We start from the raw sequence: 129,400 nt of genomic DNA, 5'->3' as shown, positions 1-129,400 counted from the left end.
ACACACCCTTTTCCTCCATTCAAAGAACTGCCACAGCCTATTTATTTTCTTTTACGGGCATCTTATTTATCACTGGACGAGCACTATACAAAGAAATGGGATAGCTCTGATGTGTTAACCTGGAGTATAAACTTCAATCACATTAGGGAGCTGAAGGCAGGGATTTTAAAAGCATCTCACTTCAGCTCTTTTGAGAATCCTGCACCAAACCCATAATTCTGTTTATCACCTGCACTGTCCTAAAGGCATCATCTGAAAAGGAATAAAAGCAATGGGACTCTTCCCATTTACTTTAATGGGCTTTGGATCAGTGCCCAAACATGTTAAGTTTCAGAGATAAATATATATTTAATTCAGTCAAGTTTTCCAAAACAGCTTCTGTTGAGATCAATAGCGAACTTACTGGTCTTCTGGGAAAAGAGATGAGGCCCACGCTCACCGCTCTGCTGTACTGCTGAAAGCTTAAGCAAAAGTAACCTGGATTTAGGCAGCGGTAATACCAAACACAATTTAAAATATTTAAATTTCTTCTGTTAATAGCTGTCACTAACTACTGGTGCAACACCGTCTCATGTGAATAACCATCACTAATACATTAACCGTTCCCAAAAGCCGTTTAAAGGATTAACGTGTACGACTACCTGGAAAACAGTATCACACCTCCCCACCGTTTGGTTTTAAAGTAGGTTTGCCTTGAAAAATAAAGACTAAAACAAGGACACAGCTAAGCTTATCATGAAAAACAATTTGATTGATGCACCGAGGCCCACAACAAGCATGCGTCAGCTTTGTACCGAGAGGCTGCCGTCCTGAACCGAGCAGCGTTAGCTGGGCTGCCGGCTCTGCCTTCGGTAAGAAATTAATGGAGGGAACAATGTTTTGGTTTAACGGGATGACGAGACCTTAAGAAATACTCACTTCTATCCCAATTTACCTGACATTTTTGTTTACCTTGCAACCACTTTTGAAACAGAGTTCAGAGCTCCGTATTTGAAACCAATATATTACACAGGGTTCGTGATGATCTTGTCCTGCGTGGCTCCATGAGGAATTGCTCTGTCCCATGCCCCTTTCCTTTCTTCCCATAGAAAAGGAAATCAGAAGCAACTTCCATAATCCTCCTTAGTCAGCACAGGGGCTGTAATTCAGCCCAGCCTTTACCCAGGGCACACTACACAAATGCAAAAAAAAGTCCTCAATCTATCACTAGCTGAACAGGCATATGTGAACAAAACAGCTTTAGCCTAAAAGCAATCTAGTCGAAACCAGAGAAATATTATGACATTAAAAGCACTGGAAATATATGATAGAACATCCAGAAAGCTTTTAATCTGGATGAGTTTGAGATAAGGCTATTGTCACTTATGGGAGTCATCACAAGCACATTGCAACTCAGTAACGTATTATCCAGTCTGTGTGTGCTGTATCTATACCAATAATATTATTTGTGGCCGGTTTACAAACATTCATTGTCACTCTGCGTATTTTAAATCCGAGCTTGCTCAAGCTTTAAAGGAAGAGAATGCCATAAATAATGTTTTAGAAACTTCTGGGATTGACCAAAAAAGCTTTTCTATAAATAAAGGTGACACTAGTTTAAAGTCCAATATATTGCCATCTCCTAGGACTAGAAGCAGGTGGTGTGGGAGGGCAGGAATCTTCTTTGTTTAAGAGTATAGAGATTTCATTTCAAGCCCTGAGGACAGAAATAATCAAGCCTAAGTCACCGGTACAAGCAAAGCCGTCGCCCGTTTGCACCTCAGACCTGCATACCTGCGATCTGGGGCAGATGCAACAATTGCTTTCCATTTCTGGGAGGCAAGAAAGGGCATCGCTACAGCAGATCAATTTTTAAAAATTGGCCTCTGCTTGAAACTCCTCAGGTCTGAAATTAAGTTTAACTGATATGAAGAAGAAAATGTTTCGTGTGAGCATCAGGCAGTCAAAAGGGAAAGTACCCTCTGCTCCCGCTGTGCTGGCAGATACATCTTTCTGTCACCCTTCATAATAATCATCTCTCTGCCTTTTCACACTCTCTAACCGTGCAGCGGTCAGCCAAAGCCTATCGACTTCTACCCTGCATTTAAGACCCTCCTGTTGATCTTTGCCATACCGTTTACAAACCTACCTCCATACTCGTGTAAGAACTGCTTGTTCCATTTCACTGTGTCATTTGATTATTTTAATTATCTGACGTAGAATTAGAGTTTCTCAGAGCAAGGATAATTTTTCACTGCTTAGAAAGCATCAAGCATCTAGTATGCGTGTAATTGAGGTCCTAAAGTCATTAAGGCTATAATACAGGAGAGCTGTAAAAAATTATCAGAGGAAACACAGACAGAAGATATGAGATACAGTTCTGGCAAAAAAAAACCCACCAAAATTTAAAGTCCTATTCTTCAAGTCTTTGGCTTAATTACTTAACTCTCCTCACCTTACTTTACTTCATGAAGTTGTCCACTGATTCTTATATCCATGCCACTAGGTGCTAAAATGGCTCTGAATTAATGAACACATATTTGATATTACCCATTATCGTGTTACTATGCAACTATGGTCTTGTAGGAGGAGATTTCATTTACTTTAAAATTTACATGATACTGGAAAAAACAAGTTTTGACCTTGTAAACAACTATGCACTTGAGATCTGTTTTTTTTTAAAACATATGTAAACCTGAATAGTCCTACTGAATTCAGTGTGACTAACATCTCAAATCTTTGCAGGATTTGGTCTGGCAAATTACACATGCAAATTATTCCACAACAGAATATTTTGCAGAGTGACTTAAACTTGAGGATGAGCCAAAATACTAACATTATTTCAGGAAGATATGTAAATTGGTTTGAATAAAGTCCATTTAATAGTGAGAAAATATTTTCCAGTAGAAATGATAAGACAAACACTCAACCATATACTGCAGAGAGCGGTATTTCCTGAGCAGAAGCTGCATCTGAGGTTGGAAACCAGCTCGTTGTTTTCTTCCTATAATCTGACCTTGCTCCTTAATGAATAGCAAAGCTCCCGGCGGAGAAAGAATTAAGGCTTGAATTTTTAGAAAAAGTATCTCTTAAAACATTTCTGTCAGTTTAGGCAAGCACTTGAATAGTCAATTACTTTCCCCGAATTTATCCAGAACAGGTATTAAGCTGGAAAATGTAGGAAATTACGTTGTCTACAGAGATTTCTTGCCCTTCAGATTCAAAAAGGAGATTAGAGTAAAACAATGTCAGAATATTGGGGTGGTTTTTTTTTTCATATCCAAAGAAACACGGAATTTTTTTTTCATTTTTTATTCCAAGGGAAAAAGAGCCATGATTGCCATGATTAATGTTTTGACACCACCTAATCCAATCAAGCATCCAGCTCAGCTGCTAATTGTCATTTGCATATGGCTTCACAGCTACAAAGGGATGTCTGGTAGAAGTGTGAGATCAAGTTCGGGGTCAGTACTTATTTAATCTGAATTAATGAATATCAAACCTTGGGGACAGCACATGCTTAGGAAGAAAAACCCCTGCAAACATTAGATTCTTCTCTGGCCTCACACTTGCATTTCTCTTTTTAGGGTTAGAACAGGAAATTCTTACAGAAAACCTTAAATTTGGAAGAGGGTAAATAACTGACAAATAACTTCACTGGACCTAAACTATTTGGTTTAAATCAGATCTGGATTTGATCGCTCTCAGTTTTAAAACACTCCGAGAACATCTGAATGCCTAGAAACTTCAGCTGGACTTCAGTCAGAGAAATGATTCAAAACAGACAAATAAAACCCCATAAAAATAACCTCATTGATTTCAGTTACTTTGATGAAAAACACAGGACAAGCTAGAGAGAAGGGATCCTAGTTAAGACCTAAGAGCTGTGTAAAGACGAGATCCCAAGTAATGGCTGAAAATGTTGCCCCTAAGAAAAAAGGGAGTGCATTGTAAAAACTAATAGCACGTAGCAAAGGCAGTTTCACTCTGTATATGGCATTCTTTATACACACCTTCCTTTGTAAGAGGACGTTTATTTTCCTTCCAGCTTTGCTTGCTTCTTATTTCTTTTTATCTTGCCTTCTCTGCACGCTTGCTCACAGAGCTGCCTTGCTTTTTGTTCATGATCATGAATTTCTTTTGGGAACAGGCTCTTCTCATCAAATACAGCTTTCAAGGCTACAAAACAGGAGTGAATTCCACATCAAAATCGGTTATACATTTGGTGAGGTACACTGTGAAAATCAGGCTGCTGGAAGAGGAAAAAAAATCAGAGGCAGACCTCAAGCACTATACTTCACAGAGAACAACACTGAATTTTCTGCTTCCAGTTCTGCTGACAAGTTTAGCTTTTTGGTAATTTTTCTCCCAGTGAGGGAACCGAGGCTCGTTCAGTCCTGAGGACCGTGCTGTGTCCGTCTCTCCCTTGCAACCTTTGAGTTCATTGGCCAGGTCTAACAAATCTGATGGAAGAATGAAGGTCTCAGAGAACTTAATTCCTACAAAACAGGAAAACAGATGGACTGGATGGAGGAGAAAAAGCCTTTCCCTTAGGGAAGTACAGCAAGGTAACTTTGGTGCCTATAAAAGAGCAGGGGAGGACAGCCCTTCTTTTGGGGATGCCCCCGTGCCTGGGAAATCCTCAGCCAGAGCCAGCACCTTGTTGGGCACTGAAGTCAAACCCAGTCAGTCTCAGGGGAGAAATCCCTGGGAACGTGCCTTCACTGATGCTTTTGTAACTGCTTATTGTATTTTATTTCTTCCCCACTTAAATCTCTGTATTAAAAATTAGCTAGAGATCCTGAAACGACCAAAGGGAGAGGCCTCTCTCCCTGTACGTGCTGCCCGTACCAAAACCCTTCCAGGGTTGAGCAGAACTTCGCTTTTTACTTTTTCACAGAGGCAGTTAATCCCCTGCTCGACTCAGGAAGACTAGACTGGCTTTTTTTTCTTTTTCCTTCTCCAAATCTCCATTCTTTTAATTTATTATAACTTCTATCCTGCTATTAAGGACTCAAAAAAAAAAATCAAATTATCCTCTATTGAAACAAGAACATTAAAACTGTTCACTGAACGTCTGCATGACTGAGCAGGTTTACCCTGCAACCATTTATTTACATATATACAGCAGGCTGATCTTCAGGGATTCCTCCAGTCCCAGATTAAGGACAAGATTCTTTCTTCTCATGTGCAAATATCCCTCCCACTAAAGTCAGACTAGTTCATGAATAAGAATTAAATTATATTCACTGAGCTGTTACTATGACACTTGGTGGTATCTCATTTGAGCAGTGTAGGCTGGAAGTCTGTACTACTTTCTTTGGGAAAGAGGCCTGAGGAATTAAATTGTTAAGAATTTCATACGCTCGTATATTGTTAACAAGATGATGAGCGTTCGCTCATCAGAACATGGATGAGCTGCAGAGATCAAAATTGCTGCAACCATTTAAGCTGAAAGTTCACTTGCATTTAACAAGCTATGAATCCAGTAGGCGAAGACTGAATTTTATTCCCAAGTGATTGTTAACACTGTAGAGACCATTAAAAAAAATAAAATCAAAGGTACACAATACTCCCTGAGCCCTGCTCATTACTGCTTAGGCTGGAAACGATACCCTTTGTGCAGAGTAGGAAGCCAAGAAGCAAAAAAAATCAAGACAAGTTTTTGTCCAAACTGTGGAATCTCACCTTACAGCTATAATTACAGGTACTTAGCTCTTGGGAAAGCTACAGGAGTTTATCTATTGATTTCAGTAAGCTTAGGATGAAACTTGCAATGATGTAAAGGATTAGAATTTTAAAGATGTAAGCTGCGTTTCTGGCTTCAGTTAATTAAAAGGTACATTAAACTCCCCCCCCTAAAAAAAGCTAATTAATACATTACCAGGGCTTAATACTTAATTTCAGATACAAGAAAGCAATTTAAACACACACTTAAATGTGAACAGTTTTGACTAGAAGTTAGCTGCAAAAAGAATCCGATACAAATTTACTGATACCCTGATCCACAAGGCAGTAGAGTGCTGCTCTTGGCTTTAATGAGAGATGGTTCAAAGCCTCAAACAACAAATCAGTTCACAGTGCCTATGTCTACAGCACAGCCGTTGCAGGAAAAATCTCAATAATTAGCGTGCTTGAGGCAGGACTGTGTCCACAATACATTAAAAATACTCAGTGGCACAAACTGGACCGACATGATAGAGATTTGTATTAACAATCCAGCTCTTTCCTCTCTCTATAGCAGTCCCTGAGAAGCCAAGTCCACTTAGAAATAAAATCCAGATTTACTAACAGCTGTGCTTATTTAGTTTGATAATGGTGATATTCACACATAGCGATTACACTTCATTCAAGTTTTGCTTTTAAAATTGCACTGCCCAGACTATTTTTATGGCATTATCGCTCATTTATCTCTCATTTTGAGCAACTTGCAGTAATGTGGAAGTGCAAGACTTATTCTTCTTTTGCTTGACGAGGATGAGTTTTGGATAGTTAAAGCTAAAATAGTGGGAAAGTTCTGAAATGCTGGAATCGTCTATATTAAAAGCACAGTATTTTACACCTTGCCTTTCACAGGAAAAGCAGAGAGAGGTGGGGAGAGACATGGAGCGAGAAAGACACTGCTAATGAAATCCTTACTGAGAAATAACATCCCTTGGCCAGATGAAAACAGGCACCTGATTAAAAAAAAATAAAGCTCATATGACAATTAATTCAGCTTCAAAGTATTTAATTGAAAGATTGCACATTTGGCCTTGCTGAGTCAGCCACAAAGTGTCTAACACAATGAGGTTCTTTCACCTCATCTCTTTCCGTGCGCTTAGCTATTGACCTTTGCTATCCATCTCACTGAAAGCTGATAGTGTCTCACAGAAGAGCACCAAATACTGACCTTCGAACAGCTGATATTTGTATCTACAAACCATGATCAATTGAATGCTATAACGTGCATGGTTATAAGTGTCATATATTCTTCATACCATAGCCAAATTTTTCGCTATTATGTTTTGAGAGGAGGTTTTCTAAAGAATAGGGAGAAACTGCAAAGCAAATTGCAAAGCCATCAGAAAGCCTCAAGGATGCAAAGACACTAATGAATGCACAAGTCAACTTCTTTAATGAATCAAATTAAGCAGTTATACAAACCCTGCCAAGAGCCAGCTTGACTTGAACAGTGGAAAGGTGTCTCTGAACCAAGACGACACCTAGATAGCAAATATCTATTTTAAGGAGACTGATACTGCGCACATTTTATTGGGACTTTGCTCGTTTAGTAGGAACCCGTAAAGCAGAATGTTGTGTCTGAAGGTGCTTGGTAAAGACAGGCTACAGAAGTAATTGGGTTTTTCCAGCCTCCTTTTTAATACTATGTTTACTTTCAAAACATTTCCAACTTTGTTCCGTTTCATCAAAAATTTCTTTTTACTGAGCAATTAAGCCATCACCAGGCACTTACACATTCAGCGCTGGTCAGGGAAATGAGGAGTTGTCTGATGCTGCTGGGTTTTGACTGTAACTACGCTGAGGAGAAAATTACTTCTCAAGTTAGCTGAAGCAGCCTCTTGCCCAGCTTTCATTCTCCCATCTTCAGTCATTTGACAGTTGAATGAAGCTTATGTTTTCCAAATGGACTGAGGGAAGTCTCTCATCTTATTAAACGTCATACCCGGGCAGAAATCATCTGGTACAATATCCAAATATCATTTTCCTCTTATACTCTTGGATGTGTTTTTTAAAAATCTGTTCACAAATTAAAATCCCTTTTCTTCGGTCAAGCACATTCAGAAGTCAGTATTTCAGACTCATTTTTTCAATTAACCTGTAAAGCCTGATCCAGTGCCTGATGAAAGACGTTCTGATTTTTCCAATCAAATTCAGTGGGTTACGGAACATGCCCTTACAAAGAAAGAAGTTGTTGAGATGATAGGATTATATGTCTTACTACTTACTTGAAGCCTCAAATCAGCTACTGAGCAATAAATCTTGGAGTTCTCTATTACCTTCATCTCATTTTAGCACAGATGGTAAAAGCTAGTGACCTTTATTTTTTGCCTTTCTGTGCTGAGAGCTGGAGTAATGAGAATATAATGAAGGTCTACTTATTTTCCAACAGGCTAGGAAGACTCAGATTTTCAGAGCACCACTCCTCTGTCTTTTCCCTAAAGTATTTCTCAGGGAGAAGAACAAAGTCAGACTCGTTCGTGCCATCAATCTCCTCGAGGGCTCCAATATTCAAGGACCTCAACACACCTTAAAAATCCAGGTTTACTGAAAAACCAAACGCAATTGTGCTTCTGTGATAAGTTAACTTTTCTCATCTAATCTTCATAATATTACTCTACCGGGCAGACAATATAGTTACAGGCAAAAAATGTTCAGGACCTCTAAAGAGATGTGCAGGATAAAAACATGATGATTTTTTGCTCCTTAAGACACAGTCAATTCTTTACTATCTTTTAGGGGAAATAAGAAATTACCTTTCTTTCCTAAAACCAGCTTCCACTTCAGTTAAAAAGCCAAAACTCTGCCTGCTCCAGATGGGATCCTTCCCAAATGAGATGAATGCAGCTAGTACAGTAAGTGCTGGGAAATTGGGCCAGCCTCTTGAAGATAACTAATAGTGTTAATTACTGCTTCGTTTTGTGACAACAAGTCTGTACCGAGAAAAACCTCAGGTGCTATGTTTCATTTGTTGCTGAAATATTTAGATGTCATTTGAAACAACGATACTAAGAGAGTCTGTTGGGAATCAGTCTGGGCCCCTATCAAAAGCAAAAATGTCTGTAAGATAAAATGTAAAAATGTCAGCTGAAATAAATCTGTACCTGCCCACAAGTCGCATCACTCACGGACTCCCCAAACACAGCAAACTCAATGCAAGCATCTCCCTCAAGGTCAGGCTGACGGGAGGGATCTGTACGGATTGATCTGGGGAGCAGTTATCCACCGTTTGCTCGCCGTTGTCTACATTTAGATGTTGCACATGCCGTTGCCTGCAGTCTTAGCTATAGAACTGCGAGATTCATCCGTATTTGAAAAGCGTTGGGGGGGGGGATATTTTTAATATACATACATTTTATCTATTTCTTTAAAAATATTTGTATCGTCATGTAAGTATATGTGGATGTAAATATGGCACGAAGCAGACCTTTAGGGAAGAATGCAGAATAAAAGTTTTATTGCCTGCCAGCTAAGCAGTGAGCTTTAAGCAGCCACAGTTACACTTAAGTAGTGCTCTGCTTTTAGATAGATACTTTTATAACATGGCTGAAGAAAGAGGTTTGAAACTGTCACTATCCTTCAGCAGGAAGGCTCTTTTGTTTTTTCTATTCTGAAAAGACAAATTAAAAACCAACCCCAGAACATGCTGTGCTTAGCTATACATGTAACCAGGGAAATTATGTCAAAATAGCTGTTTACCACTTCACTGCTTCATGTTGTTTTGGCATTTTAAAGTTTCTTTCCTCTGTGAATTTTTCCTGGAAAAATGAAACAATTTTTGGCTAAAGTGTAAACAGAAAATCCAGAGGGCAGCATGTACTCTATCCTTACCCTGAGATGGCCCCCCCTTTCAGAAACAGCCGCTGTTTCCACGATAGGATGAAGGGATGGGACATAGAAATGTGTTTGCAAGCCTGCGCAGCTTGTTTCAGCAAGAGTAAGCAACAGAACTAGTTGTGGCAATTTATGGTCAGATCAAAAGCCCTTTCAATCCAAGAGAAAGTTTCTTCGTGATTTTGGAGGGCTTCAGATCAGGTAAATAGCCATTTGCAAATCATATGTGAAATGACCTACTCGTACAAATACAAGCTAGATGTTTAGCAAGTGAGCCAGAAATGCAGCTTACATAATAAGGCTCCCAATCATCTTTTTTTAATGAAATCTTAATTATGTAAAAATTAGTAACTGGTCTAGAGGTTTATACATTACCATAAATGTCTCCAAAAAAGAGGATACTCTCAGAAATGCCTCACATCACTGCAGAATTGGAAACTAGGACACGTTGATGTGATCCCAAAGCAATTTTTACTAAAAGCACTATTTCTGAGGAATCCGGCTCTAACAAAAGAGAGAATCCCTCATGAGGCCACTTTCTAGTAAAATATTTACAAGAACACCCAAAAGCCAGTTTCTTTTTCATGCGCTTGTAAAAATGTACCAGAAGTGGAACAACTTGATCTATTTATCTTTAGGCACTTCTAAAACTCAGAGGAAAAAAACCTCTGCCATCCCCTCCCTAAAGCGGTCTGCCAAGGCGCCCGTTGGGCTCGAAGGTGGAAGAAGGGGCTGGCACCTCTCCGTGTTAGGGACCACAGTTGGGAAGAGGCAAAAAATGGCAACGCCTCAGAAAAATGCAGACCTCACAAAATGGCACTTATTTAGCAATTTGCTATTTTCCTATCAGAATATTAAAAACTATGGTGTTGGGCCCAATGCAGCTCTGATTTCTAACTGCTTTATAGAGTGAAATCTAGGGGGAATGCTCTGAAATTAGATTCTAGATTTGAAGTATATTAAAAATGTTTTTCACTCCGTGTTCTTTTTATCTGCTGCTCAGTCTTTAACAAATACTTTATCCCATATAGAAATAACCCCACATATAACAAAATTACCTTCAATTTTAATTCATTTTGATGATACAAATAGTATTGCTATGATTAAATTTGTGAATGTTATCTAAAAAGTATTTTCATACTGTGTTTCAAGATTTTATGTTCAGAAAATTTAATGCAAGGAAGTATTTCAGTACAATTGCATTTTACTCTGCTTGTATTTTGTATAGTCCGTGCTACAGAAGGTTACTGAAGAATGAAATGCTTAAAAGCATACCAAAGCGATAAAGATTAATACATCATACTGTCAGCAGGACTAAATGTTATCTTTCGTGTTAGCATCTAACAAACCACACATCATTTTTGAGAAAAGAGAGTCCATAACTGTAATAATAAAGCCCTGTACACTATATTAGCAAACAGGCATCACGCTGTACCATCCCCTTTCCACTTCAAGGAGACACTTTGTAGCACATAAAGAAGATGCACTCAGCACCTGACATCTAGGTGATGCCAGGAAATTCCATTTGCTCTTTGTACATCACATGAATCCATGTTCCTGACTGGAGGATGGGGAAAGCAAAGCATGAAAAACTTGAGAAAGCATATGAATTTACTTAAAATATAATTTCTGTTAGGTTAACAGACAAATGGTTCAAATTGGAGACAATTTCAATGTTTTATTTTAACATAAAATCTTGAAGTCTTCCATCATTCTCCAAAAAATTGGGTCTGAAACGTCCTATATTTTTTGGCTTTTTATCCAATTTTGACACAATAGGAGGTCAAAACGTATCACTGCATAAACCCACCTTTTCTAAGTTACTTACAAATAAAATTACTGTTTATCCCCCATACCAAAATTAGGAGATTCCTCTTCAAGAAAAGGAGTTGCTTTTCTTTGTGTCTTTATCCTCGTCAGCCTTTTTTCTTGTACTTGTTTTTTGCAACATCCTTCCTGTGAAAGGCAAGAAGATTTTCAATTTGCTGATTTTCTTCCTAAAAGTATGGAGCAAAGAGTTGCTTGAAGCTTGAATAATTTCTTGTAGTCTTCAAATAAAATAGGCAGATGTTCCTATATATTTATATATCAGTTGTCATCCTTTTCCCGAAAGAAAAAAAAAAAAGAGACAAAGAAAGCAAGCACATAACTCCCTTGAGACATGCATGAAGCTATAGCATTTATTTCTCCCATGGCAGTCCTTAAAAGTGACGTTTTTAAAAGTCAGAATAACTACCATACCACAGCTGCTTTTTATTTGTATTTCATATTTCTACCCAAGTACTGCCTAAAGAGGGAAAAGTTGTTCCTAAGATATTCCAGCCTTCCACAGAAAGAGCCGGTACAGCTGAACAGGAGAAGACCCTGAGCATTGCTCCAGTAACACAGAAAGGGGTGTGAAGAAGAACTAGCAATGAAGTCACCCATTAAGCAAATGGGAAGTAACTGGGCTGTATTTTTGCTATTAAAAGAAATATGTTGATGGATGCAAGTGCTCCCCGTGCCACTAAGAGAGAACGGGTACACCGTCATCCCTCCGCACACAGGTCTGGGCGGGGGGGTGACACAACCGGCGTGTCTGGGACATCCTGAGCAGGAGATGGGGCTGGGTACCTTCTCACTGGGACCCGGACAGCAGTCCTGGTCAAAAAAGAAAATCCCCAGGTACCTGAATACAGACAGGAGGGGTCTGAAAGCTTCCCGAGGACCATTGCTTACTGCTTGTACTCCTGGCCCTGGAGGATTGATAAGGCAAAGTCTCTTTCTGCTAATCCCTTTTTGTGGTGGGTAGGAGGGGGAAATAGTTTTTCTTTAGCTGCCTGGTTGAACACTCATTAGAGTCAGCTAAAGAGCTCCTGTGGACTTCACTCAATAGCTTAGACCTCAAGTTGGAAGCTTTGCTCCATTTTTCCCTTTGCTAACAAAAAAATTTAAAAAAAAAAAAGAAAGCGCCACAAGTGAAACCCAATTCCTTTGCACTGGTCCTATCAAATTAGAGAACAAAAATATAAAGTGGACTGATTTCCTTGCACTCTACCTATATATTCCATACTTTCACTTGCCTGACCTATTAGGAGATACTGACTCTCTTTATCAGTAGCCATGATAATGGATCCAGCTCCAGCATGAGCATCACACCCTGCCGTCAGCTGCCTCCCAGGGATTGCAAAGCTTCCACGGGAAACAGAGCTTGCTCCACGCTCTTCCTCAAACACAACTGTGGCCAAATGGGCAGGCTGAGCAAATCTACATTGAAGCAGCCTCTGTTGTGCACGAACTTATTGTTCCAGTCACTCTTTAAATATCGAATGGGACAAATCTGCAAATATATTTCATCCACATGAAATACATAGTGCAGGTTGGCTGCTAGAAGCATTCATTTCCCACAGCAATGTGAAATGCAAAAGAGTTATAGCACAGAAAATGTTCTTTCAGAAATTTAGCCTTTATTTTCTATTCATGGATACTGTGATCCAAAGTAAATCTCTGTGTAAACCGTTTTCTTTATAGCATTGAAAGTAACTGGTGAAACTGAATATAGATGGAGGGGAAAAAAATTTAAAAATCAATAGCCCTATGAACAGATTTCTTCGAACGTAGTAAATAAATCCGCAGCTTTTCAAATCGTTTTGTAGACATATGACGCAAATTTGAAGCATGCTCAGTAAAAACAACAGAGAATGTATTTTACATTCTCAAGACAGAAAACAGCTGAAGATACCAGCACAAAATCAAAGTGTGCTGTGACAGATATCCTATGCAACCTCACTGACTTTAGAGCAATTTCATGGGCTATAAATTTGTACATATGATTCTACGTTTGTTGCCAGACTGGGTTTAGACTATTTAAATTCCCTGTCAGTATCAGTTATGATCAAATCATTTCACATAAAAAGTGAAATGGATCCATAACAAGACTTAATGCTTTGTTGTTTGAAAAACTATTCCAACATGCAATTAAAAACTCTAAGGTCTCTAATTGAACTGGTTTTCTTAGGAAGAGAAAATTAAAGATTGTTACATACTTAATGAATCAGAGCCATTAATAACCCCCTCCTTTTCCCTAAAACTCATTTTATTCATTATAGACAAATTGAGCCAAGCCAGGGTGCAGAAAATACTTTAAAACACCTGTCAATGAAATATTCCTTCTACTGTCTAGAAAGAAAAGCCTCACAATAGCTTGCTGAAACCGGTGTCAGTCATTAAAATCGCCTGCAGACATTGTGTGCCTTCTAAAAGTCCTTCTTTAAGCACAACCACATTGCTGTTTTAGTCACTGTGTGTCTACAAGAGATATTCCCAGCTTTTATCAAGGAGCTTGTGTTTGTAAATAGGCATTACAAAAAGTCACAGCTAATCTTCCCATTTTTGTAGTTAACTGCTTTATGAATCCCAATCTCTTTTGAAGAGAATTTGCACATTCGTACAATTTTATTATAACGAGCTAAATTCTGCCATCCTTCATCATGATAAAGAGAATCATATCCCGGAGATTAATCACTGAATTTCAGTAGAACCATTCATTGACTAATGATCAAACTCAACAAACAAGGCGGCAGATGGTGGCCATATGAGATTTCTAGTGCCTTCTTTAATGAGCACAAAACACAGTCTCTACCTCATTTGCACATCCCAGCCACTACATCAATGAGTTGTCTACACACAAGCAGCTGTCTGAACAGAAAAAGTGTTGCCTAATTACAGGGCCAGATCCTCAGCTAACGTAAATTGGCCTCGCTCCTTTTAGATCAGCAGAGATGGAGAATTTATATCACCTAAATATTGGGTTCATGAGTTCGGGAGAGGGTCCGGGGGACTGCAGGATTGGCAGCAGGCACCTTTTCCAGGGAGCCCCAGGGCTGCAAGAACCAGCTCCCCGGCAGCATTGGCAATAACTCTACACCAGCTTACTCAGGATACCAGCAGCAGGCTGAAGAATAGACCCCTAAAAGCTCAATAAGCTTATTGTTCCTTTGACATATCAGTGACATTCACAGTATTGTAAGCCTTCCTCATCTAAAATATTTAGCTCCTTAGAAGCAGTCAAACAAATATGCATTCTAGCTGGCATATACACGCAGTAGATCACTAATTTATTTCTTACAGCCCTCCTGGGTGCTGTAAGTGCTGAGACAACTGCATTCCCAGAAATGGGCATAAATATCTGTATTTACTTTCCCATCATACTGACTGAGGAGTTGGAGAGCGGGAGCCAGAATAAGAAGCACATAGAGAAAATGGCTTGACAAATACTCTCGGTACACTTCCTTCAGTGGAGTACTTGACATTATTTCTCATCTACTGTGCTATAGTTTGGAGTGAGCCATAATTACGGATTTTCAACTGGCATGATGATTATTATATGTTAGATGTTAGTCTGTAAAGACTGTCAAACCAATGGCATTTTCAGGGTTTGAGTAGCCTCCAGGGTAGGGCTCTGCAAGACTCAGTTTCATGAGCAGTTAGTGTTATTTATAGTCTAGAACTAAACAAGGCAGAAATTAAGGGAATGCTCCTCGCTGAAGGTAATGACATGAAAATGCTGATGTAGGTCTGTGACAGTAGACAGAAGCAATAGCCTTGAGAATATATTAAAAGTGTGGTGGTGAACAGAGTGAGCACCAGCTCAAGGCTGCTTTTTGTCACTCTGACAGGACAAAGTCGTACATAATCCCCCCCTAGCCTACACTCAATTATCAGTAATTTAGTAGCACCCTCGATATTATATGCGCAGGAGGATACAGCACGTCACCTCCAGTTCTCAACAAAATCACTTGGATAAGTTGCCTGATTTGGATTTCAGAGCCTTTGGAGGATTGAAGCCCAGTTTAAGGTAGGCATTTTCTGTTCTGCTATTCCAAACAACTCTTCCACCATAGCTCCCTGGACTAAACAGCACTAACTTTAAATGAATCAGCCAATCTTGACTTAAACTTACAGGGAAAAAAAAAAAATTCTTACTAAACCTGATATATACATGTGCTATATGGAAGTTCACCTTAAAAAGATTAACAGAACTTGCATTCCTGTATGGGTGTAATGCTGGTCACTGGGGGAGGGGGAAAAAAAAAAGGGGGGGAAAAAGTGCTTTTTATAAAGATCAGACTATTAAATATTGGTAAAGGTTTTCTAAGGAAGTGAGAAGCGGGTCTTAAGGCCTTTGCTGTTCTGTATATTGCTAGCAACTCCCACTCCCCCACCGCTTAACCCCTATCCTTGGAAGGGAAGGGGTTTCATTTCAGGTTCTTCTCTTGGAACGAGACCACTGCGTATCATCTAAGGGTCATGCAGAGTTGTGGCGTGAATGTGAAGCTCTGCATTACAAGGTTTACATTTGGGACCATCTCAGAAATGCTCAGTGCTGCCTGCCTGTAGACTTTGGACTAGTTTCCTGCCCAGATTGATTCCTTCAGTCTTTGAGACGGGAGGATGGGAGAAACGGGGAGGAGTGAAGGATTTCTCACTGCCCCTGTTAGGCCAGTAATAAGGTACATTCTCAAGGGCTTTCAGTCCTGCCTCCTTAAAGTCAAGACACAAGCTTTGGCTCGTGTCTTCTCTCAGTGCCTGTGTAATTGCCAATTCTATTAGCAAAAATTGAACTTGCAGTTTTCAGTATCAAAAAACATTACGTTAAAGGCTGAAATGCTTTACCTGCTATCTCTGCTACAACGAGCTGCTACGGAACACGTGCCAACTAAGCCAGTGAGTTATTTAAACAGCTAAAAACATATCGATTCCAAGTGAAATCAATGAGGAGTAAAGATTACATAGAGCACTACATTTGAAATCTTTTTAAAATGTTTTGTGTGTAGATTGTACTTCCATGCATGATGTGCTACACAGAAAATGTTGGTTTGATGCCTGTGCGATGATATGAACTCAACTGCCCGTTCAGTCCCTCCACTCTAAATCACACACATCCATACATACCTCTGGAAAAAAAAATTGCTTACATTTGGGGAAAAAAACAAACAAACAAACTTGTCCACAGTACAAAAAACTCAATATAAACATACATTTGTCCTTGAGTTTCGAAATGATCCGGTTTGGTCATGTCTGGTAAGTAATACAGCTTGGCCACCAGCCAGTGCCTCGGTCCTCCCGCGCAGTGATGGAGCCAGCCTCGTGTGATAACGAGGGCACGTTCCCGGCTGATCTATGAGGCAATAAACATTCTGCTATCTGTAACGAGAGTACGCGGCAGTAAAATGCAGCACGGAGGGTGTGATACTGATACCGACCCCCCCTTTCCCTTCTTCAGCTTGAACAGAAAATTGCTTCACGTTATTCAGGTGGAAGGCTGTAATTACCCTCATAAAAGATGCACAAATAAACCAGTCACAAACAAATTAATCTAGTCACGCCTTACTACTACAGAGAAGTGTTTTATCAGTATTGTCTTAAACATGATTATTATTTCTAATAGGTTGAACTGAATTTTGAACCGAGTTGCCATAAAAATGCTGTCTGCTGACAAATCAATGGATAAAGCAGTAACTGCCACAAATATTGTTTCTCTACCAGCATTGAACACTGCACCCAGCTTGCAGCAGTACCAGCCTTAATGGCATAGATGTTCTTATCAGCAAACATATCGGTGATATTACTAATATCGTGCCTACAGTGACCCAAATAGATATATAATCATATGAGTATCTCATAACATCTGTTACCAACAAAGTACAATGACATCCTAACCTCAAATGACATTCGGATCTACAACATGGGTACGTGGATCTTACCACCTGGAGAAGCGGTGTCGATGCTTTTCCAAGGATCAGTGCTTAGGAAGATGTCAGTACTTACACAGAATTGTACGAAAGCCAAGGAAATTTCAGTTAAGCATTTCACTGATAAAATTATTTCAATTTCTGTTTATCTATTGATTGGAAGGAGACAAACTGAACCAGACAGCAAAATTTCTATCTCCCCAAGGGATCACAATAGCAAGATTATATAGGATACAGGTGGACATGGCAAAGTTACAATCAGGGAAAACAGATAGCTGTCTTGATACCTATGGTAATTTAGTAAGACTTTGCCAGATAGAAATAGGAGGTAGAAATAATCAGTAACAATAATCTTTTCTTTAATTTTACCATTTGCTTTTAGGAAGAAAAAAAGGCAAGTCAGTGAAGTGATCCTAGCTGAAAAATGATAGGCTCAATAGCCTGGTAGGAAGAAAAATAGACTGATCTTCACCAAAATAGGGGCCTTTCAGTCCTGTCTAATGTGCAGATTACAAACAGAATTTAGTCTGTCTGCAACAATATTTTGCATAGTACAGCGATGTTTTATTGTCTGTAGATTAACATTGACTTTCTACTCACCATGCCAAATAAAACTTAACTTTATTTAAAAGAATCAAAGCCATATCTACAATTGGAAAAAAACAACAACTCATTGAAAGGACACCGCAGAAAATAAAACAAACTCCATCACTCTAATCAGAGCCTTCAGTGCCTATGCAAGAACACAGATGAGTTGTTCTCAAGCAGAAGTCACCTAGGACATTGGCCTTGTAGCGCACCATAAAGCCCAGGAGGACTGAATGGCTCCAGAAAGCTCAGGCAGAAACTCAGTACTGGAATGGTTCCAGAAAGTGTGCTGACAGCTAACTGGGATTCATTTCATCTGGTCGTTAGTCACCTGTATTTTGACTGTATCTAAACCCATTTCCTAGTCTCCTACTATGGTCAATGGCGCTTCAGGGAGCACTTCATCCCACGCACGTAAGCAAGCTAAGAACATAGTCAGCCTGTGCTGGTTGGAGACAAAACCTATGTTTGCTGGAGACAAAAAAATGGGGGGGGCTGGAAATCAAGACAAGCATTTAGATGATTGAATTGGGATGAAGGTGAAGTTTAGACCCAGGTCTCAACTGAAAACAATATAATAATGAATATTATTCTCAGTTCATTGGAAACATCATGGATTCAGAGGTTCAAAGGGAGTTTTAGCTACTTATGAGCCATGATTACTTTGCAGGCGTGTGTGAACAGCAGCGGTACGTTCCCACCTTGCAGCTTGGAGTTATTACATAGAACCAGTAAGTACTATAAATACACAATGCAAAACAGAGAGAGAGGTGGTATGCACCCTTGGTACTAAAAGGCATTCTCCTCCATTTCCAGCACATTGCCAATACCTTGTATCGAGCATGCTTTTGGCCATAACTGGGTATTTTCCTTGCTGAATTTATATCCTAAAAGGCACAGAGAGATATTTGTTTTGAAAGTTTCAAGGAGACAAAGACACAAAAGCAATTTATTCCTTTTTATTCCTCATCTCACAGTGAACAACTGCTGCGTAAGTCATCTCCTTAGATAAAGCAACATCTGTATTCTTGGAAATTCTAAGTTTACAAATGAACTGTTTGCAAATTGTGTCTCAATATTTTTCATAATAATGGTATAAAAATTTAGCAGAGAAGTGCCTTTTATAATTTCAGTTCTTTGATGACCTTGAACGATTTTCAAGTGCACTTTCTGCTCTGCTATAAAGCAGAGAGAACAAAGCCTTAGGAAGTCAATATTGTGTCAATCCTATGCTGTAAACATCAGTCTTACAATAGCTTGAATATGGACAGACCCATGGCTTGAAACAGGATTCATTGTGCAGACCTGGTGCCTTAGTTTGCCAGAGATATGGTAAGGCCTTTCTTCAACTGTGCTGCAACTTTTAAAGCAATATTCAGTGATGTGCAGCCAGACTTAAATCTTCTTCCTGCGCTGAGTTGCCAACCAGCCAGTGAGTTACTAAGCTTTGAGAAAATTAGACTTTGATAGATTTTTGTCTTAAAAAACTGAAGCAAACAATACATTTCAATGATATATCTTTGCCTGCTTTTTCTTAGCACATGTACGGTACCTGTCACAACATGTAACCGTTATCCTTTTTAGTGCCAGCATCTGGCAGATGTCAACTACTCTGTCCTTTCCAACAGTAAGTGTATGATGACAATGAAATCAAACTTCTAATTAAGAAAAAAAAAACAGTATAGGCAAAGCAGAAAAATGCTCTGGTAATTTCAGAGTCAATAAAGCAATGAAGGAATATAGCAAAAAATATTTATATAAGCAAAAAAAAAAAGGTGACAGGCATTACTAACTGCTATGACTAAGTCACATACCTCCCGTTATGGATTATTTTCCATCAAGACACAAAAGAAAGGCGCACTGACAGTATCCCCCATTTTATGGGCAGGGGAAACAGACAAAAATTACATTACATGTTGCAGGTCATAAAGTAAGACAGTAACAGAACTGCATATCAGAGGCAGGATATGAACCAATGACATGATAGTTAGAAGATGTAAATATTACCCAAATCCCCATGCTTCTGTTTGCACAATGCAACGCTTTGAAGGAAACTCCTCTGTTTTTCAGGTAATCCTATGCATATTCAGCAATTCTGACATCTCCAGAATATGGCAGGCTTACTGCTCTTACGCAGAAGCATCTATTTCATGTGCAATAAAACTAACGTACTGGGACATATGGGATTCAGCATGTGTTACCTAGATTGCTCTGGCTAGACACACTGTCTGGGATTGCAGGATACCGTCAGCTTGGCTTACAAGTTAAAAAACTAACCAATGGTATAGTAATTAGTACTCTGCTACCTAAGTAGTGGCATTGATAGCTACATGTGGCCTCTGTTCCCTTTTGAAGGGCTGTAGACACCCCTCCAACCCAATGCCTCGCTGTTTTCTCAACCACTACTCATAGTGCTCTAGAGGTCCCTACCTATCTTCACTGAGTAGGCTAAGGACTGAAGGAAAATTCAGGTCACTGATATGCCCCTTCCTAGATCAATGCTCATCTGTGCTTGAACACATTTACATTGTATGCAATGATTTTTTTTTTCCCCCCATGTATAACTGGGTTTTCCCTGCACTAGCCCAACATCATGCTAAAACCCAATAAAATAGGGTCTGTATATTGCCACGCACTAATATGTGCTTTTCCTAGGCTGATATTCATTAATTTACAGTCTGGCTTCTACAGATTAAAATAGCTTTTCAAAAGATGCAGTTTGGGGAAATATTGGTAGTACATCTCATTTTAAATGCAATATAATTCATGCAGTAATAATTTATATTGACAGTAATTTCAGGTAAGATGTATTTGCCATTAAAGCTGGAATGCATTTCACCTATTGGTATTCCAGCTATGCATATTTCATGGCAGGAATCTATTTCAAAGGTGTTACATACATTTGTTTTATGTAAGTGAGATTCAGGGAGGCTTCATCTTCAAGTCTTATTTACAAGACAGAAGAACTGAAATAAGGAATTCCCTTGCTATATCATCCCTGCTGGAAACACTTAACCTCAGCTTCAGGACACTGATTTAAAACTCTGACTGTTCTTAAAATTTGGACTTTCCCTAGTTTATTCTTTGAAGAGCACCACCATTGCAGCTGCTTTTTTCTTATTATAACTATTTAAAATAGGGCTATGGTTTTGTAATGCTACTTTTTAAAAGTCAAAATGGAAGACAGGTATAATACGTAGAAGACCTAATAGACCTAATGTTCTAAGACAGAACTTTTGTATTTAGACAAGTCCTAATGTAGTGTTAAGAGAAGCCTCTTTTCCAGGAAATACGTATTATTATTACTATTTATTAGGGCTTCCCACTTCTCTGAAGTAACCTTCCTCTGAGAGCACTTATTAGACAAAGCCAAGAGTTTAATTCACACTAACCTCAGCATCAGCATTCTGGATAATGGGGAAAGGCATAAGGGCATAAGCTTGATCTTTATGACAAGACTGAGATCAAGGCAGCAAGAATGTAACGAGTTTGCCATTATATAGAGAAGTTTCTGCCTGTGAGGTACCACCAGATACCCGAAATACTTTGAACTGGTACATTTGATTGAGACTGCTGTATTTCCTACAGCTACACAGCATACACCCAACCTTCAGTGAGTTTGTGACTTAAGTCAGTCCTTTTGTCCAAACCCCACGATAAGCCAGATATACAACGTGTTTGGAACCAAATCTAGTGACTTTCTAAAGCATCACCAGAAAAGTTAAGCAACAGCACGGTCTAGCGAGCACGCACCACGCTGGGAGCCACGAGACTGAGTCCTTGGCCAGCTCGGCTGCTCAATTTGTGCATTACTTTTATTCAGCTAGCACTCTTTCCACTACCGCCCTTTGCTCTGCAGCACCGTGAACTCTCTGCGTATGGATTTGCTGCTAGCATCTGCTGGTATATATGATGTGTTTTATTATAGAGCTAGTAAGTGAAATTGGATGTGTCAGAGCTGCCCCCCTCTGAAGAAGCCAGTTTGGTCAGTAAGTTAGAAAGAGTTTAGTGTGCATTCAGGTTAAAAATTAACAGCGCTATATACTGGCCAGTTCTTTGCGAAGCCGGTATTTTCACCTAGAACATATATGCCAAGGTCCAAGACTAAAGTCTCCTTAGGTCATGTGGAGATTTGCAACATGACCAAACGTTTGAGAACATTACAGACCTGTTTAATTGTTATTACCTTTTAACACACCAACACTTGAATACACGCTGCCAGTGTAGAAACCAGGTTATGATCTTTACCAACATAGCTCCCATTTCAAAATATTGATCTTGCAGTGACAAACGTATTAACCAGTTGATGACACGTCTCTCTAACTGATGAGTGCTCCAACTAAATGTCCCGCTTTGGTTTTCAAGAGTCTCATACTACACAGGGCATGGCATGTTAGAGGGACAGCTAGAAAGCTGCAGTAAAGGGCAGCAAACCCCATTGAGGTCAGATCCTTGTAAGGTTTCTGATGCAGCCTCTCTCATTTAGCTGACTGGAAATAAATTGAGTAAGAAAAGCAGGATTTCTACCATATGTTGCACAGTCCTTGAAGCAAGGATTACATGTCATGGTCTATGTGTACATCTAGGGTTTTAGATGAGCAATGAAATCAAACTCCATTTTCCCAACAGCATTATGGCTTCAATATCTTCCTTACCAAGGCAGCGGAAAAGAATACGCTGTTGTTTTGACATGTTGTATTTGGGTAAAACTGTGAGAGAAGCCAGTACCTTGAAAGGCTAAAGGAGAAGGACGATCTTTCCTACACCTTTCTGGTTCCACTTGTGCTGCCGGTGAAAAGCCTCGTCTCGCATCCAGTACCACAGTGCTAAAACTCAGCATCCCCATGACAACCAGTAAACGGTTTGATTTTCTGCCTGCTGTCAGTCAGCAAGAAGATAACAGCAGATCCTGTGTTTGAGCTAATTACCTAGGGGAAAGCAGAAACTGTGATGAAATAGAAAGTCTTGCTATATACGTCTTCATTACAATAATCTCATACATATGTGCTCTGAACTTAGAAAACACTACAATCTGAAATGCAAATCACAGAGCAGTTGGCATTGATTTTTATTTTTTTTTCCCTCCCTTTTCAATTCATTAAAAAGATTTCTGATCCCACACTATTAAAGTTCCCAGGAAGACAGCTGAGTCGCTCCTTTGGAGTCATCAGCAGGGGTGAAGCAGGGCAGCACCACAAATACAGCCACACGGCACTTACAGGCTGGGAGGCACGGCTAACAGAAGCTGTTTGGTGGTTAGGTAGATCTTCTTTATTTCTCTCGAATAACCGACACCTTGAGTAATAAATCACCAGCCCCTGGAAAGCGAACTTCAGTGAAGGCAGCAGCTGTACTTTAGAATTCATTGGTAAGAGCAGATTTACAAGTTAGGAGAAATTTCATTTTAAATCCACTGTGATTGCTTCTTTTCTGTGTTTTGGTCAGTGGACGTGAACTTGCTCGAAGACAACAAACTCCTACTATCGTTTGCTGTAAACTTACATCAGAGAGTCAAGTCTGATCGCCTTACTTCAATCCAAAGTCAAAAAAAATCACCTTGCAATGCATCAGAAAGGGTCATTTCTAATTGTACTATCACAGTTGTAGTCCTATTTTTATAAAATAAAACTGTCAGGCACTTGATACTTAAGAGGCATCATAGCGAGGCTTCTGCATGTCACCTCATGACTGAGCCACTGTTTGTGTAAAGATGCTTCGTACTCCCTCAGTATTATTGTCATCTCACAACTAAAACATACACACTGCACTATCCGTTGCAAAAATAACCCAGGAATTTTTCCTGGAAGCAAATGCATAATACCCGCCAAATTCTTTTCACAGAAGTTTCTCACTATTTCTCTGCATTTTTTAAAGACAACTTTAAAAGTTGTATTTCTTCATGATGCAATTCAAACCTAAGAAAACATCCTGGGTTTTGCAGCCAATGCTTACAACTGAACTGGAGAAACAGTTATAGCAGCTACATGCTAGTTATAGCGTGAACTAATGTTTGATCGTAACACTTAAGGCTGTAAATATAATACTAATCTGTTCTAGCAACAACTGGTCGAAACCATCAGAAATATTTTCTTGTATACTTGTAAAAAAATTTCATTGAAGTGAGGCAGTGTGAAGCTGCCCTTTAGAAAGTCTCATTTAATTACTTAAACCTACCTGAGAAGTAATATACTTCATACTTACCAAATTACAAAGACTGCTTCTGCCCTTAAAAACCTCTCAAGCAGAGCGAAAACTAAACTTGGATTATAAGCAAATTTCCTTTTCACATGAATGTTGGTATTTTCTTATGCATTCTAAGCTCTCTGCCGATTACTGAAGGATACTGGTTGCTCAGAAAGCAAAGGAAGAGGAAAAAAGAAGAGATGATCTTGTATATTAAGAAATCACGCGCTTTCTCAAAAATATGCTGGAAAAGTTAAAGGGAAAAACAGATCATGGGAGCTATCACGACTCACCACAGATCACTAATTTCAGAAGGTTTTATACATACATGCATATATATATATATAATGCTTTATGAGCAACTAGCAGAATCAAGAGCACTGAACAGTACAATCACACAAACACGAAAGGACAAAAATTAAAAAAAAAAACTTAAAAAATAAAAAAAAAAATTCCAAGGCACACTCCAGCGAGAAGCAGCTTGCCAGAGTCAAAGATAAGAGGAATAAGAGGAAAACCAGGGAAAAATGTTGGTTCATTACAGAGAGTAAGATTTCAGCAATGCCAAGAAGGCCAAAGTGTTGAATGCATTATTTAATTAGTCTTATTAAAGATGTCAAGCAGGTGGTTAACACTCATGACGGAAGGGTAAGAGCTCTCCCTGAAATAGGTCAGATCGTAATCAGACAAGATGGATGTTTTCAAAGTCTGAGCAGTGAACCTCAAAATCTTAACAATTCTCGTTGAGGAATCACGGAAAAAAGCACGATAGCAGGAAACTGGAAAAGGCAACTGTTCTCCCTGTCTGCTAAAAGCGGGAGAAAAGAGATGAGAAAAGAAAAACATGACAGCATTACTTCCATCCCGGGAAAAAAATAATCAGGAATAATATAATCATATTACTGGTAAGCAGTAAAGGGTAACAGGAGGTGAGCAGTGGCCATCACTCACTCATCAAGAACAAAGCATATCTCATTTCCTTTCACAGCAACATAACAGAAAGAAGCAGTTAATTTCATATATCTTGATTTTAGGCAGGCATTCTCCTAATTAGTTGTCAAGATGAAACTATTACAGGAGAGAAGCAAAGCAGGCGGATAGTCGTCGTGATTTACTACCGAAGTGGGAGGGCGTGCTACGTCACTGTGTGTCGGCAAGTGGGCAGAGGTCTGGCTCCCTTCGGTGACTTCATTTACCATCTGGATGATGGAAAGGATGTGGTGACACGGATCCGGGAGGTGCTACCCACCAGGGGAGACAGAATTAGAACCCACGATAATTTTAGCTGTTACTCTTTTACAAAACCCAGCAGTTAATGATATATTTACCTATCTGCAAGACTTGTGAAGTATTAGAGCTGGTAAGGCTTCCACTGCAGCACCAGTCCAGTGTTGGAGAGAGGTCTACAGAAGATATGGATCAAGGAGAGCAACAAGGCATAAGTACATGAGTATTTTAGCATAGAGGGGACTGAGGAAAGATATGGTAACAACCTCGAATTACCTGAAGGCTGTTGCACTGTGAGAAGGGAATCACCCGTCGTCTGTGGCCATGGGAGGATAGGCAAGCATTAGGGACCTCAAATTGCAGGAAGGAAAATCTAGTTAGGCATTAGAAAAAGCTTTTTAAAAGCTTTTTTTTTTTTTTTCAGAAGAACATAGGTAGAATAAATTATTTGCGGAATTAATGAAGACTCCATTACCAGAAGTTTTTAAAATGTTAGAACAACTTTTAATGGCACAGGGCTGCCTTCCAAGACCCCACTTCTCTGTGGCCGGCAGCTGGCAGGCAGAGGCTTATGGTGAACTCATCCAAGGTAATTTAAACAAGGAGGGAGAGAGAGAAGTTCATACCTAGTGATAAAGAAATGGGAGGGGGGAAAAAAAGAGAGAGATAAATCAAAAGAACTGACACCAAGAAACATAAGCTCTGTTGCTGACTATGTCACGATTGTGAGATAAAAGGCACAGACGCAGAAAACGTGGTTGTACCCTAACATGAGAGAAAGTCAGAAAAGTGGGGAAATTGGTTTAGGACTGGGCAGTTATGGTTACAGCTCCAGACAACTTCTGGAAACTAAAGTTTTACTATTGCTCTTAGGCGATTTGATTACCAAACCAGTAAAATTTAAGATTTCCTTGACCTAACAAGCATTTCATAGCAAAGTTAGCAGACCGGTTACTTCTGTGAAGGCTTATGTATTCAAGCTTACCCATGGTCAGCGTGGGAGCAGTTCAGGATATGATCGCTTGGGATGGTGAAGGTAGCATTGAATTTAGCATTAAATTCTACGCCTCGCTTCCTAGCTTTTGCAAAGACCAGTTTTCTGGATGAGAGGTTATAAGAGGGTTTTTTCCCCCCTTTCAAACAATTTCAAATAGGTATTTTTATTAATACATTTATTGGTAATTGCAAAAAATTTTCAGCATATAGCTACATAGTTAAATCTTGCCTTTTAAACCAGGCAGAGAGTATCCTAACTGAATAACTCAAGTTTTTGCAACACATGCCAATGGAAACGGAGCACATTGCCCAGCTTTGGCTGACCCTCCGCACGTGGTGGCACTGTTCCAGTAGGATAAGAAATGAACTTTTAGGTAATACAATTCTGTATCTATCAATGGGTGATATTGAACATGCCAAACTCCACAGACGTACTTACTGGAAGACAGATGCTGCTCATTTCAAGAAAATCAGCATCTAAAATTGAACGAGTAGAAGACTAAATAGCAGAGGGAAAAATAAAACACAGGGCAGGGGATATCAAGGGCCCATACACCAGTGTAAGTTAAGATGTACATTTAGAGCCCAGAAAATGCCAGTTTCACAGGTACCTGCCCTAGATGTACTTATCATCTTCATATCCAAGCATGGCTCCAGATACTAAAAGGCAAAACTAGCTTTAGTAATAAAAAACACAAGCCACAGGGCAAGAAATTAGGTTTAAATCTAGAGACTAACTACCCTAAATATCTGAGGGAAATAAATCTGTGATCTAGATCACATCCATTTATAGATGCGAGACAGATCTGCTCTATGGAAGAGGCTGATTCATCTAAATAGACTACCAGACTTGTATTTTAAGCTTTTCCGAGATGATTCCATTCTCTTTCACATGGGTATTATTTTATTACAAGCTTTCTTGAAGAAATGTTTAATTTCAGAAAAATGAACTAAAAATGCAACCTTTCATGTCAAATCCATGATGCTCATTGCAGCCAGAATTAGCTGTGGTATTTAAGCATCTGTTCCCAAATCACCATGCAGCAATCTCTTATCTTGTTCCTCTGAGCTTCTCCAGTAGTTCTGTGAAATGCTGTATGCAGAAATAAGAGAGAGATGGATAAATGGTACACACCAAGCAAAAAAGATTTCTAACAACCAATAACTACCATTTTTCCCAACTTCAAATAGGGAATTTTTCAAATTTTAAACCTAGGCTTAATTTCACAAGGGAATACTCTTGAGAGAAAGCCCAGACTATTTGAGCAGTAGGTGTTTCCATTTGGCAGGGGCATGATTTTTTCCATGCGTTTCGTATACAGCAATATTTTAGAATCCTGAAGGAAAAAGCACTTTTCTCCCATTCACAGATACCAACTTCTCCATTACTCCTGTTTTAAGCATGACAAATATGCAGTAAGAGGGCCAAAGAAGCATATAGCCTAAAGAGAGTGAGATGAAGAACCACCACTCAGCCCAGCACTGACACAGGTCTCCAAGTCGGGGGCTGCTCAGTGCTGCTGCTTTGGTATCGCCTTCTCAGCAGTGTTTTTATATCACAAATTACTGTCTGTGCTTTGGGTATTTAACTTTTCAGTGTTACATCAGAACAAACTGATCATCCAAATTCAGGCATACATCTATACTTTTGAATACCACTACCAAAAAAACCTTATAGATGTTTTTGTCCCCAAAATAAAAGCATCCAGTGATGCTTCTGTCTTAAGGGAATTAGTCATCCTTTCGATTCTGATTTTGTGGCTCACAGAGCCTTCAATTTCAACAACTGAAACTGAAAATATATGTACCTTGAGAACAGTGTTCCTCTTGCTAAGTAACACTTTATTAATAACAAAAATAATTTTATACTTAATATTCCAAATCCCTTTGAAGTCTTAAACAGAAAACATACAGCAATTGGTCCATTGCCCAGGGAACTTCTGCTACTGTCACGACAAATGCGTATGTCCTGGTTTCGGCTGGGACAGAGTTAATTTTCTTCTTAGTAGCTGGTACAGTGCTGTGTTTTGGATTTAGTGTGAGAATGATGTTGATAACACGCTGATGTTTCAGTTGTCGCTAAGTAGCGCTTATCTTAAGCCAAGGACTTTTCAGTTTCCCATGCTCTGCCAGCAAGCGGGTGTGCAAGGAGCTGGGAGGGAGCACGGCCGGGGCAGCTGACCCGAACTAGCCAAAGGGCTATTCCATACCATGGAACGTCATGCCCAGTATAGAAACTGGGGGGAGTTGGCCGGGCGGCGCAGATCGTGGCTTGGGAACTAACTGGGCATCGGTCAGCGGGTGGTGAGCAATTGCATTGTGCATCACTGGTGGGGTTTGTTTGTTTGTTTTTTTCCCTTCCTCCCCCTCCTTTTTTGTTATATTCCTTTTCATTACTATTATTATTATTATATTTCATTATTACTATTGTTAGTATTATATTTTACTTTAGTTATTAAACTGTTCTTATCTCAACCCACGAGTTTTACTTCCCCCCCCCCCCCCCCCCCTTTCCTCCTCCTCACCCCACTGGGAGGGGGAAGGGGGAAGGGGCTGCGTGGTGCTGAGTTGCTGGCTGGGGTTAAACCACGACAGCATACATATGTTTTATGGCACTAGGGTAGTAAAGGAAGAACTCTTAGTCAATTATAAATGGAAGAGGACTTGCACTGCCAAAATACAACAGTCGTAGCTGAAAACCGGGTAGGATACCAGTGCTGAAGACTCAGCTTTTTCAGTAACTTCTCCCAGCTACTGCACGGAGTTAGGCTTACCTACCATAGCTGAAAATCATTCCCTTTAGTAGCCCATTTACCTCAACATCAAGACCAAGTCCTGTATCTCCTCCTGATCTGCTCCACCACTGACTTAGTCCGTATACGTGTTCCTATAAGGTCTCGCAGAAGGTCGCTATTACCTCTTCTGGCTCTAAGGCTGCACCACTGTTTTTCTGTGATGGCATGATGCATCTACACTGAGCTAGAGACAAACAATTTTCTGCTTACATGCTGGCAAGTGACATTTTGATTCAGCTTCCTGAGACAGGAAAAAACTCTCAAATAGCGATCTCGCCTTCGGAGCCTGATCCGAATACAAGCTACGCTTGAAGATGATAGATTTCAAGTACACCAAAAGCTACTTGGGAAAGACAATTCAGCCTACAAATTTACCAGCATAAGCTCCGATGATTCTAAAAGCTGTTTTAGCACTGAGTGGTGGCTGACAAAAAAAACTGTAAAGGGATAATTGCTGACCATACAGGCTCCTAAGAAGAGAGATTGCATTAGTGTCTCCATTAATGAAACAGCAAAATAACTTCTCGTAAACAGAGTTTAAAATAACCTTAACTTCTCTTAAAGCTTTAGGAGACATGTTTAAGAAACATTTGTTTAACCTGAAAACACTGTGTCCAGAGGGAGAGGATTCCAAATGGTGCTTTCAGACAGGTGGGCACAGATAGATGGCTTTGACAGCAAACTAGATCACTGGCTGCTTTTCTTTGGTTTTCTTTCTTTTTCAATCAGACTGTAGCACTGCTGCCACGCTATTTCATTTGCACCAAACAAAGTGAAGAAAAAGTCACGATACCCCATATCAGAACACAATATGCTCTAAGGTTTGCATCTCAAGCAACGGATAAAAGATGCTGTTTGGGCTGAGCTCAAGCAAACGTTGTCAGAGGCGTTCCCCTGTATAGCAACCAGGGCTCTTCATTGAGATGCAGGTAGTGCTTCGATACGAAAGACTGCAGTGCATCATTAAAGTACTGTGAAGACAAACAACACTCATGCTGCATACCAAGTGGTATTACATTTAACTGAATCATTTTAGTATGAATACATCCAGGTCTGCCACTGTGAGCCACTTGTGTAAAACGTGCTGGCAGAAATGGATCTGCACTAATTACATTTCATGCATATTTCAGAATTAACCTCAGGGATACGGAAAGGTGGCAATAAAGAGGAATTTTGTAACCAAGTTCATTTGCAATTGGCAGCCACATGAAAACTAGCTTTCCTCAGAGATAACCCTAGAACATCTCAGATTAGGAGTTTTATTTCCATTATGGTTGTTTCACTGAAGCACAGGACACATGAAGATTTTGAGTCTCTTTGAAACACCAAACCTTTATCAGAAACTAAACCCCTTTCAAATATGAAAGGCTGGAGGACTTCAGCTAGTGTGCCAGTGCCACTAAAATTCAGGAGAAGCCGACTACCCATATTTCTCTCCAGGGAGTGTCACAAAACATCACAATTAGGCTACATCAGTATGAGACAATTTCCGATCCAAAGTAAAGGGTTGTTTCTTTTCATCCCTCTGAACTTTGAAGTCTCTTCCAAGGACACACTTTCAGGGAAATGCAGAAGGGTTGGTTTGCCTTTTTCCTTTACCTGCTTCAAGACTGAATTGCACGGGACACAACTAACAGCTTTCCCACCGCCTCTGACCCTTCTACTAGTTTCCTGCTCCATTTCCAGGAACTTCAGTTCATTATTAAATGACATAAAGGAGCATCTCTGAGCTTCATTAAAATAGGGAGAAGAATGGGATTTCAGATCTCTGGGAAGAAGCCAGCCATCTCCTGGATGCGCAGCTGATGCTGAATGCCCCAGCTCCTCAACACCTGTGACCGTAATAGAGAAATCACCAATTATCTCCAGTTTTTGCTTCAGAATGGGATTCAGAAATTAATAGCTCGCACTGCAGAAGGTCTGCCTTGCTTATTATTTTCCTCATTTGCCACTAAACGCGTTTTGGTTTGCTTTATGAAGAGTTGTCAACCAGCATTTTCCATTGTTATTTGTTTTGTATCAATAGCCAGGGCCCCGTTGTACTATTATTCATTGCATGAATACACAATATATTCCAGTGATATTCTGTTCCTACTCCGGCACATTATATTTTGTGGCTTTCACATTCTTTTACAAAAGATTGTATATTTGTTGTATGGAGCTGCAGAGAGGTTTGCGACTTGCGATACACGTGGTGGTGAGGCAGGGCAGCGGGGACACCCGAAACAAGACAGCGAAGTGCAGAGGTGCCTGCAATCGCAGGGGAATCATCTCAACGATCCCCGTTAGCCCTTCTAGTCATCTATTCTTAAGACACAGCCTGTGTCTAGACAGGCTTATGTACTGCATGTTCAAAGGGTGGGGGAAAAAAGCAAACAGGTGATTTATCCAAGGTCACGAAGTAGATAAAGGGCAGGGTTTGCGATCAGTCCCGTTTCTGATCTCAATACAATGCAATGTCTCAGCTAATGAATCACGCTCATTTTCTTTTCCACACTTCATGCATTTCTCATTTGATGAGTCTGCATTGAAACGTATTTGGTTTGTAATCAGGCAAACAAGAGGAAGCAAACCCATTATGTCTAAAATCCCTTGCTCTTGCACACAGAAAGAAATTAGAGGTACAAGAGAAAAGTTGAAACATCAGCGTTGGCAGACCTACGGTTTGCAAGGGTCTCCAAAGACCTGGAAAAATTATACATGAGCTCTGCAGCCAATAAGGCCGGTTAGGAAGCAATACGGTAAAAATCTCCTGTGGAATCGTACAGCGGCTGATGCAAGAGACTAGCGGCTTAGACGGAAATATCATGGTCTGTTGTGCACATAAATGAATAGGCAATTTCTAAACCAATATTTACTTGGTATGTTGTAAAGGGCTTTTAACAAGTCTATGGCAGTAACTGCTACGGATCATAGGAAATTGCCTGTTCTGCAGGGACGATGGGGGGTCCATTCTTTGTAGCATTCCTGAAAACATACAGCTGCAAGATGCCAATAACTAAATGCAGACATGTAATCGACACGCAGGCTCCTTCAAACAGGGCTCACCATGCATTTTCCCTGGATCCCTTTCTGCAGGAGGCCATCCAGAAGAGGCAGAGAGGTTACTTAATGAACTATCCCATTTCTCAGAAAATGAGTGGATGACATCCTTAATATATTATCTTAAAATCTAAACATTTATTACAGTTGTAATCATACATAATGTTTTTTTTTTTAATTCCATCTTCAGTTACCTGAAATTTCACCAAACTTATTTTCCAAACCGAATCTTCTCTTTTTGCAAGCTGATTTGTCTTTTGAAATCACAGCCGCCATATAATGGATGCGATAATTCACTCTGATGGGTAATATGCATACAGGTAAAAGAAATATTGGTACAATACACAATCATAGCCATCATAATAAATCATGGTAAATTAGTAGAGAGAATTAATTTTAAAGTTTTTAGCATAACAATTAAGAGATGAGTTGAGAGTGGAAAGCAAGAGCATAAACTCCTTGGGCAATTCTGAAACACATAGTTGTAAATGAGACTCTCTCTCCACACCAGCACTAATATATTAACAGCACTGGCTGCACTTGAAATAAAGGCATTTAATGAAGAACTATATGCAACTATGAAAAAAAAAATCTCAAGAAATTGATCCATACAGAACTAGGCACATAATTAAGAAAGATATTAAGTTTCACCTGCAGGCTGATACCAAGACCATTAAAGAAGCTCTCCACATTACGATGAACTGCCTTTAGTTTGAAAATGTCCCAGAGATGTTGGATCCTGCAAGGTCCCCAGCGCTCACGCTTCAATTCAAGACTGCTCACGTGCTTAAGTGTGTTTCTGGAGACCGCCAAGGTTCTTGGCATGTATTAGATGGCTCTATGGAACGCAAGGACATGGACTTGACAACATGCTGGATAACATACATTTAATCCTGTGAGGTATTCACTGGCATCAACCCTTATGGGTTCTAAATTGTAGGAAATCTTGTTTCAGAATGGACCAAGAAAGGAATCCACTGTGGTGAAACACACTGCACTGCTATAGAGTATATATAGCTTATATAGTTAGGATCCATATAGAGTGAATGTGAACCACTACTTCTAAACCATTGCCACTTCTTTCTAAATACAGTTCTGAAGTGATTTCTCATAAATTACCTCAATTTTGTCCATGCTACTAGGCTAGCTATTCTTCACTCAGCAAAGCAAAACTGGTATCTAATGTTTACAATATACACTAATTGTTCTTCCACAAATACACAGCTACTCTACAGTATGATGATGACGGGATCAAAATGCAAAACTACCTGAGAAATCCCCATGTTATTTTTTCTAGTTAAAACCCAAATGCATTTTTAATTTTTGCTCTGCAGTCCGTACAGCAAGACAAATGAGGAAGTTTAAAAGCCTGATTGTTGCTCGAGGACTTGAATCTGCAGGGTTGTAAGTGGCATTTATGAGAAGTTGTGTTTCACGAGCTTGGTAATTTGCAGTTTGTTACAAAGACATAAACTCGTTTCTGACTAAATTGTATTGTAAGTCATGCTCCTCAGAGACTGTCTGACTAAAAGGTTACGTTAAAGTAATTTCCATAACATCAAACTACGTGACAAATTAAAAACTTCATAGAGGAGAAAACTGGGGAAAAGGAGCAGGCTGAGACGGAACAAATTTCTTTATGGCAGTGCTCAAAAGGGGAAAACTGAGATATTGTTCTGAAAACTGCAATGCTAAATCTGTTTTAAAAAAGCACACCATTTGATTTTCAGCTGTTTGACAGTGACTGACTTCATTCTTAGAAATCGTTTTTCAGCAGCGTCCAGATACTCAGCAAGACTTTCTCCAAGGAGCAGATTCCTGGCACATACACACCAGCATAGCCGCCGTGGTTTGGGAGTTTCTTTGCGCAGGGATCTGGCCCCCAAAGTTATCTTATAATAAGCAAGATGAAAAACGATTCTTACACCCTAAGTAAAGGATTGAATCTGCATGTACTCCAGCAATCATAACTGCTCACTGCAATAATGTGATATTCTGAGGGGAAAGATCATTTGATCATTCAAGAAAAAAAAAAATAAATTTGCAGCCTTCCTCTTCAGAAGAACTAGCTGATCATTCGAACAAGGAAACTAGAGCAGTGAAGAAAATAACTCGTACCTGCCAAAGAAAGACCTAACTTAAGGGGGGGAAGGTTCTGTCAACCTTGAAATTTCAAATCAGGACATTTATCAAGGCAGTTGCACCAACTGCAGCATGGAGATCCCATCTTATTGACAATCCCTATCTGGCAGGTCTTTACATTTTAGCATCACTGCTGTGGCTGTTTTCCTTAATGAGACAGAAGGGGGTTTTCTTATGAGAGATTGAAAGACCTAAACGTGTACAACTTGGGTATGTGACAAATAAGGGGGTGACAAAGTGTGAGAGTCATCGAAGGCAGCCAACATAAATAGAAAAAAAACCTATTTGGTATAGTACAATGATTATAAATGTGAGGAATGGTATGCAGCAAGGATGAGGGTAATTTATCCTGAATATTAGAAAAAGCTCTAACAGTGAGACTGAATTCATGTTCTGAGCTGTCAAGGGAATGGACTAAATGACATGAGAGGGTTTTTTTCCTCCTGTAATTTCCATCATCTTATGATTCAGTGATACATTTCCTTCCTACCTTTGCATTTCATTCAGGTCATGCACAGGTACTAGAACAAGCCTCCTCAGCCGGTGGGTCGAAACCTGTGATGCTGTGAGCAATATATTATAAAGTCTTTCCAGAAATGTAATAATCTCTCACTTAAATGCCGTAATGCCATTTGGATATTTTCTTGTTTGATAGTTTGTATTTTCTTCTTATAGTTCCCACTGGACAGCTGTACTAAAACTAGCTGCCTTAATGATAGTTGCATACCTAAATCGTTCAAGGCCAATTTATCTATGTTCTTGTGCCAGTACTGTCCTTTCACCTGACTCTGCTTTTTTCCATCCATTTATTACCCTAAAATATATATGAATGCCATCACAACCTCCCTCAGCCTAGAAACTTACCAAAACCCTCTAGGTTTACAAAAAACCAAACACTCTGTAAGAGATTATGATGAGAAGAATGAGGAGTCTGCCTTCTCGTTTACTCAAGGAGATATTTTTCATTTTAAACTGAATTAAAAGTTATTCTAGAATTGTTATCAACATATAATTATGACATTATGTTTAAAGTGCTAATGAGTGTCCAGGCATTAGTATCTCCAAATGTTAGAATGACTTGACGCTGATCATAAGCTTTATAGCAAAGCTCGTATGTAGCAGTGCTCCTGTACAAGCACTCCAGTACAGTCTGTACCAAGAAAAGTTCTTGCTGGAATTTGGGTTACAGAAGCAAACCTGTTTGTTTACTTGCAAAAACAACAGCTATAGAAGAGCCACCACAGAGAAAAAAATAATGCATTCAATAACTTACATATCCCTCTAACAAAATGAATTATACAGAAACTTCCTTGAATCGGTTACTGGTTATTGTTGCTACCAACTGGTAGTAGCATGTCTGATTGCTACAGGCATCTGCTCTAATCTCTTCTCAGTTGACCCCTTTCACCCTGGAGACTCTAAAAGGGCAAGAAAATAACTACAGTATTTCTTCTGTTGCTCACAAATCTAAAGCTGCATTTACCGAGGAGCCAAAACAGCTTTATTCAGAGTTGTATCCATACCACCAGTTCTTAAAGATCCCCAAATATCTTGATTGTTACCGTATTTAAAGTAATTCATCTGTAGTTTTTAATTATCAGCACAAAATAAAACACATTCAGATAATAATTCTTGTCAGCCTTGTCTTTAAATATATAGAGCAAGCTCTGAAGTTGACACAAAAGTGTTCATACTCAGACGACCAGTCCTGATCTCACCATAAATATTGAAAGGCTGTGCCAACATATAATAATGATGCAGGAAGATCAGTATTTGGAAAAAAAAACAAACAAAACAACAACAACAAAGAGGCACATACATATTTTGAACTTTAGACAGAATTGATAGTTCTGGAGACTTCCCTGACATTCAGGGATGAGTTTATTCTACTCATGAAGGGATGAAGCATATATGCCACCACTTGCTATAATCTACAACTGTAATGACAGGAGTGAATATCATACATTCTATTTAGCTCAAAAAAAAAAGGTAATTCCAATACTTTTCAATTCCCTGGGGAATATACAGTGGTATTGCCTTCTCTGTGGGACAGTCACTCTGCTGAAACTCCGAAAGGTGTAAATTAACTCCAGTTCTAATCGGGGACGGGAGGGTTTCTTTCGGGCTTTGGACACCTGAGACCACAAACTTATTTCAGATGATGTACTGAATAGCTGTCAGATGGTAACGACTTTTGGTTGCTGGGCTCAACCTGATCTGGTGAAATTGGCTGGAAGCTTCTGTATCTTATTAGTAATTCCCTAAGCAGTTATCCTACAGCACACATTTTACCTCGATTTCTTCGGTTATCCTTTACTAGCAAGAAGTATGTACTTACTTTGGACAGGGGGTAAGGGGAGGGCGGTGGAGAATGAAGTTAGGAATACAATCCCATCTCTTCATGACAAATTCCTGTCTATACTAGTAAATGCTGACTCTTTCATTTTTATGTTAAATAAAAATATGAGAAATGAAGTGAAATTCAGCTTCATAATACTTGTGTAGAAAAATCACAACTAATTCTTGTATCAATTCTATTAATATTTTCTTATTGCTATTTCTGCTAGTATATATTTTACACTGTCATGATAGTCTAGACTGCAAATGATATATTTGAACAATAACTTATTTCACTCATGAGAATGAGGATCTCTGCTTTATGAAATGTAAATATACCCTGATTTTCTAAGGTGCTAAACAATCCACACCAAATGCCTTGCCAGCGGGACAGTAAGAGCAGAGACAGAATAACTCACGTTCTGTCTTGGTGGCTGAAAACTGAAGTCAAAAGGAAACAAAACAAAATCATTTTTCTCATCGTGATGTATAAAAAGTCTTCAAGCCAAATCATCAGTTTTCTTCTACTAGAAATGTTTTAATTCAGACTTTAAAAAAAAAAATCAATGCCTAAAAATTAAATTTCTAAATGTAACATTTTTTTAAAAGAGTAAAACTTTCTTTTGCAAGTGTTGAGCTAAGTAATCTTGATTTTTTTTTTTGTAGATAATATTCCCCCCATATACACACTTTTATTTTGCTAGTTAAGTACAAACTTTGATCCATTTTTACAGCTAGTTTCAATCAGTCCAAAGTGGCACTTTTTATTCCAAAAGAATTTTGTGGTCAAAGCAGCTCACTTAGCTTTACACGAGAACGGACCTTCAGTACATCCATTCAATATATCATCACATACTCCAGGTCACAACCCCCTTCCAAGCAATTTACGATTTGTAAGACCTCTATAGAACGATAAAGGGAATTGCCATTGTCTTACACCCCTGTAGTACATCATATACGCATACACAATGAGTTTACACTGTCCAGGTGCTTAAACATTTACGCCAATAGGACCACCAGCACTATGTCTAGCTGGCTGCAGCCAAATTATTCACTTCGAAAGTAAGAAAAGCCCAAACATCCCCCCTGCCACACACATGCACACCAAAAATAAATAAAAAAAGAAACTACAGTATTCAAGAAAGGGGAGAAGTGAATTCCTGGCCCCAATCAGGGACCAGCAAAAGCATGTGATGGGTACAGTGCAAATATTTGTGTGGAAAGCAGTCACTCAATAGCCTTTAACCCTCTTCCCTTAGGTACAGATAAGCCTCAGGTATTTATAGACTTTATCTAATTTCCTGTCCCCAGACTCTCCCGCTCAGTTACACAATGTCTTCCAAGAACTCGAATTCCACCTTAAGGCCATTTAGGTTCTTTCCTTATAAGGTGTTCAGAAGACACAACTTCTTCCTCAAATAAGGAGGAAACCCCACTTTTAGTAGCTAACACAACCGTAGTCATCATACAGTCATAATAATTCAATCATACAATCATATCAGCTTCCAGCTGAAGCAATTCTCTTTTTATCTATCCCAAATATTTAAGTAGAGAGTCATAATCTCTTCTGACCTTGATTAGATTTTGAAGAAGCCAAACCCTTAATTTCTCTTCACAAAAAGATTAATCAATTCCCTTGATCTTCTTAACTGCACTTCTCTGGTTCCGTTTCCATTCAAGGCAGTCTTTCTGAACAGAGGCAGCCAGAACCATACAGGCACTTTTCCAAGTCATCTTACCACTGTCCATTATAATTACAAAATGCTTCCCTGACTAGAAGTGTTGGGGATGCTTCATCTACTCTGTTTCAGGAGAATAATCATGGGATGCTTTCTCATAGCTCTCACACTGGTGACCACAATCCTTCTTCAATCAAGATCTATCCCTGAGATGTTCTGCATGTAACCAATCTGCCTAGACTCACTGAGATATGAAAAAAAAAAAAGTCTGCCTCTTTTCCAGCATGGGACTCTCAAAATGTCATCTTCAGGTCTACCGGTGGTCAGGCTGCTTAGAAGTGTTACTCTGCAGTAAAGAGAAAAAATAGTAATTGTTAGTTACTACACGTATACTACATCAGGAAAGTATTAAGGCAATGTTTTCCCAAGATATGCACTACAGTTTCATTTTTTTATTTTCAGTAGACACAGTATTTAAGCCTTGATTAGGCAAAACCAAACAACTTGGCATATTGTAAGCACGTATTTAACCACAAAGAGAGTATGTGCCAAAACATCTTCAGAGCTGGGTCCGTAAGTCTAACCTACAAGGGTGCTTAATGTAAAAGCATTTTCTTCTATCCCTTCTGACACCACCATCTTCCTCTCACTTACCTCTTTTTCCATTCCGTGCTTCTTTGATCAACTTGTCTCAATTACAAAACGTAATTTTTAAGTGACATTTTTAAATGAATTTGTACAGCAGAATTGCTGCCATCTCCTGCGAATAGCTGCTGAAGCAAAAGATGAGATGTATTGTTTTAACACAGCCATTTGCCCTACTCTCCACTGTTTTCACCCTGGTATCAGCATGAAATGCTAGCCAAGGATTAGGAAGAGGTAGAGTGTATGACCACACTACCAGCTCGAAGTCAAAAGTCAGTCTGTTCCCCACCACCACCACCTTACATCAAGGGATTTTTTTAAATTATTATTATTTTTATTAAATGTGATACTGCAAGTTATATTACTTTTGCATGATTTTTCTGTGACATTCTGTCCTAACAGCCTTTACCACTGAAATCAAACAAACAAGAGGAGTTTTTTCCCTTACAGAGGCAGGTTGGTCTATAAAGAACTGACGTAATTCAATAGTTTGGACAAAAGAAACCTAGTTTCTACTTACATTATGCCAGTGATCTTTGGCAAAACTCTTTCCTTTCCTGTTCTGTGAGTCATACTGTTTTGAACTCCAAGCTCTTTCACCCCTAATTTGTCTTGTATCTCTGCATAAAATGAAGCATATCAAGACCACACTCTGAACTGACAACTTTCAGTATTACAATACAATAAATAATGCTGTATTTCTGGAATAAGTTTGAAATAGAGACCACCTAGGAGTAATTTTTCATAAAGATTAAGAGCCCCTACTGCATTCTTAAAATAGAAAAGACGCGAAAGACGACATTTTGTTCAAGCTCTCGATCTTTAGAAAAAAGATGAAGCTCAGAAATTCTATCTATGACATAAATAAAACCTATTTAACCATATAGGGAGGGTGGGTAAGACCCCCTTTTCGGTTCCCGTTCCTCTCTTTGGCAAAAGGGAGCGAGCACGTTCCACAGCAGCCCCAGAAGCCTTGCATCTGGAGTAAAGCAGACAACTCAGCCAGCATTGCCGTGGAGGAGGATGTGTGTTAGGGTACTTACTGGTGCCGCCGCTTGAAGCCAGGAGAGGAAAGGCACACGGGCAGGAGCAATAGGCGGCTGCAAGGTATCCAAATAACGTCACGGCCCACAGAGCAGCACTGAGCTGCAGGGAACCGCACATCCGTTCCACCTAGCACCTCTGCAGGTACTGCAGTGAGGAATGAGCAATTTAAGATACCTTAGCATTTTCCTGCTCCGGGAAGAAAACATGCAGCAGACATTTTAATGAAATAGTAAAGATTTTCACCTTCCACACAACCATTTTCTACAAATTATGACTGTTCTCCCCCAGCATTTGCTTCTCTGATTTTCTTCCAGCAATATCATCCATGCAGAAAATTATCTGAGCTCTTTAGCTGAAATATACTGACTTATTTTACCTCAATTCTAAAATATTTAGAGGATACCATCTAGTTCTTGAACATTCCTGTCCTGTAAGTGATTTGCCTCACATTAAAATGTTTCTCATTCTAAAGACGACGCAGCTCTCTTAAAATGCGACAGACTCATTGGCTTGCAAATCTTTCCTTTATGCTTGGGAAGTTTTATTATTATTACAGTAATGTAGCTGAAATCAGGGCCCCATTGTGTGTACTCCTTAAATAATGAACAGGGAACTGAGGCACGGAGAAATTAAGCACGTTGATCGAGGTCAGACAAAAGTTAGGATCGCTGGAACTACAGCTACCGTTTGAGACAAGGCCACCCTCGTTCTCTACCAGTCTTTGCTGCGGTGTCAAAACCACACTGAAACTAGAGACAAAACAACTGATCCACCGCTTTTAAAAAACAGGGACCACTTATGCCAGCTGTACAGCAGAAATATGAGAAAAATGAGAGAAATGCATGCACAAGTCCAGTATAGACTAGATACGCACGGCCCCACATCCCTGTTCTTCCAGGCTCTGTCCCAGCTATTACTTTATCATGCCAGAACAGGTATGAATTCAAGCTGCCCACTAGGTCAAAGGGATGCTGGCTGGCAATTCACAGCAGACATTTCCAGTTGTGTCACATGCAACACAGTAAGATGTGACTTCATTCATTTAAAATGGGAAATAAATGTTGTGGTGCCACAAATTTGCTGGCAGTGTCAAGAAAGAAATGTTTTATTTTTGTCATTGGGAAGAGTTAAGAATGGGGACTAATTACTCAGTGAGTGGTTAAAAGATATTAAACGGGTTTTATATTTGTTTTTGAAGTGCCACACTGATGGCAATTCTGACTTGGGTATTGATTACTTTAGCACAAAGGAGAGATTTTTCCACAATAAGCAAACTGGCCCTCTAACAACAGTGATCCATGGAAAAAGGAAAATGAATCCTCCCTGCAGCTGCAAATGATACTGGATTTGCTTTTTCTTTTCAACTTAGAGTTACCTGTTGAGTGATGTTCTACACATTGAGAAAAAGTTGGTATACTTTGGATATACAGTTATATAGTGTTTGCAAAACAAAGACACAGCTTCATTAACTACAGGCATACCAACACTATGTTTAAGCCAGGAAGCAGTTGTTGTGCGGTTGTGAAGAAGCAATAGCAGGAGTTACAGTCGTGCTAAAGCCAGTGCAGATTTCCCTACACACCAACACTTTCCTACAGAAACAGGCTTCCAACTCTGCCATGTCTGGAAATCTTTTAATAGTGACACAGGCAGCTCCCAGGAATAATGTTCCAATGTCACACTTTTTGTAAGGAAAATTTCAATCCTTATTTTAATACTTAATTATGGAATTTCAAACATTGTCTTTCTAGTTTTCAAGTTCCATTCCCGATAGCATGAATTCTTTTGTCCAACTTTGAGTTCTTTCACTGAGACGTATCAGCAGAAAAGCAGCCTTTTCCTGCAGAGACTGAAAGAGAATTTTAGGTGTATCATCTGAGAGAGATGTAGATTGTGTGTTGGCTTTTTGAACTCTGATAGCTCAGGGATAAAATTCATACAAAAATCTCTTTGGTTTCTGTTGCTAATTCAGCTACAAAAACCTGAGTTGTGCAGCAGCTTTTACAGCTCCTTTACTTCACGGGAAGGAGAGATATTTCAGCAAAGCAGCAACAGTCTTGCAATTGATCCTAAACATAACCACCCAAAACATGTAAAATCCCCACACATTAAACTATGCTAATACACTATAGTCTACAATGTGTGTACCATATAGCTAGACTCTACCAACAGTACAGTAAAAGGCAATTAGAAGGGAAGCAATGTCATCCCAACAACCAGTAAATGCATACAGTATATATAACCAAAAATCTTAGCCAGCTTCCACTGTGGTGGGTAGCTACACATTAATGAATTCAGATGGAAACATCTTTAGATACTATTTAAAGGCATAACTAACTTGTAATCATCATCCCCTGACCCCTGACACCCCCCCCCCAAAAAAAAGACCCACAAGACTAACACTCACCACTTTGGATAGTTTTCAGAGGTTAAGAAAACAAAATGTAAAGGCCAAATTTTTCATTCATTTCTACCACATTGTTCTCCTCCAAATAGTTTTTTGGCAATACAGAAGTGACAAGAAGTTTTGCCTGCAAGGCACACAAGTAGCAGAAGGTACAGGTTTTGAATTAGCTTTTAAGAAGTCAGAAAACCCACAAAGCTGCCAACTCCTAAAGTTTAGTTCCAGGTACTTGATTCAGAGAGACAGACAATCTAGAGATGAACAGAAGCAACAGGAGCTTGCAGCTGGACCATTCCCCTGGTGAACTCCACTTACTTTAGGCATTTTTGATGATGAACTTTTCCACTTGTTCTTAAAGTTAGGCTCAAAGGACAGTGACTAATAGCTTGGAGAAGAACTGAAATTGGAGCTTGCAGTCTGAACACACAAAACGAAGCCCAATGACTGCTGCTATGAAAATAAATGGCAGTGTGTGGGTGTACCTTGTACAAATGAACTCTATCCATTTCAAGCAGCCTCGAAGGCTACAGGAGCAGAAAAGTCTGGAAACAAATAAGAAATCTGTGCTGAAAGTTATGTCCCTGAGCTCAGGCTGTTGCCTGGCACAGAAGGGCTGCGGGCAGAGCAGGGACCCAAGTGCACTCTCCAGCCCACCTGCCCTCAACCCTAGACCCAGAGACCACAGGTTCTTGCTCAAGAGCTATACTGAGAGACAAATTTGCAGCCTGTAGAAATAAAGAATGATTTTGTACCAAAATCATTAAACAAACAGCCAGGAAGGTTTGCACCCGATTCTTCTTACATTTTAGAATTGCAACATACATAATGCAGAGGAAGACGTGGTAGCTGCTCATTGACTGTTTCAAGAATTGGGTAAACAAAGCAACATCAGCTCAGACTGGGGGGGCTGTTGGTTTCCTCCCCCAGTAAAGACGGCGCGAGAACACCAAGCATCCCCCGCTGGGCTCAGCGGGATGTCCTTGCAGATGAAGCACTGCTACAAGGTTACACATCACGCTTGACACCTCAGTAACCGCGAATTGGCCAAATGGCAGGTTTGATCTCTAATTATTCCAGTGCGTCAGCCTTGCTGTTTAATTTGTGCCTAACAGACATGATTACCACAGGGTTTTTTGCACCTCAGCTGTATTTTTCTTATGCATCACTCTGCTAATGCAAGTTGCTTCCTTCTATTGGCAGAGAGTTACAGAAGCATTACTGCATGTTCATGAGAAAAAGCTCCAGCTAGAAAGAGGTCAACAGGTTGAACTTCACTTACTTTGGCGCTGTCAGCAGTTTTTATTGTTTGTATTTCATGATATAAAGGTCTCTTCTTATGCTGGAAGGAAAAAAACCCCATACTTAGCTTTTGTGTCTTGGTAATGCAGACATTCCTTTTCTTTTTGAAAAGAACATCTCATTTCTCATTCAGGTATTTCTGATAGAAAACATCGAGTTCCACAAGGCTTTACTGTTAAATGTTTGCTTTGGTTTTGATATTTAAAGCCATGTAAAAAATGCAGGTAAAACTCAGCTCCAATTATTATCTTCCTTTGCCCCTTAAACTCTGTAATTCTTATCAAATAGAAATAGATTGGATTTTTTCTCCCATTACCTGCAGCAACCAAGGCTCTTTGTGAGGCTTCAGAGGAACTTGTGTTAAATTTGAGTTTGACAAAACTTGGATAAGCAGCACAGCTCCCCAAATACTAGTGCTGGGTTAACTGATCACAATTTGTCCACAGCTGTACTGTCACACGCATGGGAATTTTACTTAGACATAGTTATTGTCGAGACTGTCTAGATTCAGAGGAAACTTACAGCTAGGACTGAGTTTTGCTTCTTAGCCTTCGTAGGCAATATTTATTATCCTTACTGCCTTACATCCTTGATAGGAATTTCTGATCTCCCATTCCAAACCACTTAAGAAAATTCTGTTTGTCACTCATTAAGCAGATGTAGAAAACCACACAAAATTATTAATACCACATGGCTATGCAAACAGCAGTGAAAAATGGTTATCATATTTTCCTCGATAAGCAAGGCAAAATCCTTCCAATTAACATTTTAATTAGAAAATTCACTTACCATGGAAGTGTCCTGCATTTTCTTAAAGGTTATAACTCAAGTCTCCTTTCAGATTCTTCCACAGCATTTTTTCCACTGTGGCTCTATCAGCGATTAGATACCCAGCAGCAAAAAGGGAGTTTAAGTGAATTATACTTGTAGCTCATACTTTATTCCCTTTACTTTAAAACTTCAGGGACTCAGGCTTCTATTTCACCCATCACTCGTCCTTGGAGACTAATGCAGCTTTGGGGAAAAAAGCTATTACCTACTGTGAAAAGTCTAGTAGTTACAATTATGAAATAAAATGTCAAAGACATGTCTAATTTAGATATAGGGTTTCAAACGTTTTAGCTTAGCGACTACTACAAAATATTCTCTAAAATCATTCTATCCATCAGGTACAATGACCCCTTTGACTGTGATACCAAATGCAAATTCACAAACGTGCATTAGAGATCAGCAACTGAAAATCTATTTTGCTTACCTTGTCACCAATAATGGAATTACAGCACTACGAAACACATTTCCTTCCTGAATACACGTTGGAAGTAGAACACTTTTGTCTCTAGGGTGAGAAGAGTTTAACATTCACAGCGCTCAGTCTTTTGCTTCCCTTCCTCTCGGTGCTCACGAGCATCACAGTCCCTGACAGTCCCTACAAAAACAACTTCCCTCCACGGCCGCCTTTGGTTACTGGTTAAAAAAGGAAGCACCTCTGAATCTTTAATAGCAAGAAACAAATCCCAAAAGAATACCAATAGGAAAGCCTAACCAAAGACAAACTTTTAACTGGAATTTTCTGACCAAACTGCTCTTCACCCAACACCACACGTTTTCTGGAGTGACTCCTAAATTGCAGATTCTCACTGCATATGCTGCCAGGTAAAGTCTTACTGATCTTAACGTGGTTTGACCTGTGATAAGAAGCACTGCAAGGTGGCAGAAAAGGGGAAGAGATTAAACCCTTTATCATATAATCATATACTCTGATAGTGTCCAGGTATCGTTATCACAGTCCAAGCTTTTTATGATGAGTGCAACGCAGGCAACAAACAATTCTTGCACTTCAAATGTTGCTGAGCTGCACTCCTCATCTTTACAATGGGTATTAAAAAAGTGATGTGCTTGGACAGATCTTGCAAAAATAATTGTGAAGGAAACATGCAATATATGCTAAATTAGAGAACAGAATCACACGTGATCACCTAGGAATCAATCCTGGTGTAAGTGCCTAGTGAAGAGCTTTTCTCCCCCACGCTACCCGAGTCCTTGGCATGACAACGTGCTGCCTACAGACCCTGCAGCATGCACGTTCTGCTTCCTGAGCTGTTACAGCAGCCACGCCTCGATGGAGGTGAAGGAGGACAAGGTGCAAAATAAGAAGTTATGGAGGAGAAGATGCTTATGCCACCCAGCAAACAATTGCTACGCATTGTACCTAGTCAGAAGCATTTCGCATTGTCTCAGAAATCAGGCACTCTGTCTACAAAATCATAACCAAGCTGTGAGGCAGGAGAGAGGGACAGAGAAGCTAAGAAGGGACATCACCTCCACAGAAATCTCTAGATGAGCCAAATCCTCCTCCTCCACCTCGGAGACCCCATCACCAATGAATTTTGTTGTACAATTGAAGTTTGTGTTACAAGCACAAGGGGAAAAAATTTGTTATCTCAGCCTCAAAGGAGCAAATTTAGCGTTGCCTAATACTTCTGCTCTTTTTAGAGAGGACCAAAAACTTGGGATTATGTATCTTTAAAAAAGTGAAGCCCAAGATGGTATACAATTCACCCCAAGACCAAGTGAAGAACAGGAGAAAAAGAACAATCGGTTGTGGACAAGGTTAGTGAATTCTTCATCATAAATTAAATTTATGCAGCATATTAAACTTGAATATTTGAAGGTGGGTTTTTTTTCTTTCAGACTATTTTAAAATGACATCTAACAAGAGAAATGAGGACAAAGAAGCTGGCTTTAAAATAGAACTTGACAGATTTATGACCAACATTTTACAGTCCTTTTTAACTTCTGCAACTGGAAGCCAAACTTGATGACCCAGGAGCATCTTTTCAGTCCTATTTTTTAGCACTAAAGGTTACTGCTAGGAAGTGGTTCTGTTCCTGAAGCACAGTTCTCACTAGTCTTTCGAAAGCAACATCTGCCCAGAAGAGCATGAGGAAAACCAACACAGTGGAATGAAAAACAACAAAGTGAACAAATGCACTGAGTCATTATGCAAAGCGAGAAGAGTTCCCACAGCTCCCAAGTAGGAACTGCCCGCAAAACCTTTTTCAGAAGGCACTGGTGAGTCCTGCGGGAAGATGAGCCAATATTCTCGAGCAGAACAGCCAATGCCTACTCCAAAGATAAGTGATAATCACTGCTGTACCAAATCCAGTTATTAGTATTGCACACATTAAGTTACATTTATTTTATCTCCCTTTCATAATGGAATAATCTAAAACTTAGATTTGTGGCAAGCTTGTCTAGATAACCTTCTTTTCGTTCCCCACCCAATTCAGAGAAGCATACGCAGTCTCTTTGTAAAAGAGAGATCAGATAACACCTGCAGAATAAACAAGGCATGTCGTCCCTTAACAGTGAGGGATCTGAAAAGAACATTAAGAAGGAACACTTCAGTGGTAATCTAGATAGTATCAGTCTTGATTAAGCATTATCTTTTCACATGATCTTATCTCATCTTACTGTCTGGATAAATAGAAGTTCTGACACCAGAACACCGTGAAATTTCATACTTACCACTTTATGTCAACGCAAGATAAAGCTTATTGAGCTGGGCATCTGGCACATCTTACAGACTTTTAACCAAAACTTTTTATCAGTATTAAAACAAGAAGCTTCTAACCAGAAATAAGTTAATCTAAGCTTTTCTTCATTTCTTTATAGGCTGAGAAAGATCAAAACGAGTGATTAAGACATTTCTTTGCTTCATTATCAAATATACAAAGTTTTATTTTATTAGATAGGTTTTCTGTATGTTAACATTATCATATCAATTATAACCCACATTCACAACAGAAATTTTCTAATAGCATTTTGCAACACTAGCTGCTGCATTAGAAATCCTTAAGAGAAACTTATCTTTAGCTACTCGGGTAACTTGAATAATAAAGTGCAAAACCACAATAAAGTTTGACAGACATATGCTCCAGCTCATACTCAGTGGAAAATAAATTTTGTAAGACCACTAGATATGGATTCACTGCACACACTAGAAGAGTGTGACCTGAAGACATCAGTTTTCAAGTTTTCCCGTTACCAGACATTGATTACAATGAATAATTTTCCATTACTTTTAAGGGTAACAAAAAGAAATAACAATAAGGTTACAAATAAAACAAAACATATTGGCCAGACTACCTGAAGCTTAGCCCTATACTTGGTACCTTTTACCGAATAAAGGTTTTAGGAAGAACTGAAGAACAGGAACAGTTAATTTCTTAATAGCCTCTTTGATTTTTAACTTCAAGGAATCAATTAGCAGGACATAACACAGCATCTTGTTTGGGACCCAAGTCAAATTTTTTTTTTTTTTACTACACCTGCAGACATAAACATGATATCATTCAGCTAATGATTGCCAACACTCCCTACTGTCCCTCTCAATCCAAGAGGATAGCAACAGTCTCAGAATTTTATTGGAATTAAGTCCAACTCAAAGTATAACCCAGGCTTTCATGTCTCTCCTTACAGCCACTGGTACAATCTCCCCAGTACCAAGCACTCTTTTCAAGACAAATGAAGTATCAAACTCTGGGTGCCTTTCCCTTTCTTCTACCTGACTAATTAGTTTTCATTAAGCCCTTTGGTGCTACGACTTAAGTTAACATCATTCGCAAGGAAGACTACTTAAACTTTTTTACTTACAGAATTCAAGTGTGCAAATCAAATATTACTCTAGTTTAGTCAGACTGCCTCCTTAGTAGCTGCTAACATTGCTTCTCTTCTACCACTTTCCAAGAAGTGACAGTTTAGCATGCCAAGCTTTAATAAATAACAAAAAGTTTTAACTATAAATTGTATATGCATCCCTTTGTCATGTTACTAAGCTCAGTTTGCTAGTAAACACAAAACACCACCGTCAAAACAGAAAACAGCCTGAACAGCAAGCTTTAAGGACCATGTCCTGTTTATAGCTTCATGTAACCAAGAAATTCACAACATTCCCAAGACCTCATTTTTACATAATACTCTCCTTCACATTGTTATATTTCACTACAGTCAGTGCTTTCATCAAGGAAACATTTCCATGCACAGATACACAGCAGAACATCCAGTGCTATTTTAGAGGGCTGCAGATCACCTTTTCCCCTTTTAGATCATTTAAGCGGATAACCAAATTCGAAGACCTAGCTGTTGTACTCTGGATAAGGCACTTGCCCCAAATGAGCAATACAGCACCAGGCCAGTGGGCAAGAAAAGTCTGGATGGACCTTTTCTTCATCATTGATACCTAAACAAGGAATAGTTCCGTAGCAATTGTACTCTTTCAGTCTGAAGTGATCCTCCTGCAACAGCTTGTACAGCTTCATAAACTGCTTCCCATTCTTACTAGTTACGGCCACATAAATATTTTGACAACTTTCAGAGGTTTATTCTACAAAGATTCTATTTCAAAATAAACTCAAGGTGCACTTCAAAGTGGCATGCAAGATATTCATTAGAACTTGTGAAATACTACCATGAAATCACAATGATAAAATTTGAACCTGTCCATCAGCAGTTCTTAACCATCTACATCGACAAGTTTTGTCAATCGAGGTCTCAAATGTTCAATCCCTGAAAAAAAAAAAAGTTGCCTTATGGCATGCATAGTATAGACATCACTAGTGCTACCTGGAAGAGTTCCATCTTCTCTCCTCCTCCCTCCCAAAAGGGTACCAATATAAAACCCTGTTATCTCAATACTTTAAATTCACCCTTTGCTGCATATTCAGCTGCATATATTTAAAGTAATCCTCTGCTCAAAACCTTGGAATAGTCTAGGAGTAAAAACCTGTTAACTCGCCACCAACAGAAGATTAAGAAAGAAGTGAGATTTAGTTTCTATCAAGAACAAAAGCACATCTCACTTCTGGGGCTCTTTATTATTTTGTCAAATACATTTTAATAGAATTATTCTGGTCTAGTATTAGATCACAGCCAAAAATCTCAGCTTTAAAGAAAAACCCTCATTTTACACTGATTTGAACTGCCAGTAGCATTAAGCACCCAAAATAATTTTAATTTCTCCATTTAATGAATGTTCTGCAGTTCTAGAAAGATGAGTTATGCATTTTTGTTCACATACAAAAAGACAGTCTAACAGATGTAAACTATTTATTGAATATTTGCCACCAATATTGTTAAATACATAATCTTGCAGTTTTCCGCTTTCAAGTTAAAATGTCAGAAACAGAACACCAAATATTTACAATTCTTATAAGGAATGTTACATAATGACACATTAAGGCGTAAATTCTTTTGGCTTATAATTCTGAAAAGAATGATAATAGCAAAAAGTGATGCAAAATCTTCATTGTGAGATTATGATTAAGCTACAATGTTTTACAAAAATATGGTGTAAGATGGCAATAATCCCATTCAAAATCCTGCATTAGGCCCCTCAAGAGGGGCTGATAATTTATACAGTCAAAACTTTAAAATTTACATATAAAGGTACCCTATCCACCATTGAAAAGTACAACTCTCAACATATACAGTTTTCAGGCCACAGTTTTGAAGGTCTGGAGTATCAAGTTGGTTTGATGAATTAGTCGGTTGGCACTTATGAACACATTTATTGCCCTGTTGAAAAAAAGGTATTGCTTCAGACTTATTTTAGAAACATGTCATTCAATAAATACAGCATTAAGTTTGGGCAACTAAATATATTGGCATCTAGGCTCTGCAAATTGGAAGCATATTGATGTTTTACCATATCATGATCTACCTGAAGCTTCCTGCTGGCAAACAGATAGACTTATTTGCATTGCTAATCCTAGAAAGACTATGTTTATTGGCAGGAACTTAAAGACTTTGGCTCTCAATCACCATTGACATCTCAATCATTTAATTCTGGGGTTTAGCTAACTAAGAAAAACACCTGTTCTTTCCAAAGCTGAACACTTCATCCCCTAGTAATTTCAGAATTTGCAACTCTTTCCTCAAGAAATACTAAGCATGGACACATACGCAAGCAACATACTATTTTAGTTATTGTTTTGTTAAGAAGTGTGGGGTCACTGAGTTTTTCAGCTCAGTAATGACGTCCGTGAGCATGACTATTTTGTTTAGTGCTGTTACCTTCTGGTGGGAGCAGGGTATCTTATTCAACATGCAGTTCAGACATTTATATTACTTCTGATTCCACAAGGATATGAAATACAAGCCTTACCTGGGATTTCTTGCAATATTGACAATACCTAACACACTTTAAGCTTATGCCCACAATACACAGCACAGCATTCACTTCACATAGGGCTAAACAAAGCTGGTCTGTTTCAGTATGGTTGGAGTACAGGCACAACACATCCAAACCCTTTCCCTATTTTTTCAGTCAAATAGTTTTCTAATCAACCGAGACTGTTTAGACCTAGTTCATGTGAAAGTTTATCTATGTATCTGTTTAGTAATCATAAAGCTACCAAGGTCTAAATTTCTCATTTTGGTATCATAACCAAATTTAGCCCCAATTTCAATAAGAAGAGAAAAAAAAGAATGCTTTGATAGGAGCAAGGTAGTATCCACAGCTGGTCTCAAGACTTCTCTCTCCTTTATTAACGCACCATCCCCTGGGTGCTCTTAGTCTTTGCCAAGCTCAACAAGACCAGACATGACAGTTAGTTCTCATCTTTAAAACAGGAGCACAAAGAACACTTTGGCACTGTCAAAATCTGAGGGGGATACACTCATGATCCGAAACAGTCACTACAGTGAAATCTACAAGAATAGCGACTTCAAAATCCAAGGGGAAGACCTGAAAAAAGCCTCAGTTTGAAGGCTAAAATGTTCAAATACAAAAAGATTAATCAGCTGAGTAGTTCCAAATTCTGCAAAGCACTATAAGGAGCTATAAAGGACGGACAATAAAAATGTAAATCAAAGAAAACACTGCACAGATGTTTAGTGTTTGCAAATGATATTTCAAATAGGTAGATTACGTTTTTTCAATAAAGCATTCATAAGTTTTTTGTCCTTGTACATAAACTGAGAAAAACCACACAGGGCCATGAAATTTAACTTCACATATTCAAGTTCAAAGCTAATACTGCACATGGGTGTTGTATGGTGGTGCATTTAACAAACTTCCCTTTCCTCAAAGGCATTACAAAAGGAATAAAAGTATTTTAAAGCAGCCATGACGGTCTGAGGACACAGGTTAGGAAAAAGTGAGGCAGGTCCTGAAGAAGGTAGCTTACGCCCCAAAGCTTGTCCTATTTTCCCGTTAGTCAACAGGGCCTTTCATTATGTAAAATGTTAGTACAAAAACATACTTACTTTCCATCTTTAAAATAGGTTTTCAGAGTATCACTGAAACTTTTGGAGTATTTTACAAACTCTTTCTTTTGGTGCTCAAGTGCCTAAGAAAACAAAAACACCAGGAACAGAGTCTTAGTTCACATATTGTTGGGTACAGTGAGAATCTCAAGGTTAAACTGATAAGAAAATTAGCTAACATTATGTTACGTATAGAAATTTTGATTTTTTTTTTTAGAAGACACGCAGAGAAATCGTCCTCTTCCTATAAAACTGCCGAGACCTACCATACAACAATCCTGTTGTTAAAGTATTATGTCATCGACCAGTTCAGCTCTCCTATTAATCCTTTGATCAAAAGGATATGCTTCCTCTTACACTATTAAAAATATTGTATAAAAAGAGTTATTGGACATACCCGCCGGTTCTGGTATTGGTATTTCTTGAAGACATTATTTACTGTGTCAAGAAGTTCCTTTATTGCACTCGCGATGTCCCTATTTGGCAATAAAAAGATAGTTGTAATATCCTTAAGCTATCCTATTTAAATGTTGGAATTTACCCTTCCAGTAGTCAAATACTTCTTAAAACAGTCTCTACAGAATAAGTGTCAGTACAGGATGTGGCAAGACCAAATGCAAAGAGCTAGACTAGTGACACAGGAATTCAAACTAGGAATCAGCAAGTTAAGTTCGGTCTAGTAACATGGGGCTCTTGTTAAAAATCCTCAACGCTGCCCGCTCGTTTATAAGCAAGTATCAGGCTCTTTTCCAATGGGAACAGTGTTGCTAGCATCTCCTACAGCATTTGAACATTCAGATTTAAATAAAAAGTTAGACCCTTCAATCTGCAGAAAAATACCTAATACAGTACTTACTTGATTGTCTGAAGAAACCTCACTCTGTCATTGATCTCATCAGGAATCTTACTAAGAATCTGTTTAAGTGCTCGTGCCTTTTCATTAAGATCTTGGAATTCTGGTTCTGGTCTTTCAATCATATACTCTAGCAAGAAGAACATATTTAAAAATACCATTAGTTTTTCCTCAAGTCTCTACTGACAGCTAAAAACACTACTTCAAAGCGCAGCAGTATTGCCATGTTACATTTGACGGCGAACAGCACAAAAATAGCCATGACCAGAAAACTGCAGTGAATACACTCCGCACCAATAGAAACACAGTGCGACAATAATCTTTATTATTACAAGTTGGAAAAAGAGCCCATCTTACTTTAAGTGAGACACTGAAGACACTACACTAATCAAATGCAGTATTAAAATAACTTAAAGCCTACTGTATACTCCCCTTCTCTGACAATACAACTACTGCTTTTACTTTGAAGCAGAGAAAAGGAAGGTGAATATTATACTCCATCCATATATGCTTTTTTCCGGTTGTTAGCATTGTTAAAGATGAACTATGCACCCACATAAACATAATTCTAAACATACATTTTCTTTCTTTCTCTTCAGTCAAGTATGTTTTTTAGGGAGATTTAACTTCTCCAAAAGAGGTATTCAGAAAATACAAATGTTATTCTACCATGCTGAAAGAGATCTGTTAAGAAACAAAATAACCTCTTCTGAAAATAAGCATAGAGAAATGCATGTTCCTAGTTAACACTGCAATTAAAAAATACACTTCTTCAACATAACAGATATTACCTTCTACATCATCAGCTGCCATACGCAGAAGAGACTCTGTGAAGTTCACGTCCACACTTTTTTTCTCCAGAATTTTCATAATGATGTCCTGTGTAAGACCTGGATTTTCTTTTTCAGCCTGTATGGCAAAGAAAATTTTTATTCTTAAATACGCAAGACCTGAATTTTACAAGCACAAAGGCAGATTTTCATGTAACTTGCTTCATATACTGCAGGAGTTTGATAGAAACTTTAAAAGTCTAATGGCTTTAAACTAGCAGATTACACTGAAAACCATTCTTCCACTACAACATCCATTTTTCTTGGATTACATGAGCGGTTTTGTATAAACAACTTCTCCAATAAGCCTTTCCACTCATTTCAATTTGAATAAGAAAGTTTTTCATGCAATTCTGTATTTTGCTGTATTTCCATAAACACGAAGCTTTGAGACAAAGATATTGTATCCATTGGGATTTAATTCACTCAAACACAGGTGCTACTCCCCCATCTTCCACATGACATTTTATAAATGTGCCTCTTATGAATCACCTCATATGCTCAAACATCATCTTGGAATTGCTTTTTCAGAAAAAAACCATTTTGATTGATGACATATCTAAGTAAAGCTAAGCTAGACTAACATTGGAGGTATTCACACTACCTGTGCTGCTATCAAAATATTATGCTGTGTTGAATAAGAATGAGGGTGTGTGGTTTTTTTAGCTAGCACTACCGTTTCTACCAATATCTCAATTTTAGATTATTTGTGTTCAGCTTAGCTCCTTAGCACCAGTCGTAAAAACATTTAACTTGTACAAGCTCTACTTGAGACTTAAGACTGTCTAGCTACACTTAAATCAAGTGTAGAAACAGGGAAGTATTACTTAGCTGCATAGCTCACATGTTAAGATGTGTCATGTCTACAATTATTTTTGTTTAAAGAATTTCAAAAGATCACCACTTCAATAAAGCAGTATAAAGGAATATCTGTATTTTCATTCTTTAAGAATATAATAGAAAAGTTAGAAGAATCTTTTTTCCATTTACTGCCGAATGCAAATACAAACATTGAACTTATCCTCATCCACAAAAATATCCCATTACCATTCACTTTGTAAACCATTTTTAAAGTCTGCTACATGCCTATTTGTTGTGAGCAACTATACTACATAATCTTGTCATATTTAGACTAAGTTTATTATCTTATTACCTTCACTGACTGATTCCTCATTTAAGCTTTTGTACTACATGGACAAGACAAGATTCTGTTAGTTTAAAATTGCTCAAAATGCTTGTATCATTCAGATTTCTACTCATAGCATTTGCAGACATCTCAAACTTACAGTCCATGCAATTGTCCGCTTTATTTTTAGACTATTGGATCAAGGATGCAGTCTTCAAACACGAAGACACAAGGAAACAAGACAGCTGACTATTTAGCTTCATCATATACGGTTTACCTTTTAAACAATCATTCTTCAATACAAGTTACTTCTTACCTTAATAAAAGCCGCTCTCAGTGTCTGAGCTGCAGATAGATTTACTCTTTCTAGCTGCAATAAAAGTTTAGAATTATTAGCAATTCTAATGTTATCAGAACAAAACAAGTCAAGTATTCAGGTCTTGCCTTATATAGCATAATGAAAAAGGGAATTGACAGAAGCATTCAAATTACTGGTCTCACTTGAGGGACAGATACTACAAAGTTTAATCCCAAAGGAAAGACTTCCCCCCAAAATAAAAACATAAAAATCAAACATGTCACTGGATGCGTTTTGCATTTATCCAGCCTACAGCAGAAGTCTGACAGAAGCTTGAGAACATCTTGACAATCTCTGATACGCACAGAAAAACAAATACCCTATTAAATTATAACCATTAGCAGTAAAATTAAAATGTATCAAGCTGTTCACAGGTACATGTTCAACTTTACGTTACTTCCTGCCATAGAATGCCAGACCTAGCATTTTTGTGAAAATCTTCTATAGAAGGTAAGAAAAAAGATCAGGGCCAAGACAACCAGCAATCTTTGACGAGAATGAAATTATATTCATGGAAAGAAGGGTAAAACAATGCATAGAAAGAAGATAGCGTTAGACACAAAGCTTTCCCAGTCAAGATGAGCAACCTGTTACGGTGATCGTATTTCCCAGCGTAAAGGGGATTATTACATTCTAAAGCAAAATGTAGCTTACCTCATTAAAGACAGGGTACATAACAGCATAGAGAGGCATGGAAACCATAGAAGTGGTCTCTGCTTCATTCTTCATCTCTTCCATTGTCATCCTCATTCAAAGACCCACTTCTCAAGGAAAACACTATAGAAGCAAAAAACTCCTCATTCACTGAAATGTTTCTTCTTTTTCCTCGTTGTGCAAGAATACTTGAAGAACTTGAAAAATATATTGTCCTTAGGTTGTGCGAGGGGAAAAAAAAAAAGCAAACACACACAATTATGAATGCTCATGACTGACAGGTTCTAAAAATGAAACGGCACAGAACAACATTAGTTTGTTACTGCCTAGAAACTAGGAATTACTTATGACATGAGTAAATATGGAATGAATACTTCATGTAACTTCAAAACCCTAACTGAAATCTATTAAGTGACCAGATACTTTAAAGAGTAAGGTACTACCAAAAACATTTTACTTCAAGTTCTTATGGAATTAATTTTCCTGAAAGAAGCGATTTTATCCGCTACGTATTATAAAAATCTTGCCACCACTCATAAGCAGCAGCTTAAGATTCCTGACAACTCACATATAGAAAAAGCTTGAAAAGCATTACATGCTGTAAACCCAAAACCCATGCAGATGCATCATAACAATTAACATTAAGACTACCTATAAATACTCCATATTTTTGCATACGCATCAAGCTGTGATTCTGCTGGAGATCAGTGCCTACTTTCTACCCATTTGAATTCCAAATACTTCATCTTTGGTTTTATATAAGCAAAAGTCTTAAGTTGTGTTTCCGCTCGGGGTGTGTCAATGGCTATGTTAACTCAATGGAAAATTATTGTTCCGGTAACTGAACCTAGGTTTTGGAAGTTCTCCACCCAGTCCAGCTCATCATATCCAACATGGAGTGATCATTGCTGAGACCCAGAAATTATGTGGAAAAGAAACAAGGTCACCCTACAGTTCACAAGAAATCCTTGTTACAGCCTGCTATATTTTCTGTTCAAAAGATTCTTTTAAAATATTTTATATAACATAATTGAGCTTAAAGACCTAAAGTCCAAGTTCGGAATAAAGATACACAGAAAGAGATTAACAGTTTTAATTTTTAGATTTGCTTGGAGTATTTAAAACACTATAGGAGTTTTTTCCTCCTAACAAGCTTCAGACATTAGGCATTTGTATGTTTGTGCACTGATTTTATTGATATTTTAGTAAGAAGTGAAAAAGTGACATTTTTAAGAAACAAACAATATCACTTCCCAGTAGTCTGAACAGGTTAAAAAATGCCAAGATATTTCTTCAAGCTATATTCTTCATTATGCTCTGCACCGGCTAAAAATTTTCAGGCTCTTTAAATAGAAGAACAGATATTCTTTTTTGCCCAGGGCAGGTATATAGTAGTTTAGCTATAATTATACAAGTGAGATTTGTTATTGATTACAGTAAGCACAGAGAAGAACTTGGATGAGTATAAATATCACGCATGTCTCATCTGAGCATGCGATTAGGCAGTATGAAGATACCCAAAACTGAGAAAACAAGTGAACAACTGGTCATGCTACAGAAACAGCCGACGGTTAAAACACGATTTGAAGAAAAATTAAACATGACTATAGTAACAAGCAACAGCTCTTTATACAACTCTTCTGACATGGACTACTTATTGCAAAATCTCATCTTTGTTTCTCTTACTGTTCCAACCCTTCAACATGACATACATGAGCAGATTCCTATAGCCACAGAACAGGATTACCGAGACGTTAAAAAGGCATCTGTATAAATAAGATATGTCCACACAAATAGAACTGCAAAAATCAGGACTCCCACATTTTTATCACCTACCCATAGATATTTTACAGCTGTCAAGAACATGGAAGAATACAGGTAAATATTCATCATTCCTCAAAAAGCTGAATATCTTTAAAGAACTTGTTTCAGAGTTACATAAATTCATGCAAGGTCTACTCACATGGGGGGGAGGGAACTTGTCTGAACAAGTTTTCACTCACAACTGCAAGTACAAGCTGTCCCATTTATTATACATGCATATTCCCTGCACTAAAGACTCTGGCATGTAAGGGGCAGAGTGGATGGAGAGCTGTTTGTTTTACTGTTTAATTCTATGTTTCTGGAAGTTCAGTAAAAATATATACTCATGCAAGACACTACACTAACAAGCACCACTGGAGACAGCATTCACAGACTAATTTACTGCAAGTTTTTATCTAGGGTACTGTATTCTCAGAGTAAGTTTTTAAAACAGTTAAATCAGGTCATTGAATATTGTTCTAGTCTACCCAAAAGATTTTTGATCATAGGAAGAAGGGCAAAAAAGGACAAAATAACCATTAGATATAATTACTTTGTTTTTATGGGTTAGCAGTATCCACAAAGAAAAGGAAATATGAACTCAAATGATGAATTTTTATGATGATGAACACCTATTACACTGTGGACTACCATGAAGAACTCATTTTCTCCTGAAGAGCCATAAGCTATTGTTACTAATCCACGGTACAGTTAAACCCCCCATATAAAAACAATTATACACCATCTATTACCTCTTTACCAGACGATGACACTCTTCAAACAAAATACAAAACCTTGGGTTTATATTAACACAAAGGATACAAGTGTTGCAATTGAAGACAAGAGGTAGATTTAAATATACATGTACACAATACATAAGAACATCAAATACTTTTGTTGCCAACACATGAAAAGAAATATATTCAATATATCACACTGGTTGTTCATTATTCCAGAAATCTTCCCATTTTCCAGAAGATACACTAGGTAGTGTGATGCTGTCATGCAAGTATCTGACTGCTAACGTTGCCACACTATTTGTCCTTCCAGCTAGCGATCAACTTCTTGACATCTTTCAGATGTAGTTTAAATGCACTGCAGTCTTTGCTAGTGTTAAATAGCAGGGATAAAAGTCTTCACAAAACCCCCACATTTATTTGCATTACAGAAAGATAGTTTGTCATACCTGCACTAAACCACATAAAAGCGTATCTTTGAAGAACGTCTCAATCCTGATTATGGACCAAATCCCCATGAAAACTGAAGTTTCTGTTCTATTATTTAGATCAATTATTAGAAAGTCCACTAGCCTTCAAAATGGCCAGACTAAAGTCAAAGTTTAATGCACATTATCATGCAGCAACTAGGAGCTTTCAGTATTTCTTTTGGTATGTGATCAAAAGCAGCCATCTGCATCGCTGCCAAGCTTTATGGCAACACTGTCTTCTAAAAGCTTAACTTCAGTTTACTACAGTCTCAAAAGAGTCTTTTATTTGAGACGAGTTTACCCTCATTTCATCTGCCAATTGGTTTTTTACATTCTCAAAAAAAGATGGAATAAGGTTCCATGAGAAGGTGATCTATTAGAACACCACAATGTAGTCGTGCTGTTCAGAAAATCCTGGCAAATTGCTGTAAGATGCAAAAAAGGCGTTACTCTGCTGGCAAACTTGTTCATTGGTCTGAGGGGGAAGACAAGTAGAAGATAGTAGGATACTGCCAAATATTAGTCTGTATGCAAGCCTGATCTTTTTTTGTTAGTGATCCCCCAGATTCAAATCTGTGTATATGCAATTAGAATCATGCTTCATCAGATGAAATCAACCATTGGAGAGAATGTACAGAATGATATAGGGAATTTAAAGAGAATCTAAATTTGAAAACTATGCTAAGAAGCCAGTTAATACAATCCTGCCTGCTCAGTCTTAAACCATCGAACACATCAAGCTGTATTCCAAGAGATGTACTAACATGGAGTATATACTTTCACTGTCAGTATAAATCTTACATTCTAACCTTTAAGTTCCAGCACTAAAATATTATCCCAGCTATTCAGCAAACACTAAGATAACATTTTAGATGAGGAACAAACTTGGAAGGATTCTTTGATAGACCTATTCCCCCATATCCATCCAATAACATTTTAAATCATTCAACTGAACTTTATCAGAAAAAAACCCCTACATTCAGATAAACCTCCAGTAAGCCAAAAAGGGTAAAGAGCAAAAACCACCACACTTCCCAAAATGTACAACTACTGTTAGTAGTATCAAAGGTGATAATTTGCTTTCTCTAATCTGTGTCATTTACCGGCAGACTTCTGGTCATGCACTAAATTCAAGCAGCAGAACTGCAGAGCTACTTAATAAGAATATAACCATCACAATATAACTACAGAGTGCAGTAACCTTCCCCAAACCCACATCTGCTCATGGGTCAGGGTGAAAACATGCAAGGTATCCATGAAAGAAAGGTGTTTGTTTAACACCATCTTTTCAAACAGTGTTTAAAGAGAGCAGAGTCTCACAACTACAACTTTTAAAGAGTTTTGAAACATTAGGTATCAATTGGCAGGATTTCAATCTTCAGTTATGTCATCAGTAGATCTACCTATGCACTGATGTCGTCCCTATTCCCTTCTCCAGGCTCCATCTACCTTAGATCTGGAAAACGTTAAGCACCTAGACATTAATATTCTTTTTTAGAAAAAAGTATTAAAGAGGAACAAGGCCTGAGGCAGTGATCTACCAAAATGATTATTTCAATGGTTTGCTTCTAGCACAAATTACAGCTCTGTTCCTGCTAGAAAAGGCTATCCCTACTGCCAAGAAGTTCTGCTCTACTTTTTGCAGTGAGGATTCAAGAGGAGGTTTTACCTTTAACCTGATCTGAGACCCCTAAGTTACCAGAAAAACTAATTTAAGTTCAGGAAGAAAGAGTGGGGGAAGGGAAATAGCAGCATGAATCTATCCTGAATTCAGAGGCAAAGAGCTTGGCTCCTATTTGTAAGGCCAATGTGCATGGGAGGAGGGAGTTTAAGTAATTTACTAACTACAGTTGCAAATTTTACAGAAGAAAAAAAAATTGTATAGCTCTTTTAACTATATGCATACCCCATGCACAGCTTGGTAACTAAGTTTCCCTTATTAATGGTCACTTAAGAGAAATCAAAAAAACCACACTCCTTTTCCTTGTCAGATGGTAACTTACCTGCCAGCACTGTATTTCAATTATAGATTGCAATTATTTCCCATTGTATAACTTAGACTATATGGTACAAAGCTTAAAGGCTTTGTGCTTCGGATACAGAACTACTTTCCCTCTTTTTAAAACTGAGGTGACTTCATGACAGTATGGTTGAATTCACTGGAATTAGTATACAGATCAATTGTTACGATAACAATCCCTGTACTTTAAAAACAGTAAAGATAACAAGAAACTTTAAAAAGTACTCTACTGCACTGATTCAATATTCTACTAACTCTTACACCCAGCAGTTTCACTGAAGAGTTAATAAAAGGGATGTCACCAGAAAATGGCATTGAAGTTTTAGAAGTATCTTTAAATGCCTCTCGCTAGAATAGAGATATGCAGTTTTCAAACATCTCCATACACATATAATAACCACTTACAGTTGAGTTCACTCTGACAAAGCATAACTGCTTATATATTTTATTATTGTAAGAGCAATTCGTATGACTGATTCAGAAATCACACGAACTTTCAATAAACCCAAGATGTCTATTTTTAGAATCACACCAACTTAAAAAAAACAAAATCCAAGCCTACTCTGAAGTCAGGCTTACAATTAGCTCATGTTCTTTTGCAATGCTGAGCTTCAAAATGGAAGTGATTTAGTCTGTCCTAATACACCCAGCTTTTGTGTCTGCCTACCACATGAGAAACTATAGCCTCCTGCACTGCGCCTCAATTCCCACCAGTTAGCAACACTAAAATTATTATACGGTATAACCGAAACAGGTCATGGTTCTTAGCATATATAATCACAACAACACATCCCTGTTTCTCTTTCTTTTTTTCCTCTTTGGGAATGTGAAAGTAAAGCTATTACTCTATCAAACACTAACAGGTAAGACACAGTTTCAAACATACAAATACATTCCAACAAGTAAACAGATACCAGAGGGCAATTAGTTCCTCTGATAACAGGAACAGCACAAACCTGGCGCAAGGTTTCAGCCATCTACCTGTGCCCCCGTATGTGCAAGCTACAGGAAAGGAACCAACCCAACTCACCAGTTAAGTGAGCAGCTTAATGGGACACCCAAGCACCGAACGTCTCCCCAGACTGTTCAGTTACTACGAGGAGCACAGCCCGGGCTATCTGCTGTCCCTGCCCGGCACTTTCGCTTTCCGCTGCGGAGCGGGGCGGCCCCGGAGCCGCCAGGATTGCGGGAAGAAGCCGAGATGCCTTCTTCTCTTCCCCCACCTGACGAGGCACTGACCGCGCCGCTGGCGCTCACCGCGGCCACCTGACAGCGCTCCGCTCCGACGTTAGGACGGGCTAAAAATAATGCACATCCGGGCCTACGCTTCCCCGGCCCGGGCGTCCCCCCCCCCGGGGCTCGCCGGCCAGCGCGGGGCTCGCCCCGGCCGAGGGGCCTCAAGCCGGGCAGCCCCCACCTCGGTCGCTCCCCTCACCCCGAAGGGGGGGGGAAGGCCCCAAATCCCCCGCGGCGCCGGGGGACGGAGGGCTGCGGGAAGGGCAGGGAGAAGGACAAGCCCTCGCCCCGCTGCGCTCCCGCCTCGGGGCGAGAGGAAACAGGTCAGACACCCGGCAGGGCCGGACCCTCTCGCCGGCAGGGAGGGGAAGCGACACCCTCTGTCTTCCCCACACAGCGAGGCCCAAGGCCGCGCTCACCTGCGGCGGGAGCTTACCGGCGGCCCCCGCCGCTCCTCCGCCCGCCCTGTCCTTCCCCCCGCCGCCCCTCGACCAGGCCCCGATGCTGGAAAGAGTTTTACGCTTCTAACGCGGCACAGCCCCGAAGGGCGAGCCAGGCCCTGCGCAAACACACTAGCGGACCTACCCCCCCCCCCCGCCAAAACGCGCTCGCTCCTCCACGGGCACACGCCGAGAAGGGAAGAACAGCGGCCTGGCACGGCACAGCGCCTCACCTCCCCCCGACCCACGGAGCCCTCGGAGCTCTCGAGTGGGCTTCGCCGCCGCACCGGAAGCGCCTGCGAGGAGGAAGCGTCCGCCGCTGGTACCACACACCAGGCGTTGTCCGGAACTAACCGGCAGCCGCGCGGGCCCCTGGGGTTTGTAGTCCGCCGCCGGCGACCACAAGCCCCACAATGCTACGCGGCACCCGGCCGCAGGGCGGGGGCGGAGACAGGTGGGGGAGAAGGAGGCGGGAGCGCCCAATCGGAGCTCGGGGCTGGCGGGGAGGGCGGAGCCTCCGCGGGGCGGGGCGGTGAGACTACCCAGGCGTTGGCGGCGGGGGGGAGGCACAGCCGCGGCGGAGCGCGGAGCGGCGGGTGTACCGGTGGGCAGCGGCAGCACCGGGCTGGTGAGTGCGCTCGTCCCCGCGCTGCTGGCGGTACTGGGGGTGTACGTGCTGGGCGGCGGGCTTCGGTTTATCTCTTAAATTGAAGCTTTCCCGTCGCTCTGTTTCGGCACGCGTGTCCGGGTGGCGGTAGCGGCTGTGTGGAGGAGCGCCTAGCCCGCGCGGGGGCCGCCGGTGGGAGCGCCGGCACGCCCCGGGCTCGCGCCGCGCGGGAAGGCGCCGCCGCGGCGTTCCGTTAGCGCCTGAGGGGAGGGAGGCTGCGCCCGCCGCGTCGCCTGCTGCGGCGGGGAGAGGAGGCGTTTGGGAACGGAGGTGCTTCCCCGCCGGTGGGAGAACTTAAGGGGGGGGGACACCACGCACCCCAAACCCAGAACCCCTCCAGGTGTTCGGTCACCCGTCGTCTCTCCGCCTGCCGGCAGCGGTGGGGAGGAAACCGCTCCTGTCTCCGAGGAGCCGAGGCGTCCTCAGCCCCGCTCACCGGCGTCTGCGCTTCAGCACTTTGTTTTCAAGTTATACTGTGGTAAGTGTTGCAGCAGTAGTTCTTAAAAACCCGTCCGTGCCGAAGAAGGTCATGTCGTGCAGGTCTGTGTGGCTTTTTCTGGTCGCTGCCCAGCCGGAGCTGTGCTTCTGAAGCCCTTTTTTGAGGGGCTTCTCTCCTGTATGGCACACTTGTTCTGTCAGTTTGTTCAGTGCTCTGCAGACTGTATGTGCATACGGAGTATTTTGTCTATTAAAAATTTTAAGTAAACTTGTGTATTATTTGTCGAGGTAATTGTGTTACTGGTAAGCTTTAAGGTTTAAAGTTTTAAATTATATTTAAAATGAGCTCAGTTGTTAAAGTGTTAACTCAGTTTTGGATTTGTATCTGCGTTTCTGATGCATCAGTATTAAAACTCGCCTTTTTTTTTTTTAAACACTGATCAGTATTGCCAAATCTTAATGAGACACATGAATTCCCATCTGAACATGTGAATGAACAGCTAAAGTATTAAACTTGTCAAACATTGGCGGTAACTTCTTGCAGCAGTGAGATGGCAAAGTGGGAAGACTTTGATGTCTGTCTGTGGGAACAGACAGATCATGTGCACATATCCATGTGTGTTACTGGTCCCTATCGCCTTTGCGTAGGTAAGCAAGATCACTGGGTGGGGAAAAAAAAAGAAAAAAAAAGCACATGGATTGTTATACTTTATTACATGTACTGAATTTTTTCCTCCCCACACCACCTGGTTTTGTTTTAATCAGTTCTATGTATGATCTCTCATATGTGAAATACTCCACATATTTTGGTATTAAAGGGCTACTTAAAACTTGCATAGTGTGTGTGAATTGTGTGTTACTAATCGCCTGTGATCTCTGATGCCCCAATTCTTGTCTCCTCATTTTTGATGTGATCAGTACTTTAGTCTAGTGGAAACTTAGAGTATGTTATCCCCCTCCATCAATTTTATGATACTTTTCCAAATTCTGTCATTTGGTTTTTTTAAAGCAGTGAAGTCTTGGACCAGATTCATACTTTCCTATTTTACGTCCATTGTATTTTTCAGAATTGTTGTGACTTGGTTGAGTGTGATGAGGAATAATTGCCAAGGGAGGGAGGAGGAGGAATGGTTGTTGGCTTTTTCTTTAAGGTATGGGTTGTCTACAGGATTACCCAGGGCAACTTAAGAGGTAATACAAGGTGAAGGCTTGTGGCAGTGTTAAGTTTGCTATTAAATGCAGTCATGAGTTCTAAAATTTATCTTCACGAGACTGTCTATCCTATATGTTCACATTCTCAAATTGAGTTTGAGATTGAGTTTGGGTTTTTAAATTTGCTCTGACTTTGTCTCCCCATCTACCATTTTCAGCAAATGATTTGTTCACATGTATGTGAAAGTATTCATGAACTTGTCACTCATCTACTTTCATATTCATTGTTGAAACCACACAATATGCTGTGTGTCTGTTGGCCTACTGAATGCTTTAGCTACAGCGCTGCCAGCTCAAGTTGATTCCAAAAATGGCCTGGCATTAATGCACCTCTGAGCTGCTAAGTGACTTGCTTGTGTGCTGGTATGGTGTGGTTTTGTGTTCATTCTTAAGACTTGGTCTCTTGTTACCTCCTCTCATCTCTTCCTCTCAGATGGAAGAATTCGTATATGCTCATAAATAGTCTAGCAGAGTTCTAGGAACACTACATTGTTGTAATAACTCTTTTGAAATTTGTTCTGTAGATGTAAATGTTGTGTTTATGCGTAGTTTAATTTAACTTCTAATCTTACGTATCACAAAATGTAGCAGTGGGGAGGGGTTAGTGCTGGTAGGATTCTTCACATCAAGATCTAGCTACTCTTGGCTCTTTAAAGTCCTTTTCAACTAACATCTCTAATGTTTTTTTCTCAAAATTTCAAAATTTTTTTTGGGTTGCTCATCATCCATGAAGGCATGTTTTTGGCGTAGCTGAATACCTTTTAAAATAATTTCTGACAATCCATGTTCTGTGTAGGCAATATGTTATTCTGTCTTTGTAAAACGCAGGCTGAACGTGAATTAATATAGGGTACATCTGTCCTATACTGAGTCTTTAGGCTGTCCTCATCTTAATTATGCTGTATGTTCAAAATAATGTTAAAAATTGGTGTGTAAACATGGCTTTAAAAATTAATATCTGGTTTTCTTTATGTACACTTCTGTATCTCTGGTTACATGTCAGTATAATGGGCAGATGGTAGGGAAGGACATCTGTATAGTCAACGGTGATTAGTGACAACTTTGTATTTTTCCTCAAATACATGAAAGACCACAGTAGTTAAATTTGGAAATATCTTTAAAATGCTTGGATTTAATTCATGTCTTTCAAGCACTGCTAGTCTTGTGAACTGGATGACAAAAGGTTAGCGGAACTTGGGGGGAGGGGAAATAATGTAACATGTATTCCTGCAGGAGGAAAGGAACTACTTTCTGAATCTTGAATTATTGACTTGACAGAACAACACATTTTCTTTAAACTTCTTTGAAAAATTGTGCTGGAGATAATGAAGCTAGCCACTTCAAGACAAAAAATTAATCCCACAATTCAATAATTGTAAAGTTTTGGACTTATTTTGTCTTTGCACTTTGTATTTAAAGCAGTACAAAATGACAGGAATGTAAGTAAACTGCATCAATCACATTAGGAATATATTTGTTTATAGTGTAAATGCCTTAGTACAGTCATTAGAAAGGGGGTTTATGTTGGAGAAGGTCTATAACAATTCGGTACTGTGAGAATTCAAGTAGGATGAATTCCTATTTGAAATATCTTCAGTTTCCTGACTTCACTGAAAGAACGCCATGTCATCTCTTTTCACTTTCCCTTCCCCAAATTCTATTTCTAAAAAGGTAATCGCATATTGTACTAAACATAAATGTAGGTAAGTAATCTGTGCATTTTGCTAATAAGTAAAGCTACACTACATTGCATTATTTTAAAACTAAAAGCTTCAGTTTCTTTTTTTTCTATTAGTCTCGTACACATGCACACGTTCCGCTTCTTGTTGATCCTTCAGCCCAGCCAAAATCGGAGGTACGCGTTGGAAGTTGTCTGGGGACTCGGCATTTAAAATCATGAACCCTCCTTGTAGTGTGGTCGCCGCCTGGCTTCACTTGGCTGTGCAACAGTAGTGTTCTTTTCTGTCTGTGTTTTGAGTAGTTCTGAATAACATCTCGTTTGGTGGCCTTAATAAAGTATGTATGATAAAGAATTGTTCTTATGTGGTGTGATTAAAATACCAACTGTAAGGTCATGTTCTGCTTTGTTTAATATACTTCAAAGCTAATGATTATGAAAACTGCAGACTGTGGCTAATGTGATAAAAGCTGCGTGAGTTATCCGCATCTTTTTTGATCTTCTAGTCATTGCAAAGCAGCTGTAGCTATGAGATGGGAAAAGAGAAAAATTCTTATTGATACAAGCAAATGAGTTAAATATGTGTCTGGCTTTTGGGTTAATAAGATTTGCCCTCCTGTGTTGTAAAGGTTTTTTTGGTTTAGTTGAGTGTTTAAATATTATGATAATTCTTGAGAAATATTTTTTCAGACCTTCAGACTATTCTTTCAGGAAGAATCAATAATAACAAGTAATATACTGTCTAGAAGAAGAAAGTTAAAACTATGTGGTTGTATTCAGTTTTAACCAAATAGCTAGCCTATTAACTGGAAGATACCTTTCCACTTATTTATGTACTTCAGCCCTGCAGTCTTTCACCATTACATCTAAACAAATAATTGCTTAATAATGTAAACTATTTCTAATCTGCTGTGTATGTCTGACAATTCTAAACCCATGATGACTTGATGGGACTACTGGACAATTGGCGGCTTCTAGAAAGATCAGTTCTGTCAGAATTGAAACTGAAACTGTACTGTGTGTGCAGTGGGATTTCTTAAATATACAAAACCAAGCACTTGTTAGCTAGGAATGATTTCTCCAAACCTCAGAAGAACTTCAGTTCCTGTGCTCGTCGGTTTTCATCTATTTTTGTCATCCATGTTTCTGTATGCACAGTGGGTTTGGGGGACTTCCTCATCTGAGAAGAGAGAACTATCACTTCCTTTCTAACTTTTTTGAACAACATATTTAAGGCTTTGTTTTTGTTTTTGGAATTCTGACTGAATTCCGAGAATTTTGCTCAGACACCACAGGAAAGCAAATGCTTCAGTTGCCTTTGCAATAAGATAAGATGCCCAAACACTTGCTCACTAGTTGCATTTTGCATCTGGTACTTTTTGAGCAGCGATGCCACTCCAGCCCTTGATTCTCCTGCAGAAGTTTGGAGTAAGCTGGAGAACTTGGACATCTACTTTTCAACATGATTTTTTTAACTGACCTCGTCATGTCAAGGTAATGTTAGGAGCATGGGTACTTTGCCAAAGACAGCCTGTCTGAACTCCTCATGATCACTTAGCCGCTGGAGATTGCCTCCTTCCTTGACAGTACAGCAAAACGTCGTTTTTCAGTAACTGTTTCTATGTCTGAGGTAATGTTCGCTGCCCCAGTTTTCCCCATACATCTCAGTTATGTAAGTTGTAGTTAGAAAGAAAATAGGTTTAAAGATTTAAGACATCTTTTTTAATTGGTACACTAAAACTGCCCTTTTCAAATGCTTTTCTTTCCACATTTAAATTAAAGCAGTTTTTGGAGCATTTAATGATTGTGTACTTCACATAGCAATTTTAGATCACTGAAGCAACTCATATTTTCTTTCTCGGATATCTTTTTTCAAAAGAAGTGTTTGCTCTAGTTTCTAAACTATTTAAAGCTATTAATCAAAACCTAAGACAACACGAACAGCTTACTGTAATATCAGGTCTTCAACTTCAGATCCTGTTGATGTAAAGGAAAGACGCCTAGGTCCCTACCCAAATTGCTGTAAGTATATGTAAAGCCTGTAGGTGAACGATAACCTTTTCATCTGCAAAGAGAAATATGAGAAGTGGGAGGAAGAAGAGAGGGAAGCCAAGTTATTTTTACTGTAAATATGTCAGTTTATTGACTTGTTAATTTCAGATTTATTCAAAAAAGCAGGAGGAGGAAACAGTAATGTCTGCCAAAAACAAAGTAATTAGTGGGAGTTGAAAGATGTCTAATGATTCTTACAAGTACTAAAGAGGAATAAACTAGTCCCTTATTAAACTGGATATGGACTTTTAAAACACTGTAGTAATTCTATTTTGTCTTTAAAAGCATGTGCACTTACATATGGTGAATAAAAACCTCTTTATTAAAGTAACATCGTTTATTCACAGTAACGTTACAGGCAGCAAGTGGTTTTGTTATTAAAAAAAAAAAAGTAAATAGCAAAGCTGACTCCACGCTTCTAAAATAAAGGTTCAGATAATATTTGACAAAGCTGATGTTTGAGTTGAAGGTGACAGAAGAGACTTTTAGTTTAATGCTTAATGTGCCTGCTACACCTCCATGGTCTACAGTGGAAAAATAAGATCTTGTTTCACGACTGCGTGTGCGAGGGACCATCTTCTTTTTTCCCTTGTCCTGTGACTCTGGCTGTGATTAGTCCAGTCACAGATTTCATGAACACATCTGTTCTCCCAGTTGTCTCTATCCAAAGAAGTTATTAGTGGAGGTCTGCAGATTGAGGAGCTGGGAAGAAGACAACAGCAGTGTGTGAGAATCTCTTAAGAGAAGTAAGGCGAGGGGTTGGAAAGAACAACAATCTAGTGCTTACGCTGTAAACATGGGAGATGTGGAGCTGAACCCTTTAAATTCAACAGTGTTTTGGTCTTTGGTTGCTATGATCTCACTTTCATCCTGCAGTAATGTTGACGTAAGTATCGCAGGATAGGGATTATGTGTTGTCCGTAACTGATAGTTGTGAAAGTCTGGAAGGGATGTTTTGCCTTTGCCTTAGGTCATTCCTCTGCATCAGAACTGGGCCTTCCCTATTCTGCTTGCCTGTTTTATCAGTCTCCCTCAGTGCCCAGGCCTAACCGTAGAGATCTCCCTCCTCATGCTCTAGCATTTCCTCTGCTGTGCCCGTGGTGCTCTGTGCTCCTGCAGTGTGTCCATACAAATCTTTGCTTCTTTTAATCTCCAGGGAGCGTTGCCCGCCTCCTTACTTCTGCCATCTGAAAATGCCATTGCAGGGAAGCAGAACTGTGAGGAGTATTAGCTATGGCTTTTTTTTTTAGAGTAAGCAGGAGTAGTTTTTCACCAGTTCAAACAGGAAATAACAGTGGTCTCCGAAATATCCCACCCCCATGTGAACTTGTTGAGACGTGGTTTTTTTTCAAAGATTTTTTTTTTTAAGCCAGAGACAAGAGAATGGCTGATGAGTAACTTCTTCCCATGTCTCCCCCTGCCCCCCATCTGACAAACTCAGGTGTGTAAAGAGCATCTCTAAATACCTATTGAGAATTCAGCAAGACATGAGGTAACATTCTTAATAGAAGGATGATGCCTGATAGGACTAAGCAGCCTGAAACAATGTTTGTGGTGCTTTGTAGCTGTAAATGTTCTTCTTCCTAGGGAAGTCTCACATGCCCTGCATGCCTGAATGCAGCTCCTCAATTCACTGTCACCTGTGTGGTCACTGCATGCCACAACCACGCTTGTTCTCAATTTCCTGTAGGAGAGTGCCTTTGATTAGTCCTCCCCAGCATCTCTGAGGCATAGAAAATGTCATGGTAGCACAAAAACCCATGTGGATTTTACAGCTTTTGGAGTCCACTTGCACAGAAGCTACTTGGCGTCATCTGTAGCTGGCAGTTTCCATCTGCTCTCCCTACCATGCATGTGTTGAAATACTAAAGAAAGCAGGATATTAGATCTACAAGGAGATACAGAGAAAAACAGATGTCAGAAAAACAAGCAAGCTTAAATCATAGAATCATCATAGAATGATTTGGGTTGGAAGGGACCTTAAAAATCATCCAGTTCTAGCCCCCCCTGCCATGGGCAGGGACGCCTTCCACTAGGCCAGCTTGCTCAAAGCCCCATCCAACCTGGCCTTGAACGCTTCCAGGGAGGGGGCATCCACAGTCTCTCTGGGCAATGTCTAATTATGGGGGCTAAATGTCTCAATGTCTAATTATGGGGGATATGGAGCAGCAGGGCATATAGAGAAGATATCCATGAAAGTGAGTAAGAAAAAAATTGGCTCTAAGTAGATTTATTTTGAGGGGATGATATGCATATACAAATGTGAGGGAGGAAAATGTACATACAATATCAAAACACAGTACACTTGTGAATTTGACATAACTGATACGAGATCTTCATACGTGAGGTGACAGCAAAATACCCTTCAGCTTGGAGAGGACAAGCTTTCACTCAGGCATAATGAAAATAAATTCTTGAAGTGATAGAAGCATATTTCTCAACAAGAACACTAGGATATCTTGTATTTGGAAGGAGAGGAAAGCGACATAAATTCAAATCTGCGTATCAGAATTGTTACAAGGAGCTAGGTCTAAATGGGTATCATCTTTACCTGTAGTGAAAGCCCTATGGAGGCAGATTTATGATAATATGTTTTCCCACTGTTTGTCATTTCAGGATTGGTAGAGACTAATTGAATTGATATGCACTGCCCTTTCCTAATCCTTATTTATGTAACTATCCTGTCTTTGAGTTATTACTTAATTCTTTAAGAATTGTAGGGCTTTAGAAGAATCCCCAGAAGTATTGCTGAAGCACCAAGAGAGCAAGCACAAAATTAAATGTCTGCTTTCAAAGGCTCTAGGATTGTCCTGGGAGCTCAGAGAAGGCAACACCAATGGATAGGATAGTTTTAAAGGAAGAAGGAAAAAAGCTTACTTCTTATTAGATCCTTTGATAGTGGACAAATATTTAATCTATACATAACCTGCGTTTCTCCAATATAAAATGAAAACAGACTCTTCCTACCTGTAAAATAAAATCCAGTAATGAGTGTGAGGCATCTGGGTATTAGTTCGTTAAAGGGTAAAGATCTATTTGAATGTGATTAGTACTTTTAACAACCTTAATGTATTGTATATAAGCCATGTAAGCAACTAGGTGGTCATATAATTCATCGGGCATGGCGGTCTTTGCTATCCTAGAGCAGCTTGGTATAGATTTTTAGAGATATTAGATCATTCATTTTACGTACTCTAAGGGTAAATGGTAACATTTTTCATAACTTCCCATTTTTATTTTGTAAATCTTTCAATACAATTATTGAAGAACACTTTGAAAGCTAACAATTGCAAATCCTAGATATTGTTTGAATTGTAGAGGTATTTTGCACTGTCCTGATCAAAGGAACAAATATCATCAATAGACTTACACAACACATAAATGTTATGTATGTTCAAGGAGGCCGTTAGAATACAGCATTCATTTGGAAAATATTTGAGATAATAACGTGTCATTCACTCATAGAAAAATGCAGTGTTGAGTTGAATTTCAATCAAGACTGTGAAAATACTTGATATCCTTTTGAAACAAGAAATTGTGCCATCACTGAAGTCTTGCAAGGTTGTGCATGTGACAGGAAACAGCATATTAACATGAAATTTCCATCTTTTTTCACGCTTAAATGGCGTAGATCTCAAATCAGTTCATTCAACAAAACAGCAGTTTGGAACTACTTTGCAGAGCTTACTTGAGGAAATGTGCTCTTGCTAGTTCACTTTAAGTATGGGTTATGGAGACTACTGAAGATTTTTTCATATTTAAATTACCACTAGTTTTATTTTCTTACATTTCTTACATACACCTGGTTGACTAGAGAAATAAAATTTTTCTGACTGTCTTCTGACTTGTACAAAATACAGTTAATTAAGATATGCTATACTTTCTCCCCAGAGTCAAAGTGTAGTGTTCAGCTGGCTGACTTGCATGAATAATCCATCACTATGAATCGTTAATTTAGAAGACAAGCTATGGTAATTGATGTCTTTATGCAAGCTATGGAAATGGTTAGGGAAATCACTTATTTTTCTTGTTGGTACATTTTTTTAATTTGTTTTAGAATATTTCTAGGCCTGAGTAGTGTTGGGCTGTAGCCTCTGAAACAGATTCACCCGAGATTAACTGTTTCTGTGGGAATGTGATCTTTTTCTTGGTTTTGAGTAAAAATATGAATATTTTTATTCTGAAAAACTATTAAAATCATAAGACTTAACCTTGGGCTAATCTTGTGCACATATACTGGATGAACTGCTGTCTAAGTTCTGGAAGTTTCTAGTAAAAAGGCATAGTGATATTAGCAGTAGCCTTTATGTGGTAAAAATGCCTTTCAAAAATCGTGACATTATTATATCTGGTAATGCAAACAGGGATTGCAAGCACTAATACATACTGTGTAAGTTGGTATTTAGACCTTCCTGTATTCTGACATGTTGGAAGTGACTACCTGCTGAGTTGATAGCATGTTTCTGCATCAAACTAAGCATATCGAAGGCTGATGATATGTGTGTTTTGTTGGAAGACTTACACTTGAAGATAATTTAGCACACAGTTCATAAAGTTCATTTATATGTTAAATTATGATGTAACCATCATGTCTGTATGGCAAGAAAAGTTGCCAATTCTGTTTCCTTTGCAGGAATCTCTTCACTTTCACTCATAATTGAAATATTAGGGTTTGCTAATCTACAGCGATACATACCAATTTACAATTATTTTGTCTGTCTTCAAAACAAGAAAGATGCAGCTAAGTCAGTATTTGAGTGGGAGCCAACAGCTTGGCGGTATTTCAGTAGCAGTTTAGAAGCGGAGTATCAGTAACCCGTAACAAAGGCATCAGGTTGCTGAGGTAAAAACACCAAGTGGCAATGGTTTTTGTACTATTACAGGTCAAGGTAGTGTCAGCATTTTTTCCTTTTGTTGCCGGTCTCTGATATTTGAAAATAAAATGTCTATTCCATCTCTAAATTCCTCCTGTATCAGCAACCGAAGATGTTTGTCTTCAGTTTGAGTCTTTCAACTTTGTACATTGTATTGCAGTTGCTGAAAGGTTATATACTCCTCTTCAAATAGACTTTTCATTTTTCATTACAAAAAAAGAATTTTATGAACTTATAAAAGATTTTTAATGCGTGCATGCAGATTTCATATATGCAAAATATGATAGAATTAAAGACTTTCATTTAACTTTAACGGGTCTTGGTCTATAAGTACATAGTCCTGTCATGTTTTCTATTCCATAGAGGAAACTTCTTAAATACTTCTCATGTGTTCAGTAACTGAAATGCAAAGTGGACCATTTCTACATATAGTCTTTAAGATGTAACGATTCTGAAAAAAAGCAGGAATATGGTTTTTTGTATTATTTTTTTTTTTTACCCTGGAATATTTACCTCCCATTTAGGCACCAAAATAGAGGCTTGTTTTATCTCATGTGCTTGGCTCCTAGTGTTTGTTCTCAGCTGAGCCCTGGTGTGCTGCACTCTCAGAAATCCAGGCCTGAATTTTGACATTATATATAGGAACAAAAAGAGAACACGTTCACGATGAACTGGTATTTGAGCTTAATTCAAATAGGCTTTGCCATTTTGGTTCAATTTCATAAGGTATGAGAAGTATCATATTGCTGATAGCTTCAGATATTGAAAAATGGTAATCACAACTTTTATAAAAGTGAGACAAATCATGTTTATTAATGCTTCCTGTGAACATACAGTGACTTGGCCCTGGGACATTAAATACATAATTGGGTTGTGTAATTAACTTTTTCCCCCTATGGATTGAGCGGCTAAACACACAAAATTTTCTGAGTAGCTCCAAAATGTTTTTTTAATATTAGTTCAAGCCAAGGGAAAAAGTCTGTAATTTTTCAGGCCTTTTAAATAATAGTGAACAGAACTTTGTTCCTAATGGGGTTTATATGCCAGCCATAAAACTCACAAAACAGTGACTACTTCTGTGTTTCCATACCTGACACAGAACAGAGATTTGAACCTTACTTGCCTGCTTGGCCGAAGAATTCCAAAGTCATTGAACCAAAAGAGCTTTTGAGCTGTACCTTTCTTGGTTTTCCCTTAACAGTTGTTTCATTTTGCATAGATTGGGAGCAGGTTTACATAGTCTTTTTCTCTTGCTTTACCTCTCACACATCTTCCATGTGAGATCACTATTCATTAAGTAAATAAAGTCCTTTTCAGGACTGTTTTCCACTATTTAAGAGGTACATAGTTTTATGGTTCTTAAAATGGGGCCATAGAATGTATATGGGTGGGGATGTACATGTGTATGTATACATGTATGTATATGTATCTTTTTCAGAACATGGAGGATGGAGAAAATATATGCTGTATGCAAGGAACTTTGAAACTCACTCCTTTAGTTCATCTACTTTCCCAAGTCACAGTCAACCGTCTCTTGACTCCTGATGTGCTTGTCTAACCTTCTTAAAGGGATCTAGTGGGTATGGGTGGACCTAGAGATCTCCCCAGGCAACCGATTCCAGAGCTTCGTTGTCTTTGCCAGCAAAATGCTATTGTTAAAGTCCAGCCTGACGTTTTGTTACTACAATTTGAGACTCTTCTTGTCCCATCCACTACGTGTACACAATCATAATAGTATTTTAGTTCCTCTTTTTTCTTCTCCTTCCATGATTGATATCAAAGATAGAGGCTGAAATAAAACATCCCCAAACTGGCAAAATTTGAGCTTTTAAGTCCACATGACTTTCATGCTTGGCTACCTCAACTGGCATCATTGTTAGTCCAATTAAAAAATAAGCACCTGCCTTAAAGAATTCATAGCTGGACTGGTGTCACAGTCAAGCTTAGGAGAAAATTACTTAGACATAGAAGATACTTCTGGTTTTTGAAAGGTACTGCTTTTATTTCACAGTAACCAGCTGGACCTCTTTGACAATTCATTAGCAGTATCATGAACCAAATACACTATTTGAGACATCCACAGTTTCATCAGGACCTTACAGGGAAAAATTTCTAGTATGCATTCCTGGATAATCTCAGTAATTGTTAGAGGGAGTGGTGAGTTGCTGATGTCAAATAGCAAGTGAATATGTTTGCAGTTCCCTTTCTGAAACAATTCAGCAAAAAGACAGTGGTGAGACCTATGAAAATCTGAACAACCTGAGGTCTTTGAGGTAGTCAGTGCTCTAATTTTGTAACGTCATGGTCTGACTCTTTCTATGTAAACAGGTTAAACTAGTAGAACCTTTAAAACAAGTACAAGGAAATGTTTGTTTAATAAGGCCACAGTAAAGATTTTTTTTCCTAATGCAGACTCACTGAATGGGAGTGTAAGCAGTGTTTGAGGTTAGGGATCAGCTGTGGCCGTTCAGGCTTGTAATTACAACTGTGATAAGTGTGTTTTCAAGTCTTGCTGTGCTGAGAGTTTTCTTAATCCATTATTTTACTAGGCCTTTTATTGCCCCTCCTAGTACATCGTAACAATTCCTGAAACCCCGTGAATCATGGAAAACAAATGTTAGGCTATTAAATTTGTGTCTCTATATAGCCAGAAATTAAGTCTTACCTAGGCAGGTGCGTGGTTATGTCTGACATCATTAATATTGTATTTACTAGCTGCAGTAAGCATGCAAATATTACAACTCTATATGCAGTGAAGACTGGACTGTTTAAAGTCTAGCTTTTGAATTTAGCATTGGGGAAAAAATGTGTAGTGAACTTTTAGTCCATTATGACTAATAGGCTCGGTTACTGCAGACTTTGGGAGCTAGAAAAGACATGTCTCCTGTTTAAGGTTTGATGTTTGCTGCAATTGGCTTCTCTATATTTTTATGAAAACAAGCACAAAGCTGATGTCTCAGCTGATTACTGTTTGCTCTTTAAGCCATGCAGAAATCCATGCCATTGAACATCAAACAGGATTGGACGCTTGATACAGTTGAGCTGCTTTCACCTGTACACAGGCAGTTTACTGTTTAAAACAACAAATCTATGAGCATTGTTCTTCACTTAAAGAGAGCCTGTATATTCTGCCGTGGATGACTTTGAACAAAGAAATACACTTAAAAAGAACTTTAGGTGGATAATTTCATACTGTAAGTAATGTTTCCCCTTTAAATTCTACCACCATGCCTGCTTTTCTCCCTCTTAAGAGGTGGGCTAGCCATAATTTTAAAAAGTATCTCATGTATGACAGCAATAAACTTTCTGATTATGAGACAGAGGTGGCTGAGGTATACAATCTAGTTTCCACAAGGTGTACAGTTGATCTCTGTGTGCTTCTTCAAGGATTAACAGATTCTTTGTGCAATTAGAGATGAGCTTTTGCCCATTTACACATTGGGGTATTTGTGGATCCAATAGAATAACTGTTCTGTGGTGAAAACTAAAAAAATGTGCACGCTTTGGGCAACACTTCTCATACAGCTGCACCAACTCCAGGAGGTCTGTATGAGGCAAGGCATTCTGGTTGATTGTTGGCTAATGAGTTTGCTGCTGAGATATGTTGATTGAAAATTAAAATATCTTTTCTGCTGTGGCTGTGTTAATGGAACTGGTTGGCACAAACTGGGTCTAAATTCCCTGCTTTGAGGTACAGGTCTCCACCTTGCCTATTTAACAACTTAATTTAGACATAACAATCAGATAACCTGTGGAAAGCTTGAGAATTGGGATCTTATATACAGGCACAAGAATTCAGGTTAGCCTATTTAGTTTTCAAAGCCACGCTAATTAAAAAGATTAACCTAATTTTTAATAAGAATGTGTATATTACCCACCAATATAAATATTAGACGCACATGAATCATAGCTTATAATACAAAAAATGGGAGTAGTATTATAGTCTCTCTAACAAAAGGTAAAATTAATATTAACTTGCCATAGGAAATCCTAGAGGAAACACCTAAGACTTGCTGGAAAACAGGTAGTCTATTTTTGGGAGGGGGAGACAATGAGGTTTCAACCCTCATTTTTCATTCTGGGTGTTGGAAATGACTTGATTACTTTCTGTAAGGTATTGGAGTTTTCGAATTATAAAAACCCATTTAAAAATCTTAAAAGAAAACAAACCCAAAACCAAACCCACAAAAAACCAAAACCAACCAACCAACCAAAAAAACCCCCCGAAACACCCCCTGTACAACACACCACGAATGTGTTCATATAGCCACAGGGAGATGGTATACATGTGAGCCAGTGAACAACGGCAGTAGACTGTTTCTTCAGTGCTTCATGATTGCTCTTGTTCATGTGAATTGCTTTAGCATTTAGAATCAGATCTAACATGATACAAACTTCTCTGTGTGGGAGAATAAGCAGGATTAAGACAAATACAGCTCCCTACATGTGTTGTTTAAATGGCTCATCATCGAGAGGATACTTGGAACAGCATCAGTTCTCATAAACACAAACCAATGAGGCTTGAACAGTGATCCGCAGAATTGCACTTCGAGGCCGGATTCCACCTTCCAGGTGCAGCTTGAATACTGGACTCTGAACTGAGCTGTTTTGTCCATGGTGAGGCAAGAGGGGTGCATCAACAGCTATAGGTCTCCAAGGCCAGGATAAACAAAACTATTAGAACAAAAATGTGAATATTTTTTTTTCCCAGGCTCCTCCTCCCTGGTAAAATGAGTCTTGTTTTTTGCCTCTAACTAAAGAAGATATTTCTTTGGTTATTGCATATCTTCTGTTGTGGATAAGATACCTGCACAGCAGGGATTGTTTTTTTCCCTCTCTGTCTTTCTCTTTCTGTTTCCAGCTTTCCCATTTATCCCTTGAAACTGCTGCTGTTCCAGATATTCTCTCTGAACGATTTCAGTAACACATGCAGAGCGCTGAATTTGCTTCTTGTCTTCATACCCTGCCAGCTCACCCAGTTTGAACAGTATGAGGCTACTACTGTTTCCTTCCCCCCCTTCCCCCCCCCTTCCCCCCCCCCCCCCCTTAAGCTGGTAAGTTCGTGGATGCTTATGAAGAAGCAAGAGGGAGGAAGGACTTGAATGATGACGTGGAGAAAAAAGTGAGGATTTTAGTGGCAATTCTGTCCACTATGCCATGCTAGCTGGTTTTTCCTCCTGTCCAGATACAATGTGAGTTGATCAGTTGCCTGTATTGGTGTCTGTAATCATGTCTGTAAAAAGGCAGATGCCCTGGTTGCTTTCCTTTGGTGTTTGGTTGGGGTTTTTTTTTGCTAAGATATTTGCAGAGCTGCTCTCAAGTGGAAGCAATATAAAATTGGAGTTCTGGAGTTGAAGAAATCATGGAGGTAAGAGAGAAAAATGAAAATGTTTGAAAATGTATGAAAACTACTAGCAGAGCAGATAGCAATGATGCTGCAGCCTAAGAGGCAAGAATTGGAATTGGCCTTAGGGCAGGAGGAAGGGGAAGTTTAATTTTCTTCTGTACGTGGTCTTTCCATGCTTCCCACTCGTTTGGGAAGATCAGTGGTCAGCATCCTTCATTTCAAAAAGAAATTCTTATCATATGCCTTGTTTGGAGTTTTCCACTGTGTGAAATACAGAGTGAAGAATCGTCCTACTAGCTGTATTTTACATCCAGATTATTCTGTAGTTTTACAAAAAAAAGTCTTTATTTTGTAACAGATGTTATGATGTTATCTTAGAGAAATATTTGAAGTGGTGAAGCTTGCACAGTAGTGCTAAATTTTTATGTCAGTTACTGATTTTGATGAAATGTACTTGTTCATTGACTCCATTTTGCTCATTCAGAAGCGAACACCCTCTGAGTGACTCTTCTTCTCGTCCTTTTGTCTCTGAAGTTTTTGTGCAAGACCAGCTTTACAGGCTGTTTTCATTTTGATTTTTGCATCAACTGTGGCTCTGTTGGTCAGGCTCAGCACGCTTGCCAAAACAGCTCTTTCAACTGGTTTTCAAAACAGCCTTTCATAGGTCCTGTCCAGCTTCAGCTGCTGTGCCAGGACAGCTCTATTAACTGGATGGTAATGGCCTGGCCACCTCTGCCAGCACGGTCCCCTGGCTGCCTCCAGAGCAGCTGCCAGCACGGAAGGTGCCAGGGCTGCCGGGGTGGCTGGGGGAGCTCTGCTGGCATGCTGCTGTGCTCAACAGTTAGTGTGGGCCAGCGTTTAATACCGTTCTGTTGCTGGCTGTCAGGACTGTGGCTGTCATGACAGTCTGTCTGATATATGCAGTTGCTTCTAAGAGTAACTGTAGCTGGCTGGAAGCTCACCAGTGGCTGCAGCTGCTGCGATCTTGCATCTTGTGTGCAGAAACAGACTATGAAGCTGAGAAGTGTTAGAGAAACGATGTCTGTGCATTGTAAATAACAATCCTTGTAATGATGAATTGCCATTTGTAATTAATCAGGGTATAACATCTACTTTTAATGCTAGGGTTAATCCCCCCCCCCCCCCCCAGCAAACTGTATATCTTATTACTGTACTGTAAGAAACTAATTCTGGTCTACGTAGTGTTAACATAAGTGAATAATAACTTTCCTGGCAATAGTGACATTACCTAAATGTAAATGGAGCCCAATGTTGATTGCAAGTCTGAAGCCAATATTGTTTTGTAGGAAAGCAAGCGGTTTTGTATGTCACACTTGGCATTCAGTTTATGAAGTGAGACTCCTTTTCTGAAATCCTGGTACATTTTAATTAACTTTCTTCATCTTCTTGACATAGTTATACCATAGCCTGATCTTTTTTCTTCTGAAGTCCTTGTGAAGGAAGCTGAACAATGTATTGAAGAATTAACCTCTGCTTTGAACTTGTGAAACTCTGTTTCACAGCTAATATGTACCTTGTCTGTTTAGTTATTTTGAGGTGATTTAGATCATTCTTCATTGCATTTTGTTAAAGACCTTTAAAAATTTTCCTGAGTTGGTTGGTTGGCTTTTGAAATGCATTCAGCAAGTCTCCTCCAAAGAGACACAATTTTAAGGTACTTTTGATGCAGTATTCCCTATTCCTGTGAATCAATGAATAGTGAAGGGCTCCTGTTCTGTTTTTGTTTATCCCTAATTAGTTGTGTCCTTCAGTCCTCCAACTTTTGAAGGTTTAAAATTGGCTGTGAGAGCTTGTATAATGCCAAGCAAAGTATGTAGTCTAATGTAACATATCTCAAGTGACTATGCATAAATATGGAGTTGCAAGAAAAAGTGTATGGCACTTGAAACACTGTATTCCAAACTCACTTGCTGTAAATGCTTTCACAAAATGTATTATTAATATTTTTTGGTTCTGTTGAAACTGTAATATCATAATGCATTACAGCAATGTCTGTGACATAAGTGACAGCTTTCATCACTTATAAAACTATGCTCTAGTACATGCAGTAACGTTGCCTTTAGACTTAAACTGCAGTGATTGCATCTGGCAGTTGCATATGGTGAAACTTAGCTACTGCCCTTTTAATTAAATTATAGTTGGGAGCTTGCTTCTGGGAGCTTGCTGATCAACAGAATTTCACAGTAAAGCAACAGAAATGTAACTTATTGTAAGTAAGGGAATTTGCAGTACATGCAAGAGGAGGCAAGAAGTTGTTCTTGTAGCTAAAATAACTGATTGCAGTGTGCCATCTCTGTTGCTTCTGATAGAAAATGACTGCTGCAGAATCCGATCACACCCTTCCTCTCCCTTCCTTTCCCAAACAGCCCTAAGGAAATCTGAGGGAGGAAAAATAATGCTACTGTGTCATTTGGAGTATCTTCCATAGATGGTTGCACTGTGAGTGGAGTACTATGTTGGCCTTTTCATTCAAAAGAAAAAAAATGCCAAAAGTAGAACTTGTCAGAATGGGTTCTGGAGAGCCTCTAAGACCCAATTTCACCTCCTGTGTCTAGGCATTGCCCCTCCTTCCATAGTAAAATCAGGTCAACATCTTCACCACAAGACCAACATGCATGAGAGTGGCCTCATTCAGAGTGGTATACAGGACTGACAACCCTCACTGAAACATAGATATAATATTCTATGGATCTTGACAGGTAGACCCCTCTTTTGATCTGTTGAAAGGAGATCCTATATAGCATTTGAATCTCTAGCCCTGAAGCTCTCCCCAGTCAGGCTTTGACTTTCTCAGAAGGGCCACATGCACACCCCCAATTCTGAGCCTTTAGAATCCCCAAATTCTCTAATAGTTCAAATTTTCTCCTTCACAGAGCTTGTTTCTTTTGTGTTTTCTTATTTATAGCTTTTACTTTGTGAGGCACATTGTAGCTGTCACAAATAAAAGCACTCTGCCAAACAATTTCTAAAATTTTTTTTCTTCTAGGCAGAAGAAACAAATAGAGAAATTGTATACAGGTCCTCACAATTGCAGGCCTTATAGTAGCAGTTTTTTAAGTAAAACCACCTTTTCTTAATTGTCTAGACATGAATTTAGATGTTTGCTTTAGGCTGTTCAAATTTAAGTATTTTGGACATGGCTTCTCGGCATCTTTTTTTATTTTTTAATTGGAGCTGAGGGATTATGCTTGAGGAAACTCAGTTAAGACAACTTTGGCTTGCATAATTGTCTCAGCAGGTTAGTGACTCAGTGCCAAGCTCCATGAAAATTTAAAAACATTTGGGATTTAATGGTAGAAATTGTCAATATGAAAGTTTTCAGTGTACCATTTTCCTTTCAGGTTTTCTCAAAGCTGCTGATGTTATTGGATCATTTAAAAAATAGAAATAAAGAATCCTGAGGGGCATGCCTTGCTGTGTGTTGGAGAGCAAGGTTTTAGTATGGTCCAAACACGTATAGAATGACTCTTCTTTGTCTTAGTCATTATATAATAGAGATTTAAATACCCCGGTATTTTATATATTGTTATTGTGCTGCTTTATAATGAAATTAACCTCAAGGTTTCCTGCTCCAGAAGGCAGTGGCTCCATAATTGACAGATGGTGATAAAATCCCATACCTTTATTACCAATGTTAGTGCAGATTGAAATATGGATGTCATTGCACATCTCTGAAACAAACAGATTCAAACAAGCTTAACGAATCTAGATGTGTCTGTAGAATCTCTGTTTGACAAGGTCATATGCTCACATAAGCTAAGGATAAACATTTTTTAGGGATAAACATTTTTTACAACACAGAAAATGCAAATACATACCTTAATATGAAGGAGTTGACTTGCTGGCTAAATGTAATGCATGTCATAGCTAGCAGTTTTGTGCCTGCCTGGTACCAAGAGGCACGTATGATTTCACGTGATTGTCACCATTTCCAATAACCAAACTACTTCTAATAACTGAAGTACTTTGTAGATACCTTCATGTTCTGCTTGCACTGTCCACGATAGCCGTAACTTAAAACATTTTATGGACGTCTCGTTATTCTCTCATTTCCTTGGGTATATTCTTTTGGCTATAAACAATAATAATTCATGAATTGCATAACCGTTGCTCTGAGAATTGGTACTTTCATTTACCTCCTCTTACCTTCAGGCAGGCTCTCCTGTATCTCAACTCCATGTGTAAGCATGCTCTAGCGGATTGTGTAAGTAGACCCATATAGTACTTGGTAGGATGTAGATTTCCCATTTAGATGCTTGATTACAGCAGTTAGCCTTTGCACTGCTGTCCCCTGTATACCTGCCTGTTTTCACTTCTTATATAAAAGAAATTATTTTTCAGGTTAAGTCAACTCAGGTTATAGCCTTGTTTCACAGTACATTGTCTGTCATTCCCTGTGCTGGAGGGAGAGAGCAACTGAATGAATGGGAGGAAGAGGACAATGAAAAAAGTAAGCAACTGATGGGAGGAAGTGCCACATTACTTCTGTGGGATTTTCTAGAGGTAAAACCACAACCTTCCAGGTGTGAGAATACTTTTACTCCAGTAATGCTAGCTGGAGATGCAATTTTTTCCCAATCTTTAAATAAATAAAAATGTGAAAGGTTGGATTCCTGGACAAAGCAGAAAGGATTGAAAAAACGATTCTTATATTGTTCTGCAGTACAAACTGATCGAGTGAATTTGTAAGAACCTTGAGATTTGTGGTAGCAGCCACGTTCCCCTGTTGTTGCAGGGCAGCATGCCCGAGGCAAGCCTAAACCAGTCCAGGAGCTCTTCCTTACTGCTGTGTACCTCCTTTGCACATCCTTCAGGGTAGCCATGACAACCACCGCCTGGTCCTGGTGAACAGCTAATGATCTTGCTAACTGCTCAGTGCATCTCCTCTGCTCAGCTGGTGTTCACTGGTTTCTTTTTGGAGGGAGAGCTGTGTTGATTTTCTAAATTGTTATAACTAGTTATGCAGTCCCTCCCTCTTTGATATTGTATTGTTTGATATGATTGCCAGCAAGGCATCATCTAGAGTAAAGGTGCCTGGGGCAATTATCGTGTTTACTAACTGGCAAAGCAGTAGTGGCTGAATTTCACCAAATTCGTATCCTTTCCTAATTAATCTGTCACAAACATGATACAGTTTTGGTTGGGTTTGAGGGGAAGGAGGAAGCAACCAGCTCCTACCTAGGCACATAGATAGTGTTTTTTTTCCTCTGACCAGCAGGGCTTGCTCCCTAAGTAAATTCATCTCTCGCTTTATAAAATTATTCTGCCAGACTTCTGTCTGTTCCTGCACATGCTCTTCTTTACAGGAGAGAATGTAATCAGTCCTGTTACCACACTTGCTTTTCTTCCCAAGCTTTTCTTTTATACACTGATCAGAAGGAATCAGCAGGTTTTCTCATTTGTGCTTCCCACACCTTTGGTGTTTAGCTTGCGTGTAGCCAAGAGTAATCTTTAAGGCAACTAATCTTAGTTTAGTCTCTGTGTGCTGAGGAACTAAGGCAATATATCACAGCTTTATTTTGTAGGTTTTTAAAGCCATAAATGAGTTTCTTTATAAAACCCACAGTCTGTAAAGGTGTAAAAGACAAGGCAATTATAACCCCTTTTTTCAACCTGTCTGGCATGCGCAAGGTACTAGAATTCAACCCTTAATTGAATTTTTGGCACCTTCCTACATTGAGTCCAGTTCTCGCTGTTTCAAAGTTCACGGTACTTCATGTCTGTGAACTCAGTTTGAGTTTGTTGATATGATCTCTCAAAATACCTTGGCTTACAGAGGATGCTTGCCCCTTTTGAATTTTTCTGAAAGCATATGTAACGAACTGAATAGTTCAGAGTTTGTGGGTGTGAGGGGGCGATGTTGTTCTACTTCCTCTTAGTCATTCCAGCCTTATGCTTGGGGAAAGGCGAGAGCTATAGTTAATCAGTCCTGTATTCTAGCCTATGAATATTTTTCTTCAAACGTTATTAAAACTGGTGTTCCTTCTGCCTGTGTACAGGAGTACATCTATGCTGGCCACAGGGCAAATGAACAGGAATGCTGCCCTTAGACTGAGCTGGTTGTGACCTGTTGTGGAAATGTAGTAGGCTGAATTTCAGGACTGATGAAATATGTGCAGAAGGTTTCTGAAATTTTGAATGAAAAAGTTTCCCGGGAATTGAACTAGTCATTACCTCAATGCAAGTACCTACTGAACGACATATATCTGGAATCTCTTTTTTATTATTTTAAGTAATGTGTGAGGGAAGAGACGAAAAATAAGAAAAAATGAGAAAGAGGAGTGCCTTTCATTTAAGTTGTCTCCAGGAAACTCTTAAACCCTGTACAGAACAGTGTCCAAAGACAAAAGAAGCCCCCAGACGAAACAGGCATGTCTCTGTACCCAGAGGAGAAACACCAGAAGAATCATATAGGAATGTCAGACTGAGCAGAGTTGGTGTTCAAATAAAGAAGTGTATGTGTGTTGGAGAAGCCCATTTACATTGAATTTGTGGCAAAAGTCGCCAAATAACACCTGCACAGGTATAACAGCGCAGTAAGGTCTCATCTGGAGGTACAGGTGTTTCTCAGGTTTTTGAAGCAATACTGCATTGTTTAGTGTTCTGTTGCTGCTTTTTTTCCCCTGAGGACAGCAAGCAAGAACAAAACTAATACTCTGACAAACCTCTGTAGCCAGCGATGATTTGTGATACGCAATTGTTTTTCAAAAAGAGGCTATTGCAAGGAGAGTGTTTGTGTGTTTGCACTGATTCTTTGATTGCCTGGTAGGAGAGAGTGGTGTTCAAGCATCAGTTAAAATAAAACAAAACTTAGATTCTGTCTGAGACTGGCCCTCAAACAAGAAATTCCTGTCTTTGGTCTTAACATCTATGTGATTGAGGAGTGAAAGTAATTTTAACAGCTTTTTTTCATTCATATAGGTAGCGAATAAATGCAAAATGCATGCAGTAACATTTGAAACTAATGGTTCTTGAGTTTTAAACATTGTTCAATGTGGACTTTGACTCCTTTTCAGCTGATGCAGTATTATTTAACTAGATTTCAGTGATGCAGAACAGCAATGACAGACTGTACTGCTGATGACTCTGAGGAAGAGCCTAAAAAGACTGACTAAAAAGTTTGATGATACTCATGGGAATTGTTTAACTTCCTGGCCATACATTACATAATGTTCAGCTTCATTTCCTTCACTTAAAGTATGTTTTTGAATAGGGTACAGTCAATTTAAAAAATGCTCTCCATACTGCTGCGGAAACAAAACACAGTGCCCTCGACACTTACTGAAGAGAGATGCTGAGAACATGATGCACCATAATAAGTGCTCAGCTGTTCATTGGATCAAGACCTGCTGCATGAAGAGGCATGAGGAAGCATAAAACCAAAAGTAATATAGCCTAAAGTAAGGCAGAATCAGAGAGGCAGTAACTGTTATGACTAGAATGATAATTAAGAGCTGGATTCCCAGTTGTCAGTAGAACAGTGTATGCTTGTACCAGAAGTGCAAGAAGAATTGAACTGAAGAATTTACCATAGGCATCTCAGATTAGATAGATAAGATTAGACCATTTTCACATTGGCTGGCGAGGACTGATCAGATGTCTGTTCTGTTTTACAGCCTTCTCCCCCCAGACCATCACCCGCGGATCTTCAGTTTGCTTTAAAACATCTTCCCTTGCATTGTACTCTTATTCATACACTGTGAGAAAGCCATATTTTCACAAATATCTTGAGAGCACTGCCAGCAGAAGAGCTGGTCGCATCCTCTGCCTGTACCTGGGTGCTCATTCCGACCTCCCTGACTCTCTTCCTTTTTCCTGGATGTGTGTATGGGGAACTTCACTGTGAACTCTATTAGAAAACCTCTCTAGACTAAAAGTGATGTGGAAGGGGCAGGGAGGAAATCTAAATTGTTTGGCTTTAACTCATTCCTGCTGGGAACTTTAATTCTGCACAGCATAACCTCTTGCATTGCCATCAGTGGGATTTAAGCACATATTTAAAAACTAAGTTTGTTTGGTACTTTGTCTTGTAAGAGCATTTCAGTATAAATTTTATTTGTCCCCATCTATGTGCTTACTCTATTTTCTGTCTAATTAAATAATTAAAAATATCATAACTTGATTATTTCACATGAGGAGCTTTTCTGGAGTGGTCAGGAAGAAAGATGACTTTGATTTGTATATAATTTGGTTTTTTTAGCATTGTCTGATACCAAATATTTTATTAGAATTCAAATAGTCTAACCTACATGTTAAGCACTCTTTTCAGATGTATAAATTTTCCCCCTCCTTCCCCCCTGCAGTTATTTAAGCCTGTCTGGCAATAGCACATATGACAAAGATCAGTGATGGAGTGCTGAATAGCTGCCTCTGCAACTAAAAGGCTGGGGAAATTTCCTTTTTTAAAATTGAAGATTATCTTACATCTGTTGTAACCTTGTGAGGTCTCAAAATGAGCTCAAACAGTTCTTGATACAGGGGGGGAAAAGCTTAGCTCTCTGTATAATTGCACCCACATTGAGCAACACAACTTGTTTGCTTAAATTAGAATGTGAGATTCCCCAGATTTGCAGGCCAGTTTAAAAGCCACGATGATGCTTTGAGTTCATCCTCAACAAAAGAAAGATGAGCTTCTGCGTATCTATTTTCTGAGTACCGTTTTTGACACTGCTATAGACCTCCTGCGTGACGTAAGTTTATAAGCCTTTCTTGCCTTGTACAGCTTTTAGGATGAGACTAATAGCTGGGCTCAGTCTATCAGTGATGTGCTGAATGAAGTAATATGTAACATTGGGAGAGAGGCATGATCTGTTTTTTTTAAATAAAGAAATCTAGAATGCCTATGATCACAAAGAAAACAGAAATCTAGTTATTTTCTATAACAGAAACCTTAATATCCTTAAGTCAATAACTAATAAATGGACAGGTTAAAAAAAAAATCAACTGCTATTAAGAAAAGCAGTTATCGGGGAAGTTTGTGGTATGTAGATCATGTTTTGGACAATAAAAAGACTGTCTCAGTCTTTATGAAATAAATAGTGATGGTCATGGCTCAGACTCAAGTGTTTTCCATTGGGCGGCAGTGAAGTGCTGGATAGTTTTATAAGTGTACTGAAATATGTAGTCATCAAGTGATAAGCACAATATGAAGCTGGTGCTTTAGGCTTATATGACTTATTCTGTGCCATTCTTAAATAGAATAAGAGCCTTCAGTGGAGATTTTTGATATCTTGCTAAGAATCAGAGAAAGATTGATCAGGTAGTCTAGAGAGATGAAGTGATGCCAGCATAGAGGAAGGCTTATTAGAAATGGAGAAAAGGGGCATATTTCTTACATATATGGAAGCAATCATCAGAAAGGAGACGTGGGGCAGGGGAGAAGCAAGGCTCTAGCTACCGTGTCGCACTAAGAGCCTGTCCTTTTCCCCTGAAGCGTGTGTGATTGCTGCACCGGTTCATCTATTTAATTTTCTCAGTGCAAAAATAAACAAAAGGCTGATCCGTGGCTAGGGGACAGGAAGAATCTTAACTAGTGACTGCATCAGTTGCTGCCAAGGCACGTATGTGTACCCTGTTGCTTTTTATATTTTCTCAGCTATAAAATGTGAGTAATAATGCTTAAATTATGTATCATTCAGTGTTGTGCGAGTTAATTAGATAATGCTACATAATCTTTTGAAGATGAAATGCATAATATAAGTGTTGTATAAAGCTTACTAAGGGTCTCTGTGTCAGGTATATAGAAACCCATGGTAACTGCAGACACTGGAGAGCTGGGAAGCATAAGGCAGAGGCACTTGGGCTGGCTGCATGCAAATTGACTTTAGTCGAGCAACAGAATAGCACATTCACACAAATTCGTCCCATGCTGACAAGCCCTGCACACTGGCACAACAACATGTAAACACTTCTGGACTAAAGCTTTTAGTCTTGTACTGTGTAACCTACTGCTTCAGGAATCTTTGCTTTGTTATGTATTAGAGATATCGTAAGTGGCAAAGAGAAGTAATTGAAATGCGAGCTCTATTGGCTTGATATTTCTGACCCAAGACACTTGGCAGTATTGGGTCAGGTGCCAAGGCAGCATGAAGTTTAAAGGAAAAAATGGAAGGATGGAGACATACGTACGCTGCTCCAGGAGCTGGAATTTTAATATCAGTAGTTGTGTGATGAGCTAAACTGGGATAGAGTGAGAACTGTTGCTTGCTGAAGCATTTTAGCAAAGCTTGGAGGATGGATTAGTCAAAAGCATTAGTGCTAACCCTTTTTTCCATTTAGTTTACTTTCTTGTGTCCCCTGTTGGATCTTTCGCACTGGTGTGTACAGTAACTTTATCCTCTAAAGATCTCTGAGCAGGTGTTGTCTCTTAGCTAGCATAACTACCCAACTTTTCACCATTATTTACTAACAAAAGGGAATTCATTTGGTAACTAAGGCATGATTTTTTTTTCTTTCAAAGAATTTTTGGATGCTTGCCATGTGTTTTGGAACTAAGCAACATCATGGTACGTTTCGTTTGTCACCGGTGTCAGCAAGCTCTCTTACAGTACTTGAAGTAGTTTTGCCAGTTGGGGCTTAGAGTGACTTAGAGGAATAAGTTGCATCTTACTGGAAGGTCAAATGAAAGAAATGCAGATTTGTAGGTCTCCTTGGTGAAAAAGTACAGAAACACATACCAATTCCAGATCAGCATTGCTTAACAACAACAGCAGCAAAATTAAAAAGTAAAAGTAGGAAAGGTGTTGCTATGTCTTTGAGGTCTTTTTCTATAGAAGCTGTGTTTTGTTAATCTATGGCTGAAAGATTTCAAAAACATATAGTTACATAATGAAGTAGGTTATTTTTTTGAAAATAGATCGTTACTTCAGTTTGAACAGTATGTGTATTAGTGTCTCCTCCAAATAACTGAACTGTGCATTGAACTGACTAGTTTTTTTTTCCACACAGATTTAAGACTAAGAAGTTTACTATCCTTTTTTCTCTCAAGTTGAATCTTTTATTACTTAAGGTTAACTTATTTTCTCTAAAATTTATCTTGCAGATCTTAGAATCTCAAGACATGTATTTCCTTGGACTGTTGTCCTTGCTTGTTTTGCAAAGCAAAGCCTTCAAGACAAATTTTCCTGATGAAACCATTGCTGAGCTTTCTGTGAATGTTTACAATCAGCTGCGAGCTGCAAGAGAAGATGAGAATATTCTTTTTTCTCCTCTGAGCATCGCAATAGCCATGGGAATGGTAGAGCTTGGAGCCCATGGAACCACTTTGAAAGAAATTCGACATTCCTTGGGTTTTGACAGCTTAAAAAATGGTAAGGCCTTTTGATCATGTTTTGCTATGTGGCTTTTTGTCTTAAAGAAACAGATGGCAGTGCCTGAACGACGATGGAAGAGGCCCGGTCATGTCCATGGGTTATTAATCAGTAGGCTTCTTGGCATCCTGTTTGATGGCCTGAGTATGCTGAAGCATGCTTCAGTGGGTTCTGCGTAAGCTGAGAGATGCTAACGTACAACCCTGGCTTGGGCACCTGAATCTTAAGCAATTGCAGTTAATTGTTGTTCTTGGTTTCAGTCTGCAAAATAAACTTGCGTTTGCCTCTAGAGTTATAAGAAGATTTTTAGGAACATCCTTTTTAGGGATCATAATGAAACTTGAAAAGGAAAGCAGTAGTTTTAGCAATATTGCTTATAAGAAAGTATGAAAATCTTAGTAATTTAACTGGAAACTTCTCTTACTTTGACACAACTTGTTTGGTTCTTGTAGGTAGAGCCTGTAGGTTCTTTACCCTAATTCTGTGTCGCTAATGTTCTGTCTGCATTGCATAATGTCACATACAGGTATACAAGCTAATTTAGGAAATATAAGCATCTTGGCTGTTTCAGCATGATACACCATGTGTCCCCATCAGCCTTTCTGAGAAACAGGATTAATTTATTTAGCAGAGAACAATACTACCACGCCGTCCCGTTTGTAGTATGGGATGAGCTAAGTCATGCATCTGGATGTAGTGCTGCGCTGTGGAGCGCAAGCACGCTCTGTTAGTGCAAGCAACTATAATATGACTGCAAATGGAGGGGATGAGTGAATGGCAAAAAATGACTTTGAAGATGCAATTTCTATGAATTTTGATATCAAAGCAATTGGTTTGAAACCTGAATGAAATTTCTTATTCATACAACGTACTGGACTTTTAAGTCTTCGGTGAAAGGGTCTTGGGCAGGAATTTCTGAATACAGTGTTCAAGATGTGTTCAACAATACCACTGCACAGATGGTGCCTCTCTGTGGAGACTACAGCACATATTTAGTTCTACAGTTTGTCTCTAAAACATTGATAAATTATCCCTTAGCTATAACTGAAGAAGTTATGCAGTTGATTTGAACTGGGCCGTTCGCTCTTCTTGCATATGAGTGGTATTCAGTGAAAGTACTCCAATGATTTCTGCTTGGAATATATCATTGCATTCAGTTTTTAAGTTGTGGGGGTTTTTTGTTTTGTTTTTAAATTAGAAATTTCAGCTTCAGGTAGACAATGCAACAGTACAAGCTTCCTATCTTAAAGCAGACTATTGTAAACCTACTCAGAATTCCTCATTACCCGAGCAAATGATTCTGTACTACCCCACACGGGATCCTGGGAAATTCTAGACCTGTTTTTTGCAGAGAGGAGTCTGTGGGGAAGTCCTTAGCTTCAAAACTTGAAGTTCATTTTTCCTTAAAGAACTGGCTTCTAGGATGTAACACAAATTCTGTTAAGGATTTGTGGTGGCAAGACATACAAGTGTGACTTGTAAAAATAATTTTTTTTTTATTACTCTTTTGATGTTGAAAAGATTACCATTAATAGCTTTGTCTGTGATGGGATCCAAATGTCTCCTTAATTATGCTAATTATCGGTAGTAGAAAAAATAAGCTCTAAATAATATGTTCTGCCCTGTAGATTGTTCTTTCAGATCTGGAGGTGTGTGTAGGTTTACAAACAAGTTTATTTAAAAAGAAAGACTTTTTTTTTTTAATAAAATGTCTTTGTGAATTTCCAGCAGAAAAAACATGGAATAACTTTCTTTTCTGAAACACTGAAGCTGTTTTTCTTTCCTCAGGTGAAGAGTTTACCTTCTTGAAGGACCTTTCTGATATGGCAACTACTGAAGAAAGTCATTATGTTCTGAATATTGCTAACTCTCTCTATGTGCAGAATGGATTTCATATCAGTGACAAATTTTTGCAGTTGGTGAAAAAATACTTTAAAGCTGAAGTAGAGAATATAGATTTCAGCCAAAGTGCAGCTGTAGCTACCCACATCAATAAGTGGGTAGAGAATCATACAAATAGTAAGTCCACGTCATTCTTTTATACACTTCCTGCAGTAAGTGTTTGTGTTTCCAAAGTTATACAGTGTTGTTGAATTGTTGCCTTGGCTTTTATCTGTTCTGTTTGAGACTAAAGTATCTCCTCCCATAAAAGGAATTCTAGTGTCAGCTCTTTGTGAAATTATACTTTTTTCCTGTGCAGGAATGATCTGTGTTAAGCAATATTAGCCATTGCTAATCCTATAGTAGTATCTATCTGAATATTTTTTCCCCTGTCTTACTATCTTAAAGTACCTGTAACATTTATTGAAGGAGAATGTTTTAACGGTAGGCATTTTAATAGTATTTTAATAGTAATTTTGGTATTAAATTACAAAAAAAAATAGATAAGTACTATTGCTAACTGCAGAAGAGTTGTCTACAAAGGGGTTATTGGCCTATGGTTTGGATGTGTGGAGTATCACTAGTTCTCAGAGAAACTCATAGTTACAAGGTGCTGAGAAATAGAATACTGCTGAATACAAAAGATAATTTTGAACCACAACATCAGACCCTGTAATGTAATCTTTTCCAATGTGAGGAGACTAGATAGCATGTTGAGAGAGTAGTTGATTTTAGGAAGGCTGTCAATAGAGTTTCACAACAAAAAATTGCAGCAGGGGAGTAAGCACAAAATTAGCATTGTAAATTTGCATATTCAGATCTGTGTGATGTAGTGCTTGCTTCGCTTATGGAATCCCAAAGATGTGTCATTTTCTGAATACATGCAGAGTCTCAAGGTATGGGAGTGAAATAGTCCCCCGTTGCAGGGATCAAAGCATCATCTCATTCTAGTTCATCTGGCATACTCTGGAGGTTGATACTTTTAAGAGTAATTCAACAGGGGTCTGGCTCTAACATCAGTTATACCATTGTAAATTTGAAGGTATCAGAATCCCCTGTAAGGAATTAACACATCACCATGTAGTCTAACCATTTAAGAATCCATAATCCTTTATGGACATGTATGGCACCAAAGTGGAAAAACACCTCATATAATGCTTTCATTGAATTTTGGAAATGATCTGTTTTTTCCAAGGGAAAATGGCAGCTATTATATTCATAATAAATTCTGCTGTTTATCTCAAGCTACAGGAATAGAGGGAATGTAAGTGATGCAGCAGATTGCAGGGTGTTTTCAGAGAAACATGGTGTCTGTCTGAAGGAAAAGTAAAACTCTTTGTTTTAGAAAGCACAGCAAGTTCTCCTGCTTAACACCTGCCACATGTGCTGACCGAGCTTGTAACCATTGCCCTGGAAGGAGCTGTGCAGAACTAACAAAGGCAGCTGTGGGTCTTTTAGCATTAGGTTGCGATAGTAACAGTCCCTCAGCCTAGTCTCTGACCACTAGATCTCATTCTCTCCTGCCTGCCAGCTCTGATGGAGGAGGCTCATTTTCTCATTAGGAAAGGGGTACAAGACAGGCAGGTTTCCAATTCCAACATGTTAAGCATGATGGGAGGCCTGGAGCAGAAAACATAACTGTCAAAGGTTTCTCTGGCCGGAAAAATTCTTAGCATTACATTAGTGTATTAACACGATGTGGCTGAAGAATATAAGGGAATATGATGTACCAAATAGAAATAGAAAAACTGGAAGTGTATTCCTTCTTAATTTTTCCTTTTTTTTTCCAACCATGGAGAGTGAGTATGGCAGTATCGGTCACATCTCATTTCTAAGAATGTTCTAGATAAAATGAAGTACAAACAGCAACCCAGAAGAAATACTGCCCTATGATACAGAAATTTCACACCAGTTAGTCAGTGTCATATGCTCCAGAAAGCAGAATTAATTTGTATGTTAAACCATGGATTAAGAAGTAATAATCAGACTGAGGAGTGTGTTTATTTTAACACCTTGCATTGCAGTGTCAGTTAAAAATAGAAGTGAGCAAGACAGCTATCTGAAGTAGGCTGTAATTCTTCAAGAGTAGTGACAAATCTGGTCAGTGCACCAAATTTAACAAACTCGAAATTATTTTGCTGAAAAGCAAGCCATTTAAGATGAGCTAAAGCAGGTAACAGACTGTATTCTGATGTAAATGACTTATTTAGGAGTAGGAGCAAAGCAGCTGCCATGCTCAGCTGACTTACCTCCCATGAATAGAGCAGATGCTAGATGTTTTTTCTCTTTTGCTTCTCAAGAGCTAATGTCAGTGGAACAAATACTGTGAATTTATGTGGGGTTTTTATGATTAGTCCTTACTTTGAAGTCATCAGGACATTACTGAAACGGAATGCTTCCTTCAGAATTGGCCCAGGTGTGAAGTTCCAATGGATATTCTTATACACTTTAAATTAAGCACCCATTTAAGTGCTTCTTTGGATTGGAGCCAAAGTTTGTAGAAGTTCTGACCTTAAAACGATAGTGCTGAACTGTATTATAGCACTAGTGTAAACATTCCTTATGTGACCCCTTTTCCACTTGGTTTCTTTGTGGGGTATATTTAAGTAGTGATCAAGAAACAGTTGACTAACGTGTGCTTGATGGAAGGGTTTATGCACCTACACTGTGATTTAGGTTTACAAAACACTGGCAGTTTAATTTGAGATTTAATAAAACATCTGAATTGGAAATTACACGTTAGCACAGCTTTTTGTGTTCTTGCATTTTTCAAGCTGTCTTAAGTTTTGATTTAATGCTCAATTTGACATGCAGACTGACAGTTGGTTTTCCTCTTAGATATGATCAAAGATTTTGTGTCTTCGAGAGATTTTGGTGCTCTAACTCATCTGGCTCTTATCAACGCAATCTACTTTAAAGGCAATTGGAAATCACAGTTCAGACCTGAAAATACAAGAACTTTTTCTTTCACTAAAGATGATGAAAGTGAAGTGCAGATTCCAATGATGTACCAGCAGGGAGAGTTTTACTATGGTGAGTTGGACCTTTAGCAATTTAAAGCTAGTAAGTCTTCCCTTAATAGGTTTGTTGCAGTAATACTCATTTGTATTGTTGTCTGTTCTTTCACCTAGAATTTTAAATGTGTTTGTCCAGTGAAGGCACTCTGATTTTGATGTCTCTTTTTGTAATGTGTTTGCTTGTGTATTATAACTAGATAGCAACAATTATAATGACCTCTTTCTTGATTACTTTTTTAGGTACGTGTTTGGTGCCACATGGTGGATTTCAGAATGTTTATCCATTATATCTAACCTCTCTACAATTCTTGAGCTAGTCCTGCTTAGCACTAAAATATTTTTCTTGTGCTGTGCTAAATATTAAAATGAATAATGTTTGCTCATTACTGTTGTAATAACCTTAGAAAGGTAAAATAGGGGTTCTTTGAACAGCAGAACTAATGGTCATTTTTATCCTGAGCTTGAACTCCAGGTGGGTTCTACAGTGTCTAGCATTGGCAGTATTTCACTCAGTCTCATCATTGAAAAATTATCTGTCCTGAACAAAAAAACCCTCTGCCTATTTCCACGAAAGTCTTGGCAGCCTTAACAACTTTTAGACTTCTCTCTGTCTAACCAGTGGAAGTTAGGTAGTAGGTTTAGAGTGTGATTATCTACAGACTGTGTGATAAGCTTGTTTTCTTTAAGAAAGCAGATGTAAGCCTCAAATCCTGTGATGAAGAAACCAACATAAATTTTATACAGAATAGAATAAAGAGGGTCATTTTTAGTTCCAGTATCTAGTAAATACTGCCTAGTATTAGCCTTCTATTTTTCCCCTATCTCCAGTGAAGACAAAAGAAAATACTTCTAATGGCTTTTTGTTTGTTTGTTGTTTTTCTTTTGTAGGAGAGTTCAGTGATGGCTCCAATGAGGCAGGCGGTATCTATCAAGTTCTGGAAATACCATATGAGGGAGATGAGATTAGTATGATGATCGTGCTTTCCAGACAGGAAGTTCCACTGGTCACATTGGAACCACTGGTCAAAGCCTCGTTGATTAATGAATGGGCTAATTCTGTAAAGAAGCAAAAAGTGGAAGTGTATTTACCAAGGTGAGAATATGCTCCCATGTCAATAGAAGGGGAAGGTCGGCATTCAAATTGATCCGAGTAGCAGAGTAGGTAAAACTTGAACATCTTGATCAAGTCTGCAGTTACGTAGCACCCGTGTGAAGGTTGCTTTGACAAGAAAGCCCAGGGGGCGTGCAGTGCAGAGTGATGGTTGTTTGAGCAACAGATGAGCACTGCATTTGCATCCCTTTCATATGTAAGCTCCAGAAAGGAGAATTTCATCATCAGGAATATATCCACTCTGAATGATGTTCAGACTATTGCAGAACTCATTATGGATAAATTCCATTTGGACAGGAGCCATAGAAATATTGCAAGTCTGAATTAACAAAAGCTAAAATGTTTCATTTAGGTCCTAATTAGATTTCTATGTGCTGCTAATTTAAAAAGTTCTAATGGTATGTGTCTGTGTAGATAGAAATGGTTGAGTGTTGAGCGGTAATTCCAGTCAATTTGTGTCTTTTGTCTTTTTTCTTAGTTGTAATAAGTGCTGGTTTCTTTTTCCTTAGAGGAGCAATAGAATAACAAGACATTACTACCAGAAGGGATGAAACTTCTGTCAGTTCATTTGTAGACATAAGTTGTGTGTGCTCAGTGGCATATTTGCTCACATATACCACTTAGTTATCTTTCCTAGAATTCTGTTTCATCTACCTTCAAATATTTTTTCATGCTTGCCCTACACTTGACTTAGTAACAGAGTTGTTTACTACTAAATGTCACTAATAATGTCTAGTTGGATCATGATGTCCTTCAAGTGATTCATAATGATTTCAGTGAAGTGTTTATATAACAATATGGCACAAGTTTGATGTGGATCACTTCTACTTACTCTGCTTTTGTGGCACTGTGCAGCGGGTACGTGGCAGCAGAATAAATGAATTGTAGTGAATCCTTTTAATCATTAAAATAGTTCTTTGTTTTCAGGTGACTTGGAATTTGAGTTTGTTATATTTCACATGTAAAGAGAAGGGCAAGAATCCCTGCGGTTTATCAGCTTCCTTTCCAAAGCAAAGACCACTTTCAAGAAGCTAACTGCAGCTGAGCACAATAAACCAAGGCTAGCCAGCATAAATTAGGTTGAGATGGACTGGTGCTGTCAGCATGCCCTGATTCCAACTTGAGATGGAATTGCACTTCTCTTTAAAGCTGTTACGCTTGGAGTCAGAGTGGCAAGGGAACAGCAGCATTTTGGGGCTATTTTTCTCTGCCCCAGAGTAAGAGTTCCTTTCTTTTTTAAGTAGCATTTCCTTTGAAGAAGCAGGGAGAGCAGCAAAGAGCTGCATTGCAGGTTTTATACAAACTGAACCTACTGTACACTATTCCTGTGATTTTTGTTTGTTTTTCTCTTGGAGCTTCAGGTCCCAGGAGCTTTAGTATTAACAGTCCACTAAGATGCAGGGGAGAGGCATTTCTTCTAGGCTGTTTCTCCTGCAGGCTTGGGCAAACCTTACCTAGATGTTAATGAGAAGTAAAATATGAGGATTCTTCCATCCCTTAAGCTTTCCTTTTATAACTGGAGCATTTCACAGCCTGTGCATCAGGTGTTGAAGTTGGACATCTGCTCTCAAAGAATTTCTAGAGTGCGAGATCCACAACAGAAGTCTCTCTCCATGGATTATATAGGGAATCTGTGAAAATTAGCTTCCAAATTTAAGAAGCTTAGGTATCTAAAGCTAAATACATGAATGTCATTGAAAACATATTAATTATGTTTATGACTTGAATTAAGTTTATAGAGGTAGTTTTGGATTTTGTTTGCTTTTAACCAAAAGCAGAGGCTCCAGGATTCTCTGTAGCAAGGTTCTCAGACATGAATTTGAGGCCTAGGTTTTGTGTCGTCATAAAACGTCCTTATTTATTTCATCCTCAGGCTAGTTGTCATGCCTGTGGCTTTTACCTGAGAACCGCAAAGAGCTTGGTAAATACTTGTGAATTAAGGCTATACAAAGGCAAAACAGGTACAACCAGGTGCTGATTGCCTTCAGTATTTTCCAATTGTAAAAGATAACTATCATGAGTTTGAAATTCCATATAGTAATACTGCAGTTTCCTTACAAAAATTCCCAAAATAAATTGCATACTTCCAAGGTGTTGGATTTCCATTAGGGATTCAGAGGTGGTCTACAGGATTTTATCAATGCTCTAAATAAACACTTCATAAATATTTTATGCTCTGACTCAGAAAGGCATGTTATGAAATGTGGCCTGCAGGCTCTGTCCTCTGAGAAATTGAAAGCAGCAGTGGAATAAAATTAAAATTTTATATCCTGAAAGATGCTATCCAATTATAAAGTGAACATTTTTTAAACTTATACATTTGTAATAGGACCTGAATGACTAGCGAAAGCAGAGTTAATTACAACTTTCCCATTTCTGTCTGCATTATCTGTGGGCAAATGAAATTGTGTGTTATTCCTCTTAATAGCAAAGGAGAGATTTGTACAGAATGGTTAAATTATACTTTCTCATTTTCATTTTCAAATCATTGTTTCCAGCTTAACCCAGACTAAAGTGATCAACATTTTAATCCACTTTTTTCATAGGAGTGAAACAGACCATGAATCTAATTTACAAAGCTGTCTCTCTAACATGAATTATTTGAAGAGCATAGGAGGAACTAGTACCTAATAACTGTGCTACAGTCTGCAGATGTCCTCTTAAGGATTGTTCCAGTATACCTGGCTCTCTGTAATGACCTTCTTGCTTTTTTTGTACACTTAAAACATCTTAAAAATGCCTTAGACGGTGTTGAAATGATAAATTTTTTTTAGCTGAAGGTTGTTTTCTCTCTCAAAAAACAAACACACCCCCCAAACCCTCAACCAACCAAACAACACCCCCCCCCCAACAAACAAACCCCAAAACAACCCCAAACCAAAAAACCCCCAGCCATTCTCTCATTTTTTAATGTGCTCTCTTGAGTCCCTTTTCATGAGGAATAGGCCAGTGCTGATTGTTCTTGAAATACAGTCATGGAAGAGACATAAAACTGTCCCACTGAAGTACGTACTTAGCCAACTTCTGCAGCCCATATTTAGCCCTGGATAGAAGGACCTTGCCAGAGGAAGAATCATAACCTGCCTTGCTTCACCAGGTCAGAGCAGCTGTATGGGTTTTTTTGTTTGTTTTTGCTGTTAGTGGGGTTTTTTTGCTGCTTGCTGGTTTCTTTTCAGGCTATTAAATCATGCAGGCTAGTTCTAGCACCTCAGGACAACCTAGCTGAAATTCCAACCGAAATGTTGGAATGGATGTCAGCTGGCAGCTTTGTCTTTTGTAGTCTGCTTGCTAGGTTAAAATAGTGACTCAGATCCTGAGAGCCCGTCCTCCAAGCAAGAATATTGTTGATTTCAAGCAATGGAGCCATTCCTTTGTTTGCTTTTTGTTCTGCAGAATTTAATGTATTAGAACCAATCTGAAAACCTGGAATTTCTTGCTTTTGCTCATTCAGAACTCTTAGTAATTTTTGAAATTATAGCCTTCGGGATGAATCACACTGGGCTCTAGTTCACTTCTGTTGCATAACTAGAAAGTGTACCATAATCCTCTTTGATTCTGTGGATCCTGAGCGTCTAAGGACTTCAAGAAAAATTCAGCATTTCAGAAGGGCTGCACAGCATCATAAAAGATGAAGCCATCTTTTTTTCTGTTTTAAAAGTCTGTAAAAGAGAAGAAAGATGGCCTGATATGGTATGTTAAAGTTAATGCTCTGTACAAAACCTAACGTTTCACATACATAACTAAGGAGACTGTCGATGACATAAATGCATCATTTTAATCTAATGCTTGTGTAAGTCTTAAATTTCATGAAAATATCATCATTCTCTGCTAAACTCTCCAGAGAACTGTTTGTTAGTTTCTCAATCTAATTCTACTTCCTAAGCATCTCATTCTGTTCTTCATGTGGGACAGATCCAAAGATGGTGGAAATGAAGGGAAGTATTTTTGTTCAGCTGTTTGTACTGTATTTTACATGTAGGAAGTAGAGACTTTACAAATGAACATTGTAAAAATAAATACAGAGCTAACTCACATCTTCACTTCTCATTGACTTTGGCTAACAGCTGATAGGCAGAGTCACTATCCCTTATTAATATCTTTCTGCTCAGTGCTTTCTAAGGTGGTCTGTAGAAGCATACATCCATGAACATGTGTGTCAGTGAACCTTCTAGAACCGCTTAAGTACAGAAGCTCTCCTCTTGACTCAACAGACCAGTCTTTCTGTTCTGGTCCTATGGTCAAAATACCTCATCTTTTCTTCAGTGTGTGTTTCTCAGACTTCCCTTTGTGGTTTTTAATGCTCCCAGCTGCAATTATTCCATGACTTCTGATACTGAAGTATTGAAATTGATTTTTCATAGTATTTTTAGCATCAGAAGCACCTAAAAGAATACAGAAAAAAATATGACCATCTGGTTCATTATATGCGACAAACACTGCAAATAACCATGTGTCAGGGCTAGTATCATGTAGCTTGGCATTTCCAAAGTCTGGAGGTACAGCAAATGCCTGGTTTGGGAAACGAGATTGAATGTGTTCTTCTGTGTTCTAGGTTGTCAGCTTTGATTTTGAATACCTACATCACTGTCTGTAAGGAATGCAAAGAAATCCAAATATGACTGCAGGATAACTCATACCGAATGTTTACGTCAGATTGCATAGCCTGAAATTAAATTTCAAAGTGTAAAGCAGCCCTATTATTTTTCAAAAGAGGCTAGTTCTGACATCAGCTAAAATATTTGAAATATCATTAATAGCTTATCTGTAAATCTCACTGCTCTTCAGAGCATGTGAGAAAGGAGGGAAGATGCTATTTTGAACAGTGGTTTAGAGTGGGTTTTTACTGTATGACAAAACTAAAAGGGGAGAAGGAAAGTAATTAGTTTTATTTTCGTAAAAGGATCGTTTGTTATTCATACAGCTGATGTGATATTTTCAGTCTACTTTGTGTCATAAAAAGCAGGAACTCACTTCTGTAGATATTGTAGAGACCTTCACTCATCCACCTGCTCAGTATTTGCCTTTCCAGAGGTTTCAGTCAGGGGTATAGCCTCTATCCAGTAGTTAAGTGACTGCTGCTATCCTTCGTATAGGTGTTCTTTAGCAATATAACCAATCAACTTGTTTGCATTTTCTTTTTTCATATGCATATTCAGCTGAGGCTTTACGGGTTTATTTTTTTTCAAAAACATCTCCCAAACCTCTTCCTTGATTAGTATGCGAAAGCATCTTTTGTCATGCTTGCTTTCTGGGTCACAATTCATTGCTTAGCTGATAAGTGTGTTTTCTGTCTAGTGGTCCAGAGACTTAAACCCACCTGATTTCCATTTATATCTTATAGTGCTTCTCTGCAGTTGGAAAAAATGCTTTTTTGCCGTTATTTTTCTTATTTGTGACCTCAAATTTTGCTTTTAATGCAGACTTTTCTTGCTATTGTCCTATCCTGATATTCCTTAGTAGTTTGACATTGCTAGTTAATAGCTAAATTGTCTTGAAAGCTTGATACATTTAATACTGTGGTGAAATAAAAGCCAGAAAGGGAAAAATACACCACTGTGAAATTTTTATAAAATGCATTTTAACATTCATTTGCCTTTTCTGTTTGTAAGCTAGGTACAGTTGGAAGTGTTTTTCGAAATATTATAATATAGTTTTAATATAGAAGGAAATATTTCTGGATTTATTCACTCTGGATTTATTCAATGTGCACAGACAGGACCTCTGTACTGTTTAGCTCTAGTTAACGCTAGCATTAGGAATCAAGTCTCAATTCATCTTTGTTAGGTTTTTTACTGAAGTCTTTAAAATGGATCTGGGCATACTTTACAAGTGTGTAGTGAGAGTAAAACTGGTCTGTAGTTTTGAAGCCCAGAAGCCAGGAAAATTTGAATGAATGAGCAACTTGTAGATTTGTCTCTTAGCTTAAAGCTAAAATTGTGCATAAGGTCTTGCAAGCTCCCTGGCTCTGTAGTTTGTGACCAGTGTGAGCGTCCAGAGCTTTCTAAGAAGAGAAGAATGCTAACTGGACACGTTTCCATTTCCTAAAATCCTATTGGCTGTTTTCAGGTCATCTCATATGTGTACTTACATCTCATTCATTAAGATAATGCCTTTTTTTTTTTTTTTAACAAATGCTGCCACACTGACTGATGCAGAATATGCCAGAACACCATGAGAAGCTTCCTCCAGTACATAAATCTTTGTTGATTTCTTCTGATTCTTTTGAGAACTGCCAAAACAATAAAATCACAAGAATCAGTTCTTGTGTTTTTATTCCAGGCATATCCTGGAATTCATCTGGACAGGGTACATGAACACTTGCAATGCCACCAGTGATTTATCGATCCTGAACTATCTCCAGATCTTATTTTAACTTGCATAAAATTCTTCTCTGGGTAATTACTAATATCTATTCCATCATAGATTTTTGGCTTCTAATGGCATTTCTAAGTTCATTATGAATGTAGATTGTGTATTGGATTTTTCTCATTCTGTGTAAATGTTTTAAGCGAGGAAGATCCACTTGACTCTTATCCAGTTGTCTTTTGACGTCCAGATTATTCTTTTTCAAGCTGCCAAGGCTTGTGTGTGCCGAGGTATCGTACATCTCAACTCTTCATCAGCTGTTCTCTGCTCAGAGTTCTGGGCTGTACTTTCTCCTGAAAAGAACATGTTCTTCCATGTAGTTGAGGAAGTTTAATCCTAAAAAGGAAATTGCACAGAAGCACGTATTATTTTATTTGGTTCTAGCACAGGTAAGACACGTCACTAAGGACTGCAGTGTAATTGCAGAGTTGTTTCTGACTGAATGGCTTGCTGGAGAAACTGTAACACCACCTTAGGGACTGTATATTTTGTGTTGTATAGCTATAACCAGTCACTGTCAGCATAATCTAAATCACTAATAATTTGTTTGGTCATTCTACAGAGAACCCATAACAAACATTTATAATTAGTCTCTTGTGTTTGTCTGTAGACTTCTGGTATTTTTCTGGTTGAGGCTGCCATTCTTATTATTCCTCTGACATATTTCTTTGTTTCTCCAGCTGTCCAGTCTGTTTCTGGCCATACATAAAGGATTTGAGTCTTTTTTTGTCCTACTGACACTGGGCAGAACTTTTATAATGTTTGAAAAACAGTCTTTGTAAATGGAACAAGCTTTTGCCCAAAATCTTGCCCTCAGGATAAATCTCAATTTGTCCTTCCAGCATAGTAACATAGCCTAGAACATGGCTTTGCAAGCTAACCCTGAAATCCTGCCAGGTTATACTCACATGTGCATTTGCACTAACAACTATTTGTTTTCCCTGTTCTTTACTCACAATCAAAACCCAATTAAAATTTTGCCACCAGAGTAATTAGAAGCTGAGTCAGAAATGCTTTATATTCGTGTTCATAACTGCTGGTCTTTGCTTATGCTGTCTAAATAAAAATGGAGCATCTTTCTTACTTTCCTGTTTCTTCTTTGCCAACAGCTATCTATGAAGTTTGTGCTATCGTTTGCCTTATTTGATATTCTGTTCTAGTATGTGTACAATTAAATTCAGGTTTTATAGTAAACCTTTTGTATAAAAAGTAAGCATTTACATTAGCTACTGCATAATTTTGCACTAAGGTTTTATGATCAGGGACTGTACATACCATTAGCATATTTTTGATTGCTTCTGCATTAGAAAAAAAAAATCCAGCTGTGAGAGTAAAATTTGTTTGTAAGCATTTTTGTAGAAGGTGTCACTATACTATACTACTAGTGCCAAATCTCCTACTTTACATTATTTACCTCAGTGTTTCAATTGTCATTACCCAGAAATTTTAACATTCTAATAACAATAAGTACTGCTTACATCTGGGCTTTTTGTAATTTTCTATTACGTTCTCCAGGTTCACAGTAGAACAGGAAATTGATCTGAAAGATGTCTGGAGAGGTCTTGGAATTACAGAGCTGTTCAGCAGTAGTGCTGACCTCACTGCGATGTCTGGTAAGAGGTTCTTGTGTTGTCTCTCAAGGTATATGAGTAAGTACTCAAATCACTTAAAAGATAACCAACAAGCTCTTCAAAGTGGTTTTATGGAAAAATAAACCCAAACCTGCTAGTAGTTTTTGATCCTTTGTGATTTTTGCGTAATGTAAGAGTGTGCTCACTGTAGGAGCAGTTGGGGCAGGGTAGAAATCTGTCGGGGGGGGGGGGGGTAGAGGATTTTTGACCTGGGAAAGTTTGCTCTGAGTATTTCAGAATTGGTTCTCATTAGAAATGTAGAGAAAGCATAATACTATGCAAGAGGCAGATCCACATTAGAGCAATATATGGCTTCAGTGCCTTGATGGTAAATGGGATTCGCACAACAAGGGGGTTGTCATCTTTTATCTCCAGAGGCTATTTGTTCACAGCATTAAGAGCATTAAGCTGTTGTACAATTAGTCATCTCCCCAGATACCTGCTGTATAGAAGCAGCACAGGAAAGAGAGAGTTCCAACATAAAAGCAATTTAGTCACATATGCTGCTTGCCTATTTCAATATGTTGTCAACGCTTTATTTTCAGAAGTTGAAATATCCAATACATTTAGAAATTCAGGTGGAAATGGGATATTTATGCTTTTAATACCTCCTAAAAGGTATTGAAGTGGCACAAAAGGTAGCTGAGTCATCTTTGCCTGAGAAGTTGTTTCATTTTTTGCATAACAAAAGTAGCCGCGCAAGCAGTGTATTTAGCATGGTCTGTCTAGACCTGAATTTTGGCAAACCCAGCAAACCCAAACTCTATCTAGAAGCATGCATCAGTGTGAGATTGCAGTCATTGTGCTTGTAATTTATGCTTATATACTGCTCTCTGTATGGTTTTTTTGCTCTATGGGTTACTGCCTAATCAGCCAGATAGATCCTTAGGTGATGGGAAATAAATACCTGTTCTTAATTGTCTGTCTCTGGAAGCAATCACACCTGTGTAGCTTATTCAAAATAGTGGTAATGAAGGCAAGCCTTCCTCAAAATTTACAGCAGAAATGTTTGCGATTTTCATATCCTTTTCACTTTTGCTAAGTTTGAAATATAGTTTATAGTGTATCATGTAGCTTATTCCACTCTTTTGCTGCTTTCACTTTTCCAGTGAAATTGTGGGAAAAGCTAGAGTTAGCTAATGTGAAAAGAATGTGAATAAATGAAAAATCCTTCTTTAAAGAAATACCGTTTTTCTGAATAAAAACACCTTCGATTTCTCTGCCACCCCAAAGAAAAGTAAGCTTTCCAGTAAATTCTGGTCTGTGTACTTGAGGAAAAGTACTAAGGAGAATGGAAAATATACAGGGGAGACTGAACCACAAAGACAGTGCTTGGCTTGTATTTAATTTCATGTAAAATTCACTTGTATATCAGGGACTAATTCTGTAGTCAAGAGGTTAGCAGAAAGATTGCAACGTGCTTGTGTTTTAATCCATGTGAGTAATGATTTGTTTAAAGTTTTATATTTTTGACAATGGTACTGTACAAAATCAAAATGCCATGTTTCGCATGACTGAATTAACTCCTCTGCCATTTAAAGATTAACTTGTTCATTAAGTAATGTAGAGCAGTGTATAGACAGAATTCATGAGTTTTACTGTAACATTCTTGCTTTTCACTTAAAAGGGCATGTGCCACCCGGCGATGAAAAGGTCATTCATAAATTATGAATAAGAAAATGTTTTTGAAGTAATGTCTTTAGTGAAAACCCTACTGTTGATGCTATGGAGATGAAATTTTAAGTAATTAAAATGCAGAATATGTTTCCTGTTTCTAATTTTCACAATGTAAAATGAGGAGGGAGGAGGAAGAGGAAAAAAAAATCGTGAAGAAAAATGTTGAAAGCTTGCTTTTACAAATACCTGAATTAGTATGCCAGGTAACAGGGAAGTTGAAGCCAGAAGTTTACATGCATCTCAGTGTCAGCCCTCTGGAAAATGTGGCACTTCGTAAAAGGTTAAACGCAGATATTTGAACAAAATGTTTGTCTGGACACTTTTAATTTAGGAAGATACAGATCATAAAAGAAATGTAAGGAGATTTTTGAGAAATTCTGTTGCGTTTAAAAATACTCTCCTCCCCCTCTCCTGTTGCTTTTGCTTTTGGATTATTGTCAGGGAAGGCCGCCTGCAATTTCAACAACGGCCCTAATCCTGTAATCAGATCCAGGCACAGATTGTTGAGTTCAGTGAAATTCTATGTGGGTTTAGTGGATAGAAATCAAATTGCAGGATTACAGACTTATATTTCAATATTTAGACTTTTTTGCTTTTTGCACTCAATCTGAAAAATGGAAATAGACGAGTCAGCTTTACCTTCCGGGACATCTGGATTGTGAGCAACCAAAGAGAAAGTATTAATCCAGATGTACATTTTAAATGTTACTTGCAGAAATTAAGTTCTTTGTTAATTAACGCAGATGAGTAGGAGGACTTTCCTATTTGGCTGTCTAGTTGCATGTATTCTGACTCTCACTTTCAGCAAAAGACTTTGACAGGATTTACTTGCATCTCTGATTCCATCAGGTGTTCAAAATAATCTTGAAATAACTTCTGGTATTTGGGATTTTATAGTTTACACAGCACATAAACTTGCTACTTGAGTATTTTAACACCACTTACGACTTACCCTTGAACTAATTTCAATACTAAAATTCCCCTTCTCTTTCAAATGATTCTAATATTTCTTACTGTTGTATAATGCCTTAAAAGGCAACTACTTTTAACCTCAAGGTGACCTGCATTTCAGTGAGCAGTGAAGTGGTCTTAATGACTTACTTTCACAATATAAAATAGAAGAGCATCAGTCCAGTAAATAGCTCTTCGAAGTCTTGACTGAGGTAGGTATAATTTTTCTGGGACAACCTAAGCTAGAAAAGCCAATAAACCTGTGTATTTTTTTCAAATGAGATTTGCAGAGCAACCAGTTGGCAGCTATGAGTAGGAGTTTGCAAGCATATGGAGTGTAATGACAAATGAAGTGTGATGCTAACGGAGTCATGTACATTACAAGTAAGCTTCAGATTACTCCCACACATTAATGGGTATCTAGGCTAGGGTCCTGCAGAAAGCTTAAACTTTGATACCAAATCTCCATGGGCCTTTCTGAGATGCTAACAATCGAATCATGTTGGTCCTTATGAAAATCCAGATTCAAAGAAGCTACTAGAGAAGAATGACGTGATAGTAGATACTCAGGTAAGCCCCACCTTATCCACAGTGAAAGCCACAAAGGAAAGATGTATAATAATGACAAGGTGTGTATGATATTGAAGTATTGCAGTCAGTGATTTGACAATCACAGAATAGAACAAAGAGAAGACTGCCTGAACACTCAGTGACAACATTACGCTGCCATATGAAAATAGATTCATTCACTTCAGGGAGAGATGAATGAGAGGGATGTGATAGTGGCAATATAAAGAGAAGAGTCTAGAGAAAGTAAATTGGGATGTGGAATTGCTCTTTTCACCATCCAAGGACAAAAATATCCAATGAAGTGAAAGGCAACAAATTGAAACCAGACAGAAAGTACTTCTGTTATGGAAAACTTAACCACAGAGATCTTTGCTGGGTATTCCTTGAGGTAGGATTAAAAAAAAAAAAAAATTGCTTCAGCACAATCAAAACTATCTCTACTACATTGAATAAAGGCATTCTATATATTCTGTGGACTAGAAACTTAGTTTAGGGTATAAGGCACATGCTGGGTGAGAGGATATTTTTCTCTTATAAGTTGTGCTGTAGTTTTCATCTGTATCTTGTATATATACATCTTTTTGTATCTTGTTCTGAAGCAACAATACTATAGCTGGTGCAGTGTGCTAGACTAATTGGACGTACTGGTCTCATCTGCAGTGGCACTTCTTGTATTCCTGTCAACAAAATATTGTTGGGGTTTTTTTTAATACTCAGATCCTGAATACATTTACAAGTAGGCCTACTATTATAGCTGATGGTAAATGTTAGCAATGTTTATGCTGTCTGAATTAGGGTCTATAAGCTCGTCAGATGGAGACCAATCTTCTGAGGTGCTAAGTGTTCTGACCAGAAATATACCTTGGAGTACTATGAGCGCCACCACACTACGCAAAATAAAGCATTCAGGATGAAATTACAGAGTATTGCTGTGAATATTACAGGTCACAGGAGCAGACTTAAGTGCTGTAATAAAAAAAAAAGTGATCGAAATATATGATTAGGCTAAGTGGGCATTTCTTTGTCTGTTAATAAACTTTTGGATTTAAGATAAGGAACTCCAAACCAGCATTTTTCTATAAAGGCTGCAAAGTTACGGTTTTCTTTTGGTATGTGCCATATAGCTCAAATGCTCAATAGAGCTTTGAAATGGACTCAAGCAAGGATAGCAAAATACAGCTGCCTGGAAGGTAGAATTTGCAGAACTCACCAATAAAATTACCAAGAATCCTGTTAACCGACATGTTTACAAAGGCAGCACGCACAGAGCGTGAGACATGCACAACAGGAATTACTGATGTGCATGGATCTGTAACCCTTTTTGCCTTAGGTGTCTATCCATTATCACCTATGTAAATGTTCTTGCACATACACTGTTTGTTCTAAAACATTTTTTGAAAACTTGAGCCTTAATGGGTCCACAATGGAATGGAAGCTTTAGGGGATGGCTGTTTAACACTTGATGGTAGTATTTAGTTAGCTTGTGATTTATTTTTTACAGGTAATGCTTGAGGCTTAAAGGTGATGTTAGTGTTGGAATGCAACCACATTGTGTTTTCAGGTGGCCTTTCTGTTAACAGTTAAGGAGACAAAAGCTGTGAGAATTGTGCTTAGTGTTCAAGATAAGTAGATGCTGCATGTCCCATGTTTTAAAGTAACGCGGTGGAAACTTTATCCTAGCTTTCAAGATAGCATTACTGAAGGCTTGGAACTGAAGCCTAGAACTAGTACAATATTTAGCAATCTAGTATACGTTTTACTACACAATCCCAAAGGGAATGATTTGGGGCTTTTGTTGGTGAGATTTAAGTTAAGCAGCTGAACTAGGAGGTTTACTTCAGTTCTGAGTGTATGTAGCAGTAATGAGATCTGCTGGGGAGAGACCTTTTAAACTGCTGTCTGTTGTGGTTTTGGCTTGCATCAGTATTAGAACTACTGGCTATCCTTGTGAGAGCCAAAATAAATGGGTAACAATTAGATGAATAGTCCCAAGCTTTCCCTCCTTAGTCAGCCTTCAGCTAGAGTTTTGGTGTTGAACATTTTGTGAAGGATCAGAAACGCAAAATGGTATAGCTGTCTCACTGGGGTGGTTAGATTAGATTTTCATGGTTGTGTATCTCCCTGTTGAGAAAGCTTTTATTCCTTTCTTAACTGCCAGTTGTGCTCTGTCATTACTGTGGATTTTATGCAGGTACAATAAATGTATATCTAATCCTTGTTATGTCTTACTGATGAAACTTAGTCAAACAGATTAAATGGTGTTATGTGTCTTGCTTCCTGCAAGGTGCTGAGTATTCCAATAGGTCTGATCATTTAGCCACTGAAGAAAGGTAATGAAACATCCACTGACTTAAGCAGGAGTAGGCTTGGACTGAAATGAAAATACTGACAAAGAAGGATGGAAAACAAACAAGACTGAAAAAAACTAGTTCCATGGTGGTTTTTGCAATAAATATTTATCTTCAGCTTCTTTTAAATATAATGACAAGAAGAAAGAAAATATCTCATTTTCCTGGAGGAAGTCTATATTGCACGTAATGCAGAAATAAAATTCTTTATGTATAAGTATTTGCCATATAATGTCATAACCCTTTTCCCCAATAGTTGCATTTAAAATGTTGTGTTCCAGGATTGTCTTTTACTCTGTCTGGTATACTGGTGCTCTAGGCAGAGCCAGGCTATTTTAATATCCATAGCGTAGGAGAGCACTACAAATTTAAGCGAGGTAAATGGTGCTGTTAAAGGTATTGGCAGAAGGTATTTTAATGCAACTCCTATGCACAAAGCTCTTATCCTTCCCTACTTGGTATAGAAGGTGGATAATAGTGTTGGGGTTTTTGGCAGTGTTTGTTTTTTTTGTTTTTTATATACTTCAATCTTACTGTTGAGCCACTTGAAATATATTTCCTTTTCCTCTCCAGATAACAAGGAACTTTACCTTGCAAAGGCATTTCACAAGGCATTTCTAGAAGTTAATGAGGAAGGATCAGAAGCTGCTGCTGCCTCAGGTACCTGACTGAAAAGCAGAACTAACTCAAATGTCTGGTTATTCTATGTTAGTTAATTTTTTAAAACTGACTTACTGTACAGCCAGGAAAGCTAAATAGCATGTAGCATGAAGACACAGCAAAGCAAGTATACTGCTTTTCAGAAGAGAATTCTGGAAATGAAAAGCATTAGCATTTTTTTAACATGTGTTTCACAAAGAATTTTGAGCATCTTGTGCTCTTCCTTATTTTGCTTCTGATTGTCAGGAGGGTACAGGCTGCAATTTATATTTTCTTTATGGAACTTAAGCATTTGTACTTTTTTATCTGCTGATTGAGATGGTCAGAGGCATTTGATCCAGAATAGCTAGGAGGAGTTGAGAGGTATTGCAGTTGCATTTTAATAAGCTCGTATAGAGAGATGCAAGATGGGAAGTGCTAAATGCAAAAATATAGCTGACTCCTGTTAATGCTAGGAGGCCAGGTGGTTGGTTTACTTGGTTATCACATGGTTTTCCTGAAAATAAGTTACATTGGTTGCCAGTATGTATTGTTAGGTGATTTCTAATTGCCTGTACTTGTACCAGTCTTTGAGGAAAGGAAAAATAACTTCCCTGGTCATGAGTATCAGTAACTGGGTTGAATTGTAGCATTAATATGGACAGAGATTACTGGCATGCATAACTCTTTATTAACAGTGCAGTGAAAATGTAAAAGTAAATGAAACACTGGGAAATAATGTCCTGGAGAAATCCATGCATCTCCAAATAAAAATAACAAAGAGCCAAATCTGCCTGATTCCCAGTTAATTTTACGTTCAACCTCTGCATTATTTAAAGACTCAAGCTAAAAGCTGCAAGATCAGCCCATTTAGTTGTGCATATTCCATAGTTATTAAGGGTTACCTTTTACTATCAACTGCAGGCTTGGACCTGTTTAAAACAGGTCAGCAGTGCTGTCTAACGTAATGCGTTTTCTTTCTACAAGTGAGCGGGAGTCATAACTCCTCTTAAAGTTCAGGATCTTAAAATTTATAAGCTGCTCCCTCAGCCTGGGAAATTGTGCCACTTTCCATTGTTAATCATTCTTAAAGCATAAATAGGCATGCAATTACTCTGTAGGTCTCTTTCATCTTAGATTTTTCGTGCTATTTCTTGGTGACGCTTAGTGCTGAGAGTGTGGGACTTCAGTGTCTGCTCGTGAGCTTCACAAGTATCTCTCATGAAGAGCAGGAGAATGTGCAGTGATATTTAACAAGTTGCCTATGTTCTTTTTCCTTTAGGAATGATTGCCATTAGCAGAATGGCAGTGCTGTATCCCCAAGTTATAGTTGACCATCCCTTTTTCTTTTTGGTCAGAAACAGAAGAACAGGTGAGAATATTGCAGACTGTTCCAGATTTTTCACAGTACATCATCAAGTATACAAAAGAAAATTGCATGTTTTGATCAATTAACTGGCCTTGTATTATGAATCTTCCTTAGTTTGTCTTAAAATACCTAATATTGAAAGACTCACCTTTTCTATGTCCCCTTAATGTTTCTCCAAGTAAGATACCAAAATCTGACATAATCCTGAAAAATATTCACAATTACGTGATTAAAAACCCCGAGGAAGAAAAAATCACCATTTTTCTTCAGAGAACACAGTGTTACTGCCCTGGATATCCATAATCATTGCATTCCGTAAGAGCTTGGCTGTAGTAAGACCAGTGAGATATGTTCCCGGTACCAAATGATTTGCATAATGGACAGATATTACAGCTATGAATGATTCTGTTGTGCTCTTGAAGTGTTCTGTGGCAGGCAAGGGATGCAAACAGCGCTCGCTAGCAAAATGGGCAATGATTAAGTAATTCCTTAGTTTCATATTTGTAATTTGTTTTAATGATGTGACTGTGACTGGATGACAAAACATTACTGTGCACCCACAGACTATCATATGGGTCTGTGTGTTGTGGTATCTTACATGTTCTACAAGCAAACTCTGGTAGGTTTAGTTTGATGGGTTTTTTTCTGATTTGAGATCCCCACTGTAGGTATCAACATTTATTAAACCATTTAGATTGCAGTAATGCTTACAGTCTAGCTAGGTAGGGTCACTTGTGTGCAAGGCATGATACCAACTCTTAGGGGGTTTTTTTGACCAAAACTAAGTAGAGTATCCTTGCTGTTGTAGGCAAAAATGTATCTGAAGGAGGGTGTCTGCCCTTTTCCCTACTCAATATACAAAAATCTCTCCAAAAAGAGAAGTTTAAATCAGAAAAGAGTAGAGCTTGGTAGCTTTGGGGCAGTTCTTAAATGTTGCACGGGCCTTGTTGTTGCATGTAGAAAGCGGAATTGCCAACGATAGTTGAAGCCAGAAAGCTTGTTACTAATCTAGAAATCTAAGGTTAGAAACCTTTTGAAAAAAAGCTGTGATGGTTACGCTTCTCAAGAATACCCTAAGTGCTCATGATTAATTACTGTGTTTAAACAGGTTAGATAGAAATGTATAAAATGGGAAAGATGTAAATGGTGATTAAATAGCGTAGGGGAGCAGTATTCATACAGAGAATTCCTTGTTGTGGGTTGCATGCTCTAATGTGGAGTAAATCTGTGAACTCAAAGTATCTGTCTATTAATAATCATTAACTGATTGGCATGGAGCTTCTGAGGCTCACTTTTAATTGTGAGGAACGTTGTCCGGCCGCTCAGGCATGTGAGGGTCAGAAGTGATCATGAAGGTTACTCTGATTAGGTGTTCACACTTCAGTTAAGGTTAGCTGTCACCTTTGGAGCCCCCCAGCCTAGAAACCAGTACCGTGTCATAACCACTTGACATCAGTGGCAGTACTTCGTGGGCCTTCATCAGAACCGTTGAAATGAAAGTGAACCTTTGTGTTGATTTCTGGTGGGTTTTCAATCAAGCCTTTAGAATAAGCAGAGAGGCACTGAAATGCAGAAGATTTCACTGTTCTTGTCTGTACTGTATCAGTTCTGAATACAAAGAGGTCCTCCTCTCTAGGGCTATTGATCCATTGCCTTTCACGGCTACCAAGTTGTCCGGGACATACGTTCCTATAAAAATTGTGCACCGTATGCACTAGAAGTTATCATCAGTATTTGTCATCTTATAACCTCAACTTTTCCTTTTGGTTCTGACATCTTTCCTTCCCTTCCCCCCTTCCCTCTTTTTCTACAGGTACTGTGTTATTCATGGGAAGGGTAATGCACCCTGAAGCAATGAATGCAAGTGGCCATGACTTTGAAGAGCTTTAACTGCCACCAGCTACCAAAAAGAGGAGATAAGCACATAAAGTTTGAAGTTAATATATTTAAGGTTTGCTGTGTTTTCCCCCAAGATACTGTTTAAAATGCTTCCAGATCTAACTGTGTTCAAGTCAGTTTCCAGAGGAAAGCTTACAGTATTAAAGTAATGGTTCTGTTTCTGTCATTGTGATTGCTGTGTCCTTAAAATAAAATTGTGTACATGTCAACAACTGTTTCTTGTTCTAGTGCATTGTAAAGCAAAAAACTGCAAATCCATTATTCGTAATTTTTTTACAGTCCAAAGACTGACTTGATCAATGAAACAGGAGCGGAATGTTTGCAGCTCTGAATAATGCAAATGGCAAACCTTGACGATAATTTATAGAGTTCAAGAACTACATCTGGAAAATGTGATCTCTTCCTGTTCCTGTAAAAGTAGTAAAACAGACTGCGATACGCTGTCTCATCAAAGTTAATGGAACAAATTAAGCCTAGTGGATTTTATTCTATAAGATAACTGTGGTACACTTTGTATGAACTCTCCCACATGTGATTCTAAAATGTTGCTTTTATGAATGCTCCTGCATGTGACTGCAATTCACCTTCCGTAACTGTTGATGCCAATAAAATTTGATCGCATGAATATTTGAGACTAGTCAGTGTAGAATAGCTATGTATGTGACTGAAGTAAAATAGTTGAATAGTAATGTCATTCGTGTGGACATATTTTTCTCCCCCAAAGTAGTTGTTCTACTTCAACCTAAGCTTTGCAGTATCTCGCTTCAGGGATCTAGAATGATCTTTCTCAAAGGAAAAAAAAAAACCAAACAAACCCAAACCAACCAAAAAACCAGCCTTAATTTTAAGTGTTTGAAAATGTTCTATTCATAAATAACTATCTAAAGGAAAGGAACACTACGATCCTTTTTATTCCCTAACTTTTTATTGAGAATAAACTGACAGAGTGGAGAATGACACATACCACAAGTAAATATTAGCAGGGGAATTAGTTGCTGTTTCGATTTGCAAGAGGAGGAGAAGTACCAGTTGTCACCAGAGGGGCATATAATTATTTCCTCCCTCATTGTGTAAAATATAAAAAGAACAGAAGTTATTAAAAAGGTAGGAGAGAACAGGAGAAAAGAAGGGAGGAGCTCCTTTGAAACAGATCATAAATACAAACTTTTGGATAAGTGGGTTTCTTCTCAGTCAATAGGAGTTTTCTCTTTTGAATTCTATGGCAACAAATGCGTATTGGCTGAACTTTAGTTATAGGCTTCTCTGGCGTACATTCACTTCAGAACAGCATAGATGTTGCTCACAAAGTTATTCATGCAAGGAGAACTTCCAAAATTTGACACATTGTTCACTTTTTTTAATATTGCTAGTGCAAATCATGCAGGTCAAACTGCGAAGTGATGGATGTTCTCTGTGGAGGCTGGTTATGCTCCCTCAGAGAAAGGGCATTTGAACACATTTCTAGCCCTGCCTCCTTGAATTGTTTAGTTGTGTTGCACAGAAGAAAAATTGAGCTCCTTAGTGTATTGCTGTTGCTTATTACCCTTAGTGTATTATAGTCTGGACTCGGTGAGACAGTTTTTATATTCAAATTTTGTAATTTTAGTTCTGTATAGCTAAAAATGTTATTCTTGGGAGGGAAAAAAAGGGAGTGCTTCTAAGAAGGAGCAGGGGCTAATTTTACCAAGATATAGAACTAGTCTCACTGCAGGTAAAACCAGCTCCTTTGACATGGGGTCACACAACGGCTGGTTCTGCATGTTTAAATGATTCAACGAACATCACCTAATGTCTGTAAAAGTGACCCATATGCTAAGGATCTCTTGTGGTTTTAACCTTATGGGAGCCTGATTTTTAAGCTCTTACATTTTTTCAGGCTAATTTGAGGTGTTCACTCTGATTTGGAAAGACATGAGCAAGCAGATGACAACCCTCAATCATGTTTATTTTCAGTCCAGCGAAAGTTCTTCCTGACCAATTTCATGTTTTCTTTGCATTAGCTCCTTAGATGCTTCTTACCAAGGGAAGGACTGAAGATAGATTTGAACTAAAGCTATGGAATTATGGAAGGACAGCTGCCAGTCAGAAGTATTTAGAGAGGATATCAGGCAAGTGCACAGACTTCCCTAGCAGTTAGACTGAGCATAGGTATAAGCGGAATGACGCACAATCGCATATTCCAAATCTGATTCTGAGAAGTGCCTAAACGGGCATACAGGAAAACCAGCAGAAACAGAAATGCAAACACTAGTTATTTCACTTGATACTCTCCTAGTCCTAGATGCAAAATAGCCATTTCATGTTTCTTGAAAATTGAGAAGTATCTGTTTTCAACAACATGAATTGATTTATTACCAAATTCTGCAAAGAAGTTAGTTGTAGACCACAATGAGAACAGCTCTCAAACAATACTGTTTTTCAGTAGTGATAATATCTTAAGTATTGTTACCAATTTATTGAGGTATATGAATACTATTCCGTTGTGGTTTTTAATCTAGATTTTGTATAATGTTCCTTTCAAAGATGCTGTTGCTTTTTCGAGACAAAACTAGCAAAATAATTTTGTCTTTTTGTTTGGATTTCTTTTTGGTAAGGGGAATTTGTCAATAGTGGCTCATGTGAGTTTAGGTGTGTAGTCTTAAAAATATTAAAAAATTGTATTTTATGTTGGAGGCTATATCAGAAAATAAATTACTGAAACTTATGTAATTGTGCTGTGTAAGTGACCCATGATGTGACACTGTCTACTGAGATCCTTCTGTGATGCAGATGGAGTTTAAGCATGAGATGCAGTTGCCTAATGCTATCATCTTCTCTCTTTCTTGCGTACACGTACTGGAGTCCAGGTGGAAATGCTTTTCAGAGCTGCGGTTGGAAAGAGTACTTTCCCTAGGAATCCTTTTAGTAGTGGTGCGACCGCTGGAGACTGACTTATTTAACTAATAAGATCCCACTTGTACATGGCCTTGAGCACCAAACAGTTTTTCTAGATTAGTGCTACATTCAAATAAAAATTTGCCAGGTTGTGTGAATCAGGATGTTTTTGTTGCTGTTCCAAGCACTGATTTTTCACTATCCTTCCACAAGCCTTGGTGGCGGCAAACTGTTGTATCAGTTTCTGTGAATCAAGTACATGATATTCCTCAAACAAATAAGATCTTAGTGTTATACCAGAAACAAAAAAAGATTTAGTCAAAGCTTTTGTGGCTAATTTTTATTTTTCAATGATGGACAAAAGAAGAAACCACAAGATGTCACTCTAGCCTAAGAAGCTGAGAAGTACTTTCCCATTGACAGTAATCCTGTGGGAGTGTTGGAAAGCTGAATATCCTGAATGGGACTCAAGTATATGTAGGTCTTGGTAAAATCAATGAGAGTTTTTTGAGTTTAAGAGCATAATTAGACCAAGGTGCCTGAGATTAACAACTGGGGGTGGGGGGAACAAACCCCCAAAAAACCTGCTTTGTGTTGCAAACTTTTCTCTGATGCTTGATAACAGATTGCTGGATTAAGTTCATTGCTCATAGGGGAATTTTTGTCCAGTTCATAGCCTGCGTGATTGCATTGTGTACTTGGTGTGGGGTGAAATAAAAGAAAAAGGTTGTTCTTTCAACCCATCTCCATGAACAGCAGTAGAGCTGTACTGTGGTTACTTCAGAGTGTCAGTGCTGCAATAGGAGACATTTTCTTGACTACAAGAGAGAAGTAACTAGGGTTGAAGTCATTGATATGCTGGCCCTATTATTCTGTTGTTGTTTTCTTTTGCTTACCTCTTTTATTTCCCCCCTCCCTTGCTGCCTTACATACAGTCACTAGAATTTCTGCATGAGCAGATTCCCAGCGTGCTCTCCCCTTGTACAGTGAGGTTACACCATTGTCAGGTGTTCTACTCTCTTCCTGGGGAAGAGGCAATATTGTTCCTATGAGGATTTTCTAAAAAAGACAACAAAGCATACTCCAAAAGTGGTGTGTACAGGCTAATTCTTGAGTTGTTTCTGTCCCTTTTAATTGGCAATCTTTGCTTTTGTCCTTACAGTGGAAAATGGAAATATATGGATTAAAAAGAGATGGATGATTTATCCCCAAAACCCCGTGCCAGGGAGGAGGAAAACAGTACCTTAGTAACTCAGATAATACCAGCAAGAAGTGAGTTGACTTCCCTTGTGAGCTACTCTGCATCTACTGACACAGTTGATGAGAAATTGTAGATTAATTTAGCTCGTAAAACTGTCTCTGCAGTCCCCAAGGATTTTGGATTAAGCTGCAGTAGTTACAGGGGTCCAGACAGAATGTAGGCTCTGCCTGCTTACCGGGGACCTTGGTTAATTGGTTCAGTAGCTTGTGTTTGGCTTCCAGCTGGCATTGGTTAAGGGCTATAAAACAAAGTTACACATGAGAAACCATTCGCAATACACAAACATAGTTGGTACTGTAAAACTCATGAACAACACTACATATCTGTTACCCCCATCTACCAGGGCTTCTCAAATGACTTTCTCTTTACATATTTATTTGTACTGCTCCTACAACAACATCCACAAGAATGTTTTTCGTTTCACAGCACGAATTAGAAGCCTGAGTCATGGCCCAATTGCTCTAGGCATTAGGCAAACTGAATAAAAAGATAGACAAAAGTCATGTAATAAAATGCAGTTTAAATTGCAGTTTATAAACAACAGCACAGTGCAATAGTCAAGGCTGTGAGGCTAATGAAGGATATCAGACTTAGTCACTCTGGCAGACGGATAAGTGGAGAAAGGTGGCAAAGATAAATGTGTTATCCAAACAATAGGTGAGTCTCAGCTCCACTCGCTATTTTAGAAATTGTTCAGACTTTTTCAAAACACCTTACAAATTGGCAGCCTCCAAACTCTGTTAATGGCCGTGCCTGGAAGTCAGGCAGCTGATCATTCTCAGATAGCTGCAACTCCAAACCGAGCCCAGCAAAGCTCAAAATGTTGGCAGCTGTTCCTGAAAAGCATGGTATGCAAAAGTCTTCACGGCACTCTCCACTTTCAACTGTGATCAAATAGTCTGAAAGTTTTTTTCTTAATGATGTGTTTGCAACGCTGTGTTCTGGAAACTAATCTGGCAGATAGTGGTAGTAAAATTCTAGGTCTACGAGGACCTGGCTGAGGAAAAAGATTGAAATTGTTCCTGCAGCTAGGGAATTTAGCCTGTTGCCTGAGTTTTTATCTTTTCAGCCATGCTGAATCACAATATGAATGATGTTTCAGATTTGACCCGTGCTTTACTGATAGCAAGTTGTTTTACTATCTATCTATCATAAACACACATCTTCTCTTCCCTATGGAAGAGTCATCTTTTGGACAAACTGAGGGAAGAATTCCTACAGGAAAAATGATTCTGTATTTATGCAGAAGTACTTTTAAATAAGGAAGAAAAAAAACATACTGAGGAAATCTGGATTGTGTCTAAATCATGTCTTTTGTGGTCTCATTAAGGGATTGGAATTGGCCATGGAAAAATCCTGTTTTTTCTTTAAGAACAATTTGTTTAGATGGACTTCAGCCATTCCTTCAAGTATTCTTAATGCTACCAAAAGAGTTTAGACCCAATCATAGTTTAACATTTTTACTCTGTTTACATGTATGTGTTAAGAGTCGTGTTTTAAAACCAAGCAACTTGCAGTGCTGGAATGCTTACAAGCGGTAACTATATGATAGCATTGCCTGAACAGAATGAAAGAAATATGTTAAAACATGCTAAGAAATAAAAGACATCAGGAAGTCCATCTTGCCCTGAGAGCTGTAAGGATCATAGTCTGGACAATGCCAGATCTCACCAGTCACCAACAGTCTGATACAAAAAGCCTATTTATTTGAGGCTTTTGTCATTGTCAATATACTTTGTAAATGGCATATTTCTAAAGGTAGCAGCCAGAAAGCTGGCATAGTTTGACACAGGAATTAGTAAAATTTCTCAAGTTTATTACAAGAGAAATACTGGTCTTAAAATTCATTGGCTCTCCTGGGAAACATTCTCTTTGGGTCAGGCTGCAGCTTGGAATTACCAGCGTGTAGTGACAGTCTGTCATTTTTCAGGAGCAGGACTGTATAAAACTCTCCTGCCTACTCTGAACCAAGGATATGTTTTCATCAGCTGAGCTGCTATTAAAGCCCTCAGTGAAACCCACAGAGAGGTAGAAGAGGCCAATTCTAATGTTGCTGCCGCTGGTTTTACGTATGTGTCTCCATTGATTTTTCGTCTACAGAATTTTCTCCTTGGTCTAAACAAAAAGAGAATCAGAGACAATGCGCTACAGTTTATAAGTTCACTTCAGATTTTTTGAACAGAAATTATTTGCAAATTGTCATAGTATTTCAGAGCTAGTCTTACTGCTGCAGTTTCATAGGGTGCAAGTTGAACAGGCTAACCTTGAATACTTTTAATTCATTTATTTTCCAGTGTCGTTCCAAGTTCAGTGTGTATGCATCTATGGAACAAAGTGTTCTGAGGAGGTGATCTCTTGATTACTGACCTTTTTAATCATAACACATGTGGGACAGAGAGCTTGGAACCATAAGTAAAATAGCTTGCCTTGTATCGAGCAGTTACAAAAGCCGAGGACGTTACCAGTTCTTCCTCTTCACTATGATGATTACAACAAGGTAGGCGTAAGCCATCCTAAGGTGCAGTTACCTCTGAGCAGAAATTAGGGAATGTCTAGTTCCATAACCTTGAATGTTTAAATCAAGCAAACAATCACGTGGTGTCCAAAACACCCATAGCAAACAGCATCGTCAGAAAAAGCTAAATTTAATCGGAGTCATCTGGAGCCTGTTCCAAATCCCTTTGTGGTCCATCAAAAAAAAAGATTGCCATTAGTTTCAGTCAGTGTTGGACCATGTGTAGATTTCTCTCAGGCTATGCCCTAAAGCATGAGTACAAAGAACAACGTGGGAACTGACATACCTGTGATTTTGTGTGATTAGTAAGAACTCAATTTTTGCCTAATTTGCAAAAATGACCTCAGGCCGCTTACCTGAAAATATGAAATGGACTTCTAATGATAGTGTTTCTACAAAAAAAAAAAAAAGTCAAGACTCTAGGCATGCAAGATGTAGAATTTATAAAGTTGTACTTTGTGTGTGTACACATGTGCACACACTCCATTAACTGTGGACATACTATGAGAATCACAAATAGTGTTACTATTTTACTATTATGTTATAATAAGTAAGCAAAACCTAACCTAAGTATCTTTGCATGAAACCATAAGGTAATGCAGTACAAAATAATGAAGCCACTCTGTGCCTCTTGGTTTAGAGGCTGGAGGACTTTTCCTTGGTGCAGGATGCCATTAATGAAATAAAAAGCTTGTTTGCCCCTGTCCCTTTCTCAGTAACTGTTTAGGGAGCCTAGCTTGGCTAGGTTCCTGTCTTCAGGTCCCTGAAGTTAAATGAGATTAATTCAGGCCTCTTGAAACTGTTGGCAGCGTATTCCTCTGCCTACAGCCATTGCACAGAGAATTCACAAGGTAAATATAAGTAGACAGATGAAGGCAGAGAATCCTGGGGAAATAAAGGGATATCATAAAGTGTTTAACACGATGGAGTGGCAAAGCTCACCAGCCGCCCAGCCACTGTCAACACAGAGGGCCCTGAAGAGGAGCCACGGCCCCCATTTGAGGAGCTGGCAGAACTCATTCCCTTATATGCTGCCTCTGTATTACTTTGCATGTGTTTTCTAGATACAGCAACTTGTTAGTAGATTTATTGGCAGTGCACTAAGAAGCGTCTTTAAGACAAGTTAATTCAGGCTCTCTTAGCCTTGATAACACCTGCTTAAAATATGCTTCCTTCTATGAACGACAAGAGTACAGAGATTATATTGTGATAGTTCCATGACAAGAGACTTCCAAAAAGCAACATAGAAGGCTATTTTTCAGAAGGGCCATTAACCATCTGGCAGCCCATTTTCCACCCTTCATAGTAAGCATGATAATCTGAACAGCATTCAAGAAAAAGGCAGATCGGAGTCTTTGCTGTTTCCCCAGGAAGTGCATCCTGACAACTCCATAGACAAAGATTTTCAAGTGGAAAACGTTTTACATTTGTATCCCATTCACTGCTGTAAAGCCCTGCTTATTTTTTAGAGTTTCTGTACAAAGCTTTATTTTAAATGGAGCTTGGAGATTATGAATTTTGCAGGTGTGTTCACATTCAGCACAGACATACGGAAGACACAATCTCCTGATAAACTAAGGGGTATCTATGACAGCGTTGTGCTTTTGTGTGTCATGCCATTGTAAGTATGGCAATAATGCTGCTGGTGACTTAAGCTGCTGTAACACTACCTAAACCTGCACAGACACATCAGTTAGGACTCAGTTTTCCCCAACACAGTTGGTAGAGCAGTATAAAATCTTTACTCCTGTCCTCAATCTCAGAACTTACCTAGAACCTTGCAGGTTAAAATTTTGCTTCATGTGGGGCAAGGCAATAGCAGGAAAATGCTGTTTTACTGGCTTGTCAGCTAAGATCTGAGATCCAAAGAGAGATGGTGGCTCTGCTTCTGCTGTGAGGCTGGTACTCCTTTTGGCTTCTCCTCGGCTCCTGCGCATGTCGTAATCACTGACTAGCATGTGATGCGGTCTAGTGGTTTGCATGCCTGCATTTCCTTCCCGTGGAGGGGAAGATGCAGAGGGATGGTGGTTTGAATCATATGGGTTTGCTCCAACGTGCAGCTGGAGCACTGCCAGGGCACATGCTGGACTCAGAACTGGTGTCTGTCCACCCATTTGACTGTAGCCCAAGTGACTCATTCCACAGAAAATAACATTGCTGGAACAGAGAAAGTAACCCTCAGGCTGAGTGACCAACAAGCACAGTTGGTCTAATGCCCTTGTGGCAGGGAAGGAAGAATCCTGCTAGTTTGGCACTGGGTTAAGGTCCCTGCCCTTTTAAACTCTCGTGATGCCTTTCTAAGGCTGAAAATTGGAACAATATGATGCTGTAAATTGCTGATCATAAAACAGGATGGGGACTGATGTGCAGCTACCCACTGTGTCCCAAGCTACTGTCCAAATCGCTGACTCGCCTTGTTGGGCCAGTGTCAATGGATTTATGTGGTCTGAAAATCCAGTGAACAATTAAAGCATTTAAAAACAAGCCAACAAATATGAAGCATTTGGGAGCAGCAGCTGATGTTCCCTCAGAGATGTATCACGTGATTTCTATAATCATAAAAATATATTTAATTTTGTTTATTTAAACCAGCCTGTGTTTTGCTGTGAGCATTAATCATCTGGTGTCACACAATAGCACACTAAATGTCACACATTGAATCACATCTCCTGCGACACTGTTATGAATATTCTGGATGTACTCCACAGCTGTACAAAGAAGTACTTCATGCCTTGCTAGCTGTAGAGCAAACACACTCTTGCAGCTTCATTTTGTATTCAGTAGCTCTACAAAACAGCAAAGGCAGCATGCAAAATGAGGAGGAATGCTGCTGAAGCTCAGCTGTTGATCTTTCACAATTCAACTGCAAAAACTATGAGGTCTGAAAGAAGACATTAAAGTACAAGTATCAGCAGAAATATTAAACTACTTTAATCAAGAGAATTACACCTGGTCACTTAGTTTTTTAATTAAGTTTTGTTTGCCTGAAGAAGCAACAACAGCACATAATGTTTCCTGCTGAAGGCAGGGCCCCCTTCTTCCCCCAGAGCGAGTCAAGGAGCAAAGAAAATTCGTATTTCCCAGCTGCTGGAATAAAGTGGAGCAGCTGAAAGATGGCGATAGTTTATATTTGAGACTAGTTCAGTGGCCTGGCAGGTCTGTGACTGGAGAATATAGTGACATAAAGTAGTTTAACCGCACCTTCATAACCCGCCTTTAGGCCAGCAGTGGGCTTAGCCTCTTTGAAGTCCAAAGATCAGGATGGATCTGAATAGTATGCTTTTTAATCTTTTTTTTTTTTTTTTCCTTAAAGAAAAGCTGCTGCTTATATCACCTCATCTCTGTTAAAGCAAAAATGTAAGGGGGGAGAAACGAACCTATGAAAAAAATATAGATTTGTCTTCAGAGGGGATTTTGGATGAAAACAGCTAAAGCAGAGAGAGGCACTGGATGAAGTCATTCTGTTTCAAGCCAGTGGATTGCCTTTACTGGACCCTGATTGAAACTAATCAGTTGGCAGGACAGACTAATGCATATTGATGGTGCACTCTCCTTATCAGTGATTACAAACACATGCTCTGGGAAGTCCCGCCAACAGATTTGGTGTCCTACAGTACCAGAACTTGGGTGGAAAGACCTTCCCAAAGGGGAAGGTGCATCACCCAGCTGGAGATGATACTTTATGGTCTTCTTGTCTTTTGAATATATATGAGTCAAGAATCCCTTCTCTACTGAAGTCAGTAGCCTGATTTAAAATAGATGTTTATATCTGTGCCTTATGAATGCAAATGCTTGTTACTCAGAAATCCCCATTTGGTGAGGCTAGCACTCACACCTGCTTAGCAGCAGGTACAAATACTTAGCTGAAAGACAAAGCAATGGAAAATCAATCCCAAGAATGCTTAAATACCCCCAGTACTGGTGAAAGGAGAATGTCGTGTAGCCCTCAGGACGCATATACTGTGATACAGCAAATGCAGTCTCTGACTTTGACCAGAAACACATTTTCATTACATTTAATTTCTTTTGGCAGGACGTGCCACTTTCTAACTTTAAATGCAGGAATTGTGGACAGCTACGGTGCGTCTGTCTCCTTCCTATAAAAGAAGCACTGGAGAGAAACAAGGCTGTTTCTCCTTTCTTGTAACACAAGGTTGCCATTTTTTCAAACTGAAAGCAAGTGGGAGCAAATTATTTGGATTTCCTGACGAAAGCTGCATGAACACAACACCTTTAATAAAAATAGATGGTTCTCCTCATAATGCTTCTCTCTTCTTGTCCCCATGGTCATAGGAGGCCCTGCTTTCTGTTTTCAGTTAGAGAACGTCTTTATTATCCTTGCAGACAGTGAATAACAAGACATTCATTTGAACTACATTTTTTTTGGCAATAAGACTCGGGGAAAGAATAGGGATAAAAAAATCAGAGATGTCAGGAGCAAGTTCTGCCTGTAAATACACGTTCATAGTTCTCAGTTCCTTCTTTGGTTGCAATGGGGGCAGGTCTCTGAATTTTAAACAACCAAATTATGTTTATCGTTCAACTGTATCGCTTTTGCATGCTTTCCTGTTGTTTCACTCCTTTCTTAGCATATGTAGAGCTGGGTAGTTTTTACCATCTTGGCCCAGCAATGCAGTAACATCAACCAGAAATGTAGTTCAGTAAAACATATTGTATCATTGAAACAAAAGTAAGAATGGATAGATCTTTGAAAGAGAGTAGATATGTTTTAAAGCATATTTGCACTGAAATTCAATGGTCTTCCATGAAATTTTCATCTGTATAGGAATACTTACACTCTGTTCCACTGCCTGTCTTTGCACATTAGTTACATATGTGTATGCATGTGTGTGTAAACATGCACACATGTGTACACACATACATACACAAATACGCATATCTGTAAATATGCATGTAAAACAGGTTTGCTGTGCAGGTGCAGTTTGGTATGTTGTGTGCACATGCACGCAACTAAACATATTTCAGTATATAAATGAAACAGATGGACAAGTGAGGCAGGAAGGTACTGGGGAGAAAGAGAGGGAAAGGTGCGAAGTATTTCAGACAAAAGGCAAGGCTGCCCAGTATGAAAAAATTGAGAACTGCTGGTATTGATAATGGCAGACTGAATGAGTCAAATGTATTATGAGTAGTTTTCCCGTTCCACACTTAAAGAGATTATGCCTGTTTATCTTAAATATCTAACATATGACAACTTCCTAAAGCCAGTTTAATAAAGGAGTGCTCTAGTGACTCCTAAGTATTCCCATATTTGCAAGATCTGAGTTTCAGGAAGGCAGGGTTTTGATGGATGAAGTGAAACAATTTTTTCGATATAATTCAGGTAATCAATTCTCCACAAAAAAGGGAACATAACTCTTTAGCAGTTGGCAGCAGTTACATAAATATGTACAACAACTTATGGAAATACAGTGGCATCTGCAATGATGAAAGTTCGACAGGAGAATAACCAGAGATACTGCTTCAAATGACACAGTGTAAAAGGAAGCTTACAAGACTGCAACAGGAAATTGTTTATCAAAATGAATTTAGAATGATTTTCATATGATTAAAATTACCTGATGAAACTTACGTTCAATAAATTAGGAAGTACTTAATGAATGTAGTATTCCATCAGGAATTATTAACAATTAACATATGAAAAGATGAAACATGAGATTCATAAGAAAGATGTGGATGGAGGCAAATGAGACTGCCCTCATATCGGAGTTTTCATCTCTGGGTGGCTTCATCAAATGTCTGATCTTGTTTGTTTTGGCAGCTTTGGAGAAGATGTTTCAAATTTTGAGAATTAGACAGAAATGGCTTTTGGACAAGCGAAGACTGGCAGAAAGCTCATTAAAATGGATGGCAGTTTGCCTGCCAATTTCAACGAGCTCTAGACCATGACCTCTGTAAAAGAATGCTCGGTTCAATCTCTTGTGAAAAATCTGGCAGGTATCTGGCAAATACCTTTTGGGTTTTTTCTATATGCACATACAGGTTTGATTCTGCTGCAGTTGAATTCAGTGGCATTACTCTTAAGGGCTAAAAGGTTAAGCAAAAGCTTATGTGCATCTGTGGATTAGGGATGCAATCATTTTGTTCAATATAAAAAGCCGTGTTTTAAGGTGAAAGGGGAAATATATCTCATCTCAGTGAGACATATAATGGGAGAAACCATTATTGCACATCAATCAACAGGAGTGCTGCATGCCACCGACTTCACTTGGGATACAATTTTGTTTTCTCTTTCATACATCCATAGATAAGTTGCGAAATGCAAGAGGAGGCAAGTTATGTCCATTATTTTTTTTTAAAGAAACTTTTGAGAAAAAAATCTCAAAACATTACTTATATGTGATCTTTCTTTAGTGTCAGAAAAAGTCTACTTCATCCAGAAATTGTTGACATACATTTTATTAGAAAAGTCATATTTGATACTGAAATAAGTCTCTCCTAAACCAAATAAAAATGCCATTCTTCATTCCATATACATCTCTTTTTATGGCTTGATCCAAAGATCATAAAATCAATGGAAAAACTGAATCTTCAGTGCCAGATATTGTCATTATGACTTGCAAGCCCATTGTTTTTCCAGAAGAGAGAACCAAGTCTCAGTACTTGTTGCTTGGTTACAGCCCCTCCAGCCCTCTTGGAATTCAAGGGTTTATAACACCTTGGAAAACCAGACATATATAGTTTTCACTTCAATTATTTATGCAGCTAGTTGTTGATTCCTTTTTGTCTGGTGACCCTGATGAAATGTTTCAATAACTCTGCTCTTCTTCTATCTAAGGCTTTATTCTGCTGTACTTGGCTTTTCCCTGTGAATGCTCTCCAAGTCCTAGCAGTGTGAGTCAAATAGTTTACTGGAATCCTGAATGGGCAGGACAAAAAGAAATTTGTTGCCTAGGTAACTCAGCAAAATAACCAGTTAGTTTATGCAAGTGTGCCTGCTTATCTGCTGAAGCACAGATGAGCATATATGCGTTTAATAGTGTTCCTTTTCTAGTGCTTCCCATGAGTATCCATGCAGATTATACTAATGAAATATTCAAAGAAATTCTCTCTCTCTAACTGATTCATCCAACACGAATGCCATGGATTCCTGGATATAGTCAAACCAGGTAAGAGCAATATAGAAATCAACTGTCTGCTGTCGCTATAATGTTGTTAAGTTTTTAGGTCTGATTTTACTGGTGGCATCAAACTAATGGTTTGATATCACCAGTAAGCATCAAGCTAACACTAAGTAAAGTAAGAACTTTACATAAAGAACATGAAATTACAACAACAAGCTGCTGTATCCTGGAATCAGAAAAATGTTATAATAGGGAAGTGTCATTTAAGTATTTTTTAAGGATGATTAACATAATGTCAGATCAGAAAAACTCAGCCATTTAAATGCATAGACTTTAAAGCCAGATTGTTCATCTAGTCTGATCTTAACGAACTCAATCTCTGTGAATCCTGTATGAATGCTGACCCTATTCACATTAACAGAATTTTTGCTGTTGACTACCATAGCGCCAGGATCTCATGGTCTGAGCATTTCAGTTATTTCTGTATAAAAGGGGGAGGGATAATATTATTTCCTTTCTCCTACTCTTTGTCTGTCTGCTCTGTTCAATTAGACTACAAACTCTCTGGAGCAAACTCTCTTTTACTGGCTTTCTATGGTGCCCAGAACAATAGGGCCTCTTGTGGCCTACAGCAGTCATAATGATTTGAATTGTGTCCATCATTAATCAGATCTCGGGATGAGACGCATTCTGCCCAGTGCATACATATTTCATGTACCTGTAGGACATGCAGGGAAAGATCCGATCAGTCGAATGTAGATGGGAGAGACACGTGGTTGAGACTGATGCCCGCTCTGTATTTGCCCTGCTCACCCATTTCAAAGACAAAATTACCGGTCAAAATTGGATGAAGTGGGAAAAACTATTTCTTTCTTGCAGGGGTGGGACATGCTGCTGAATTTCTTGGCAGAAGCACATTTTTATGGGCAGGTTGTAAAGATCTGAAAAATAGTGTTTATAATGGAAAGACCGACACCACCTTAAATATGTCATTTCACTGAAATAGCACATAGATAATTTTTCTTATCCTTTATGAGGTATGCATTTGCCATGGAAGATCTGAAGCCCATTAGGCTGTGATGTGGACGACTACCTTTCATTTTATATAGAGAGGAAAAATGGTAAGTAGAAAGGCCCCAGATTATAGTCTTGTTTAATTTAGAAATAAATACTGGGGGTTTTTCTTAGCGGATAGAAAAAAGATATGCTCCAGTGACCTGATGAAACTCTTAATACCCTGTCCTCTGCCCACCCTGTAATAAACTCAGTTTGTACCACCTAAAGTTTTAGTGAAACCTGTGTGGAATGATGACTTTGTTAAATTTCAGATAATGATCTGACAATTCAACATTTGGAACCACAAAATACCTTTGCATAGGAGCTGAAATTTTCTGATAAACATTATGTTCCTGTACTTTACTGGCACAGTGAAGTTTTCCAGCAGAATTTCTAAGAGAATGTTTTGGAGACTTCAGTCACTGTTGGGGAAAGCACATGCCTTTCTATACAGAAAGATTTTATAATGATCAGACCAAGAAGAAGAGAAAAGAGGAATCTGAAGGAAAGGGAAGATAGGGAATAATTTTTCTGTGGAGAAATTGAAAGGTAGTAAGCCTGAACCATAGAGGTTTGTGACTATATGGTATTTCCAGTTGAATATGCCTGGGCAGAAGGGTTTACTGTGTACTTTTTTCCACATTGATCTTAATCTATTTATCCCCTCTTCTTTCAGTATGGAGCCTAGGAGCTCAAGTGAAGAAGGAACTGTGCCTGTCATGGGGGAGATGCAGATCAATAGGGCATGATTGACTGCTCTGTTATAACCTTGCACAGCACAGCACTGAAACTTGGTTCCTGTAACTACTGTTAGAGTTTAAAAGCCATCTGTAAACTTCAGCAGGGACTAGCCAATGCCCATAACAATACTGGGCTGCTGCAGTTCCATCAGTGGCACACTGCCAGTGTCTACACTTCGTCTGAGTGAACTGAACGAACATTATATCAAACACATCTTGAAGTGAATAGCTTCACTAGACTTATTCTCAGAACCTATAGCTTTAATGTTTTAAGAAAAATATAATATAAAAATAGACACAAAACTGACCTGTCAGTTCCCACCAAGAGAAGAGTCTCTTGTTTTCATTCTCAGATGCAAACTTGAA

At 38.8% G+C, this 129,400-nt stretch overlaps 2 protein-coding genes across 3 annotated transcripts; one reads left to right on the top strand and one right to left on the bottom strand.

The window, feature by feature from the left end:
* Nucleotides 1–49,742: 49,742 nt before the first annotated feature.
* PDCD10 (programmed cell death 10) lies at nt 49,743–62,777 on the bottom strand. 2 transcript variants are annotated; one of them, XM_050902693.1, is made up of 8 exons: nt 62,680–62,777; nt 55,741–55,955; nt 55,045–55,098; nt 53,564–53,681; nt 52,776–52,902; nt 52,317–52,395; nt 51,920–52,002; nt 49,743–50,227 (listed from the first exon to the last, which is right to left on the bottom strand). In XM_050902693.1, exons 2-8 carry the CDS (start codon nt 55,834–55,836, stop codon nt 50,146–50,148), a joined length of 639 nt encoding a protein of 212 aa, XP_050758650.1. In that variant the 5' UTR covers nt 55,837–55,955; nt 62,680–62,777; the 3' UTR covers nt 49,743–50,145. The 2 variants fall into 2 exon arrangements, with proteins under 2 accessions (XP_050758650.1, XP_050758651.1); XM_050902694.1 differs by lacking the exon at nt 62,680–62,777 and adding an exon at nt 61,801–61,819.
* Nucleotides 62,778–63,036: 259 nt separating this feature from the next.
* Nucleotides 63,037–116,207, top strand: SERPINI1 (serpin family I member 1). Its single transcript, XM_050902770.1, has 9 exons — nt 63,037–63,074; nt 89,777–90,044; nt 91,833–92,063; nt 94,764–94,958; nt 95,831–96,035; nt 103,935–104,032; nt 110,170–110,256; nt 111,518–111,607; nt 113,418–116,207. The coding sequence occupies exons 2-9, from the start codon at nt 89,795–89,797 to the stop codon at nt 113,492–113,494; spliced, it is 1,233 nt and encodes a 410-aa protein (XP_050758727.1). The 5' UTR covers nt 63,037–63,074; nt 89,777–89,794; the 3' UTR covers nt 113,495–116,207.
* Nucleotides 116,208–129,400: the final 13,193 nt, after the last annotated feature.

The sequence above is a fragment of the Gymnogyps californianus genome, chromosome 10, assembly GCF_018139145.2.
Source record: "Gymnogyps californianus isolate 813 chromosome 10, ASM1813914v2, whole genome shotgun sequence".
Taxonomy (NCBI): Eukaryota; Metazoa; Chordata; class Aves; order Accipitriformes; family Cathartidae; genus Gymnogyps; species Gymnogyps californianus.
This window is presented reverse-complemented; position numbering and strand designations above follow the sequence as displayed.

Coding starts and splice junctions, on each gene's coding strand:
- SERPINI1 (XM_050902770.1), top strand. CDS start 89,795: ATGTATTTCCTTGGACTGTTGTCCTTGCTTGTTTTGCAAAGCAAAGCC. Junction 90,045..91,832: donor TTTTGACAGCTTAAAAAATG/GTAAGGCCTTTT, acceptor TTCTTTCCTCAG/GTGAAGAGTTTACCTTCTTG. Junction 104,033..110,169: donor TGACCTCACTGCGATGTCTG/GTAAGAGGTTCT, acceptor TTTCCTCTCCAG/ATAACAAGGAACTTTACCTT.
- PDCD10 (XM_050902693.1), bottom strand. CDS start 55,836: ATGAGGATGACAATGGAAGAGATGAAGAATGAAGCAGAGACCACTTCT. Junction 55,099..55,740: donor TGTACCCTGTCTTTAATGAG/GTAAGCTACATT, acceptor CTTTTATTGCAG/CTAGAAAGAGTAAATCTATC. Junction 52,396..52,775: donor AGGTTTCTTCAGACAATCAA/GTAAGTACTGTA, acceptor ATTGCCAAATAG/GGACATCGCGAGTGCAATAA.